The 141754-nt window shown below is 45.5% G+C and overlaps 6 protein-coding genes across 24 annotated transcripts in view; 4 read left to right on the forward strand and 2 right to left on the reverse strand.

The window, feature by feature from the left end:
• The first annotated feature begins 5618 nt into the window (after positions 1-5618).
• Positions 5619-27201, forward strand: TRAF1 (TNF receptor associated factor 1). Of its 8 annotated transcripts, XM_059657796.1 has the most exons (9): positions 5629-5729; positions 8251-8377; positions 8600-8998; positions 10859-10943; positions 20195-20260; positions 20715-21125; positions 22413-22590; positions 24226-24374; positions 26348-27201. In XM_059657796.1, the coding sequence occupies exons 3-9, from the start codon at positions 8859-8861 to the stop codon at positions 26564-26566; spliced, it is 1248 nt and encodes a 415-aa protein (XP_059513779.1). In that variant the 5' UTR covers positions 5629-5729; positions 8251-8377; positions 8600-8858; the 3' UTR covers positions 26567-27201. The 8 variants fall into 8 exon arrangements, with proteins under 8 accessions (XP_059513782.1, XP_059513779.1, XP_059513777.1 ...); XM_059657794.1 differs by having other exon boundaries at positions 8251-8998; XM_059657797.1 differs by lacking the exon at positions 8251-8377 and having other exon boundaries at positions 5712-5729.
• A 10808-nt stretch (positions 27202-38009) lies between these two features.
• On the forward strand, positions 38010-57863 carry PHF19 (PHD finger protein 19). Of its 4 annotated transcripts, none has more exons than XM_059657806.1 (15): positions 38010-38359; positions 42084-42229; positions 42799-42880; positions 45199-45294; positions 45830-45930; positions 46375-46523; positions 47248-47343; positions 48083-48151; positions 48325-48445; positions 50512-50579; positions 51759-51920; positions 52465-52552; positions 53182-53267; positions 53646-53741; positions 55332-57863. In XM_059657806.1, the coding sequence occupies exons 1-15, from the start codon at positions 38308-38310 to the stop codon at positions 55672-55674; spliced, it is 1755 nt and encodes a 584-aa protein (XP_059513789.1). In that variant the 5' UTR covers positions 38010-38307; the 3' UTR covers positions 55675-57863. The 4 variants fall into 4 exon arrangements, with proteins under 4 accessions (XP_059513789.1, XP_059513786.1, XP_059513785.1 ...); XM_059657803.1 differs by having other exon boundaries at positions 38013-38359; positions 42084-42284; XM_059657802.1 differs by having other exon boundaries at positions 38013-38359; positions 42088-42284.
• Positions 57864-59166: 1303 nt separating this feature from the next.
• On the reverse strand, positions 59167-78329 carry LOC132212323 (protein CutA homolog). Of its 3 annotated transcripts, none has more exons than XM_059657809.1 (6): positions 77804-78329; positions 69673-69821; positions 66067-66126; positions 64348-64393; positions 64050-64099; positions 59167-61315 (listed from the first exon to the last, which is right to left on the reverse strand). In XM_059657809.1, the coding sequence occupies exons 1-6, from the start codon at positions 77804-77806 to the stop codon at positions 61213-61215; spliced, it is 411 nt and encodes a 136-aa protein (XP_059513792.1). In that variant the 5' UTR covers positions 77807-78329; the 3' UTR covers positions 59167-61212. The 3 variants fall into 3 exon arrangements, with proteins under 3 accessions (XP_059513792.1, XP_059513791.1, XP_059513793.1); XM_059657808.1 differs by lacking the exon at positions 77804-78329 and adding an exon at positions 73531-73693; XM_059657810.1 differs by lacking the exon at positions 69673-69821 and having other exon boundaries at positions 77804-78324.
• Positions 78330-78455: 126 nt separating this feature from the next.
• On the forward strand, positions 78456-93670 carry PSMD5 (proteasome 26S subunit, non-ATPase 5). The gene is made up of 10 exons (XM_059657807.1): positions 78456-78782; positions 81524-81668; positions 82655-82768; positions 83202-83330; positions 85126-85235; positions 87159-87301; positions 88051-88242; positions 89478-89587; positions 90713-90853; positions 92668-93670. Exons 1-10 carry the CDS (start codon positions 78607-78609, stop codon positions 92923-92925), a joined length of 1518 nt encoding a protein of 505 aa, XP_059513790.1. The 5' UTR covers positions 78456-78606; the 3' UTR covers positions 92926-93670.
• A 1135-nt stretch (positions 93671-94805) lies between these two features.
• On the reverse strand, positions 94806-97566 carry B3GALT9 (beta-1,3-galactosyltransferase 9). The gene is made up of 2 exons (XM_059658813.1): positions 97491-97566; positions 94806-95974 (listed from the first exon to the last, which is right to left on the reverse strand). Exons 1-2 carry the CDS (start codon positions 97494-97496, stop codon positions 94871-94873), a joined length of 1110 nt encoding a protein of 369 aa, XP_059514796.1. The 5' UTR covers positions 97497-97566; the 3' UTR covers positions 94806-94870.
• A 2941-nt stretch (positions 97567-100507) lies between these two features.
• FBXW2 (F-box and WD repeat domain containing 2) overlaps positions 100508-141754 on the forward strand; it is a 52911-nt gene continuing 11664 nt past the window's right edge. The window contains exons 1-9 of one of the 7 annotated variants that reach the window (XM_059657814.1): positions 100508-100604; positions 100710-100818; positions 100946-101080; positions 105310-105727; positions 114170-114364; positions 116644-116777; positions 119896-119982; positions 120791-120960; positions 125113-130146. In XM_059657814.1, coding sequence (XP_059513797.1) covers positions 101015-101080; positions 105310-105727; positions 114170-114364; positions 116644-116777; positions 119896-119982; positions 120791-120960; positions 125113-125401 — 1359 coding nt within the window. In that variant the 5' untranslated portion in view covers positions 100508-100604; positions 100710-100818; positions 100946-101014 and the 3' untranslated portion in view covers positions 125402-130146. Of the gene's footprint in view, positions 100605-100709; positions 101081-105217; positions 105728-114169; positions 114365-116643; positions 116778-119895; positions 119983-120790; positions 120971-125112; positions 130147-141754 lie in introns of those variants that run through there. The other 6 variants (XM_059657811.1, XM_059657813.1, XM_059657812.1 and 3 more) reach the window with 6 other exon arrangements.

Genomic DNA, 141754 nt, shown 5'->3' on the forward strand with positions numbered 1-141754 from the left:
ACTGAGCAACACCGGCCAGGGCTACCCACCCCACATTCCTGCTTCCAAGTCTTGGCTTGTGTTGGGAATTCATCTGGCTTGAGCTCTGGAAAGAAAAAAAAAATCCATCAGATGAGATTTTTCACACTGTTTTTTCTTGAAAAAAATATCTGGAGTCCCAAAAGACCAGGCATTTAGTGGAAGCTTCCAGCATCTGTTACAAAGGTTCCTGGTCCAAGTTCCTAGACAGGTGAGAGAGTTGTGTCCCTTACGCAGCACCAGGGTTTGGAGGGACTTTCCTGGCAGTCCTGCAGTCAACAGCAGAGGCAGATATCCTAATTCCTGAGTAAGAGCTCCCTTCACTCCCTGATTTTTCTCTCTTAGGCTGAGTCCTCAGGAGGGAGTGAGATGAGGACTGCCAGGCTGTACCCCCTCCTCAGCCAGACAGTGACTGCTGTTGAGCTAGAAGATTGATCATTCTCATTCTGCACCAGCCCAGAGCCCAGGAAAACCAACCTCACAAAAGTAAGTAACAGAGAAGAGCAATGATTCTATAGCCCAGGAAAGGGCCTTGAAGGCCCAGGGTACCCACCTTTGGGAAAGTCCACAAAAGGAAGAATCTGACACAGAGCTAAACCGATCTCTTAGAATAGGGCTCCTGCATGGCCAGAGATGGCAAAGAGAAGCAGAAGGTTGGCTAGTGCTAATCCAAAGATATTTATTTGCCTTGCTCATTATTGGCCTCTGAGGAGCTTTTCTTATCCAAGGGTCTCCCAAGCAGTTCACCTGGGCCAGGTCACCATCATATGTTGAAATCCCCATTGCATTTTCAAAGTGGCCATTCCCACAAATAACTGGAAACACCCCAGGGACAGCTCTGGAACCTACAATGCAAAGAACTTCAGAGGTGTTTTGTTTCTTTACTTAAAATATGGGAATCTGTTGAGATGGGGAAAATCACCAGATATAGAAACTCCCTTCAACAAACATTTCAGATTTTGTTAGAATGCTTTTTCTAACACCCTGAAAAAGGCCAGGCCAAAAAGATTTTATAAATGTTTTCTGATGGTGGTGAAATTATCCTTAACTATTGTTAACTTAAGTAAAAATGTTTATGGGTAAGGTCTTTCATATTAGTCATTCGTTGAACAAGTGTTTATCGAATACCTGCTATGTACCCAGCCCTGAGCTACGCCTGGGAAAACAATAATGGAGAATTAAGACACAGCTTTACTTTAATATCTTTACTCCGTTTAATTTCTTATATTCATATAATTCACATATTCTAGAGGGGCAAAAAGAAAAAAAAACACTTATAAACAGGCACATTTTTTAAACTGCCAGTTATAACAAGTGTAATAAAAACCAAGATGGAGATTAACAGAAGGAAACTTGGGACATTTTTAATCATCACCAAAGCAGAAAATGCATAATATAGGCCAGTGATGGCGAACCTATGACACGTGTGTCAGAGGTGACACGCGAACTCATTTTTTTGGTTGATTTTTCTTTGTTAAATGGTATTTAAATATATAAAATAAATATCAAAAATATAAGTCTTTGTTTTACTATGGTTGCAAATATCAAAAAATTTCTATATGTGACACGGCACCAGAGTTAAGTTAGGGTGTTTCAAAATGCTGACACGCCGAGCTCAAAAGGTTCGCCATCACTGATTTGGCCATAGTTTTTACAAGAGCATTTGGTGTATTTCTTTGTTTTGTTGTTGATATTAGCTAAGTATAAATTACCACAGGGAGGTATTGAATTTGGGTTGAAGAACCCAGTGCCATTTGGTCTTCTAATATAACAGGTGACTGATAAGCTGTAATCATATGTTTAATTAAATGTCCTGTTACGGGCATCAGAAGTTATCAGAGGATATTAAAGTAATGTGAACAGGAAAGCTGTTCGCTAATTATTTTTACTAAACATAAGCCACGGATATGACAGGGACACGGCATGATGCTGGCAATGAAAAGAAGGAATACAGGGCAAAATTGGGAACGTTTGGTTTTTATAATAGAGGGAGTAATAGCTCATTCTGGACTCCCCATTTTAAGGGTCACTGACAAATAGGAGCATGGCTGTCATTAGCCGACTGGGTGCACTCACTCGGTTCATTCATATCTAGGATGAAGCAGTCATGAGATGAAGAGCCCTTTCTGGCTCATTCACAGCTGCAGTCTGGGGCCTTGCTCTTGACAGAACACACTCTACGCCTTCACAATAAATACGTTTGGGGTGAAGTCAATGAAATGTCTGCAGCAACTGTGACCCACCATACATCCCTTTCACCCCTCCACAGAACCTACCTCCCCTCAGACTGGACAGTCAATTTCCTCCTCCTTTCCCAATCTGCTCTCAGGAAAGACTCTCCTCCCAACTGGAAACGTGGGTCACAATGACTGGCGCCTCTCCTCTCCCTGAAGAACATATCCATCTATCTCTTGTTAAAGAAATGTCAAGAAGTAAGAGGCTGGGGAGTAGCTGGGCTATTGACTGTGAATAGGAGTCAGGTGGCCCCCTTCACCTCCCTGCACCACAGGCCTGGGTTTTGTAACCTGGGAGTGACTGTGCAAAAGATCCGGGGGAGTATCTGTTCCATTCCTGTCACCTGACAAATGAGGAAACTGAGGCCCACAGCAGGAAAACAACTCACAGCTGGTCACTGAGGAACCAGATGAGATCCCAGCTTGGTCTGAACAAGTGGAAAAAACACACAAAGCCTGAAGTGACTGCCCTTCCCACCCCCAGTGCTGCCAAATTCTGGCTGCTTCACCTCGACCAACTTACTGAACTCATCAGTAAGCCTTACTTTTCTCATCTGGACAGTGGAAAAATAGTTTCCTCACCTCTTCTTGGCGATGTTAGTGAATGGAGCAATTCATGGCTATGCGCAGAGCAGTCTCTGATATTAAATAAAAGGTAGTCACTTTTATTGTCACTGTTAGTATTTTCAGTACAACCACGGACCCCAATCCTCCCGATGCTTAAACTCTAATCTGGTCCTGGCTCCCCAGGCCAGTGTAATCTCTCCCTCCTCTAATGCTCTTGGCTGCCAGCATCCTGAACTGTAACACATGGAAAGGCAGTTGTCAGAAAAAAGCTTGAACAGGCTGAGACAGCAGAGGCAAGCCAGCCCAGGAAAGAATCCCAGTTTTCAAATCTCATTAGGTTCATGGTTTTCTTTTTTTAAGTCTAGTGATTTTCAAACTGTGTCCCTAGAGCCCAGAGGTCAGGATGGGGAGAAGTTCAGTGTGCAGACTCCTGGCCACATGCACTGCTTCACAAAGCTCTCAGCTTCCAGCTGGTTTATATATTTGGGCTCCAAGTGAGAATGCATTCAAAGACACAGTCCTACAGCTAATGCAGTTTGAAAACCCTAACACACTTGTCTATGATCTTTATGATCATTTTTCTGCTTTAAAAAAAATCTATGAATTATATATTTTAATTATTCCTTAAGCATTCATTTATTTACCTCCCCCTCCCACCCATCCTTCCCCTCCCCCCTACAAACAACTGGTTTAGTGGCAAGGGGAGAAAAAACAGAACGTGCATCTCCTGACTCCTAGTCCAGTGCTCATTTCAATATATAAATATAGCCTCCAATATATCACTACATATTTCGGGGGGCGGGGGGGGGGGGGCAGAGTGAAGGAAGACACAATTCCTTTCATCCCAGTACTAAATTGTCAGGACCTTACCAGTTACCACCAGTTTTCTATTCTGCATCTGAAAAAGGGTTAAAAAATCTCTACTCTAGGAAATATAGCAAGCCAGGAGGTGGTCAGACACTTAGTAGCCAATCACATGTGCTCTACCATCTTCAATAAAGAATGGCTCACAAAATTTTAATATCCAAGTCCTCCTGGCCATTCAGTCCTTAGCTCCTTGCAGGAGCCAGAAGCTGAAAAGGCTAAGCAGGCAAATTCAATGTCAAGAGCTCAATGGCTAAAGGATTGGGCAAAACTGGCAAATGGAAGCCTTTTGGTGCCTCTTTGAAGGCAGAGTAGTTATGAATGTGAAAGGACTGCTGAGGCTCCAGCCCGCCCTACTTCCCTGGCTTTGCTTTCTTGTTCCTCATTCGTGGCCCCATGCTCAGACCACCAGATGTCAGGCCTTAGCCAGATGGACTAATTTTCTTTTTAAATCTATTTTTGGAAAAATAATTTTCCCCCTGGGTAGAGATGAGTGGTCTCCAAAGGGTTTCATTTCCTTTCTGAGTCAGGTTCAGCCCCGTGAGATTTGGCTTTCGATTTCTGCAGCCTCACCGCTCCCTGAATGCTCAGAGGTCCCCTGGTGATGCCCCCTCTACTTCAAGAGCCCCCCAAAATAAGCCAAGTGACTACAGATAAGTTTTTGGTACTTTCCAAAATTAAACTATTTCCCTTGGTAAATTTCCACCAAATGAGCTCATTAATCTGAAAACAGGATGTGGCACATGAAAAGAGTGAGGTCAGGTTGCCTGTTCACTTACACTGGCTTGGGGCAGAGAGGAAGGGGTGGGTGGGAGAGAAGTGGGACCAGCGAATGGCCTTTAGAGATCCCAAATCCTTCATGAAGTGGGCTAAGAATGCATTTTTAAATCAGAGACTCAAAACTCTGAATCCTTCTTTTCTCTTGGCTTTCGATTTCTGCAGCCTCACAGCTGGGGCCACCTCTGGTCACCCTCCCACAGATTGCCTATGATGGAGGTCCCTGAGGTCCTCTGCTTGTCCAGAGCAGGTGTCTGCCCTCCAGGGAGGACCCAGAAGCCAGCTTCCCCATCAGAAGCTGGAAGAAGCTCTACCCTGGATGGGAGGCTTACATACTTCCCAGATTTAAACTCAATCTCAATCTCTCTCTCTCTCTCTCTCTCTCTCTCTCTCTCTCTCTCTCTCTCTCACACACACACACACACACACTCACACTCACACACACAACCAAAAAACTAAAACACAGTTCGCAGCTCCATTTGAGTGTCAAGACAAAAAAAATGGGACTCTAATACATAAAGAGAATGTAATGGGTGCCTGTCAGTAACTAAAATAAAGCAAAGCCACCAAAATAGGCAGCCTCACTCCTTCAGCTGACAGTCCTGCAGACAGACCTTAGAGGTCTGATGGGGAAGGAGCTTTGTCAAATTCTCAAAAATATGGGTTGCTTGTCTCATAAACAAAATTCTATCCCAATACTAAGTTCCATAACTGTTTTGATTGATACAAACAGCTTCATAGAGAATGAGTGACTGTGTGTGTTTAGACAGAAACAGAAGTGGTTCCTGAAGACGCCCAGTTTTGTAAAAGCATCCTGCCTTCCAACCTCTTGGTACCAGCCTTGCTGACTGTACCAACCCAATAGGCCTGGACGAGCCTGGCACTGTGCTAGGCTCTTTGCAGGAACCCAAGAGGGCAAGGCTCGGTTCTGCTCAGCCCATCTCCAGGCGGGGTTTCGGGCGGGCAGGCAGGGCGTGGGGGTCTGGATTCGTTTATTCTGTGAACACTGCACTGAGTCCGGAGCACGGAGAGGGGAGGAGGGGCGCGGGGGCCTGCCAGTCCCCACTGGGCGAACCGGGCGACGCAGTAGACCCCCTCCTGGGCCTCAGTTTCCCGTTCGGGGAGCGCTCGCCCCGCCCCCGGGAGCCGGCTCCGGCTGCGGAGACCCGCCCCGGCCACCCCAGCTTCCGCCTCCCGGCCACGTCCGCGCGGCCCTACCGGAAGCGTGCGCCGGCCGCGGGAGGCGGCGGCTGCGGCGGAGGCGCCGAGGTTGGTTGCACTTCACCCCGCCCCACCCCCACTCGCCCTGGGACTGCGGGCGGCGCCGAACCCCGCCCCGGCCCCCCGCGCTCCCCGCCCCGGGCGGCCCAGGTCCCGCTAGCTCGGGCGGGGCTCCCCCGCGCAGGCCTCCCCACGCGCGGCCGGGACCCGCTGCCCCAGCCCTTCCTGCGGGCTCCCGGGCACCCCTGGGGTTCGCTCATCCTGGATAGTCGTGGGCTCTGCTCTGCTGCGAGCTCACCTGGAGAGGTGGCGGTGGCGAGATGACAGTCACCTGCCCGGGGGTCGGGAGCGAACGGAGCCGGGGACACTTAGGCTCCGGGGGTTGCGGGACGCGGTGGACTCGCAAAGGCGGGTGTAGCCCCACCCTGGGGACAGCCTGTGGAGACTCCAAGAGAAAGTGGGGTCTGGTCCAGGTGGGCCCCGAAAGACAAGTTGGAAGACTGGGGAGATGGGGGTACGCGGCGCAGAGAGACCTCGCATGTGAGGATCTCTCTCGGTAGAGGCATGGAGATGAATCGATGGGGGTTCGGAAAGGAAGAGAATTCTAAGGGAGGAGCCGAGGCATGTCAGGTGCTGGCCAGAAGCCTGGTTGTATGAGAACCGGGGCAGGCCCAGGGCGCTTGGCGACTTGGACATTGAGAACCTCGAGGAGATGGTTCCATGGAGATGCCAGTGAGACAGTGGAGCACCTGTGTGGGCAACCTTTTCCAGAAGTTCTGTCAAAGCGAGGAGAGTGGATGCAGGAGAGAATTTGGGATGAGGGCGAAGAGCGTTTCAAAGCACTGTGTGTGGTGAGAGCACAGGCTCTGGCTGCAGAAGTCCCCATTCACTCTCTCCCAGACCTTGGGCACGTCACTTACCCTCTTTGTGCCTTCATCTGTAAGACGGAGGTAATGACAATACCTGCCTCATAGGGTTCGTGTGAAGATGAGATGAGACGGTGCCTGTAAAAGTATTTCACACAGCACTAAAAAGTAGTACTTAATATTTGTCGCTCTTATTATTAGAGCAGCTGACGCATAGTTTGATGCTGATAGGAAGGAGCTGGCAAAGAGGGAGGCATTGAAGACAAAGGGGAGAGAAAAGGGATGAGGCAGAAAGCGACTCAGATCTTGGATGGGAGAGAAGTCTTGGGTGCCTGTCTCTGTCAAACCAAGGGAAGGAGGAGACAGGTGGGGATGCAGGGAAGTTTGCGGGTTTGTGGTAGGCAGTTAAGGGGGTGTCTTTCTGGTAGTCTTGTCTGACGTAGGCCTCAACGTCTTTTGCTGAGAGGACCAGGCCAGGGCTGGCCCAGGGGAGGGTGGAGGTCCTAGTATGCCATGCCCTCTTTACCAGCAGCTTGGTAGCCCCAGTTTTGCCCCAGGGAAAGTGGGCAGTTGAATTTATCTCGGGATAACATCTGACTTGCCTAGCCCACTTGTGAGAACTCAAATAAAGTTGATGGATGTGTAAACACTATATATGAGCATCACTTACCATTTTAATCCTCTCCCCTGATGGTGAGGAGCTGGGGGGGGGGGGGGGGCGGGGGTGGAGGGGGCTGTGACCATCATTGGGAGACAGTGTCAAAACCTTTTGAGCACCTCAGTTGGGCTATGCATCATGCATACTTTCACCTATGATCTCATTTAGTCACAACAGTCAGGTGAAGTTGGTATTAATATTATCCCCACTTTACAGATGCAGAAACTGAGGTGAAAGACCTTGTCCCGGGACACACAGCTCGTAAATAGTAGACTTAAGATCTAAGCTCAGAGTTATTAGACCTCAAAGCTCATGATTTGGAACCATTATTAAAAATTTGCAAAGTCCCTAGTGGCAGCCCAACAGGATAGAAAGATGTGAAGGAAGCCTCTTTTCCATTTGTTAGGTGAGAAAACAGGCCGGATACTCTGGCCTCCATCCTCGACTCTGTAGACTCCCCCACTCAGCCTTGCTGTCATCTCTCTTGTATGGATGAAGGAACACATTGCGTGTGGTCCCACAGACCTGCTGCGAATCTTGCTCCACCGCCAGGGGCTGTGTGACTTTGGACCAGTCATCTTGCTTCTCTGTGCCTACACGTGGCCACAGAATTCCCAGCTGGTTGCCTTGAGGAATAGGAAGAAAAATGTTGCCCTGCCCACAGTAGATGCGCCAGGAGCCATAGTTCCCACACAACAGTGGATCTGCATCATACTTGGCCGCCGAGACCAACCCCCTGTGGCCTTGTATTTATTTAGAGCTTTGTTCTCAGGGCCGGGAAGTGGTAGTGCCTGACCGGGGTATGTGGCCACCTATGACTTCCTGCGTGGGGCCCTGAGGAGCGCCCTGAGCGGTGTATGGCTCTGAAGTCTTGGACTTGAAAGGAGGGGAGGGCCCTGTGTTGTCATCGAGACTGGTGAGGAGTGCCAGGGGCAGGGCCATCAGAAGCCTCCTGCTACCTCTGGCTGCCTTGGCCCTAAGGTTCCAGAATCTCAGCGCTTAGAGGAACCTTGAAGACCACCTGTTGCAACTCCTTTCTTTACAGATGGGGTAACCGAGACCCACTGTGAGGAAGTGACTTTTGCCTGAGACACTGGAGAGGGCAGAGATTGAGCGCCTGGAACTTGCATTTTTGGACCTGCCACCAGGACCTAGGGATTTCCACCAGGGCAGTGAGCACCCCCACCCAGAATTCCAGGCTTCTGGGAGGTCGCGGGGAACACAGACAAGTCACCAGCTGTGGCTCTCTGCCCATGTCCCCTGGGAAGACGGGGAGGAAGCGAGCGGCAGGCTGAGGCTCTTTGATGGGGGAACTCTGACTGTGGTTCCTGAAAGTGTGTGGCATGGTTGTGTTTTCTCTCTGACTCGTTCTCTTGCTCTCTGTCACTCTAAAGAATGACTGGGCACTCCTAGAGCCTTCAGCCAGCATCCAGGGGGTTTTTTCACCACAGAGGGTAATTCCTGCCCCATCCCTGTTGTGATTCAGCTGTGACGTTGAACCACACAAGTCAGCGAGAAGATAAAGTCATCAGACTCCTGCTCACCAGAGAGGGTGGCCCACGCCAGAACTCACTTCTCTCAGCACAGACTCCACGGGCTGGTTCCCTCCCCAGAGGAGCTTCGTCGGGCTCCTGGCCAGCCTGGGAGCCCGGGATGGCCTCTGGCTCAGCCAGCAGCCCCCGCCCAGCCCCTGATGAGAACGAGTTTCCCTTTGGGTGCCCTCCCACCGTCTGCCAGGACCCACCAGAGCCCAGGGCCCTCTGCTGCACCGCCTGTCTCTCTGAGAACTTGAGGTGAGGGGTCAGAGGAGCAAAGAGTGGGTGGGAAGAAGGTGCCAGGGAGGGACCCCTGATGGGAGACAAGGGTGAGAGGAGCCAGTGGCTTTGAGCAGGTGACTTCACCTCTCTGGGCCTCAGTTTCCACACCCTCTCCTTGTAGACCCTGACACTGTTGCTTCTGATCTTGATGGAAGAAGTAGCCACAGACAGATGTCAGCTGCCACCGCTGAAGGCTGTCCAGGGTGGGGGAGAGCCTCAGGCCCAGCTGGGCTCCTGACTTACTGTGAGGCTGGGTGTTTCATGCCTCAAAGCCTCAGCTTCCTTGTCTGTAAAATTCCTGTCAAGCTACTTTCTACCTCCCAGGATTAAGAGGCACAATCAATAATGTTCCAAAAAGTTTTTGTAATAATGAATATAAACTTTCTTAGTAAATAATGAACTGCTATACAAATATCTCTCCTTCCACAATATCACCCATCATCTTGTATTGTTTGTTGAGAACACTTTTAAAGGGAGCAAAGATACCTATATTTATATATGTATGTATATCTAGATGATATATTTGTATATAGGGGTGGGCAAATTGTAAACCTACTTTTGCCCATCCCTGTATGAATATATATAGTTGACTATGTATATATTTATATATGAATATATACTTATAGAAATACATGTTTTACATATATAAAATATTCAAAATATCAGTAACTCAGATAGGTGTGACATCCGTATGATCATCAGCATCCCACCAGTTTGAGCCTACTATGTGCCTCTTTCCTTGGGTCTTCAGAAGAGCTTTGGAAAGGTGGATACTGTTATTGTCCCATTTTACAGATGAGGACAGTGAGGCGTAATGGAGAGAATAGATCAACTTGTCCTGGTTCAATTTCCTGGCAAAAGTGCTCTTTAACTGTCATACACCCTCAGCTTGACCTTTGTCTGGAGTTTTACAGCTTAAGAAGGTGGGAAAGCTGAATCAGTCTAGTTTGAGAAATTCAAATGCTTTGATGCAGAGGGAGGGAAGAGGTTGTGGCCATGGAAAGGCCAGGTTGTGGGGGTGGGTTGGTCAAAGCTTGGCTGGTTTTACCATTAAGCTGATTGTTGTGGGTTCGTCTCAGGCTTTTGAACTGGGTCTCTTGGCTTCCCTCCCCATTATTCCAAAACCGGGCAGAGGTGGGGAAGGAGCTGACTGGATGTCCAAGGGATCCAGGCAGAGCTTTGCTCTTGACTCTACCTCCCCTTGGCCAATCCACATGTCCTCCGAGGTCTCACAGTTAGGGCCTGACCGGTTGCTCTGACTGTGGATCAGAATTATTTGGGAGCTTTGTAAAAGCCCATAGGCCCGTGTGTCATCCGGCCGCCCGCTCCTGGTAGAGAACCTCAAGCGAGGTGCTCTCTGAGGCCCCTTCTTGTTCTAATCGGCCCTGGTCATCTGTAATTCCTAAGACAAAGAGACCTAAGCCAAACAGAAGAAGCTGAGAAGAGCAAATGTAGCCATACCTGAAGCCCTGGCTCAGGTGCATGTTGGAATTCAGAATTTTTTCAGATTTCAGAAAAGCAAGTCAGTGCATCACTGCGTAGTTCTTCCATTGAATGCAATGAAACGTTAGTATTCACACTAAGTGGGATAAGGGTTAGAATAGCCGCCAGTAACTTCAGGCAGGTCAGGTTTGGCTGCCAAAGAAGCTCTCTGTAATCTATGGAAAGACACTGGGTGCCCAGTGCTTTGAGGTTTGGGAATGGTGGGTCTGGGACTGTGGGCCTGCATGCTCACTGGTATCAGGCACCACGCTATCAGGTGCTATCAGGACAGAGGTTGGTGCCAGGGAATTGTGAATGCTGCACTCAGCCGGATTTGTTTGTGTGTGTCTCTAGGAACGGCGAGGATCGGGCCTGTCCCAAGTGCAGAGGAGACGATTCCCAATCTGTAAGCCCGGGGAGCCTTATGTCTCAGGAGAAGGTATGTTGACACAGCCAGGAAAGGGTATTTGTCCATTTTCTCCATCTGTTGAGGTTGAGGCCAAGTAGACAGCCATTTCCCAGTCCCAGCTGGCGCCCCCCTCTTTGTCTCGAGTTAGACTGAATTTGGTTTATAAGCAGCGAAGGGACTGACAGTGCTCTGGTGAAGCAACTTGCCCTTGGCCACCTGGCTGATCTGTGACAGATTTGGGTTGAGAACAACAGTCTAGCCCAGGAGCCTGCAAAATACGGCCCGCAAGCCACATCCAGCGTGCCACCTGTGTTTATACAGCCGTAAGCTAAGAATGGTTTTTATAAATAGTCAAAAAAAATCAAAAGAAGAATGATATTTTGTGACACGTGTAATTGATATGAAATTCAAATTTCCTTGTCCATAAATAAAGTTTTATTGGCACACAACCATGCCCACTCATTTATGAATTGTGTGTGGCTGCTTTCACCTTGTGACAGCAGAGGTGACTAGTGCAACACAGGCTTCAAAGTTCAAAATATTGACTCTCTGGCCTTTTGCAGAAATAGTTTGCCAACTCTTGATCTAGACCAGGGGTGGGCAAACTTTTTGACTCGAGGGCCACAATGGGTTCTTAAACTGGACCGGAGGGCCGGAACAAAAGCATTGATGGAGTGTTTGTGTGAACTAATATAAATTCAAAGTAAACATCATTACATAGAAGGGTACAGCCTTTTTTTTTTTTTAGTTTTATTCATTTCAAACAGGCCGGATCCGGCCCGTGGGCTGTAGTTTGCCCACGGCTGATCTAGACAGTTCTTCTTGCCCTTGATTGCCCTCAGACAAGGCAAGGCCGTTCTCAGCTCCTCTCTGTGGTTCAGCCAAGCCAAGCCATGCTCCTAAGTATAGAGATGGCCTGGAGAGTGTGAGGGGCCAGAGACATTCTCAGGCCCCCCAGTTTAGAACCCCAGTCTGGGTTGGAAGGACCCTCACTAGTCATCTGTCCGGCCTAGAGGTTCCCATGCTGACCAGAGCTGCTCCATTCCCACCAGTTCTGACAAAATGATAAAAATATGGAAATTGTAGTGGGGTTTTTATAAAATTAGATTCTTTCCACTTATAGAATCAACCTTTACTCTGAGATTATGCTCTTCCTATATATGTCTTTGTAGAAATGAAATGAGAGTGATAGTAAATGATAGAATTTTTGGTAAAGTCTTTACTTGGTAAAATAAAAAGATGGCAATCTTTATGTTAATCTTCGAATTAAAAGGAAACTTGTATTGATTCATGAATCCAAAGCTGTGAGAATGTAAGAAGCACTGCTCTAAATCTAACTGCCTCGTCGTACACATGAGGCCCCGATACCCACTGGGGCATCTCAATGCAAAGTTCCTGGGCGACCAGGGCCTCACTGCTCAGCCACCCTCACCGTCCTCACTGAGAGACAGGCCCCGGCTCCTTTCAGCCAAGGCTCCCCACCTTGCCTTGAACCGCAGCCCAGGAGCCTGATGTGCAGCAATGCTCAAGATGGTTCTATTCAGTTTGTGGCCAAGAAGACTCCTGTGCCTGTGTCTCCGTCTGTAAAATGACGGTCATGTTTGCTCTGCAAGACCTTTCCAGGGCCTGTCACGTCAGGTACCTTCCCTCCCACCTGTAGGAACCCGAGGCGGGCATGCGAGTCTCCACACTTCCCTCCCTTCTCCTCGCCGAGCCCACAGTCAGAGGGTTAGGAGAATTTCCTGCCCTGCCCAGAGCTGGTTTTGAGGGCCCTCCCATCCCCTTCTCAGCAGCCCCGCCCTGTAGGCTCTCAAGGGAAAGTCTTAGTAAGGATCCACTGCATTTTCCTAGAACTTTACAGTCTACAGAGCACTGCGAGCTTATAGGACAAACGGATCCATGGAATAACTTCCGGAGCCTCCCTGTTTGGGCATCTTGGTGCACTAACCATGAAAGGCGTGAGCAGAGCCATAGCTCTGTGGCTGCTGTCCTCCCCTGCACAAGGAAGGGCAGGGCTGGAAGCTTCCTGAGGCCCCTGCCTGCTTGAATGCTCCAGGGCTATTGTTTTTAACTTGGTTTATTCTGACCTCTTAACAAAATTAATACACCAGCATTGTACAACTCTTAGATAATATAGAGAAGAGATGTATTCATATCTCTTAATTCAATGGCTGTAATTTATCCGTCTTTTTAACGTGAAATCAGATGACAGTGGAAGTGCTGTGACTAAAGTGTAGTCTGGAACCCTGTCCTCTTAGTCAGCCCAGCTGCCCAGCCCCCAAGGGACTGGGGATTCCTAACGGGCCCTGCAAAGCACAGTTTGAAACTTGCTGCCTTAAACCAAATGAAGTGGCTCTAATGGTGGAATTACAGGCACTGTAACAGGCAAGAGGGTAGGAGGGGGTACTGCCCACAACTGGGGGCAGGCAGGCCTCTGAGCAGCATGGTTCTCCCTCTGGGCTTAGCTCAGCTGGTCTCCGGTCCAACCCTTCCACCCACCTCCATTCCCCAGGTTTCCCCGCCCCCTGCTTCCCCCTCCTGAAGCCATCATCACTGCAACCCCAGTGGAAGGCTGGGGGGCAGCGGGGTTAGCCAGTGGTCTGACCACCACCACCACCCAAAGCCACCTAGTGGAAAGACTAGGGACTCCTCCAGCTCCTGACCCGGATGGGAACTTTGGGGGACTTTTGACCAAAGGAAAGCAGCTGATTATAAGTCAATACTTTGCATGCGTGGTCATTGGGAAGTTTGTCTGTGCATCTGGGGAAACCTGGGGAATGGAGGTGGGTGGAAGGGTTGGACCGGAGACCGGCTGAGCTAAGCCCAGAGGCACCCATTCTTGCAAACACTTTCCATGCCATCTGCTTATCACTTTGTCCTCATCCTCTGACTTCATTAGATTAGTATCTCTCTAAGGAGTGCTTGCAGCCCTGGACCCATTAGGTAATATAAGAAGCAGATATTAAAGGATTACTATTGACCTAGTTAGAGACTTGGTTCTTGCCTGGAATGACCTTCCTGTAGAAGTGACAGTGAATAGGGGATGGCCGGTGGATGGAAAATAACATTTAATTCTCACTGTCTGAGCCGTGAATGGAGTGTTTTCTCTCATTCTCTTCCCTCTGAAGCCATGCAAGGTCAAAAGCAAGCTGGCAACTGTTGCCAGTGGCTTACAATAATGCCTTAACTTATTCTAGAATCAGAAAATGAGAGTGGGGCAAGCTGTCTAGTGCGGTTTCTGTGCTGTACTGGATTCCTGCCAGGTGGCTTTATATCCTCCCGGTGATGGGGAGCTCATTACTCCAAGTCATGACCTCTTCCACTCTGGGGGTGCTCTGACTGTTGCACCATTTTCCTCTTTGTTTGTAGTGACCTGAAGTCTGTCTCCCTTAAGGCCACCAGCCTCCTGTCCTCTGAGGCAGTCTGCATATGTGGAGAGGTGCTGGCCATGCACCCCTTGAGTCTGTCCTTGTCTCTGCATGTGTGTCCTTTGAAGTGTGATGTGTAGAAATGAACCCCTGAACCCTTACACTGCTGAGCTTGGCGGTTGCATCTGTAACCTCATCGATCCCGTGATATCCTGTGTGAATATTGGTGATATATCGAGGATCCATGAGGAGATGTGCCTGGGCTAAAGTCATGGAGCAAGAGGGAAACAAAGCCAGGCTCCGACTCCTGCTTCCTAGGCTGGTGGCATCTTCCTGTCTGCTGCCTCCGTGGCAGACCACCCTAAATGTGTTAGGCAGGTTTAAACCCCACAGTCAGCCTTAAGTGCTGGAAAAACAGCAATGGGCAAGGCTACTTTCAACTAGGAGAATCATGCAGGGCTTCCTAGAAGAGGTGGCAGTCCAGCTGAGCAGAGGTTGCCCGAGAGGAAGCTGGCCCAAGTGCAGAGGAAGGCAGGCCTGGCGGGCAGAGGCAGACTGACCGGGTCTGCCCTGTCACAGTAGCGTGCCTTTCCCTCAACAACAGCCGAATCATGAGCAAAAGCAGCCCCTCCAGTCACCCAAGACCTCAGGTAGCCTTTGTGCCAGCGCAGCGGTGCGGCCCAGGCCTGGCACGCAGCAGATCCTCTGTTGTGTGCAGTGGGCTTCACAGAGGCGGCTCTCATGCTCCTGGCAGGCACCCCCCTAGTGCTCACATTCCTGGAGGCCCGTGGGTCCCTGAGTGGGGGCCTCTCAACAGAACCCTTCGCTGACCCCATCGCAGAAGGCCCGGGTGAGCAGAGTGGCAAGGAACACCACAGACCCACAGACTTCCCGGACGCAGACAGAAGGACGAGTGTTCCCTCAGGGCTGGGGTTCTGTTTTCTCTGTTTCTGTTTCCTCCTCAGAGGAAATTCCACTGCGAATTTTATTTTTAGCAGTTTGAAGCATGCGGCCGCTGCTTGTGGCACTGGACATACCCCAGGCTTGGCCCAGGACAGATGCCCCGGTCTTCATCTGCAACCCCAGCCTGATTCCCTTTTCTGTTTCTTCAAGCCCCCAGCCTTCAGGCGAGGCCACCCTTTGGACAAGGCAAGGACTTCCTGGTGTAGAGGAAGGATCCTGGACATGGACTCCAGGCCCCTGACCTCCACCTTGTCTTTGCCCCAACCTTGCATTGCCTCCTGCAAGTCACTGCCTGTCCCTGAGTTTTGGCTCCTCCACTTACACAGGAGAAGCAGAACCAAGCCCCAGCCTCCTCCTCAAGGTACATGAGGTCTGACGGGCGATGCTCACACAGGTGCCGAAAACGCAGCGAGCCCTCACAAGCTCTAACAATAGGACAGAAGACCTGAAGTCAGCCACCTACTCAAAGCGTGCAAGCCCAGTGAGGCCTTGAGCAAGCCAGTCACCCAGTTTCCCATCTGTGTTAAGGCGAAGGTCATCTCACCCTGCCTGCCTCAAAGGATGACTACAGGGATCCTATGAGAGCATGCAAAAACGCTTTGGTTCCGTATAAATGCAAATACAGTTAGGGATGTTCCTCGCCTCCTCGAGGAAATGCAATGGGGAAATGGTGTTTCATAGAATTCGTTATCAAAAGTTTGAGATGTGAGGATTAAATGAAACGCATGTATATATGACAGCCATCAGAGGGAGAAAAACGGTCCCAACGGCAGTGCTTAATCCACAGGAATATTACTAATAATAATAACAATGGCTAACATTTATTGAGTATTTCACTATGCAGAATGATGTTCCCCAAAGATGCCCACATGTTAATAACCCCTATGAATCCGTTGCCTTATGTGGCTGTATCAGTCTACGAAGGCTGCTATCACCAAGTACCACAGACTGGAGGCCCTGAACAACAGAAACTTATTTTCTCACAGATCTGGAGGCAAGATGTTCCAGACAGGGTTTGTTTCTTCTGAGGCCTCTCTCCTCGGCCTGGAGATGCCGATGTCATCCCTTTTCCCTATCTTCACATTGTCTTCCCTCTGGACGTCTGTGTCCAAATCTTTTCTTACAGGGACACAGTCATATCGCTTGGGGCTCACCCTAATGACCTCACTTTAACTCTGACCTCCTTAAAGGCCCTATCTCCAAATGTAGTCGTGTTCTGGGGGGTTAGGACTTTGACGTAAGAATTGGGTTGGGAGGGGATAACTCAGCCCAGAACAGATGTGATTAAGTTAAGGATCCTGAGATGAGAGGTTTATCCTGGATTATCTAGGGAAGTGGTCAGCAAACTGCGGCTCATGACCCCTTTGGGGGTCGAACGACCCTTTCACAGGGGTCACCTAAGACCATCGGAAACACATATATAATTACATATTGTTTTTGTGATTAATCACTATGCTTTAATTATGTTCAATTTGTAACAATGAAATTGGGGGTCACCACAACATGAGGAACTGTATTAAAGGGTCGCGGCATTAGGAAGGTTGAGAACCACTGACCTAGGTGGTTCTAGTGTAACCACAAGAGGGAAGCTAGAGGGAGTCAGAGAGAGATGGGAAGATGCTGCTGGCTTTGAAGAGGGAGGAAGGGGCCATGTGCCAAGAAATGCAGGTGGCCTCTAAATGCTGGGAAAGAAGGAAACGGATTCTCCCCCAGAGCTCCCGAAGGAACACAATCCTGCTGACACCTTGATATTCAGGACTTCTGATCTATAGAACTGTGTATAAATTTGTGTGTTTTTTAATCTATGAAGTTTGTGGCATTTTATTATAGTAGCAATATGTAAGTGAGACCAGAATTTACGTTTGCCATCTCATGTAACCCTCACAATAACTCTATTGGCGGGGGAGGGGGTACTCTTATTATCCCCATTTTGCAAAAGAGGAAAGTGAGACGTGGAGAGATGGATAGTCTACCAAGGCCACACTGCTCATGACCGAGATGTGCTTGGCACCCTGACAGGCTGCTCCAGAGGCCGCCCCTTTAACTTCAGTAGCACTGTACGGAATAAGTGACTAACCGATGATGGAACTGTAGGCAGACTGGCAGGCCACTGGGGCCTCTGAAGGCCTCTCAGGTCACCCCTGCCTATCCTCTGACAGCCATTGCAGGCTGGTCACAGCCCACACCCATCCACACAACATAACAAGGACGCTCCCTGCATCCACCTGGGCCGGGCTTTCCCCTGCACTACACAACACCTCTTTTGGCTCCACCGACAAAAGGACAGGTGCCCCTCCACCTGGGTGGTGATTCTGGAATTCCCTGTTTTATCTCTTCCACCTTTTTGTCCCCCTCCTATGGCTCTCACTCCCAGCTTAGAATGGCAGAGGATTCAAATCATGGACTTGGAGGGTATTTTAGGGCCTGAGAGGTTCCCCGAGTCCATTCACCATAACCAGGTCCACGCTGAGCATCAGTCCCTCTGTTGTGCCCACGGGTCAGGAAGCTACCTGCTGGGAGAGCTGCGTCATTGTACACTTCCCAGCGCCAGCACTGTCTCCCTGCCAAGGCTGCCCTCTGCCCACGCCCCCAATAAAACATCTGTTTTCTATTCCTTGTTAGGAACATCTTGTGCTTGAACCCTGTGGAAGTAGGGCCAAGGGGGGTGGCCCTTTGCTGGGCTGTGCTTTGTGTTCTAAGCCAACCATACTCATTAAGCCCATGACTCTCACTTCTTTTACTTTTAAAGAATAATAAGTAATGTGGCTTTGTATTTGCTCAACCCAAAAGACCTCTGTCCTCCTCCATTTTTTAAATTCAAATTTCCATTTTGCCCCATTAGATTATTTTTTAAAAAACAAAACAAAACAGCAAAGGTCTTTGAAAATCAAGATATTATTTGTATGCAATACAATCCACTCAGTTCAAGTGTATGGTTTGATGAATGCCAGTAAATTTATTCAGTTGTGTGACGACTACAGTCAGGACAGCGAATGTTTCTTTTCTGCACCAGAAAAAGCTTCTTCGTGCCCCTGGCTCATCTGTCTCTCCCGCGGCAGCCTCAGGCAGCCATGGGTAGACTCTCTGTCACTGTGGTTTTGCCTCTTCTAGAATCTTATAAGCATGGAATCATAGTTGCTGTCTTTTGTGTTTGACTTCTTTCATTTAGCATAATGTTTTGAGGGTCCTCCTCATTATTGCATGTAGTGTTTTAGTCCCTCTGATTGCTGAGTAGTGTCCTAGAAAAAGAAAAAAAAAACCATTGTCCATTCACCAGATGATGGATATTTGGAGTGCTTCCAATTTGGAGCCATCAGGAATACAGCTGCTATGAGCATTCACATACACACGTAAACATATGTTTCCGTTTCTCTTGGGTAAATTCCTAGGAGTGCAATGTGGCTTGTATGGTAACTCTAAGCATGGTTTATAAGTAAGTTGCTTTGTAAGTATGATTTAATTTTATGAGATACTTCCATAGGTTTTTTGTGTGTTTTTTTTTTTACCCAAAGTGGCTGTACCATTTTGCCTTCCCATTAGCAACGTTCATACGTTCCAGTTCCTCCACATCCTCACAAAGCTTAGTGTTGGTATTCTTTTTGCATCTTGGCCATCTAGTGAGCGGATGGCGGTGTTTCATGGTGGTATTTCATTCTAATTTGCATTTCTCTGTTGACTAGTGATGTTGAGCATCTTTTCATAGGCTCGTCATTTATATATCTCCTTATGTAAAGCACCTGTTCAGTATTTTACCCATTTTATTAGGCTGTTTTGTCTTATTATTACTATTTGAAAGAGTTCTTCACGTATTCTGGATACAAGGCCTTTCCAGATATGTGTTTTGGGAAATAATATTTCTCCCAGTTCCCCATGGGCTTACTCTTGATAAGAGATACAGTTGATCCGTGAACAATGCAGGGGTTCAGGGCACCAACCCAGGGCACACACAACAGAAAATCTATGTATAACTTTTGGCTGCCCCAAAACTTAACTGCTACAGCTGTCTCTCAGCATCTTCAGAACATTGATTCCAGGACCACCCCCCCCACGGATACCCAAATCCACAGGTGTTCAAGTCCCCTCTATAAAACGGTGCAGATCGGTGCAAACAGTCAGCCCTCTGCATCCATGGATTCCCAACCGTAGATCAAAAACAGCACTGGTATTTATTGGGGGGAAATCTGTGTATCAATGGACCCACACAGTTCAGGGTTCAATTGTAGTGATATGGTATGGAAAGAGCCTGTGTCTGTGCTACTTCCTAGCCATTCCTCCTTGGGCAAATCCCTTGCCCTCTGTGAGCCTCAGTTTCTTCATCAGTAAAATGGGAACAAAATACCTACCCCGCCTTCCCCACAGCATTGTCAGGGGCCCTGGGGAGAATTATCACCACAAAAGCATTTTGTAAGCTCCTTGGACCTGTAAGAAGGTTAGCAGTTTGGTCAGGTTGCTGTTGAGTACTGAGACCCTTCTGTGTCCCTGCCCTTAGGCTGCGTATTATCCCGAAGGAGGGCAGAGCAGGGCAGGCACTCCTCGGCCAAGGTGGATTGCCAAGGAGGGATGCGGGTGGCAACTGTGAGGAGCACCCCCATGGGCTTCAGGAGCAGGGAGGTGCTCACTCATGCAGCCGAGTGTCTCCTCTGTGCCAGGCCCTGCCCTCAGCACTAGGAACACAGCCTCACAGAGCCCCCAGACCAGTGGGTGCAACCGAACAGTGAATGGTGCTTTGCGGATCCTGTCCTGACAGGAGAAGCAGCCCCGCTACTTCAGCAGGGCCTCTGAGCCTGTTTTGAATGAGGATCAGGAAAGGGGTCAGCCCGGCAGAAGGACCGGCATGTGCAGAGTCCTGTGGCCCAGCCCAGCATGTGCCCTGTTGAATCTTAGTGCTTTGTAGAGAGCCCAGTGGCCCCACGGGGATGCCGATAACATCAGTGACATTGTTATTTCCAGGATCACCCTGAGGTGGCTGCAGATGGAGTTGGGTGCCCCTTTGCAGGTGTTGGCTGCTCCTTCAAGGTAAGCATCTGAGAGAGAAAGGACATCTGTCTACTGCAGCCCTAGGCCACTGGGTCTCCCCACTTCAGCCCCTCCAGGATTTTCACACAACACCAAGCTACTCCTCTGGATGTCCCTTACATCAATGACCTTCTCAAACAACAAATCCCACTAGTCAGTCATTTCTGTGCTCCGGAGAGTTCTTAATGTCTTAGCATTGTAAGCATCACCAAAATGACCAATCCCCATCCCCCCATGCCTCTCTCCATGGTCCTGAATCATCACGGCTCTCAAAGACAGGGATAAATCATGGTGGAGGCCTGGGGGCATGGCTCACTGTGAGCATGTCTGACGTCACGGTTCTCCAAATCCCTGTCACTGCACACAAAGCAGCTTCCCCTTTGCTGGGTGAATGGATCTGACTTTCTTTGGGAACCTTCTCTGTTTTCGCTGATCAGCCCCACTCTCTCGGCAGGGGAGCGCAAAATTCATGCAGGAGCATGAGGTCACCTCTCAGGCCACCCACCTAAACCTGCTGTTGGAGTTCATGAAACAGTGGAAGGCCCAGCTGGGCTCAGGCCTGGGGTCAGGCCCCATGGCCCTGGAGCGGAATCTGTCAGACCTGCAGCTGCAAGCAGCCGTGGAGGTGACTGGGGACCTGGAGGTGGACTGCTACCGGGCACCCTGCTCTGAGAGCCAGGAGGAGTTGGCCCTGCAGCACTTCATGAAGGAGAAGCTCCTGGCTGACCTGGAGGGGAAGCTGCGCGTGTTTGAGAATATTGTCGCCGTCCTCAACAAGGAGGTAGAGGCCTCCCACCTGGCCCTGGCTGCCTCCATCCAGCAGAGCCAGCTGGACCGCGAGCTCATCCTAAGCTTGGAACAGAGGGTGAGCATGGGAAACAAGGTTGCCTTCAAGGCTGGCTCAGGGGTTCCCTGCCCCATCTTATGTCCAGAGCAGTGAATCAGCTTTCCTCCTAACTTTCTTCTCCCTGCTCACAGCAGTCACTCACCCATCAAAACGTATCTCTCCTGTGTCTCAAAGCCTCTAGGTGGAGCACTTAGAAGTTATAGTAGAGATCAGTCCCACCATCCAATGGTTCATTTCCTCTGCTTGGATTTCTCTCATGGTAGGATACTCCCTTTCTAAGCTATTCATTCCATTGCTATTAGAAAGTTCTTCCTTAAACTAAATTGAAATCAGCTTCTTTGTGTCTTCCCTGCATTGTTCCTGGCCCTGCCCCTTAGGATGCACAAAACAAATCTGCCTTCCAGACTCTATGGCAGCCCTTCAGAGACTAGCAGTCAGTGATTGTGTCCTACCTGAGTACTTCCTTCTTTAGGCTAAACGCCCAGGGCCTTCACTCCTTCATCACAGCACGTTGTTTCATGCTGTTCTCAGATGCTCTGGCTCAGCCTCTGAAGGATTCCACAGTCAGAATGGTGGTCCCCGACCATTCCAGATAATCCACTTCTCTGACAGTTCTTGGTTTAGCAGGCCTGTCGTCCCCTCCTTTGTTCCAGAGCTTATACTTTTCTTAATATATCAAGTTTGTGTGGGGGTTTTTTGCAACTTGACATCACAATCTCATGTTGATGTAGGCCTGGATTTTAGTTCCAGCTCCACCATGAACTTGCTGTGTAGGTCTGAGCAAGTCACTCTCCCTCTTAGGAAACTTCAACATTCTCATCCATAAAATTAGGAATTCAATTTAAGAACACTCACTTCCACTCCTCACTTCCCTTCGTGAGCACAACCGGGAATAAATTTGTATTCTTTCAACTGTGAATAGGGAACCAACCAGAAGAGCCAAGCACTGGATTTGAGTGACCGAGTAAAGCTTTTATTTCTGTAACTCTTGCCCCAGTTAGAAGGTGGGCTCCCAGAGGGCAGCAACTGTGTCTTCAGTTCATCAACAGACTTTCTGGCTCTACTCTTAGATGTAAGGCAGGCACAGAGAGAAAAAGTGAGCATGGGCCCAGCCCTTGGTAGGGAAGAAAGACATCTGTCTGGTAGGAAAGATAGAAAAATGAATCTCATAAAACTGCTGAGGACTCCATAAGAACATAGATGAGCGAGAGAGAGACCAGCTGAGCGAGGGCAGTGGTTGACTGCTTCCCAGAGGAAGGGCTGTGTGAGGTCATGAGCGGAAGACTAAGTGATGCTTCCCCACAGGTGGCGGATTTGCATCAGACACTGGCCCAGAAAGACCAGGCCCTGGGCAAGCTGGAGCAGAGCCTGCGCCTCATGGAGGAGGCCTCCTTCGATGGCACCTTCCTGTGGAAGATCACCAACGTCACCCGGCGGTGCCACGAGTCGGCCTGCGGCAGGACCGTCAGCCTCTTCTCTCCAGGTAACACCTCCCCAGGGGCACAGAGGCCCACTGGGCTCAGAAACCAGCATGGGGAGCAGCCAACTCTGTGACTCTCTCCAGTTAGGCCAGGTCCCTTCAGGCCACCTACCGTGCTGGGACCACGGAGGAGGTCGTGCCTGGCTCGGCCACCTAAAAGGGGCTATTTGAACTGCCATGCCTTCCACCTCCCCAAGTGCCAGTCACACTCTGCAGACAGGAGTAAAATTGTTATTGACTTCGAGTGGATGTCAGGTGTGAAAGACAGTGTGCCGTGAACCAAAGCTTGTGCAAATGAGAGGACAGTTCGCACAGGCGAATACCGTGGGACCCCCGCCCTCAGAGAGCCAGGGTCTGACGTAAGACACGTGGAGGACTAAGTGTATGATTGTGGGTAGCGTGTTAGGAAGTATTGTGTAAACCGGGGCAGTTCTTATTCATTTCTGGGGCCCCGGAGCTTGGCACAGTATCTTGTATAAAGTGGTTACTTGGCAGATGTTTCCCTTACTCAGTTGGTTTCTGTTTTTAACGCATGTGTGTATTTTTGCATAGAATGCTCAGACCTATGTGCTCTTCCCCTCTCCTCATTCACACGTGTCTACATAGATGAGGTGGGGGGTCATTAAGGAAGATTTCTGCAGGTGACGACTTGAACGACCTCTCACCTTTGCCCCAGCTTCATCCCTTTCCTGTCCATCTGCTCCTCTGATGCACCAAGACCTACAGGGCTGGGATGGAGAGAGGCATTGGAGGTTGCTCCGTACCCCAGAGCAGGGCGGGGTCCCAAAGCCAGGCCCGTTTCCTCAGGAGCAGCGGCAGCCCCCTTCACGGGGTGGCCTCACCTCCAACACGAGGCTTTTTCTCCTCTCCTTTCCAAAGAGGGACAAAGCAAGCAGTGTCTCTGGCTTCCTGTTTCACCAAAACGTAAGGGGCAGGATGAGTCAGAGTGTCGGTCTGTCCCTCCTCCTCCCCTTCCTGCTTGTCCCCCCACCCCCTGTCCCCAGTCAACCCCTCCCAGAGGGGCCCTTGTGGTGACAGCCACGAGAAGCCATACTGGGTGGTCCTTTCAGCTGCAGAGAGTCCAGAGGCCCCTGTGCTGAGGCACCAGGGGTGACGTTACCAAGGGTGCCTGGCAGACTGAGAGCCCGCTCTTCCTCCCCTCCAGGAGCCCCGCCACTTGGCCTGGGGCAGCAGAAAGAAGTCTGTGTTGGGATACAGGAGGCCTGGCCCCTAATCATGGCTCTGCCCCCAGAGTCTGCGAGGCCAGACACTTCCCCTCGCTGGGTTCTGTTTCCCGACTGCAAAATACAGGTCGGTTAAACCCAAAGTGTGGTCCTGGGCAACAGCATCACTGTCCCCTGTTGGACCTGCCGGTTCTCAGTCCTCACCCAGCACTACTGAGTCCAAAACTCCGGGGTGGGGCCTAGCAACCTGTTGACTGCCACTAGGCTAGATGAGCGCCAAGATCTGGGTCCTCTTGGACTGTATGTAATCGAGAAGATGCTGGGCTCCAACCCCAGGTTTCTTAGTTTTGAACCCCTGACCGTGGGCATGCCTAACCGCTGGTCCCAGTTTCCTCATTTGCCAAGCTAGCATTCTCCAGCTGCCTCTGTGCTGACTCTGGCTTCCACATTGCAGCTTTCTACACTGCCAAGTACGGCTACAAGTTGTGCCTGAGGCTCTACTTGAATGGCGACGGGACGGGAAAGAGGACCCACCTGTCGCTCTTCATCGTGATCATGAAAGGGGAGTATGATGCTCTGCTGCCGTGGCCTTTCCGGAACAAGGTACGGACTAAGGGGAACATTGCGGGGAGGGGGGAGGGCGCACATTGCAGGGGTGGGGGGAGCCTGAGTCCTGGTCCCGGTCCTGGTTTAGCCATGAACTGGCCGGTGACCTGGGCAAGTCCCTTGCCCTCTCTATGTTGTCAGCTTCCCTTTTCATAAAACAAAAGCCTGAGTTCACATCTAGTAGCCAAGTCTTCCTCCAGCATTGTGAGTCCAGGGGCAAAAATGCCTGGACCAACATCCTGGGAGGCATGTAGAAATGAAATTCACCTGGTGGGGTGAGTAAGGAAACTTCCCGGAGGAGGTGCTGTGGGCCAGCCTGAACTGGCAGCGTTTTCAGAAAAGGGGAGGGAGGCAGATGCCACTGCACACCTGTCAGAACAGCCAAAATCCAAACACTGGCAACGCCAAGTGCGGGCGAGGATGTGGAGAACAGGAACTCTCATTCATTGCTGGTGGGGATGCAAAATGGTACAGCTGCTTTAGAAGACAGTCGGACAGTTTCTTACAAAACCAAACATAATCTTACTATACGATCTGGTAATCACGCTCCTTGGTATTAACCTAAAGAAGCTGAAAACTTATGCTCACATAAAAACCTACACGTAGATTTTATAGCCGCTTTATTCATAACTGCCAAACTTGGAAGTCACCAAGATGTCCTTCAGTAGGTACAGGATAAACAAACCATGGCACCTTCAGACAATGGACTGTTACTCAGCACCAAAAAGCAATGAGCTAGCAGGCCAAGAAAAGCCATGGAGGAACCTTAAATGCATACTGCTGAGTGAAATAAGCCAATCTGAAAGGCTACATACTGTATGCTTCCACCTATAGGACATTGTGGAGGAGACAAAACTAGGGAGACAGTAAAAAGATGAATGGTTGTCAGAGGATTGGGGGGCGGGGGTGGAGGGATGAATAGGCAGAGCACAGAGGATTTTTAGGGCAGTGAAACCACTCTGTATGATACTGTGATGAGAAAATGTTATACATTTGTCCAAACTCATAGAATGTATAACACCAAGAGTGAACCCTGAGGTAAACTATGGATTTTGGGTGATAAGAATGTGTCAATGTGTCACTTGATTGTAACACATGTCCCACTATAATATGGGTATTGATAGTGTGGGAGATTGGGTGGGGGCAGGAGGTATATGGGAAATCTCTGTATTTTCCATTCAGTTTTGCTATGCAATTAAAGCTGCTCTAAAAAAATAAAGTCTATTAAAAATGTTTAAAAGGGCAGGAGTACCATGCTGGTCTAAATATGAGTCAGCAGGTCAGTGGCTCCCACACCTGCCAAGAGATTTAAAAAATAACAGCGACTGGGTCTCACTACAGTAAATGGCGAGGCCTGAGTATCAGGATGTTAAAAACCTTCCCAGGGGATTCTAGGTGTAGCCAAGTTTGAGAACCGCTGAGGTGGATGATGGAAGACATCCTATGTACTGATGGGCATTCCAGTGCCATGTGCCAGGGAAGAGGGTTGTGTCACTGAGATCATCAGCCTCTTGGAGTACACACATCTGCCCCTTGCAGACAGAAGCTCAGTTCACAGTTCTGGGCATTGACTGACAGCCCCCGGGTAGATGGCCTGTCTGTTCTCCCCACCCCTGCCTTGCCCAGGAGGTTCCGGCCTAGTTGACCATCACACATCTCTGAGCGGGAAGGGATATTACAGGTTATGAGTCCCGCCTCCTTTTCAGGGCTCAGTCCCACTATAGCCCCAACAGCCAACCAAATTGACTGTGGTATCTGAACTACCTCTTCCAGTTGGATAGACCATCAGATCCCTAATTATAGGACAACCCCCAAAGGCTGCCCAGATTACCAGGTGCTTCCATTCCTGGGGGCCCCTAACCAGCCTGAGTTCAGGGTCTGAGGGGCTGCACAGGTAGCAGACACACACCAGCCCTGAGCCCCTGGGTGCACTCCCCAGGGCCTGACCTCCCACCTGCCCTGGCCCACAGGTCACCTTCATGCTCCTGGACCAGAACAACCGTGAGCACGCCATTGATGCCTTCCGGCCCGACCTGAGCTCAGTGTCCTTCCAACGGCCCCAGAGTGAAACCAACGTGGCCAGCGGCTGCCCGCTCTTCTTCCCTCTCAGCAGGCTGCAGTCGCCCAAGCACGCCTACGTGAAGGACGACACCATGTTCCTCAAGTGCATCGTGGAGACAAGTGCTTAGGCAGCAGGGACGAGAAGCCGCACCTGCGCCCTGAGGGAGCACCAACCCAGGCTCGGGGAGGTGCCACGACCCCGGGGCACAGGGATAGGCTGGGGCTGGCACGACCTGAGCAGGGCTGACAGGTTGACTATGGCGGCCACCAGCTTCGGGTGGCAGGACCTTGGGATGGGCCCCCAAAGGCAGAGGGTTCAGAAGGAGGTGGTGGCAGAATTGTTGCCTCTGCACTGAACACACAACCCTGGAGGCCTGGCCGCTACTCCAGCCCTGAATATTGAGGTGGACTCTGACCAGGATGGGGAGGGCATGGGGGTCAGGCCTGGGACATGAATGGCCATCTGGAGATAAAGGACCTGAGCCTGGGAAGGTCCCTGCAGGGCCACCAGGGAGAACTGGAAACATGCTTGCTGTCTTCCTACCTGGGGTCGGAAACAAGGGGTGGAAGGGACGGACAGGTTGCCAGTGTGAATTCAGTCTGTCAGGCATGCACTGAGTTCCCCATCATGGGGGTGAACACGCAACCTTTCTAATCAGATTTCCCTCAGCTTCGGGTCCACGACTGGTTCTGTGGGGACCACAGAACAGTATCGGGTCATAGCTGACCCATAAAAATTGATTTGATGATGACTGAGCACCAACCCTGTGTGAGATTTTCCTTACTGAAGCCACAGCGTTGTCCTTGTTTGCAGGTGAGGTGGCCGAGGCTCGGAACGACTCCAGTGGTCTGCAGATGGCCAGTGTCCGTATCACCCTGAAAGCCTGCTAAAACACAGGGTGCCGCTCCCACTCCACCCCCAGTTTTTTGACTCAGTAGTTCTGGGGTGGGGCCCAGAATTTGCACCCATCCCACATTCCCAGTTGGTACTGATGCTGTTGGTGGGGACCACGCTTTGGGAATCTCTGCCCTACACAATAGGGACCCCTCTGAATAAATTTTCTGCCCTTAGGCCAACCATAAAATCAGCATCACCCACTTTCCACAGCAAGGATTTATGATGCATCGCCTTCCCTGTACAGGTATTAGAGGGTTCCATTCCTGACTGTCACATGGGTGTCCCACCCTCAGAGGACTGCCCCCAGACATGACCTTCAGCCCTCCGAGGGCACCTCCTGAATGCCCCAGATGCAAACTTCCTGGAGTGTGAGTGCACCCATCAGTGAGGGTGTGACCATTCAGCATGAGTTTGCTCCCTTAAGTGATCCCAGCAGGGTTAGGGAAGGTGCTGGAAAGCTTGGAGGAAACTGCCAGAGGCTCCCAGCGTAGGGAGGTACAGGGTGAGAGCTGGAGAGCTGAGGCTAGGGAAGCAGGACAGGGCCTTCAGCACCTGTGCATGCTGGGAAGAGAGTGAAGGGGCAGCCGCAGACTCCTGGACTCGGACAAGAAGCTCCTGCAGTCAGCATTGCAACCAAGGGTGATCTGACCTGCTCGTGGTAAGCAGACCTGGGACTGAGTGAGGTGCACATGTCTGTTTTATTCCCCCGGTGGGTACACGTGACTTATTTGTCAGACTCTAGCGGACCTGAGCCGAGTGAGAGAATCCTTATTAAAATTAGGCTGTTAAATAATGACATCATATATGAGGGTGTTGTTAGTAAGCATCACAGCTGCCATTTATTGAGTGCCTGTTATGTACCAGACGCTTTATATCCATAACCTCATTGAATCCTCCCAAAACTCTGATAAGGTAGGTGCCAAGATGATCCCCATTTTGCAGATGAGGAAACTGACGCTAAGAGAGCTTCAATTGGCTAAGGCCCTGGTCGCTAGGAAATGAAGGGCTATTGTCTCCCCATCGCTAAACTGTCACTTTCCACTCCATCCTCTGCCCCACATTTCCTGAACACCTGCTCTGTGCAGGCCCTGAGGGGGACCGCAAGATGAATCATTCAAGTAGTTAGTCATTCAACAAACTCTTTTTGAGCACTTGCTATTTTGTATGAGCTTATTTATAGCTTGCCTTATTTCAGAAAGCAATTAACTTCTTTACTTGATATACAAGAGAATTAAGATGTGAAAATGTGGTCATGAAATGGTGACAGATGGAAAATAGAGGTTGGAAAGGTCAGAAGAAGCCAGGAATGAAATAGGTACAAGAGTACAGACCGTGAGGTCCTACATGCGACGGAGCCGGATTGTCCTCTGAGCTTTCCAGTAGGCAAAGCCCAATCCCATGCGGTTCGGGGTCCATAAGACACTAACAAACCCGTTGCTGAGGCGAAACATGACTCTCGTAGGCCCTGAGACCAGGGGCCTTCCCTGGTGAGCTGGCACTGGAGCTGGCACCGGAGCTGGCACCGTGGAGCCCAAGGAGCAGTGTCCCCAAACAGCATGCTCCGTGCACGTACAGCACGAGCCTCGGGCAGTTTCCTGTGCTCCCCTCCACGTGGCTCACGCCCCAAAGCAGAGAAGCCGCTCGGGAGAGAGAGTGACCCGCAGGGCAGGTGCGCCGCTCTCCAGCTTCTCCACACGCAGGGTTTACAGGGAGCACGTGTAGCAAACTGGCAGTCCACTAGCTAAACGCATCCTCAGCCAAGCTCCGTGTGACCTGAAAAGTGTATTTAAATAGTTTGAATTAGTTGTCAACCTTAAACAGATTTCACGTAAAAAATCCAGATTTGGGCTGTGTGTGTTTTTAAAAATGGATTTGACAACATGAGGCCCCAAGAACAAGAACTGGCCAGAGCAGAGTCCTTTTCCAGTGAGTCCCCCATGGTTCCCCAAAGCCCTTTTTGCTGTTAACTTCCCTGCCTGGCTTTGCAAGTCATTGGGAGCTTTCCGGCTGGCCTTGTTTGGGGAGATTTTTGAGGTGAGGCACAGCACGGTGCATCAGAAGCGCTCAGTAGCTTGCTTATTGTGCGGAGTCGCAGGCCCTGCTCCTTGGGTTTGGGGCTCAGACAGGCATCTCTGTACAGGTGATCTCTCCCAATGGACCCTGGAAGCTAGGTGGGCCCTGGAGGGCTGGGTTGGCACGGCTGATCCAGCTACATGGATGAATAGGGTTTCTTTCAACACAACTTTTGGCAAGTACAGTGGGTTGTGAGTTCAAAGCCACGCTCCCCAACAGGGGCCTGAAGGGCAGTTCTTGTGAGTTGCTGGGGCAATCCCGAGTCACGTGCTGTAAATGACGGTGTTGCTCGACATTAGACCCACGTGGGGAACTTTTCAACCCATCCTCCCCAACCCCATGCCCAGGCCACCTCCCAGACCAATTAAATCAAGTTCCCTGCAGATGAGAACACAGGCATCAGCATTTTAAAGCTCCTCAGGTGACCCAAGGGTTCTGCCAGGTGTGAAGAACAGGGCTGAAAAGGGAGCCCCTTCTCTGAACCAGAGCTCCCTGGAGGAGGGAGAGGCTGGAGGCAGCGAGTAAGTGGGCTGTGAGGTGCATGAGTGCCCTGGGGAGCCGAAGCAGGGGCACCTACCCAGCCTGGGGGATTCAAACTCTCCACCCCACCCCACCCCCTCCATCCTCCAGAGGAGAGGCCTGGGCTGGGTCTGGGGAATAAATACCATGCAGCCACATAAAGAAGGAAATCCAGCCAGTCCAAGGCTCGGAGGCCCCCTTGGAGGAAAGAGGTGGAGCCGAAGGTTCTGGCATGGCTCTATCAAGGATGGACGTGGGGAGTATGAGAAGAGGCCACAGAGAAGGGAGGGGGCTAAATCACAAAGGCTTTGCATGCCAAGCTAACAAAATTGAATTTGGGCTGGGGTTATCAAGGAGGACTTCTTGGAGGAGGTCAGACTTGAGGTAGGGGAAAGGTAGGACTTGGAAAGCTGACAGGGAGGGGGAGGTGTGGCTATTGTGATTAGCTGCTGAAGTTAAAACTCTCAAAAACCCTTCCCTCCCCCATGTCCTTAGAAACGGCTGAATCACAAACTGCCTGCTTGAAGATGTGTTTGTCTGTTATTTGAAAGCTGCGGTTTCTTTTTAACAGATTCTGGGCCCCATCCTTTGACTAGGAACCAGGAAGGAAGGAAAAACGCATTCTCTTGCCCAGAGAGCTAATTATTGAAGTGCTGTGGGCCTCACCAGGGTGTATGGCGTCACCCGCTCTGTCCTCCAACAGCTCTGAACTTCTGACTGGTCGAAGTTTTCGGTACATTTTTATAGGCCTCCCCAAAGCCAACTGGAAGCTTTCTTTCCATAAACGCTCCCTGAGACAAGTAGCCAGGTTTCACATATTAAAATGTAAACGTCGAAAGGGTTGTTAAAAAAAAAAAAAAGATGCAGGCTCATTTATGAGGTCTCACTCAGCTCACGAAACCCACATCAGAGTTCAACAGCATTTGTCTTTTTTTTTCTGCAAAGCTGATGGTCAAATTATAAGGCTAAAGATCACCACTGATCACTTATTTGTCCATTCACCCAACAAACACGTACTGGGCATTTCCTGGGGACCAGGCCTTAAGCTGACTGCATCTAAGCTCAAAATACTTCACAGTTTACAAAGCTGTCATTGCAATTTTGTGAGCTGTATGTAGTTTTATCCCCATTTTTCAGAGTAGGAAGTCAAGGCTCTTGCCCCAGAGTCACGATGCTAATTAGAGGTAGACCTTGACCTTGGGTCACCCCTGTTCGAACCCTTCAGTTCTATCCACTCTACCTTGCTCCTTTGTAAGCAATGCCATCTGTTATTGGCTTAGGTCAATAGCTCCAAGGATTCAGGTTTAGCTGTAATCAGTTACTTGCAATTAATTACTTGTAATCAATCTGTTTAGTATTTACCCCCACCTTTGAACCCTGGTGTCCCTCTTGGGGGAAATTCCCCCTTTTGAGGGAGGGAAACACTAGCATCCACTTCCCATGGCCACCATCACTACAAAAACCTAGTGAAGCAAAATTCTTTCCCAGCATCTCCTCCTGCCTAGACAGTGGACAGGCACATATGAAACATAATGTCTTCCAATCAGATACTCATTCCCAGGGCTGCCACTTGCGTGAGTGGTGAGGGAACCCTGGCAGGTCAAAGTCAGGCTCAGTAGAGGGTCCTGGATCGAACTGTACCTGCAGCATGCCCTCGGCTGGGGTTCCTGCACTCTCTTGGCTCTGTCCTTTGTTCAAGACTGTTCTCCAGCCCCGTGTCAGTTCTGTGAGCCCTCACTACCTTCCAGTAAGTCCCTTCTTGCTTAAGATGACCAGAGATGGCCATGGTTACTGGTAACCAAGAATCCTGACTGATACAAGGTCATAGGTTCCCATCCTGTTTACATAGCCGGCAGGAAGTAGCCGCCTCCGTGGTGCTGTGGGCATTGATCCAGATTTTTACCAGGAAAACCATGTCTGAGGGCTGTGAAAATGTTGGCACAGTCTCTCTGGCCAAGGCCTAGGAATGATGAGAGCAGACAGACACAGTTGTCCAGGCTGCTGCCCGCGTCCTGAACAACCAGGCGGATCTGTTCCTGGCTCACCGCTGGGTTCCAGCCTTCAAGCCACCACCAACTTCGCTCTTCTGCGATTCCACTCCCATCTGGGTCTTCCTGGCCCCTTTAGGGTCCTGAGTGTGGAGAAGCAGGAAAACCCAGGAGTACGCTCTGCAGAGGAGGGACACGCTGGGGTGCACAGGCAGAGAGGCAGGAGGGCAAGGAATACGGGGGTCTGCATGCATATGTGTCAGTGGGTGCTCAGGAGATGGGCTATGAGAGACCTGCCCAGTGATCTGATCTCAGGGACTATGACAGACGGGTCATCAGTCAGGGCTCTCCAGAAACAGAACTCATTGGCTATAGATGTATTTGAAGATGTCTTTATTTTAGTCGTAAGAAGCTGGCTCACATGTCTGTGGGTCTGCCAAGTCTGAGGTCTGTTGTGCTGGCTGACAAAACGGGCTGAGTGAATCCTGCATCTTGAGGAGGCGTTTCTTCTTCTTTGGGAAACCTCAGCTTTTGCTCCTAAGACCTCCTCCTGATTGGGCGAGGCCCCCACACTATGGAGGGTAATCTTCACTTAAATCAACTGGCTGTAAATCACAATCCCTCACAGCCACACCTAGATTCGTGTCTGATTAAACAACTGGGTGCTAGAGCCCAGCCAAGTTGACACAAAATTAACCATCACAGAAGGGTCCTCCCCATACTGTCCCATGATTGGTGGTGTGTGTGGGGAGGGGGGGGACGGGGAGTGACTGCAGACAGGAGGGGTTGGGAGTGAAGTGGGAAATGCTCAAGCTGACATTGGATCATCTCCAGGCTGCAGAAGAGGACATGGTTCCTCATTCACACCAGGAGGTTGGGGGCGGGGGGCGGGCGGGGGGGGGGGGGGGGGAATTGCAGAATGTCAGGCTGGCCCTGGAGGGTTGTGAATAGGTTATTCACTACTTGAGCCTGGGCTCCTTGCTCTCCCTGTGACCTGCACAGACTGAGCTCCTTGCTGCAGAGACCTGTGCTGTCTCTCCCCTTTCACAGTGCTCCCCTGCCCCGGCCCCCCCCCCCCCCCCCCCCCCCGCCACTGCCTTAACATCTCTCCGTTTTAGCTGAAGATCCATGCATACTCTGCCTGCTATCCCCACTGACCCTACATATATCCCGGGGCCTCCTTCCTGAATGCCAGCTGCTCCGGATTCCCTCCCCTTCTCTCCTAGCCGCCTGGACACACCGCCACCACACACACCCTGGGCCTGTCGAAGCCTCACAGGTGGGATCCAGACCCAAAGGTCTGAACCACATCTGGAATGAGGACCTCTCAGCTCACAGGCTCCTACCCAGGGAGTCTCCCACCCAAGCTGGGCTACCCTCCACACAGGTGTGGCCCAGATGGTTCCTCTCCTCTGTGGCAAGAGGCGTATGGGATCTTGAACTAGGATCTTGGAAGAAGCAGCCATAAGATGCAGATCTGAATGGTTCCATCTAAACCTCGTGGAGCTATTGCCCCAATTTATGCCCAGTGATCGGGGAGCAGAACCCACCAAAGAGAGAGACCACAGCAAGTTTCTCAGCAAGAGACAGCAAAGGTGATCTTAAATAGCCATGGAATTCCGGTGGCAGCCACAGCCTCTCCGAGCTGAAAGAGGTCCTGAAGGTCACACAGACACTCCCTCACCCAGGCACAAACGCCCTCCACAATTTGTAAGAATGAACACTCAACCAGAAGGGTTTTAAAGAAGTTTTGGCAGAAAAATTCAAGAGGACTGCTGGAGAGCTGACAAAAGTAACATGATGTAAATCTGAGCTAATTATGGCTCATTTGCCCATTTACCCTTGACCTGCTGATTTACCTACTGATGTGTCTGTACTCCCCCCCCCCCACCCCCCCACCTTCCCCTCTCCGTCAGAGGCAGCATCATTCATCTTTATGGCACATTGTCCTTCCCCCACCCCCCATTCCTAGCAAAGTGCCTGCCCACAGCATGTTTCTGTAACCCATAACCGCTGCCTATGGAATGTTGAAAATGTAAACAAGGCACCACTTTATTTTTAACAGACAGGGAGACTACAGCTCAGAGAAGAGATAAGACCTACCCGTGATTCCACAGCAAGTTCGAGTTTCCAAGAGGACCCCCCTGCGTCTGGGTGAAGGCTCCCTTTTTCTACCGTCCTGGGCTCGCAGAGAGGGCAGGCACTCATTTTCCCACAAAAGCCACAGGTAAAGGTGTTTATGGCTTGGCAGCTAACCAAGGCCACAAGCACTTCAGCAGGTCATAGTCTGACCCTGTCATCTGTTCTGTGTTTTTCTTTTTTGGTTTTTGTTTCTTTAATTTTTAAATGGTGTTAACAATAACTAGAGGCCTGGTGCACGAAATTCATGCAGGGGGTGTGGGTCCCTCAGCCTGGCCTGCACCCTCTCCAATCCGGGAGCCCTGATGGCTTAGGCCCACTCCCCGTGGTTCTCTGCTCTCTGCAGGACCTGGCTGCTCTGCACCCACTGCCCAGAGGTTCTCCACAGCCGGGGCGGGACACTTGCGTAGTCACCACAGCGACGAAGCAAGCATTCCGCCAGGTCGCTCACACTGCACCCCTCAGCAGCTGGCCCCCCAGGACTGGGGGACTCCAGCAAGGCTAAGGGGACTGGGCGCCGCCATCTTTGTGATGGTTAATTTGCATATTACCCTTTTATTAGATAGGATGGGTCCACTTAGCTGCCTACCTGCTTTTAAGGGCGACAGCACCTTTATCATAATTGTTTCCAAAAACTGCACTATAGTAGTAAGTATTCATACTTGTGAAAAAAATTTTCTTTTTTAGTAGAGCCCTTTCATATATTCTAACTTGTCTAGTAGTCGACAGATTTCCCAAATGAAGCCACGTTCTCTCAAGATAGTACTGTGTGTTTAAAATAGGTGAATTTGCCTGACCAGTGTTGCTCAATGGTTAAGAATCAACTCAGAAACCAAGAGGTCACTGGTTTAATTCCTGGTCAGGGCACATGCCCAGGTTGCAGGCTTAATCCCCACTAGGGAGGTACAGGGGGAAGCTGATAGATGATGTTTCTCTCTCATCAATGTTTCGAGCTTTCTATCTCTCTCCCTCTTGCTCTAAAAAAATCAATTTAAAAAACTGATGATCGCCAAAACCGGTTTGGCTCAGTGGATAGAGCGTCGGCCTGCGGACTGAAAGGTCCCGGGTTCGATTCCGGTCGGGGGCATGTACCTGGGTTGCGGGCACGTCCCCAGTAGGAGATGTGCAGCTGATCGATGTTTCTCTCTCTTCGATGTTTCTAACTCTCTATCTCTCTCCCTTCCTGTCTGTAAAAAATCAATAAAATATTAAAAAAAAACCAAAAAAACTGATGATCTATTAAAAAAAAAAGATGAATTTATTGTATGTGAATCACCTACATTCCTCTGAAGTTGACTTTTAAAAGACAGTGAAACGTCATAAATGAGTTTTATTTTCTTCCTTGTGCTTTTCTACATTTTCCAAGTTGTCTTTAATTGAAATAAAACATAGGATAATGCTGCAGCTGTAGGAGGAGATGGAGGCAGGAGACTTTCTCTGATGATCTTTGGCCTGTGGTGGTCTCCCCTGCTGTGCAAGTGCAGACACAGCTGAGGGTCCCGGGAGGAGCCCTAACTCCCTACTCTGTGAGACCTTGGGGAAATCGCTCCACCTCCCAGGCCTCCACTCTCTCCCCCACACGGAGATCTGCCCCTTCTGGGCCTGGTTCACCAAGCTGTGGCAAGTCACATAATAGACGTGTTGGGGCACTGAGCTTTAATGGCCCTGCACACGTGACCAAATCACTCCTTCTGCCATTCTGGCAGTCTCCCTGCTCCTTCCATGTTTATATTACCGAATGTTTCAAACATAGAGAAATAGTTTTAGACTTGAGAAGGAGAAGGGTCCGAAAGAACAGCCATGGCCCCAGCATTGTGAAATCTTGACACCTTGTCACATTTGCTTCAGATATCTTCCTCTAAGAAATAAAACATTACAAATATAATTAAATCCCTGTGTACCTCTTTCTGATGGCATTGTCATCCCTCCCTTCCCAGAGATAACCACTCTTCTAGATGTGGTATCTTTGATATTCCATGCTTGTCCTATCTGACCGATCCCTAAAAATATATACGTAGCAGTTCTGAATGTTTAAAACTGCTTGTATCACACTGTACCTACTCTACCACTTGATCTTTTCTTTTCCTACACAATATCTCTGATAAAGCTTATAGCCTTAGTTTCTTTTTATTCTCAGCATATTGTTCCATGGTATAAATAGGTCACAACTTATCTATCTGGATGGCTGTTCATGAATAATTAACCAATGTCTAATTTTCACAATTATATGTGGAGTAGAGTGGAGTCAGTGAACTGTGGATGAGAGCATCTTGAACTTGGTTGGATGTTACCCAAATCCACTCCAAAGCAGTGGTGGCCATTTATGCCTCCGTTGATGGTGTCGTGAGGGTTCCAAGCTGTCACATCCTCGCCACCCTTCTCCCTCTCCCCAGCCCTGTGAGATGGACAGACTTCTTCCTCTTTGCCAGTCTGCTGGATGTAAAACAGACTCTCCATTTGCATCTCTCACATGGCCAGTGAGGTTGAACCTTGTTTCATATTTTTGGCCATTAAGTTTTCCTCTTTTGTGAATTGCCTGTTATTTTTAACCTTTTTTTTAAAAATTGGACTGTTTGTCTTTTTCTTGTTTGTCTTACACTTTCAACTTACTTCTACCAGGGCCCAAAGCAAATTCAGATTATGGCATTTCTCTGCTCTAGACTTCCAACTCTCCTCTAGAACATGCACTCTTGCCACCTTGCTCAGTGGCCCTGGATGGCCAGTGAGCTGAAAATCCAGTTCAGCCTGTTATACTCAGCTCCACCTTCTCTTCCAACCTCGCCTTCCACTGCTTCCCTGCAGACACCTGAACCCCAGCCCAATGCACACAACTCACTGCATCCCAGGCTCCTGCAGGTCCCATCTCCTACACCTGGCAGGCTCACCTCCCTAGTTCCACATTCTACCTAAATGCCACCTTTCCCGTGATTATATATATATATAATCTCCTCTCTTCTCAATTCCAAGTTACAGTTGCCTCTAAACATCACTGGTGACACTGTACCTTTCCGGTGACATTTGTAATTTCCTGTTTGAATAACACCTCACTTTACAGACCACTTTTTTTAATACAAAAGTACCTGATCCTTCATCATGCCATTTTAACCTTCATTCATAATCTAATTTTAACCTCATCTATGCAACAGCCCTGTGAGATGGAATAGTATTATTACCCCCTTTGAGGAACAGCGCCCCAAAAGGGAACTAGCTCACCACCCAAGATCCCACACTGGCTCCAAGGCAGAGCTGAACTCAAAGGCAGGACTCCTCCGATTCCACATCCCGTTCACTGCACCACGCCTGTCATATTTACATGTGTTATCACTCCTTGTAACAACACCTGATGCCCCATGAGATTGTGGGCCCCGCAGCTCCCAGTTCTAGTCCCCCCGCAGGGGGGCACTCAGTGAATATACTGTTACTGTGCCTGTTTGTCTGCCTTATACGTAAGTTCCGTTGCCGCGTCTATACTGTGTATCTCTCCTTGTCTGTATGTGTCTACACTCTGTGTATGTTCGTGTCACATATACGGTGTGGTGTGAACTTGTGTCTGTGCTGTGTATGTTTCTGGGTTATGCTCAAGCTGTGCCTCTGTGCTGACCGCGCTGCCAGCGCAGGGTGTCGTGGCGTTGAGGTTGTGTGAATCCCGTTTGGGTCGCCCTGGGTCGCGTCTACGCTGTGAGCCTGCACGTCCCTGCCGTCTGTGCCAGCTGCCGGTCTGTGGCTGCGCGCAGAGCTGTTTCCTCGGCGAGCGTGTGCCCGCCCTGAGCGCCCCGCGCGGTGCTTGTCCCGTGGGTGCCCGGGCTGTGCCTGCGCCCCGTGGCGCGGCCGCGTCTCGGCTCTGGCCCTGCGGCCGTGCACTCGCCGCGTGTGTGCGCCCGCCCGGCGCGCGGCGGCGGCGGCGGCGGAGGAAGATGCGCGCCGCGGCAGGCGGGGGCGGCCCGGGGCGGGCGCGCGGGCGGGCGGGGGCGCTGCAGGGCCCCGCGGCCGCGGGCTCCAATGGCGAGGCCGGCGCGGGCCCCGCTAATTACATAAGCGGGACGTCAATAATTCGCGGGAAAACGCGAAAAAGATGGCGCCCCGCGCCCGGGGGGCCCCTTCCTGAGCGCCCCGGCCCCTCCCTTCTTCTCCTCCCCCCTCCTCCCCACGGCGCCCCCGCCCCGCCCCGCCCCCGCCGAGACCCCGACCCCGGCCCCACGAGCGGACACTCGGCCGGGCAGCCGCGGGCCGAGCGCAGCCTTCTCTGCCGCGGATGCGCCTAGTGGCCAGACTCCGAGTGGGACCGGCGGACACGCAGGCTCGCGGTAAGTTGAGCGCTGCAGGCGGCCGGCCGGGCCGGGGACGCTGAGCCGCACGCTTTCCCTGCGCACGTCTCTCTTTCGCAATCTCCCAGAACTCGGGCTGGCGAACGCCGCGGGGCGGGGGGAGGGGGTTGGAGTCCTGGGGAGCCGCGCGCCTGGGGGATGGAGGGGGATGACCGGTGTCCGCGGCGGGCGCTCCGCTCGGGTCCCCGAGCCTTTGCGGAGCGTGGGTAACAGGTCTCTATTCCTTTGCCCTAAATCTTTACTTTTCCTGCTCCGGGGAGGAGTGGGGTGTAGGCGAGACCAATGGGTGCGTTTGGGATTTTGCTCACGTCCGAAGTCAGGCTGAGGCAGATTGGGGAAGGGGGAGGCCCGGCGTCCGAGTGACGGAAGAGTGGAGCGCGGATCCGTAGGGGGTACTTGTGCAGCTTTTTTCCTCTCCTCAACAACCTTTTTAAAAACCCAACGGCCGCCTTGGGAGAGGCCCCGGTTTATGAATCATCCTCGCTTCCTGCCCCAGCCTGGCCCCGCGCTCCGGGTGCCGCGGATTTGAACTGGACGCCGACGGGAACCCGCAAAGAGGCATTTCTTTGCAGATGGGTTTGAATCAGCCAATCACAGCCCTCGGGGGCCCGCTCCGGGGGGGATGAGACGCAGGGCGGGGGGGCGCCACCCGGGGGCCCCCTCGCCCAGCCGGTGGGGCGGGGGCGCGGCGACCCGGCTGGCTCCTGGTGGCGCGGCGGGGGAGGAAGTGTCAGTTTGTGAACCTGCCGCGGCCCCGGCCCCGAGCCCGGCGGGCGGGGACCTCGCCGAGCAGGGGAGTCAGGTGGTGGAGAAGGCAGGGATTCGGACCGAATGCTCTGCTCAGTGCCTGTGCGCTCTGAACTGGAGAAAAGAGAGGAATGGGGACAAGGGAGGCGGACGCGATGGCCGCGCTCCTGTCTGGAGAGCCAAGACCCCCGCAGTGCCCTGCCTGCCATGGGCCCCTGACGTGCCATACACATGTATTTAGCTTCATATGCTCACTGACATACTGTTGTGGACATCCAACACAGTCTCACAGGAGTACACACTTAAACGGAAAATACATGGGACTCTCTCCCAGTGTAGAGATAATCATAACACCAGGTGCCCAGCGCCAAGGCAGAGAGGGAGGGGTGCAGGGAACAGAGGGAGGCAGTGTTTGGCTTAGTGGGGAGTGTGTGGAGGAGCTTGCAGCCAGGTGAGGCCAGAGAGGGCCGGAGGGGGCTTTGGGGAGGGCTTCAACTGCCATTGAAGGCTCTGGGAGTCACAGAAGGTTTCTGGAAGAGAAGAAGAAGATGGGAATTGGCCCCGTAGAAGAGTCTGGTGGGGAGGCAGGAAAGCAAGGAGTGGCCCCTTTAGCCCTGGGCGCGGTGGTATCATTCCCACCCCCAGGTGCCCAGCATAGGTGAGCACAAGGCTCAGGAAACAGTTATCGAATGACTCAATGGCCCAGGCAGGTGAGGCGCTACCTTAGACCAGGACAGAAGGATGGAAAAGTCAGAGGGAAGTCACTGTGTGTAAAGTTGGCAGCTGTGGCAGCTCATTGGTTGGAGAGGTCTGATGTGCTTGGGGGTTCTGGGGACCCCAGTAGTATCATTAACAGAAAGAGTGAAAGCATTTGATAGGCTGGTGAGAACCAGGCATGGAGAGAGTAGCATGGGGGTGACAGCTATTCCAAGCAACTTTGCATCTGAGTAAAAGCATAAGTACGTTTAAATGTCCCAGCACTGGTTTCCATTAAATCATCCCATAATTGAGAGCAGAAAGGGAGATTACAGAAGACACAGATGGTCGAGTCTACACCAGTTCACAAAGCCACACAGGCGTTTTCCTTTCTGGGTAAATTTTCTCTGCCAGCTCTCGGGTTAGGAGTGGAGAGTATAAGACTTCCCGCTGCTCCCTGGAGAAGGTCCGCCCCTCAGAGAGCATGCACTATACTTGCTTATGGCAGTGATTTTCAACCCGTGTGGCACAAGAATTTTTAAAATATGCAATACCTGACTGGTTAGTCAGGGGCACTGATCTCTTTTCCCTTAGATTGTCAAATTATAAAATGACAACAGGTGTAGGGGAGGTGGAGAAGCGTATGGGGGTGATTAATGGTGATGGAAGGAGATTTGGCTTGAGGTGGTGAACACACAATACAGTGTACAGATGATGTGTTATAGAATTGTACACCTGAAACCTATATAATTTTGTTAACCAGTGTCACCCCAATAAATTCAATCAAAGGGGAAAAATGACAACAGCCAACACAAAAATAGCCTTCAGGTGTGAATGCCCTGAATTGAACCATAAATATAATAGAATTTCATCTTAGTGGTCATGATGCATAACAAGGTTGGGTCTGATTAGTTAATTCTTGGTACCAGAAATCCTTATATACAAGTATAGGCACCTGATTTTTTTTTTTTTTATCCTCACCCAAGGATGTGTTTTTACTGATTTGAGAGAGAGAGAGGAAGGGAGAAGGAGAGAAAAGACATCAATCAGTTGCCTCTCATACCCACCCTGATCAGGGGTCGAACCCTAAACCTGGGCATGTGCCCTGACTGCTTTTGGTACACAGGAGGACGCTCTAACCAACTGAGCCACAGCGCCAGGGCTAGGCACCTGGCTTTTTAAAAAAGTCACTTTGGAGCAAAAGGATAGGTAATTACTACTTCTATTACTATTATTTTGTAAATCAGTCAAAATTATACCTATTTTTTGGTCAGATTGGCAAAAAATATATTTTGGGGGTAGGCTGCAGAATTTTAGTAATTAGTTTATGTGTGCCATAAGGTAAAAAGGGTTGAAAATCACCAGCTTAAGGGATAAAGCCTCAGGTTCCTAAGCCAGAGAGTGTGGTTCAGACCCCTGACCTGCAAGACTTTGCTCTGTGGCTGGTTGAGATTCTTCTCTGTAGAAGGCAGTGTGGTAGGGGTGGGAAGGAGGCCAGGACCTAGGCTGGGCTCTAATGCTGGCAGATGTTTCTCGGCATCTAGAAGGGTTCAGGAATCTGGAGAAGGCGCTGCAGCGTAAATTAATAAAGAGACTAGAAATATAATCTACATTTGTAATCCGTGGGGGAGCCAGAGGAGGCTTGGCTATAGGAACCAAGTTCTTTGAATCTCCAAACCCCTCGCTCTTTATTAACACAAATGCCCTAAGGCAAGGTAGATATACATATCAAAGGCTAAAGTTTGGTATACAGTGGGCATTGTTAGTTTGGGGGGAACTGCCTTTGGCCGTTCAGGTGTTTGGCCTGCAGGAGGCAATAACATGTAGATTAAAATGCCCTCAGCTGTCTGCCAACAGGCAATAATGTATGCAAATCTTTAGGTGTGGGGAAATGCATTTAGCAGCTAAGTCTTAGCTATTCCAGCAGCAGGTAATATGTATTCAGCCCTGCTGAATCCCCAAGTTCCATCAGCCTTTTGATGAAACTTCTTGCATTTAGGACATGCTGGAATTAGCTTCCGGCAGGGCTCACCTGATTATGAGCCATGGCTCAACCCTGGACCAGCCACTTTCCCTTGCCAAAGCCCAGTTTTTCTACCTGTAAAATGGGAATAATAGTGTCTCCCATGCAGGGTTGTCATGAAAATCCAGTGAGATAATAAATACATCTGGCACATACCACACATCACATACATGGTGGTTCCCTTCCTTCTCCTGTCGCTGAAGCAAGGAGTAAAAAGCCGTTCTCTTTCTCTTCCAGTAAGAGTGGAAACCGATGGAGAATCGAGCTCTGGACCCAGGGACTCGGGACTCCTATGGTGCCACCAGTCACCTCCCCAACAAGGGGGCCCTGGCAAAAGCCAAGAACAACTTCAAAGACCTGATGTCCAAGCTGACGGAGGGCCAGTATGTGCTGTGCCGGTGGACAGATGGGCTGTATTACCTTGGGAAGATCAAGAGGGTAATAAACCTTTTCTCCCCGGCCCCTGTTCCCAGGCTCAGCATCTCTCTGCTTACCCTATGGCCTAGGCTGGTGATGGAGGATGGAGGATTGCTGGGAAATTCCCTTCTTGTCCCTCATGCTCAAAAGCTGAATATGGAAGGAGCTTTTGCAGGTGCCATTCTTAGAGCTAATATCACCCAACCAGTTCTTTAAAAAAGCGCCTTTCGAGCCTACAAAGCAAAATGGGATCAGATTGGAGAGGATCACAGATGACCATCTGGCTTGTTCTGTTCTCAACATTCCCACCAAGTTGTCCCTCGGTCCCTGACTGTACAAGTCCAGTGGCTGGGCATGTACTACCTCCAGGAGCTGCCATCTACCTTCCCTCTGGCCCACCTCTGCTTTCTGGAGCACAAGGAGGGGCTCACGTTAATCTCTGTGTCCTGTGGAGACAAAAATGGGAGAGGAAGACCAGGTTCCATGACTTCTCCCCTGCTACTTGCTCACATTGCTCCTTCCTCTCTGTGCCCAGGTCAGCAGTTCAAAGCAGAGCTGCCTTGTGACTTTTGAAGATAATTCCAAATACTGGGTCCTGTGGAAGGACATACAGCATGGTGAGTATTCCTAAGGTTTCAGACACCCCTGCCCCACCCACCCTCTGCCCTCTCTCCTCCTCCACCTCTATTTTTTCCCTTCTCTTCTTCTGTCTCTTATTCCCGGTATCTGACCTTGTCCATGAACCCCCAAGCGCCCCTGAGATGCCAATCAGATGATCAGTTGTACATTTTCATGGAAAGGCCTTTGATGACATTGGTCATCCCCTTGAGTGCCCATGCCTTATGAAGGAGGCAGCAGCTGGAGAAAGTGGCTGTGGAGGTGCTGGGGGCGGTGTGGGTCCCAGGCCTGCATCTGCCTCCTCGCTGCCCTTCATCTCCTGCTGCACAAAGCTTGCAGTCTCTCTGGGCTAGGAACAGGGAGGGGCCCAGGCAATCAGAATTGTGGTCTCTAGATGAGCAGAGTGTCCCCTACCGGCATGTGAAGAAAACTAGTGGAGGCAGCTCTATCCATGGGGGGCAGAGCAGGAAAGGAGAGATGGGCCAGGCAGGTGAAGGTGGGCATGCCAGTGGAGCAGAGCCAGCTTGCACGGTTGAAAGGGAGCTGGGTTAAGTATCATCCCTGCCCTCAGAGAGTTGACTGTTTTAAGTGATGGCATTCTTGCCACTATTCTTCCTTCCTGTGTACATGACAGACATCACTAATGAGTCACAACACTCATATATTTTCAACATGGAGCTCCCAGCCGCCTGCCTGCCATTCATGCTCAAACAGGAGAATAGATGTGATGGTGGTGGGGTAGGGAGGCAGGCTTTAGGGTCAGATACTCCTTGACAGAGGTCTAGCTCTGCCATTTAATAGCTGCATATCCTTGGGCAAGGGACATAATCTCTCTGACCCTCAGTCTCTTCATAAAAAAAAGGAGATGATGAAAGCACTGACCTCACAGAGTGGTTAAATGAGATAATCCACATAAAATGCTTATCCCAGAGTTATAGGGGGCCAGTTTCTAAAGAATTTGTTACCATAAGAGATGATTTCAAGGAGCCTGCCAAGTAGGGGCCACAGAGCCCAGGCAGTGAGTAGAGTTTCTAAATGATCTTTATCTCCAAGATGGTGTGGCTAAGGCAGACTGATTCTTCTCCAAGCCCCTCTCACCTCAATTTATTATATAAAGATCCAAAGCAATAAGGACCTCCTCTCCTTGTTACCCTCTTACTGAAAGCGCAGGGAGCCAGCTGCTAAGGAAAGCCAGTTCACTTTAGCAGACCATGAGTAGGAGGCTCACCTGGGGAATCACTTGGCTCCCACCAGATACCCGCTCTGGGCGGGCAGGGCAGGACGGCAGCCCCTGGGGCTTCTCCCAAGGTGAGGCCGAGCACATCATAGGTATTGATCCATCGCTTCACGAGCCCAAGACTTACTGAGACCCACAAAGTGTGCAGATACTGAGGAATAAGGGAGAAGAGCATTTATTGAACTCAACAAACATGTATTGAACATGTGTCATACACCACACGGTGTATGAGGTCCTGGGGACACCCAGATGAACAGATACCATTTCAGTCTGCTAGTGGAAATAAGACAGAAACACACATCAACATGTATTTAATGTATTCACTCAAACCGTTCACACATAAACACATGTTTCTTCAATAGAAACAAATAAAATGCAAAGGAAAAAAAGAGATAGAGAGGGAACCTATAGTTTAAAAGCAATCGAACAAACTTAAAATTGTTATGACACATATTTGAGACCATTGGAAATGTGAATACTAACGGAAGGTATTGATATAAAGAACTTATTTTTAATTTTTAGGTGCAATAAAGATGCTGTCCTGGATTTTTTTAAAAAGAGAGTTTTAGTCTTTCAGAGATACATACTGAAATATTTATGGAAATAATTAGGTATCTGGGACTTGATGCAAAATAATAGCAGGAAGTGAGTGGGAATATTATCAAAACAAGATTGCCCATGAGTTCATAATTGTGAGAACACAGAGTTAAATTATAACATTTATAAACATTTTTAAAATTATTTAACAAAAAACTGCTTAACAGATCAAGTTAAATCAGGCAGGAGAGGCTGCATGATATGGTCAAAAGAACAAAGGATTTGATGTCAAACAGATAATGGGTTTGAATCCTACCTCTTCTGCTTACTAGCAGATCAAGGGACTTAACATCTCTGGGTCTCCATTTCCCCATTTTTAGAATGGAGTGATGACAACAGGCCCCTCAGAGTGGTTGGGGGGAATCCGTGAGTTGGCGTGTGGGGCCCGGGGCAAGGCCCAGCGCACAGAGGCTCAGCACCTGGAATGCGATTTTTAAACTCCCAGTTTCCGCCAGCCAGACCCAGAGGGCTTCTCTTTTTCAGCTGGTGTTCCGGGGGAGGAGCCCAAGTGTAACATCTGCCTGGGGAAGACATCAGGGCCACTGAATGAGATCCTCATCTGTGGCAAGTGTGGCCTGGGTGAGTGTGATGAGCAGACGCTCAGAAGGCCCTCACCTGTGACTCCCCCAGGCCCTGCGCTACTCCCCCCCCCCCCCCCCCCCACACACACACACGTCCCTGACAGGCAGTGCCTCAGACTGCTGGGTCTTCAGCTGGCTTCCTGCTTCTCGTCGAGCTCCAGAGTGACAGGGGCCAGTCTCTGGGAGTGAGGTCCCAGGGAGGTGACCCTTGGAGAGAGCTGGGGCTTTGGAAAGTGAGATGAGTTATGGAACCTGGAGCCCCCCTGGGTGGAGAGCACAGGTGGGAGAGATGGGGCACAGAGGCTGAAGTCAGACTTTGGTGCCGCCCCCACTGGGGCCCAGGCAGTCTCTTAGTCGCCTGCTTGGACACCAACTTACTTGGCTTGCCTTGGTGAGAGCATGGCCAGCCAGTCCCCTGGCAGCTGGCAGGCACCCAGGTCTTGCTACAGCCCTCCCCTGCCCTGCCGCCTTTGGGCTGACGGCCTGGGGCCACGGCTGCGTCCTTGGGGCACCCACCACACTCCTCTGTCTAGGTTACCACCAGCAGTGCCACATCCCCACAGCAGGCAGCGCCGACCGGTCCCTGCTCACACCTTGGTTCTGCCGACGCTGCATCTTCGCGCTGGCTGTGCGGGTGAGCCCCTCGTCCTTCAGTCCCTGCCTCTCCCCTCTCCAGTCACAAGTCCCGCGACTTTCTGAGCTCCGGTCTGAGTCACAGAGCCAACGTTTTGGAGGCAGACAGCGCCTCTGCCACTCACTCGGCCAGGCTCCTTAGCCTTTCGGAGCCTCGGTTTCCTCAACTGTGAAATGGATGCGGTTTTGGTGTCAGGAGTAGGAGGCCCCCAATAAATGGAGCCTTACTATTGAAAGAGAAAACCATGTATGTGCCCACACTCACTAGTGATTATTGTTACTTTTATTGTGCTTATTACTATTAATGGCGATCTCCTGGGAAAGAGAGAGGATGGATGTCGGATTCTGGGGAAAAGCTCCTTGCGTCTGACTATGCTGGCGGATCTGCGGGTCCCCCTAGTGGGCATTCCCCTTGTGGCTCAACCGGCACCCTCATCTCCCGCAGAAAGGCGGCGCGGTGAAGAAGGGCGCCATCGCCAGGACGCTGCAGGCGGTGAAGATGGTGCTCTCCTACCAGCCCGAGGAGCTTGAGTGGGACTCGCCCCACCGCACCAACCAGCAGCAATGCTACTGCTACTGCGGCGGGCCCGGAGAGTAAGGCTGCGCCCCCCCCGCCCCCCACCGACGGTGGCGGCCGTCTGTGGGCGGACCAAGAGTGGGAGGCTGGGTATCTCTTCAGTGGGCTAAGCAATCTGCGGTGTAACCCAGACCCCAGGTGATTCTGATGCTAGTGGTCCATGGACCACACCTGACAAGGTGTGAACCAAGCACTGACTCATTAAGGGAATACCCTTCTGCTGTTAGCTTGTATTCAGTGAGCAGTTGCTGAATGGCCATGGTAGGGCAGATCCAGTACCAGGCGAGGAACACCAGGCACAGTGCTGCCCTGTTGGTTACCGGAGCCATTATTCTCCCATGAAGTCCCCTGAGCGAACTTGACCCTGTCGGTGGTATTTGGGAAGAAGTGTGCGGGGCGCAGTCCAGAGGTGGGGGGACTGCGGTGTGGCCTGGTGGAGGGGTGCTAGGAAGTCAGGCAGGCCCGGATTTGAGTCGCCATCCACCACTTGCTTTCTGAGTGACGCTGAGCAAGCCATTCATTCTCTGACTCGTCTATAAAATGGGGATAGTGGCCCATCCTGAGCCCGAATGAAAGCAAAGGCCCTGCTTCCAGGACCTCCCCTGGCACAGCCTAGTGCTCGGTCACCGAGTTCCTTCCCTTACCCCCGTGGAGGGCAGGTTTCTGTTGGGAAAGGTTGCTGAGGCTCCTGTCTGGCTGGGGGTGCGGGCCCAGGTGACCCTGGCTCCTCTTGCTCTCCAGGTGGTACTTGCGGATGCTGCAGTGTTACCGGTGCCGGCAGTGGTTCCACGAGGCTTGCACCCAGTGCCTCAATGAGCCCATGATGTTTGGAGACCGGTAGGTGCCGATCTGATCTGGCTCAGCCTTGAGTGTGAGGTGGGGGGACGGGGAGAGCAGTAGCAACTCCTTCAGTCTACCTGCCAGGCTCTAGTTAAGTGAGGGGGGGCGTCTATGGGGGAAATCCTCAGTAGAGGAATATGCTGGACCACATCCTAGTTGCCATTGATTTGTGGGGGGTCTTAGACAAAGCCCTACCTTCTCTAAGCCCCGGTCTCTTTAAGTGTCTGGGGAGGAGGAGTGACACAAGCCCTGCCCCATCCTGCCCAGGGGTTTGTAGGAACCACTGGGTGAATGGATGACTTGATCCAGCTTCTAACCAGTGGGGCTAAGCTCATGGGAGGCTTATGTGCATCAAACCAGATATGTGTGCCGGGGTGATTGTGTGTGTGTGTGTGTGTGTGTGTGTGTGTGTGTGTCTTAGAGGGGAAAGAGCGTGACCACTGCAGCCCAGCCTAGCTCGACCCCTTCTCTCTGAACTCAGCCACACTCCAGGGCAGTGACACTGGGGAAAGGGGTTGAGGTAAGGGTTAGAGGGGGTTAGGGGAGTATTTTTTTGGGTCTCTGTCCTGCCCTGTTCGTACTCCTGCCCCCCCCCCCCCGCCCTGGGCCTCCAGCCCTAGGAATGAGAACAAGCTGACTATGGGAAGGCAGTGGGAGGTGAGGGGGTGAGGGCGCTAGATTAGGGTGGGGTGTCAGAGCCTCGCCCACCACAGGCCTCCTCTCCACCCGCCCACAGGTTCTACCTGTTCTTCTGCTCCGTGTGTAACCAGGGCCCAGAATACATTGAGAGGCTACCCCTGCGATGGTGAGAGGATGGGACTTGGCCCAGGCACCCTCTGTCCCTCCCAGCTCCTCCCCTCCCCCCTTCCTCCAGGAACAATTCCATTTCCAACCACCAGGCCCCAGCTTTGCCCTGTCCTTGAGCCCTGACCTTGGCCTGCTACCTCACCCAGCCCCACCTCCTTGCCCCCTGCCCAGGGTGGATGTAGTTCACCTGGCCCTCTACAACCTGGGGGTGCAGAGCAAGAAGAAGTACTTTGACTTTGAGGAGATTCTGGCCTTCGTCAACCACCACTGGGAGCTCCTGCAGCTTGGCAAGGTAGGCAGGACGGGGGACGGCAGAATGGCGGGAGCCCGTTCCACAGTGGGGTTACACGGTTCCGAGAGTTTCCCCAGAGTCACACAGTGCAGGCTGGGATCCAAGTCCCAGTGCTCGCTCCTAAACTGCTGGCTGGGATTAAGACCCAGAGCCTTTGTGCTGCTGTATCCCTGAGTCCACACCTCTGAGCCTGTGCCTTGCAAGGGGCTTCCTGACCGAGATTTTGACAGTGGGCAGGTTAGGACCTCACCAATTTAGCTGCAGGGAGCAAGGGATCAAGACTGGCTGAAGCAGGACAGAGCTGTTTGACCCACTCCAGATTACCTGGCTAGGATGGAAAGTGAAGTGGGCCTGCCCCCTGCTGGTCCTACTGTGAATAGCAGAAGTGGGCATCACAGGAGTTTCTGGATGTCAGAGGTGGAGAGTGACTTGTCTAGACCCGTGGTCGGCAAACCGCGGCTCTCGAGCCACATGCGGATCTTTGGCCCCTTGAGTGTGGCTCTTCCTAAGCCTTAGGAGTACCCTAATTAAGTTAATAACAATGTACCTACCTATATAGTTTAAGTTTAAAAAAGTTGGCTCTCAAAAGAAATTTCAATCGTTGTGCTGTTGATATTTGGCTCTGTTGACTAATGAGTTTGCCGACCACTGGCAGGGCATTTGGAGCTGAGCCAAACTGCAGCCAGGGCCTCCCCAGCCACTTCCACTTTCACCCTTAGAATCCTCTCCACCACATGCAGAGTGAGGCATCTTCTCTCCTGACTGCCCCAAACCTTTCTTTGATGGGACAAGGATTTTTAAAAAAACTTTTAAAAAAAGATTTTCATATAACATCTTCATTTACAGTGTTTGATAATTTATAAAAGACATAAATATTATACAGCCCTAAAATATAGGTAAAACTGGTATATTTTTAAAACAACATCTTTTGCTGATTTACAAAAATCATACATGCTTCTAGTAAAACAATTTTAAAGTATCAAAAAGCATAAGGAGTATGCTTGTTAAAAAAGCCACCGAAGTCCTGACCGGTTTGCTCAGTGGATAGAGCGTCGGCCTGTAGACTGAAGGGTCCCAGGTTCGATTCCGGTCAAGGGCATGTACCTTGGTTGCGGGCACATCCCCAGTGGGAGGTGTGCAGGAAGCAGCTGATCGATGTTTCTTTTTTAAAAAAATATATTTCTTTATTGATTTCAGAGAGGAAGGGAGAAGAAGAGAGAGATAGAAACATCAATGATGAGAGAGAATCATTGATTGGCTGCCTCTTGCACACCCCCTACTGGGGAACGAGCCTGCAACCCAGGCATGTGCCCTCGGCCGGAATCAAACCTGGGACCCTTCAGTCCGCAGGCTGACGCTCTATCCACTGAGCCAAGCCAGCCAAGGCCGATGTTTCTCTCTCATCGATGTTTCTGGCTCTCTTCCCTCTCCCTTCCTCTCTGAAAAAAAAACCCAATAAAATAAAAATAATTTTTTTAAAAAGCCACCCAACTTCCCACATCACACAACCCAGAAACAACTGCTGTTAACACATTTCCTTCCATCCTCTCTTCTCTGTGTACTTTTTCTTTTTATTACGTGGTTTAGGTTACACAGTATTTTAAACACCCCTTTTCAGTTTTCATTATATTATAAATACCTTTTCATATCATGAAAGAGCCTCAGAAACATTTTAAAGGCGGCGTTGATTCCCATCGTAGTTTTCCTGTTTCCTTCCCATTGGCCCAGCATTGGGAACGTGCTGCTACAAACATATTGTACGGAAAGCTTTGTCTGTGTTTCATAGTATGTCCGTATGTCCGTATGAGTCATGGAGTGGCATCATGGGTCAAGGGCATGGACACCTTTAAAGCTCTTGATATGTTTAGGACAGGAGTTACTCTTCCCAGTTACAGATGGGAACTGAGCTCAGGTGAAAAGACTTGTCTGGGGTCATGCAATTAGTCACTGGTTCTCACCTGGAGGACTCAGGAGACTGGGGGGGTAGGGGGGGAGGTGTTGGGTGGAGGCCTCCCCAGATGTCATATGCCAGGGTCTGACTGTCCTGCTGGCCTGCTCCCCCTTAGCTCACCAGCACCCCCGTGACGGACCGAGGACCGCATCTCCTCAATGCGCTGAACAGTTACAAAAGCCGGTGCGTGCAGGGAAGGGAGTGCCATGGGGCCCCTCCAGGTGGGATTTCAGTCTAAAGGTCTGTCCTACCTCGTAGCCTTTGCTCAAGCTTGCTCCCTGCCTGGGACTCCTGCCCCTTCTCTTTGACTGTACAAATCCTACCTGTCCTTCAAGATCCCGGGAGACACCCAGCTCCTCTGTGACGCTCCCCCTGACCCCTCCAGCAGCGCGACACATTCTTGTCTGGGGGCTGCAGCCCTGATCTGAGGGCCCCTCCTGCCCTCGCCATCTAGTTCTGGGCCTGGCTCTGAGGGATTGACTCACCATCTCTCAGGTGAGTCAGTAGCTTCCCAGCCAGACTTTCGAGTTCTTCCCAGAACCCACAGCTGCCACGCCCCTCGCTACCACCACAGGGAATGGCCAGGCTCCTTAGCACAGCATTCACGGCCCCTGTGAGACCCTGCCGTGCCTTCTGCCTCTGGCCCTTTGCCTTGTTTATTCTGGATGTCAGCCATTCTGAAACCTTTGCTTTCGCTCCCGTTCTTCTCTTTCATTCATTTGTTCCATCAACAACTATTTTATTGAACTGCTGCTCTGTGTCAGCCCTGTGTAGGCGTGAGGACACAGTGAGGATAAGCCCTGGTCCCTGCTTCCATCCGCCGCTGTCAGACTTACCCACTCTCTCTCCCACCTTCGCATGGTTTGGGGCCCAGACACAGCCCTACTCTGCGTCCATGAGGCTCCTGTCCTTCCGGGGACAGTGTCCTGAGGGTAGGGCTGCGACTGAGCCCCCTCAGCAGCCTCAGAGCAGCCCAGAGGGTGTCGGAAAGATGAGGGCAGTGCCCGGAGGTGCTTTCCGTCTCCTTGTGGAGAGCAGAGAGCAGAATGGGGCTCCACTCGGGGCTGCAGGAGGCCTTCCTAAGGGAGGTGGCTTTGGGGCTGGTTGAGGCAGGGAAGAAACGGGAGAGGAGGAGCAAGAGCCACCACAGGCAGTGGAAGACAGGAACCACCAGCCACATCCTCAGCCTCCGCCTGGGACCCCTGGTCCCACAGGCTTTGAGGAGTCGGCGTCTCCTCAGGCCACTGTATTTTAGCTCTGGGTCCAGGGAAGTGACGAGAGTAGTTTTAACGCTTGACTCTGCTCCCCAGGAGGATGGACCCGACAGACTCCAGAGCTTTCTCCTCCCCTACCCACCTCTAGGTTCCTCTGCGGCAAGGAGATCAAGAAGAAGAAGTGCATCTTCCGCCTGCGCATCCGCGTCCCGCCCAACCCGCCAGGGAAGCTGCTGCCTGACAAGGGCCTGGTGCCCACTGAGTACGGCGCCTCCTCTGAGCTGCGTAAGAGAGGAAAGAGCAAGCCTGGGTCAGTGCCCGGAGACCCAGGGACTAGGGCTGCAGCCAAACTCTGGATCCCAGCTCCCAGCCCCAGCGACACGCCATGCAATGGGCCCAGAGTGTGTGCTAGAGTCCGGGCAGGCAGGGAGGACCTGCACCTGCTGGTTCCGCTGGAGGCACCCTGGGGGGCCAGTCTGGCTGAGCCAGGGCTGATCCCACATGGGGACTCCTTCTGCCTCAGTCCCTTATGGACTGGCTTGGAGGAAAAGCCAGATCCGGGCACCCAATCCTGCTGGCTGGGGGCTTAGGCAGAGAAATCAGTGTGAGGCGTCCCTGGCCTCCCTGGTGGAGCTGAGCCCCTCCTCCTGGGCGTGGGGGCAGAGTATCCAGATGCATGTGGCTGAGAAGGCACCTTCTCTCTTCTGCCCATCATGCCTCCTCCAGCCCCTCCCGCCCTGCTGCCCCTTTCCCCTTCCTCCCCAAGTCTCCTGCCCCTGCCACTCCTCCCTCTGGCAACCTCAGGGGCCTGCAGGCTCTGAAGTGGCCACCCTCTCCCTTTTCTGTCTCCACAGTTTGTTGCCTCACGAATTCCAGCAGCAGAAAAGGCGAGTTTATAGAAGAAAAAGATCAAAGTTTCTGCTGGAAGATGCTATTCCCAGTGTTAGTTTCTCATTTTCTTACTCTCTACTTTACACACAGGGTCAGCACATATTAGGGGAATTGTGTAGGAATTGTCCAGGCTCTGCAAGCCCAGTCCTTTATCTTCCCCAAGTTCTTTCCAGAACCTGAAGCGGGGGGCAAGGGTGGGCAGTACCCTGTTCCTTCTGTCCAGGCGGGGAAACTGGGGCCAGGGAAGGACAGTGACTTTCCTGAGGTCACAGCTCAGGGAGCAGCAGGGCCCAGCCTGCACCCAGGCTCCAGGGCTCACTTCCCCCTTCAGCTGCCCACCTGGGGGTGCAGTGTTTGCAGCGCCTCCCGTCTCCCGCTCTTCACGCTCACACCGCCATCCCATTCTGCTATCCTCTCACACTTTAGAGTGAACGCACCAGGGCTCACTGTCCGCTTTTGCAGCTGAGACACTGAGACCCAGACATGGGAAGGTCATGCAGTCGGCTAGAGATGGAGCCAGCACTGGGTGACCTGCTCCCTAGTCAGGCAGGTCTGGGAATAAGAGGAATCGAGTCTTACCCTGGGAGGGTCCAGCCCTCAGAAGCCTGGCTGCACCGGCAGGCAGCTGTGCGGCCGGAGGCTCACTGGCCCCTCGCCCCTGCTCCTTCCTGTGTCCACAGAGCGACTTTACCTCGGCCTGGAGCACCAACCACCACCTGGCCAGCATATTTGACTTTTCGCTGGATGAAATTCAGAGTTTAAAGAGGTAACAGTGAGGGAGCCACCTCCACACCCCAGCAGCGAAGGCATCCTCTGGAAAGTGCAGAAAGCCTTTTGGGGGAGCGGGAGCTCTCCTAAAAGGGGAGGGTGGCCAGGGAAGGCTTTCTTGACTCCTTGGACTTTGAAGTCTGGAAGAGGAGGATGTGGACAGGCAGAGAGGAGGCCCATGTGTGTGCACATGTCTAACTTCAATCCAGACTCTTGGGTATGGAGTACGCTAATCTATAACTGCCATCCGACTGCAGGCGTGATGGCAGCAATGGGAACGTGGGCCCCAGCTGGGAGGTCAGAGGGGACCAGAGATGCCTGGAGAGGGGGGGGTAGTGCTGAGAGCCTACAACAGGCTCACCCTCTCTTCCCTCAGTGCCAGCTCAGGCCAGACCTTCTTCTCAGACTTGGACTCCACGGATGCCGCCAGCACCTCTGGCTCTGCCTCCACCAGCCTCTCCTATGACTCTAGGTAAGCTTCCTGGCAGCCTGGACTCCCATTCTACCCGCCGCCGCCCCCCCCCCCCACACCCGCTGCCTCCACCTCCCACTTCTTGCCATATGCTCATTCTGTGCATCTGCGGGACCTGGCCTTCTGCAGCTGTGAGCCTGGGTCTGAGACCCTCTGGCTGAGTGGGCTTTCAGGTGGCTCCACTTTGATTGCTGGGTGGCATTTCTCTCTGGGTGGTTCCAGCTCAGGGCCATTTGACCAGCAGTTCTTTCTCTGGGGCTCTTGGCCTCTGCACGCCAGGAGGTTGCATGTCTGTGCCTCTGACCGCAAGGTCCCGACCCTAGTTCTGTGTTCCAGTCTCTGAGGAAAGGAGCCGTGGATTTGGAAGCCTGGTGGAGAGGAGAATGACATTCTACAGGGTGTGGGGTCTGGGAGGGGGACAGAAACCCCAGAGGCCTCGCTGAGGGGCCAGCCCGGTTGGCAATAGCCGTCCTCAGCGGTGTAGGGAGGGTGAGCTTCTAAACTCTGGGCTCCTTTAGCTCTATTTTGGGGTCCCAGAGGTCCCTGCAAAGTAGAATTATGTATCTTGGGAGTTTTTCTCTTGTTTGGGTGTCTTTTTCTGCTGTTGCCTCTGTATTTTCACTTCTTTTTTTTTTTAAATTATTTTTTTAATCAGGGAGGAAGGGAGAGGAGAGATAGAAACATCAATGATGAGAGAATCATTGACCGACTGCCTCCTGCATGTCCTCCTTTGGGGATGGAGCCCGCAACCTGGGCATGTGTGCCCTTGACTGGAATCAAAGCCAGGACCTTTCAGTCCGCAGGCCAGTGCTCTATCCACTGAGCCGAAATGGCTAGGGCTTCACTTATTTCTTCCTGTTTCTTCTCACTAGCCCTTTGGCTCTTTCTGTTTCAAGCGTCTGAATGTGTGCCTCTTCTTATGTGGCCACTTCTCTACCAAGTCTGCCTCTTGCTGCCCGTGTGTGTGCACATGTCTGTCTGACTCTTGGATATGGGGTACTCTGACCCATAACTGCCATCCAGCCCCATTTGACTTGTCTAGCCCAGACGAGGGACAAGGCAGTGTAAACGGGGCCTCTGCACAGCCTGACGTCAGGAGGCACAGAGGATGGAGCCCCAGCCCTGTGTAGGGCTGGTTTCCTAAATATGGAGCTGGAGCCCTAACTTGGCTCAGTGGATAGAGCGTCGGCCTGTGGACTGAAGGGTCCCAGGTTCGATTCCGGTCAAGGGCATGTACCTTGGTTGCGGGCACATCCCCAGTGGGGAGTGTGCAGGAGGCAGCTGATCGATGTTTGTCTCTCATCGATGTTTCTAACTATCTCTCTCCCTTCCTCTCTGTAAAAAAAATCAATAAAATATATTTTTAAACAATATATAGAGCTGGACACACCGAGGTCTGAGTCCTGGCTCTGTCACTGCCCGGCTGGTGGCTTCTCCCCTGGAGCCTGTTTCCCTCCCGTGGGGCTGTTGTGAGGATCCAGTGGGCTGATCCACGCCCGGGGTCAGGGGGATCTGTGCCCACGGGAGTGCTCAGGAGGCGGCCTGGGAGGATTCCCCCTCATTCCCCTCTTCTGCTCCCCCCACCCACAGACGGACAGTGGGCAGCCGGAAGAGGAAGCTGGCAGCCACAGCCTACACGCCACTGCGGGCAAAGCGGCGGGCAGCTGAGCCGAGTGGACGCTGCCCCTCTGACAGCGGGGCCGAGGGTGCTTCGGGCCCCGAGAGGGCAGACGAAAGCATTGACAGCCACACATTTGAGAGCATCAGTGAGGACGACTCATCCCTGTCCCACCTCAAGTCATCCATCACTAACTACTTCGGTGCGGCTGGGCGGTTGGCCTGTGGGGAGAAGTACCAGGTGCTGGCTCGGAGGGTCACGCCCGAGGGCAAGGTTCAGTACCTGGTGGAGTGGGAGGGGACCACCCCTTATTGACTAGCCCACAGGGGGTGCCAGGAGCCCTGGAAGCAAAGAGACAGTGGAAGCCGCAGGCTCCCAGGTTCTCTTCAGGGAGGGGACGGGGAAGGAAGCAAGACAGAGCTGCAGCTGCCTGGCCCAGGCCCTTCTGTGCCTCCGTTCTGCCATTCTGCCTTGGGCCTCAGGCTCATCACCCCTTTGCCCGTGTCTCTAAGGTCAAAATGCCCCCACACACTCTGCGCTCCTTCAAACTGTTCCTTCCAATGTGTGTCGCCCTGGCTCTGGGATGCTTTTTCCTGAAGCCTGAATCTGTCTTTGTCCCCGATTTTGTGTCACTTACCTCTCTCTCCCCTTCTGGGTGTGTGATTAGACACCTACACATGCATGCTGTCCCTTGTGTAACTACACACACGAGCCCAGATGAGGGCAGAACAAGAACCGCTGATAAAGTGGGTGCAGGTGGGAGCTTTTCTCTCCCACTTTCCTGCCTGCCCCCCCCCCCCCCCCGTCCCTCCCGATCCTTGGAAATGGTGGTGAGGATAGGAGGCTTCTGAGAGCCTGTGAGGCAGAGACCAGCCTCTTCACTCCTCAGGCCTTGAGGGTCCAGGGTCTCTGCCTCAGAGGCACCAACACCAGAGCCCTATGAAGGCTAAGGTGTCAGCTTCTGGGGTCCCAGTTTCCTTTCCTTGGCTACACTGCTACATGGTCTTGGTGACCATGGAGTGGGGCCTGGCCTTGCTGGAATAGGGGTGGCCTTGAAAACCTGAGACAGGGAAGGGGAGTGGGAGGAAAGGAAGGCATGTCCTGCTAAACCTCCGAATGTTTCTGACGCCTCCCACCCCAGACCACCACACACGCAGCTCAGTACACATTCACTCACACATAAGCTTCCATCCACATGTGCTCTCACCCTCCAGGCACACACACACACACACACACACACACACACACACATACACACTCTCACACTCCCCTCTAGTGACAGCCTGGCTCCTGCCTTTGGCTCTCCCTTGGCCCTCTTCCAGGGACCATGTGCTGCAACTAAATGTGAAAGTCCTGCTCCTGCCCCTTCTTTCAGCCCCTGACCCAGCTCTGACCCCATTGGGAAGCACAGGGGACCTACCCCCTGGCTCCTCTGCTGTATCCCCTGCCCGCCCCCACCCCCCGCCCCTGAACTGACAATCACTTTCTGGGACAGGTTGGGAGTTTTCAAGGGCCTGTGTCGTTCAGTCCCCTCAAAGAGAAGCCCTTGTCAGTGGGAGATAAAAAGAATTCTTAGGACCAACATTAAAACTCATACCAATCTGGAGGGAAACCAAAAATGGGAGGGGACCCCTCATTTTTGCTGCTTCCAGAAATATTAGAAACTGACTCACTTGATTGAAAAATGGAACAACGTGCCTTGACTCGGGGTGGGGGCCGTGCACCGGGTGGGGACCGGACCTGCCAGCTGCTGCGTGGCCTTCAGCTTGGCTGGGCTTTGCAGGCTGCCAGCTGCTAGGCGAAGGTGGATGAACAGTGAGGGGATGGTTTTTCCATTCTAGGCTGACCCCCTCCCCAGACCACCTCCCCACCTGTGAGCCTCCAGGGGTCCCTTAGATAGTTCAGATGCCCCTTGCCTTAAGCCTCAGCTTCTACAGTGCCTTTTTGATGGGACCTCACTTCCCCTAGCTTCCCTGGTGTGGACCAGACAGGGGTGGTCTGGAGGTGGTTTCCCTGGTGTGGATTAGACAGGGATGATCTGAGGTTGGGCTCAGGTCTCCCCCTTCTCAGTCCCATAGCTGCTGCCACCAAAACCCCAAACTGGGGGTAGGTGGAAGGGGAGCTGAGAAGGCAGCACCCTGCTCGATCTGTGGCTTCCTGCCTGGCTTCAGAGAGCATAGCAACCTCCCAGGCCGGCTCTCCAGGCTTCTGAGAGCACAGGACGAGCAAGGCCTGTCACAGATTCACCGACTCTACTTGAGCTCCAGAGAGCTCTGAGCTGAAGAGGAAAAGGAGGGGAAGGGTACCTTCCCCACTTGGGAAGTCAGTATACGGCCTCGCAAGGTCGCCCTGACTCTGTACCCCAGCCTTTCATTCATGCCAGATCATAGCTGCATTACTGCCAACTGACCTTACGATAATCCTGTGCACCTTCTAAAGATTTATGGTTTTGAGTTGCTGCTTTTAATAACATGTTATATTAAAGTTCTAATTAATGTGTCTGACTTGCCATTTAAAAGCTCCCTTTGAGAAGTCGCCTGTCTCCCCCAGTGAACTATCAGCAGTTGGGTAGCAGGAGGAATTGGCTCTGGTTTCTGGTCTTGGTTCCCTGGAGACGGAGGAATGGTGGGACCCACCCTCTCCCTGGCCACCCTGCCACTCCTGCCACTGCCTACGAATGCTCTTAGCAGTATCCTCACCCTTACCACCAAAGGATGTGGGACCTTTTTTCTACTCTGAGTATCTGACCACTGGGGGGAAAAGATATTAGCTGAGGGCCATAGAGAAGTAAAGGATGGGAAGTGAACTCAGAAGTTGCCCCTATTAAAATATGTAAGTACAGGCACTATAAGCTATTCCGTGCACACAAGCCTAGCGATGCAGAGTGAGTTCTCGGCGTGGCTCTGCTGGTTTGAACCTGCACCACTTTGGTCTGAGTCCTTCGGTTCAGTTCCTCTCCCTTTCCATGGCAGAGCTAACCCCTGCTGGATTCAGTTCCTGGGTGTCGAGAGGGTTTAAAGTAATAACCCAATAAATATGATGGGTTGTTACTTTAAATAAACTCTACATTTGGGGAAGTTTGGAGAGAGAAAAAGTCAGCTATAGGGAGGTGACGACCAAGGATCTAACTGAATTCTGTAGTTTCAGGGGTAAAGTGTAGCCTGTTAATTCCCATAAGTGTTCACATCTGCCCTTAAAAATCTTCATTAACTATGGCTTCCCCTTTTATCTACCATCCTTTCGCTTTCAACCTTTGAATTGCCCTTGGGACAAAACTACAGTTGGAGCTGGGGTGTTGTGGGGGATGTAGGGCTTGTTCTTTGAGCTGACACTGATGGAATGGAAAGATGGTGAATGGCACAGGTGTCAAGAGAGACCTGGCTTCTAGTTCGAGTTCTACAGTGAGCAGCTAAATAGACCCTCCTGAGAACAGTGGTCCTCCCCAAGCTGGAGAGGGCCTGGTTCTTTGTGGTCTGGGTTAGTGTTTACAAATCTACAACAAATAGTAATCTTTAGGAGCAAGAAATTTGAATTCTCAGAAATTCCCTAAATCATCAAATTATTCTTAAAATACTTCATTCTTTTTTTAAAAAATATATTTTATTGGTTTTTTACAGAGAGAAAGGGAGAGGGATAGAATTAGAAACATCAATGGGAGAGAAACATTGATCAGCTGCCTCCTGCACACCTCCCACTGGGGATGTGCCCGCAAACAAGGCACATGCCCTTGACCGGAATCGAACCTGGGACCTTTCAGTCCACAGGCCGACGCTCTATCCACTGAGCCAAACCGGTTAGGGCAATACTTCATTCTTAATACTCTTTCCTTATTGTTACCAATATCTGGAAAAATTTGTTTAACAAATAATATCAAGCTTAGTTTTATTTACAAAGAACTGGAGCCTAGAGGGAATATTTAAACCCTGGAACCAGGGGACATTACTGGATAGTTTTCAAATCATGTAACATTCAAATATCCTGGCAAGGTGAACAGTATAAGAATCCCGTGTCAAAAATGCTAAAGTAAGAATTTATTTTGCTTTGAAAGCTTTTAACTTGGCACACTGCTCATAGAATTTGTATAAAGTATACTTTGTATAAACGTATTTTATTTGCAGGATAACACTTAGGACACAACAATCACAAGCAAGACTGATTAGACAATAGCCATCTCACTCCAACATGCTCCTGCCCTGCTTCTCCTAACCTTCAGCTCCGCTTACTGGCGTTTCTTGCTCTTATATTTTTATTTGATGGATTCCTTCAAACCAGTAATGTCTCTATGCTTTTAAGCTTCCGTATTCACAGGTAATTTTAAGATTTTTTCTCATTTCCTGAACTGATTTTTCTGGAGATTTCTGGTTCAAAACACGCACATGTCCTGAGAAATGCTGGGAAGGCATCCCATGTGGAAGCATTGGTCTAGGTCCTGGCCCCAGCTCCACAGCACCGTTTGGGGAGGACTGTGGTAGAGGCCAAACCATGCAAGATGGAGTCATGCAGACCCTAAAAATCAGTGAACTCTAAATCTATCCTCTTATGTACAGAATAAAGATAGTATCACCTACCTCCAGATCAGTGGGTAGAATTAGGCAATGCAATATGTTTTTAAGTGCCAGACCCACTTACCACATAGATGAAGAACTAAAAAATCTTCCTTTAGAATAGGCTGCAGCAGGCTCTCTGAAAGGGATATTATCCAGCCTCTTCGGAAGAGGCAGTAAACAGCATCAAGTTAAGAATCAGAGTTGGGGGTTCGGCCTTCCATGCCCTCTTCCACCTGGGAAGGAGCAGGGATAGGAGCGCACCAGGCACAGGGTAGGCAGCCTGGCTGTCCCGTTAGTAACAGCACGCCACTCCCTTTCTGGACCTCAGTGCAGTTCAATTTCCTCTACTTAACCCATAAAGTGGAGACAGGCTTAAACCACTGGTTTATAACTTTTGACGAAAACTTTTTTAAAAGCTCCACAAATCTCATGCGAGCTCAATACATTAAATTAACAGTTCTGTTGCACTGGCTGAAGGTGGTGGAGAAGGGCAGGCAATCCCCATACCTCTGTCAACCTCTGGGCTCTGTGGGCGAGTCTGAGAAACACTGGTCTGGAAGTTCCCCAGGGTTCTTTCTGCTTTAGGATGCTCAGTTTCAGTGCTCCACTGAGCCAGCCTGTCTCCACTGAGCAAGGCACCAGAACCTTCTGATGCCGGTCACATTCAGGCTAGGAAGGTCAAGATGAATTCCCAACCCACGAGCTGTATCTAAGTGCCAATATCTCCCCAGTCCTACACACACTCCTGAAGCCCATTCCCGGACCCGCTACTCAGGACTCAGGAATAACAAGTGCCACCCTTAGCTAGGAGAAATAATCTTGCTTGTCCCTGAAATTGCACCATTCACAATCCATCCTTTTGAATAAAGTGCTTGCCAGTTCCTCCAGAAGGTGACCTTCAACCCACACACTTCTAGGTAAACAGATCACCGGGTCTATTTCTCCTGAAAACCAGGAGAGTAATTCCACCCGACACTTGAGGTGGCCCAGTGACTGCTGCCGATGACAAACCTCACCCTCACTGCCACCTCCCCTTGTCCCCCACACACCCTCCTTGCCCTCACCTCGGCCACCTGTAAGCAGGAAGCACTCAGAGACGCGCTCCACTGGGTTCTTGCGTGGCCCGATTGGCCCAGCGTCCTCTTACAGCCTCAGGAGCCTCGGCCCTTCATCCTCTACAAGTTACTTAGCTCCTCTGTGCTGACAAAAACGGAATCCTGAGATGCTGGGAGGCAGAAAGAGGCCTCCTTCCCCGAGTGCAGCTGATGAAGACGAGCGGCAGCCAGCAGGATCCACAGAAGGCCCCTCAGTCCTCCTCCATGCCCTCCTCCAGCCACTTCAAATAGTGCACATCTCCTTGGTCCATAGGGAGACTGAAGACCTCTGGGATCTCGAAAGGATGCACCAGCCTTTGGGAAGAGAGCAGAGTCCTGTGAGTGACTATGATTAGCATCAGTGAGGCGATAAAACCCAGCAGGCCAGCCTCCCTTGAGGCCTCTGCAATCTGCTGCATCCCCTGTCCACCTCCGTAACCCACCACCACTATCTACAGTGGTGAGTTTGGCCAGATAGCTTTACAGTCTCACAGACATGGGTTCAAATTCTAAGTCTGCCCCTTACTAGCTATGTAACCATGGAGAAATAAATCACTTGCTTTCTCTAAAGGCCTACAAAAGAGGGGATGAAAATAGCACCTACATGACTGGATCACTGAGGATTAAATGAGACAAGGTACATAGAGCACGTAGCTGGTACACTGACTGGTACTGTGCATTCACTGAATGTTAGCTGCTGCCTATTACTATCCCACACTCATCACTGTGCCTTCCCCAACCACCACCCACCCTGACACCGCTGTATTCTCTGCTCCACCTAGAGAGTTCTCCCTGCTCCTGTTCATCAATCAAAATCCTCTTGATCCCTCAAGACCAAACCACCACTGACATTTTCCAAGGGATTTCTCTTGACATCCAAACCCACAGGAACCTCTCCCTTTCCCCCCTTCTTTCACTTGGCCCTCGGCACACCATGCAAGTTTTCTTCATTTTCCAGACTGAAGGAACGTGAGGCCTTGGGCTTCAGTTTCCCATCTGTCAGAGGGAGTCATAATCCTCTGCTTCCTTCCTGCAGAATGAGACGCTGTCAAGTTCTCCTGAGACACACGCATCACAGCATGTGCCCAGGTGCTTACACGTTCAGGGTAAGCTGGGTAATTTTACCTGGTGCCCCAGGACAATTAATTTTCTTATTTCATGGACACCTGGGCCAGTGTATGTGTTTTTATAAGCAAACACACAGTATTCAGAGAGAGAGTAGGACATTTGTAACACGTTCGCAGTAAGAGCTGCCACTGGTGGAGCGCTTCATGTGTCTCCCTCACATACATTCATCCCAAGGGTCCATTATGGCCCACATTTTATAGATGGGCAACTGAGGCACAGAAAATCTAACTCATGTGCATACACTTCAGCTACACCTAGCAAGTGGAGTCAAGAGGTGACACTGGAGGTTAAGCTCTGGGTTTCACCATCTTAACCATGAGGCTGTCCCTCACCAGATAAGCTGTGGTTTCTTGGTAGTGCCGGTTCTACCCAAAGGTGCCTATTCCCCCACCTCTGCTAAGGTGGTAACACAGGGCCTTCTCTACCACTAGCTCTGAGGCCCGGGTATAGCCATCTATTCACAGGATCCTGGTGGGAGTGAAGGAAAAGAGTTTCATCATCCAGTAAGTAACTTGCACCCTAGCCTCACATCAGAGTCAATCCGGGTGCTTCTGAAGAACGTATCTGATCCCCATTTTAGATCAATTAAGTCCCAATCTGAAGTGGGGCTTAAATTGGTAATTTGAAAGACACCTCCAAGGGATAATAGTTATTAGCCAGTATTGTTTAGACCAGTCCTTCTCAAGCTTTTAACGTGCATGGGAATCACCTGGGGATCATGTTAAATGCAGTTGGGTTCAATAGGTTTAGGGTGAACATGAGACTCTGCAGCTCTATTAGCTTTCAGGCGATGCCAATTATTCCAGAACCACACTTTGAATGGTAGGGCTTGAAACTAGTAAGGCCCATTGACCCCTGGGCAACTCCAAGGTTCTTTCAGGAGTTCCATGAGTCCATTCATTCATAATAATGCTAATTTGTTATTTATCTTTTCACCGTGTTGACATTTGCACTAATGATACAAAAGTGATGATGGGTAAAACTGCTAGCACCTTAGCACATGCATCAAGACGATGGCACCAAACTGTACACACCTGCACTTGCATAAAGTCAAATTCACTTAAGAACATCCTTGACAAAGTGGTAAAAATTACAATTTTTATTCAGTTTTGACCCTTGAGTACATGTATTTTTAGCCCTGTGTGACAACATGGGAAGTATACAGAAAGCACCGTGCTTGTGCCTCAATTCAATATGTCCTACACTTGTCCGACTGAGTCACAAGCTAAAACCAGACTTTCTCATGGAGCACCATTTTTAAGCCTGAGTTACTGTAAACTGTCATTTTTACAAATCATGGTTACTCAGATTTGAGGATTAGATAGACACTGTCTCAGACATGAACAACGTGAGTCCATCACTCGAAGACAATTTACATTACGTGTTGCCAATTTAAAAAAATTATGTTTTCAAGCAAAAATTAGAAGTTTGGAAAACTTGAATTTATCACCATGAGCTTTCCAAGTGTCCCAGTACTTAAAGATGTTTCTTATTAAGCCGTATTTTGCAAAAAATGTAAAATGATGCCATTCTTCTCACTTTTGGGGGGTGGTGGAATATGGTTACTTTCCATAAAAATGCATTATTTACAACATTAATAACTAATGGTTTTATTATTGTTAATTTTTACAAAAATCTTAGTTTTAATTTCTAACATAGTTAACTTTTATATAACCCACATAAACAGAGCTCTTTTAGGTCCCTGATAATTTTTTAAAGTGTAAAGGAATCCTGAGACCAAAATTTTGAGAACTGCTGTTTTAAACTCACTCACTCTAGCCTCTCATTTTACATACGGAGAATCTGAGGGTTAGGCCCCTGTCCAGGGTCATACGGAAGGTTTGTTACTAGGTTTCCTGCTTCCACACCCATTCACTTCATCCCTGGAGTGGTCCTGTCTGAGAAGAGGCGCCAGTATTACCTGACATAGCTGGACAGCATGCGGACCTTGGAAGTCTTTGTCTTTATTAACTGTAAAAGAAAAAAACAAAACACTGCTTTACCTCAGCCCAGCTCTGCAGCTGCTCATTTTCTCATCTGGCTACTTAGGAGACAGCATTCCCTCTAGGTCACCAGGCCCTGTCACTAACTTGCAAATGAATCTAAGGCAAGAACCTCCATCAGTTGATCTTTGCTAACTTTTCATTGGAACCTGGGAAAAAGGCTATGCTCTCACTCTTTCCATATCAAGGCCCATCCCCAAACCCAACTTTACTCACCAACAGAATCTCAGTGGCTTCTTCTATTTCTCCATTCCAAAAGTACCTGGAGACGAGAACAAGATCAAAGTATGATGCTCATAAAACAAGCCCACTGAAATGTCAAACCTGGCCCAGTTAGGTGACTTACTGAGGTGGAAACTTTAAAATCTTTCCAAGTCCACATAAAGAAATCTACAGTTGGCCAAGGCATGACAGGTCATCTAGTCCAATCATTCTAATGCATGCTTCTAGCATCTGCCTAAACATTCCTGGAGGTGAGAGGCTCGCCATTGCTTGAAGAAGTCCATCTACCTTAAAGGTTTTCACATGAGGTGGTTTTTCTTATGGTGTGTCAACATCTGCCACCCAGTTGTTTTCCCCAACTTCCATATGGAGAACCACCTCAGGAGAGTCAACCTGACTCTCCTACTGTACAGAAACTCCTACGTTTTCTCTCCTCCAAACTGGGCATCTCTGGCTTTTTCAACACTATTCTATACTCATGGCTTCCAGGCCCCTCCCCATCCTATGGAATGGGGCTACTTTTACCACTGACTCTCAATGTTGAGTGCCCATGAAAGGACAAATAAGAAGCAGAGGAGGCTTCAGGGAAGAAGTGAGCCTTACAAGACATGGAGACAAGTCCAAACGTTAAAAGTCAGTGATGACATTCAGAAAAGAGTATGAGAACAGCATCACGTGAAGGGAAGGGAAAGAAATTTGGCCTGAAAATATCTACACTAACCCAGGGGAAATCTAAGATGACCTAAGCCACTGGCCCTGCCTCACAGAGCCATGGTAAAAGGATCAATTATAGGCCATCTGAAGGGAATGCCAGGCTGAAATTCTGTTCTAGGTCCCAAGCATTGGTTCCCAGACTGGCTTTATGTGAATCACCTATTCCACTTCTTAAAAATTCGAAGAACCAAGCCCCACCCTCAGAGGGACTGATTAAGGAGACCTAGAATGGAGCTCAGGAATTGGAAGCACAGCCAAACTTGGGAGCCATAGCAATAAATGATGTGAGCCACTGAGGCAATGGCAATGTTGGCAAGTGGGAGGAGCTTTAACTATATAGCATTTTTCTGTTTTGACCTTCAGAGTAGATATTATTTTCTTCCCCATCTGTCCTTCCCTCCCCATGCCATGCCCTTATTCTCTCTCTCTTTCCAGGAGGGAAGATGAGGAACAGGCTAATCAGAGCGTTTAAGGCACAAGACAAATCCTGCACAAGGTGTAGTGGGATGCTAAACGATTTTAATGAAAGAAATGGGACAGACCAGACTTAACTAAAATAAAGGTGTCAATGAAATGAAAGACAGGCAAGGCACAGAAACAGCCTGTCACATATGCCAAACTCTCGGTTTCCCAAAGAATCTAAAAGCAATGGAGATTATCTCCTTTGATAGCCCTACTTGCCTCGCTCAGGGATGGAATGCCCATTCTGGCTTCCTTGCTAATAGCAAACTAATTAATCTAAACAAAGAATGTGCAAGCAGGACTCATTGTTCCTAAACTGGAGGGTTTCCCCTCCTTTCTCTATACACACAACAGCACATTTTTGCTTTTGTTCATAGGATGACATAAACACACTGGTTCATTTCCTTTGAATAGAAATCACCAGTGAAGTGTTGATTAATTAAATGCCTCTGAGATGTTCTTTTACAATTCCCCATTAGTTCAGTACCCATCCCACCAGCTAGGACCTGACCTTCCACTAGCCACAGCAAAACTCACAATGAGGATGCCTTGGGCAGGATGTTCACAGAGGCAGCCAGCTTCTTATCCAGTATAGCCCTAAAGCAAAGAGAGTGACAGTCAGTGGGGCAAGTGTCCAGGACCTTAAGAGAAGGAACAAGGTATAGACATTCCTGGGAGCTAGATAATCATTTAGAATGCCCCCGACCCCAAACTCCTGGCACTTTTAATGACAGGCCCAGTCTGCCTGGGGAATAGGGATTAACTCTGGACAGAGAAGAAGACCTGGTTCTTTTCCTGGCCCTGCAGTAGTATGGCTGTGTGACCTTATGCAAATTCTTTCTCATTCCAGGAATAAGTATTTAAGCACCTCTCCAAGACAGGCATGTCCCCTCACTCAACCTGACTCTCCTGCTGTACAATGAGAAAATGGTTCAACCAGTAGCTTCCAACCCTTTCACCACCAAGAACTCCTTTCATTATGCCACCTCTGCTTCTATCCCACAGGTATGTATCAGGCTGCGCTCGGTGCTTTTGATCTTTAGAAAAAAAACATCATAACTGTGTTTGTCTTTGGCAAATATAGGCTCGTTTCACCTTTTTTTTGTAGAGGTTTCTATCGTAGCCCTAAGCACACGATCATCACCTTTGCAGACCTCTAAGACTTTTTTATTTTTTTTTGACAGACTACAGATTGGACTTCCTGGTCTGATAATCTCAGATTCCTATGCAGCACCCTGGTGAACACAATACAAAGGGCTTGAACTAGTACAGGTGTCATAGAAATAGGAGCACCACCAAGTCACTGATGCAAAGAAGTGTCCCCAAACATCAAACCTCAAGCCCTCAGAATCAGGCCTTGCCAAATAAACTTCATCTGAGCTCTGCTCACTGTTCCCTCCTTCCTCCAGCTGCTGCCAAGAGAACCGACCTACTTTCTCTTCCCTGGGGTTCCAGGTTAAACAGTGCTCTCTATTTAAGGCTCCACATTAATGTGGCATCACCACCACCTCATTCCTCTGCAAAGTTCTAGGAGCTAAATAAATCCCTGACCATAAGGAGAGGCACATGGCACAAATGTGTTTAAGTAACTGCTGCGAGTCTTGCTCCCTCAATCATTTGCTGAGAAATTACATTTTATTAGTTCTGAAGGTGGCATGCAAACACAGGAAGTGAGTTAAACCTCTAGAAAAAAAATCCATTGCCTCATAACCACATCACTAAAGACGCCCCTTCAGATTTTAGAACACAGTAACGAGAACACTTCCTGTAACAGCAACTATGAGGAAGCCCCAAAGAATAAAAGGCAGCCCCGAGACACAGCAAGGGAGCACACAGGGGGACCGCCCCAGAGATAAGAGCAACAGTCGGTACCTGGGGCAATGGGAACCAGAGCAGGCAGGAACTGGAGGCAACCAGCAAGGTGAACTGCCAGAATGCCACGGCAGGAGCAGGTGGATGCCCCAAATCTCCCATGGCCCACAGCAAAAATGGGGTGTCTGTCTCCAGGAAGGAGCAGTAAGTGTAGGCACTTTGGGGGGGAAAGGCAAAACAATGTACTAGCTGGTGATGGCCAAGGATAAAAGGGAGAATTCATACCCAGAAGACCAGTCACCAGGGCACCTCAGTCTGTGGAATGTCCCCCCAAACCACACTCACACTGAAAACAGTTCTGCGAATAGCATTCCTTGCAGCTGTTCCCGTGACTCCCCACCAACATTGCTAAAAAGATGAGAGGTTACACTTAAGAATCACAAAGCATCTGAGGAAAGCCAATACCAAGAGAAACAAAAATTCAACAAATGAATTTACATAAGAGGATCAGCTAACAGTACATTCAAAACCAAGATTTAAAAATAAGTATAATCTCAGATTCCTATAATTATATACATAATTACAACTACTTGAAAGTTGCTGAGAGAGTAGATCTTAAAAGTTCTCACTCCTGAAAAAGGTAACTGTGTGAGGTGATGGATGTGCTCGCTAATCTTATTGTGCTGATCATTTTGCTATATATACATGTATCAAATCATCATGAGTACTCCTTATACTTAAAATGTTATATGTCAATTCTATCTCAATAAAGCTGGAAAAATTAAAAATAAGTATAATTAATATCTACAGAAAGATAAGGCAAGATTATTGCATCCATAAAATAAAATCAGATTATAGGATCTGATATTGATGAAATGTGAGTAGTTGGTTATGAAAGAATAATTAGAAATCCTGAAAAGGAAAACTAATCGTTTAAACAAAAAACTCAATAGAAGGGCTGAATAGAAAAATAGATACCAATGAGAAGCAAATAAGAGAGAAGAATGGGCTCAGAAATTCTCCCAGTATGCAGAATAAAGGAGCAGACAAGGAAAGAATATAGAAAGAATAGTTAACAAATTAATAGCTGAACATTAAGATAAACAGAGAATCCTAAAAATTATCAGAGAGAAAAAGTGTTTCCTACAAAGGAATGAGCCCCTGATAAACACCTGACTGCTCATCAACAACCTTGGATGCAAGTAGAAAATAGAGATCTCTCTCCAAGCTGATACTGATCCATTTACCTGAACTGGCCTTTCAACCAGTTGGAATGAAGCCATTAGGATGATTTTCCTCCCAAGACTGAACTTCACAGATGTCAGCTGAAGTTGTTCCTTAACAGGACCCAGATGGCTGGTCCAGGAGTCCAGAGAAAAGAATTCAGACCCTCGGTATAGCAGGAGTATCAGGAGGGTTTTCAATTCCTAGCTACTGAATACCATGGGTATCTCTGGAGTAATTATAGTTCTTTTAGGTAAGAGCTGTTCTTCAAAGGTAATGTTAACGAGGGAAAATACACATTCTGGTTGGAGGAAAGAGAGATGGAATCAAATGCAAGGCTAACCTGTGACCAACAATGTGGAGGCTGTTTGCTCCCAAAGACCAGATTCAACATTTGAAAACACTATAACCTAGTCTATCATCAACTTCAAGAATGTTGAGTTTTAGATCAAGAAGAAAGGGATCAAGGAGCCAAATCCATTATCCTCCAGTCCCACTAACCCTCTCCAAAGCTACATCTATAAAGAGAAATGAAGGGGGCAAAATCCAGATACCACAGACATTTATTGAGTACCTACTACATTCAAATTACTAATGCTTAAAGAAGGGAAGTGACTTGCCCAAGTTAACACGGTAAGTGGTAGAGCCAAGACTGAAACTCTGGTCTGCTTTCAAGTCCAGTGTTCTTCCACCATAACACAGCTGCTTCTAGAAATTTTCTAAATATTTGGAATGACTGCCTCCTCCTCCTCCTCACTGTCATAGTGAGCACCTCTGGGACTGAGCAAAGAGAATATCTCCAAGAAGAAAGACCGATGGGCCAGGAATGAGGAGACTTAAATTCTCAACAGGTAGGATTCCACTGTTTCTCTTAACACCTTGGATAAGCCATACATCCCTCTGGGTGTCGTCTCCTTATATGCCCCCCAATACGCCACTCAACATTTTAGGCCCAGCAGCAGGATCCATCAAATCATTCAGCTGTGTAGTTCATCACTGGATGGACAGGATTGTCAGAAGCAGAAGAAGGGCCTAAAAGTGGCCCCAGATAGCATCCTGGTAGCTCCCTGAGCCTCCTGGGGCAGCACCTAAGCCCCTTTACCATACCTGGCAATATCTCTGGCAATTTGCTCGTTGGGACAGTTGACAAAGACGATGGAGTAAGTGCCGGAGACATAACTGCCAGTGACAGCTGAATGGAGCTGCAGGCTAAGGGTCCTGAGCATGGGGTAAGTCAGGAAAGAAGCTGTCAGGATCTAAATGGTGGGAAAAAGCACAAGTCAGCAGTGACATGACAATTCGCTATCTCCTGCTCAAGCAGATTGGAACCAGGGCTGGGCATCATTTTTTCATATCCATTCCCCATCCAAAAAAATAATTCCTGGGATCTTAAGCTTTAGTACTTCAACAAAGTTCTGTCTAGATATTTACCTCTGCATTTTGCAGATGATTAAAAAAAATTGGCTCCGAAATCAAGAAGCTTGTTCAAAATCACATAGCTTTTATTTGGCTGAAGCCAGGATTAGGACTCAAGTCTGGACGACGGGAAATCCATTCTGATGAAGGTAATGCCAACTGGCATCCACTGAACTATCATCCTGTGGAGATTATAATGAATGATAAGCTCTTACAGCTAATGATGTTTGAGGAGTTACCTTCACCTCCATTCGTGTATGTGCCAGGCACTGGGTAGGCTAGTGGAAAGGGTAGCCTAATTCTAAGCAATGCAACCTGTGCTACTAAACTGAGCACTCAGGGACCATAAGGAAGGCTCTACCTGAGGGAGTAGAAAAAGGCTTGGAAGAGAAGATTCATCTAAGTTGAATCTGGAATGATAAGTGGGATTATAAGAGGAGAGGGACACATGCTAAGCAAATAGTAATATGTACAAACTCAAGAGGTGTTAAGGGATAGATGAGTTAGAGTCTGCATGGGTCTTAGTCTGTGGGTATGAGGTCAGGAGGAAATGAAACTGACTACAACTAGAGAGAAAAGGGTCAGGCTAAGGAGACTGGAGTTTGTACTCAAGTGGTATGGTATTTTTGGAGGTTTTAAGTAGCAGAGTAATAATATAGTGAAGCTGAGTAGGGTACCAGGAGAGAGGAGGGAGAATGACCAGTGATAGCCTACTTACACGGCCATTACAATAATCCAGGAAAAAGACTTGAAGCTAAGATGACAGCAGTGACAACGTGAAAGGAAAAGGCACTCAAGAGATTTTTCTTACTATTTTAATGATAAACATTTAAAATAAGAAGAAATGAAAAGAACTGGAAAACACCTTCCTTCCCAGGTTCTCTGCTGGTGGAATATAATGGAGTCATTAACAGAGAGAGGCAGCTTGCAAGGAGTCCCACTGTGACTTAAGCCAGGCTGAACAAGAGGGTGTTTCTCCTGCCTCCCGCCCAGGGCTTCTTTCTTGCTCAAATAAACCTCTGTCCTCCCACTCCTTTTATGCTATTGCCTAAGTCCTGCCTCCTACTTCTTGGCAGGGCCTGAGCAGCGTTTTTGTCTTCAGCTTCAGTTTGACTACAGGCCTGTCAGGGTTGGGTTTTCTCATTCCCTCCCACTACCTCCACCAAACCACCAATTCAACATACTAGTCCACTGAACTAAACCAGTGACCGTGCAAGAAAAAACACACCCAGACTTCGAAAGCTTTTAGTATGTGTGCACAATAGGATTTAAATCCTAGTGTGACTACTGCTGCCTGTGGCCTTCCACAAGTTACCACCTCTCCTTCTATAAACCTTATCTAGAAAGTGGAGATTATGACACTGTGCTGCCTATCTCAGTTGCTATGGGCTCACAGGAGATAGGAAAAATAATTTGTAATCACAAATTCAATAAAATTGAATTTCATGCTTTGCTCACCACTGTATCCCCAGCACAGTTCATGGCACACAGCAGGTTCTCAATAAATACTTGCAGACTAGTGAATTAATTCATCAGGAAGATGTTATTATTAAGACTAAATAGTCTTGTGAAAAAGACAAGTCTTTGTTAGCAGTGCTTTTAACAGAGAACTGGGCAGACTGGAACACTGTAAGGAGTCCACTACATGACTCTATGGTAGCTTCTAGCACAGACTCCAAACAAAAGGAACAATGGCCTGTCCCCCAACCAAAAAAGCCACTCTGAGGGAAGATCTGAGCATTCCAGCCAGCAAGTAATAAGCAATAATAAGATTAGCAACACAGCTAAGATTAAATATAAGCTCACCCAAAATATATTGAAACTCTTAGGTGAGCTCAAAGTCAAAGTACTAAGTTCTTACATCTCTTGATGTTTGAGGAGTTAATTTCCCCTCCATTCAAGTGTATATGATATGTGCTAGGCACCATGGATAGGCTAGTGGAAAAAGTAGCCTAATTCTAAAGCAATGTGACCTGTGCTACTGAAACTGAGAGCTGTGCTCTCAAGTATTATCTAAGATAACCCTAAATTTAACAAATAAGATAACTGAGGCAGAACATTTAGAAACTCTGCAACAGAACTAAGACTTACATCCAAGACTCCTGCCTCCCATTCAGGGCTCTTGGAACCACAATGAACACAACTAGGAATTGATATAGTGGGGCCCATTCGGCTTCACTTAATCCAATGGTTCTCAAGGCAATTTTGTACGCCCAGGGGTCATCTGGCAATGTCTGGGGATAATTTCTATTGTCATGACTGGGGAAGAGATGCTATTGGTATTTATTGGGTAGAGGCCAGAATTGCTGCTAAACATCCTCCTGCTGTACCACTGGTCACACTGAAATACAGATAGTTGTTTACATGTCTCCTCCATTAGACATATGCTCTTCAGTCTCATTCATTTCTGTATTCCCAGCACTCTACCATTCTGACAGGGAGTATGGGCTTGAGAAATGTTTGTGGACCATATCAACAAAGTGTCAGAAGCATGAAAGGTCAACCTGGAACCAAGGCTGGGCTACAATATATTAGAAAGTGACATTATATGAATGCAAAATTGATGGAAGATATACACATCACAATATTCCCTAATAGGAACATTTTAAGATAGAATTTTTAAGTCTACTCAACATTTTCCTATTTGTCTTTTACTACATACCTTTTCTATTTTTACATTTTTAAAAAGTATTTTATGTATTGTTTCAGTTATTTTTGCATTTTATTCTGCCTTTTTCCTTTTTTTTTTTTTTTTGGTCCTAGAATATTTGCATAGCCTCTAAGAGGTTATGGTTGACTTTATAGTCTGTGTTAAGGCAAAGGGGGCCTCAGAAACCACCTAGTGGTTCTAAGTTTGTAATTCACCTAAATTTATAACCCACCTAGTTTGAAGGAATCCATGAATATTCTGAAAGACTACAACATTGTGTTTATCTATACAGTTTGCTTGTGTACAAATCCAGAACTTTCTAGAAAGATAATCAAGAAAACCTACAGGCCCCAAAAGGGTAAGAGCCACTGATATGTGCCAATTGCTACAGATGAGGAAATCAGAGTCGGAAGGAAGTAGAAATCACCCAGAAGTGATCATCAGAGCTGGGCTAGACCCTAGGCTTCTGACTCTCCCCATCTCCGGAACCACCTCCACCACTGGAGATACTCTGTAAATGGTCACTTCCCAACCTTAACATTCTAAGATATTTCTAAGACAGAAACAAAGCCCCCATAAAGGCAACATGGTAACTGCAACAGAAAGAAAACAATCTATCAAGTGACCCTTAGGCAAGAACTCACCACCAGATACCCCTGCACCTCCCTGGCAATGAAACAGCCCAGCCACCCCTACTGACAGAGTGAAGAAGGGGAGCTAGTAAGCTTCAGAAAGAACCACACCACAGTCTCCAGGATACCGGGGGGTGCCTCCAGGGCTTTTCCTGTCCATCCCCTACCTGCCTGCCCCCAGCTCAAAATGCCAAGAGCAGTAAAGGGAAGTGTGTCTTTTCCCCTCAGTTCCCAGGGTGGAGGTAAGGTCGTAGCGTGGGCACTCACCAGGAGGCATAAAAGGACAGAGGGCCGAGGGTAGCCTGGCAGAGGACACCGTGAGCCCAGCCTATCCATGGCGTCGCCGGTAATTTAGCGGCACAGCAGCAGCGAATGTGGCCTCTGGCTGAGTTGCCGGCAGGGGGCGGGAATTTACGGCCTAAACCGTCCTCCCTGCCCCCACCCTCCCACCTGCTGCCTGCCCTACTGCCCCGCCCCAGGCAGGCTGGTTGGAACGAGATAGTGGAGGGGGCGGGGTAAGAGTGAGAAATTTTTTCTGGGCAACCCTCTCCCTAGATTCTACATACAACCCAAGCACCACACGCAGACCTATAACCCTTACAAAAATAAAATACAAAATTTCCCTTCCCATGCCAACAACAACAACAAAAATACCTTAAAATCCCCAGAGATGTAGATAAAAAGACGTAAGTTTCTTGGGTAAACAAAACCTTCAGAAAGCAAAACACACAAACACTAAGACATATACACTAAACTCTTCCACTTTATACAGCCCATCCAGCCAACAAGAAGTGAGATACCCTCTGCTGCTTTCCTGTCCCCCATATCAGCCCCCTCTCCGGGATCTCCCTTCTAATCCTCCTGGGTTTAGAACACTCTTGCTCCCAACTGCTCTCCCTATGAACTCACTCAGCTGCTCTGTGCAGCCTTTCCCAGAGTTAATCCCAGGTCCTGTGTTCCCCTGAGGCATTTGGCACACACTTCTGTTGCAACATTTAACATCAACTATGGGGAGATGCAAATAAGCAAAGCAGCAAGCTAAAGACTGTTGCCCTTCAGGAGTGCAGAGTCCACTGTTGTCAGGGTTTCCAATTTTTTAATCCAGCCCTTTAATGTGAAATATCCTATGGCAGGAGAAGGGATTGAGTGCACACGACACAAGTAAACTTTTTAAAATTAAGGGAACTGTTCTATATCTTGGTTGTGGTGGTAGTTCCACAAGTGTTAAAAAACTCTATGAAATGTACACTTTAATGGAATTGTATTGTATGTAAATAGTACCTTAAACAGAAAGGCATTAGGGGGGCACTGGAAACCAATTCAAAACCGTTTTAAACTGAGCAGCATCAACAAAACATATCTGGTAGCCAAATCTGGCCTGTGGGCTGCCAGTTCACAGCCTGATTGTTTTAAATTACCTGTTCTCCTGTTTTGTCCCATTCCCTGGGACTATGAATTCTCAAAGGAATGATGGACATCTAGCAGTGTCTGACAAATAAATCAGTTGCAGCCCTACTCTTATCTTTTACATCATTAGCTGTGCAGACTCAGGCAGCTTACTTAACCTCTCTGAGCTTTGGGGGGGATGGGGCTTGGTGAAGGATGGGCTGATGGACCTTCATAGGTCTCAAGTGAGGGTTAACAGAGTAGATTAATGTAAAAGTGCTTTGTAAAATGTAAGACCATGTCAGCATTTCAAGAGCAAGTATTCTCATGGCAACTATTGTTAACTTAGAAAATCTCCATTTGCAATGGAAGAACTTAATATCTGGGGGAAAACAGAGTTACAGTAAATGAGGCCCAGTGTCCTAAGAAAACCTTTATATTCAAGACTGTGATCTTGGATGCCTATTACCTTATTAAGAAAGGCCACCGGTTAATGACCATTTACCTTAAATCCTGAGATGATGTCCCCAGGTTTAGCACAAAACCCCACACAATTTAGGCTTATAAATGCTTGTTTAACAACGAAATGATATGGATTATAATAATGGTCATGATTCTGAAGGTGATGTGGGGGCAACAGCGCCAAGACTAGCAAGAAATTAACTGTTATTTGGAAGAAACTGCCTCTGAAATCTCTTCTTCCTTCAACTAAGGCGCCTTTAACCTTTCCAAATTCCATTCCAAGGTTAGATTCCAGAAGTCCAATCCTGCATTTCTGGTTTTGGCAGATTTTTCAGCTATAGTATGATTTTTTAAAAATATATTTTATTGATTTTTTACAGAGAGGAAGGGAGAGGGATAGAGAGCCAAAACCATCGATGAGAGAGAAACATCAATCAGCCGCCTCCTGAACACCCCCCACTGGGGATGCGCCCACAACCGAGGTACATGCCCTTGACCGGAATTGAACCCGGGACCCTCGAGTCCGCAGGCCGACGCTCCATCCACTGAGCCAAACCAGTCAGGGTTATAGTATGATTCTTAGTGCCACTGCTTGAAGGCCCAGACTGTTCCTCTGGAGGCTTCCTATCCTCTAACTTTTCCTCCTCCTAATAGGATTTAGACTCAGGCTCAGACTCCCCTAGACTCATTCTGTATCCATCTTCTTCATCCACATTTCCTCTATATTATGTGTCTTCCTTCTCTTCAACTCCTTTATTTTGAAGCTCCTGCACCTTTTTATAGATATACAACAATTTATCAAAACTTTTTTTAAAAGCCAATTTCAATCCAGGAAAGGATCCATATTAATTGCAGTATCAATGAAGACTTAGGCAGAGTGTAAGACAGTATTCAATTTCCTCAGGTTCATCTTTACCTCTAATTCTGGAGACTTGTCTTCTTCCTTATCTATACTCTTATCACCAAAACTTGAAACTAGAGTAACTTATTATTTTCATCGATATTGATGAATTTAAAGCCCATCCATTTTTGTGGACTCTGATTTTTTCTCCCCAATGTCTTCTAGGGAAACATGCATAATCATTCACAACATCATCCCAAAGCTTCCACCAGACTTTAGTAAGAGTAGCTGGTTTTGCCCTGACCGGTTTGGCTCAGTGGATAGAGCGGCGGCCTGCGGACTGAAGGGTCCCAGGTTCGATTCAGGTCAAGGGCATGTACCTTGGTTGCGGGCACATCCCCAGTAGGGGCTGTGCAAGAGGCAGCTGATCGATGTTTCTCTCTCATCGATGTTTCTAACTCTCTATCCCTCTCCCTTCCTCTCTGTAAAAAATCAATAAAATATATTAAAAAAAAAAAAGAGTAGCTGGTTTTATATCATCCATTGCCTCTTTTATCACCACCAAAGTATCAGCAATGTTGTACTTGTTGCCATGTTTCTTTCAAATTAAGACAAGGTGTTTTTTTTTTCAATACAGTCAGCAAAGTGGTCAAACATATGCTTGGTGTAATACCTCCTGAATGCTTCAATTATTCCCTGATCCAAGAGTTGATGATAGCCAGTGCCTCCCAGAGGGAGAAACACATAGTATCATGCTAGGATAATAATAAGTCTGGGTGATTGAGACCTCTGTCCAAAATTAGCAATACTCTGAATTCAAGGTTTTTTTGTTAAATAAATCTGGGCTTGATGGATAAAACAATTATGAAACCAATCCCAAAAGAGGGCAGCAGTTACTGATAGTCCGGTGACTGCCAGGAAACAGGAAGAGTTTTTGTTGTTTTTTCATTTTTTTCCAAAAGACAAGGGGGCCCTAAACAATTTGGCTCAGTGGATAGAGCGTCAGTCTGAGAACTGAAGGGTCCCAGGTTCGATTCTGGTCAAGGGCATGTACCTTGGTTGCGGGCACATCTCCAGGAGGGTGTGTGTAGGAGGCAGCTGGTGGTTTCTAACTCTCTATCCCTCTCCCTTCCTCTCTGTAAAAAAATGAATTATATATTTTTTTAAAAGACAAGTAGGCCCTAACCGGTTTGGCTCAGGGGATAGAGTGTCAACCTGCGGACTGAAAGGTCCCAGGTTCGATTCCGGTCAAGGGCATGTACCTTGGTTTCGGGCACATCCCCAGTAGGTGTGCAGGAGGCAGCTGATCGATGTTTCTAACTCTCTATCCCTCTCCCTTCCTCTCTGTAAAAAGTCAATAAAATATATTAAAAAAAATAATAAATAAAATAAATAAAAAATAAAAGACAAGATTAGGGTCTTTATAAAGCAGCAGTTATTTTATCTTTTTGTCACTTGCAGCATCGGCACAACAAAATGAGGAAAATCCTGTTCTTAGCTTCCTCTAAGACTTCTAGATTGTATTTTCCCCCTAAAAGTACACTAAGGGTGCACTTCCAAAACAAGCTCCTGCCCTTGGCACGGAAGACCCGGTGAGGCACATAGGTTCTGGCTCTCATCAGTTTCTGGAGTTGCCTGAAGTACTTAGGTGCCCACTGGGCATTTAATTTCACAAACTGTAAAGATTTCCCAAGCCACCCCTTTTCCCCATGAAATTTATCTGGGTTGCCCTTCCTAGTGGTTTCCACCAGACGCTTGTACTGCATTTGGGATGGTTAGAGATGGCCTTCAGCTTCGGAACTGTCTCTCTCTCGCCCCCCACCCACCCCACCTCCCGTTTCCACCCCCTACCATCTGATCCCGTCCTTGACCCAAAAGGTTAACTCGGTCTCCATCTTCTTGATGTTTACAGCCCGGGGAATGCAGTAGAGAAGAGGAGCCAAACACTCCGTGATGGCCTTCTTGTTTTTCTCAATAGTGAGAGAGCATCGTTGACTCATTGACGCCCAAAAAGCGCCCCACGTCGGCGTTACGCCTTCTTTCAACGTCTAGATACTTTTCCTCGTGTCTTCCAGAGGCAGGGCTCTCCGCCTCCCCTGGATACACGTCTAACCCGGGATGAGGAGGCCCATCGCCTCCGCTCCGCCTGGGGTAGCCTCATTTGCTGCCCAGGTCGCAGGGGCCACTCCCACGCCCGCCCTGGCTGTTGCCAAGAGCGTGATTTGAGAGCCGGGAGGCGGCTCGCGAGATCGCTTAACCTTCAGTTGGTTCTCATGCTCACGACTCCGCTGGCCAGGCATTCGTGGCGCCTCCGCGCTCCGTGGGAACTACGCCAGCCGCCGGGAACCGTATGACCGCACGGCCAATTGAGCAGCGCCTGAGAGGACGCCGCTCTGCGACCCCGCAACCACGAGCGATCATTGGTTTGGCTCTCCCGGACCCACATCTCGCGAGGCTTGGGAATACCGGGACCGTGCGCGGTCCGCCAGCTCCGCCTCGCTACTGAGGAGGCCGGACGGTTCGCAGTCACAGCCAATATTCAGCGAAGGGAGGTTGCGTTCCTCAGATCTCGCGAGACTCGGAGAATCCCGCCGGGATCCTGGAGCCGGGAGCCGGGAAGGCGGCCGTGGAAGCCCGTTTCTGCTGGAGGAGTCATGATGGCGGCCCAGGCGCTGGCGCTGCTGAGGGATGTGTCGCGGCTGGAAGCGCCGCTGGAGGAGCTGCGCGCGCTTCAGTCGGTGCTGCAGGCGGTGCCGCTCAGCGAGCTCCGCGAGCACGCGGCGGAACTGCGCCTGAGTCCGCTTTTCTCTCTACTCATTGAGAACCATCGGTGAGAGGACCCCGCAGCTTGAGCGGCGTGGGGCTGGGGGGAGGCGGACGGGGAGACTCCGCCAAGTGTGGAGACGGGAGCGGCTGGGCTGGAGGGAGGGCTTTACCCAGCCGCAAATAAAGGTTTTTTAAAAAAGCTGAAATTTCAGAGAGGGAAGGACCCTAGGCTGAGAGGCAAGAAATGGGATGTAAGTCCAGCCCCTGAGCGGTGCCCCTGACCATCTCCTGGCCTCACTGCCTTTATCCTTGAAGCAGGACTTGAGGGCGGGGAAGCAAGGTTTCCCGCCGCAGGGAGGACTCCACAGTCTTTGTGCACCAGTGCTTGACTTTTTTTCTCCTCAGGAGGAGTCCTATCCTGGCAATTTTGCCAGATCTATCAACATTTTAGATTCATACACCATTTGGTCCAGTAATTTAACATGCAGGTATCCTTTGTATTCCATAATTTAGAAGAGTTAAAAATACTTGTGATCCAAAACTTTTCTACTTGAAAATATTGCAGGATCCCACTTACATGAGGTACCTAGAGTAGTCAAATGCGTAGAGAAAGTAGAATGATGGTCGCCAGGGGCTGGGGGAAAGGGAAAATGGGGCGTCAGTGTTTCATGGATGCAGTTTCAGTTTCAATGGGAGATGAAAAAGTTCCGGAGTTGGATCCTGGTGATGACTGCACAGCACTGTGAATGTACTTAATGCCACAGCACTGTACTTACAAAATGGTTAAAACATAGGAGCATGGAGCAGACTGAGGAATTTCAGGATAGGTGGTGGTGGGGAGAGATAAACCGGGAAATTATATGATATGCATGTATGCATAGCCCGTGGACACAGACAACAGTGTGGTGAAGGCCTAGGAGTGCGGTGGAGGGGGTCAATGCGGAAAACAAAGAAACAAAGGGGACATCTGTAATAGTTCCAATAATAAAGATTAAAAAATATTTTTTTTTTTTAAAGAAAAGATTAAAATGGGCCCGGTCACACCATTGACCCATGAACCAGGTCACAGTTTGATTCTCGGTCGGGGCACATGCCCAGGTTGTGGGCTTGATCCCCAGGAGGAGGCGTGCAGGAGGCAGTCCGTCAATGATTCTCTCTCATCATTGATATTTCTGTCTCTCTCTCTCTCCCACTCTCTGAAATCCGTGAAAGAGATGGTAAAAATTGTAAATTTTATGGTCTGTACAATTGCAATTTTTTTTATTGATTCATTTTTGGAGAGAGAAACATTGATTTGTGGTTCCACTTATTTATGCATTCATTAGTTGAGTCTTGTATGTGAGCTGACTGGAGATCAAACCTGCCACCTCAGTATATGGGGACTGCACTCTAACCAACTGAGCTACCTAGTCAGGACCGCAATTTTTTTTTTTTTTTAAAGGAAAAGAAACCCTTCAGCGGTCTCTCCCCTTCCTCCTTTGATCCACTCCGCAGGTTCTGGCAGCCATTGATCTGCTTTCTGCCTCTGAATTTGTCTATTCTGAACATTTCATGTAAATGGAATCATTGTCAAAAGGAAGCCTTTTGTGTCTGTCTCCTTTCACTTAACGTATTTTCAAGGTTCATGTTGTAGCATGCATCAGTACTTCATTCCTTTTTGTGAGGAATATTCCATTGTGTGGATATACCACATTTATGCATTTAATTGATGGGCGTTTGGGTTGTTTCCACTGCTATGAACATTCGTGTACAAATTTTTGTGTGAACATGTTTTCAGTGATCTTGGGGATATGTTCATTTTTTTATTTTATTTTTTATTTTTTTAACACCAAGCAACTTACAGGGCTACTGCTTCGGGATATGTTCATTTTTAAGGCTTTTGCTATTTATTACTTGATTGCCTTTTAGCAAGATCATACCAATTTAATAGTGTGCTTCCTATTAGCAATGTGTGAGTGCTCAGTTACTTTTGCTGCCTATAAGAGACAAAGAAGTTATTCTTGAAACACCTTCTGAATTTACATCTGGTAGTCATCAAGTTTTAATTAATTTACTTCTTTAATAGCTTCTTAAACCTCTTTCACTCCTTCATCACCTTAACATAAACTTCTAACTGAAAATTCTTTCTCTAACACTGACAGTGATTTCTAGAAGTCAGATCTCATCATGTTAATTCTGCTTTAAAACCCCATCTTGACTTGCCATTGCCATCTGGGAAAAGGTGAAATTCCATAGCAGGACATAAAAGACCAATCAAAATCAGATTGCTGTGCTTTTTTTAAAATTTCATTTCTTGACATTCATCTTTTTCCTTTTACCTACCTTCTTCCCATTTTTCTCCCTTTCTGATCCCAGTCACACCAAGTTACTTGTGGTTCCTTGAATGCTTACCACTCTGTGCCTTTTCATGTGCTACTATGCCCTTTACCTTTCTTCTCTTGGTTCACTTAAAAATTTGCTCAGGTATACCCTGTACCCTTTGTTCTTTACTGAGTTCCCACAGCTCCCAGCTTTAAGCTAGCGTTTATCTAACTGTATTATAGTTGCCTATTTTTCTGTATCTTCCATTAGACTGAGCTCCTTGTGGTTACAGAATATATCTTATCATTCTTTGTAGCCCCAGCACAGGCATGGCACATAATAGGTACATGGTAAATGTTTAATGAACATTTAATGTTAAAGTAGAAGCTGATGTTTTGAAGAGAAGTCTGTATGGAGATCCTCATTGAGCCAGGGGTCAGATATTATTAGATCCCTGCTACCTGAAAGGACATGAACTAATGAGGTCTATGGTATCTCCTTTAGGGAACAGACCACTTTGTGTGTATCCATTCTGGAGAGATTGCTCCAGGCTCTGGAGCCCGTTCACGTGGCTCGGAACTTCAGGGTTGACCTGCAGAGGGGACTGACTCACCCCAATGATTCCGTAAAAATCCTCACTCTCTCCCAGGTATGAAATCTTGCTAGCACATAATGAGGGAACCAACCCTTAGTGACCACCTGCTCTGGGCGAGGTTCTGTGCAGGAAGATGAAGAAACATGATCTGTCGCTGTCCCTAGGGAGTGTCTAGTGAAGTCTATTCGAGTGTACATAGCTAACTATGACCAGGGGGATACAAGTTAAAGTAAGAAGTTCTAAGTACCATCGGCAGTATTCATCCATCAAATACTGAGTTACTTTTACATGCCAGGCACTGTACCATATGTTGTTAGAGCTACCAAGGTAAATAAAACTTATTTCTTTCCTTAGAGGAGCCCCTAGTCTAAAGAAAAAGATTGCCATGTTAAGTCATGTTATTATACTGGCATGAACAAAGTTCTGTTGTAAAGGTTCCTAAACCAACAAATTAAAACAATTCTTATCACTCTAGTAGTCAAAACATGCTACTATTTGGGTGAAGAACTGCTGCTGAGAATGTTAGGATCTGAGCAGTTGGTTTATCCAGTAGGTATTGAATTACTGTTTTTCCTTTTCTCCTCTAAAGTGTTTATTCAACAGATTGGAGAAAGTATCAATTTATCATTTATGTGCCAGACACTGTAGTATGTGCTTTACCTACTTAGTCTCATTTAATCTTCATTACTATCCTGTACTTAAGTATTATATTCCCACTTCACAGATAAGAAATTAGGCTCAGAGAAGTTACTTGCCCAGGGTTTCAGTTTAGCTAAAAGTGAATAGAACTAGGAATTTTATTGTTTTCACTCACTGAGGTGTCTCCACTCTTTACCTATTTTATTTTTCTTTCATAGATATGACTGTGCCATTGTGTGCTTGGCTTTAATGAATGTGGGTTATTTGGAATTTTTAATGACTTGTCTTGTAGTTGTAATCAGTAACTCTTAGAATAACTGCACACTAAGGTAATTTGACCGTTAGATGTTCACTTGTTGCCCTACCTTGGAAGAGTATTTCTGATTGTTTTTTTCTTTCAGGTTGGAAGAATTGTTGAAAATTCTGATGCTGTTACTGAGGTTCTAAATAATCCTGAATTACTAAAACAAGTCATTTATTGTATTGGTGGAGAGAATCTATCTGTAGCTAAAGCGGTGAGTCAGCTGCAACAATCCACTTGACCATGCAGAGGTATTAGTGTCTTAAACGACAAAGAAAGGCTTTCTGGATTTAGAGGTGGAAGTTTAGAAGAGATGATTGTGTAATTGCAGCTTCATATAGATGGTGTCAAATAAATAAATGGTGTCAAATAAGTACTAGTAAACTTCTACTTTCTAGAGTACACATATCTAAGTTATCTGTCATAGGGTTTATATTGGGTTACTTCCTAAGAAACAAAACTTACATAATTATTTTCTGTTGAGAATGCTATGTATCTTTTCCAATTATAAATAGTAATAACTAAAACAGAGTAAATGCTCATGGGATAAGGTGCATTCAAGACACTAATTTTCACATCAGTCTTATGCAGTAGATATTACTATTTTGTGTTTTTATGAATTAAGAGATATTTTCTTTCCTTACAAGGCCATTAAATCCCTGTCAAGAATATCACTGACCCAAGCTGGACTGGAGGCTTTATTTGAAAGCAATCTACTGGATGATTTGAAAACCGTAATGAAAACAAATGATATTGTTCGATATAGGGTCTATGAGGTAAGATGAAAATCACACTTTCTGATGCCTACGATTCAGAATGCAGGAAGGGTTACCTTGGAAGGCAAGATGGTCATTTAACATGCATTTATTGAGTATATAGTCTGTGTTAGGCCTTATACTAGGTACTGGGGATATAGAACGAACTCTCCACCTAGTATGTGAGACAGTCATAAAAATATGTATACTGCTTTATTAAGTACTACAGTAGAGTAGATACCATTGAAACTAGACTTTGAAAAATTTAGTTGTAGTAGTAGTAAGAAGAAATGGTTCCCATTTTTACCAGCTTTGTACTGAGTCCTGTCCTAAATCCTCACATGTATTGTCTTGGTTCTCACAATAATCTCTATATACAATTATTATTAACCACTATTAATGGAGTAATTGACCCAAGGCCACACAATTACTAGGCTGCATATTTTAAAACAAATACTCTACAGTCTAATTCCCTCTTCAGAGCTTACTTTGCATGCCTTGATAACTGATTTTCTTTCTGCTTCTCTAGCTGTTTCTTCTAAGGCTCCTGGCTTGTTATCCTCTATTGAGCTATTAATTGTTGGGGTTTGTGGAGGCAGAATCCCAAGCTCTCGTCTCCTTGTAATCTGTATCCATTTTTAGGCAATATTATTCATCCTGTGATTTCAGTGCCCACCAATAATGGTGATGACTTTCAAATGTAAACCTCCAACCCAGACCTCTCTCTCTTTTGAACTCAGATCTTCATGTCCAACTGTTTATTCTCTTCTCCTTGAACATATTCTAGGCCCCTCACACCCATGTTGAAACCAAACTCCTGATCTTTTCTAACCACTTCATGCCTCTAATAAAAAAACAACCCAGCAACAACAAACTGGCCCTGTCTCATAGTCCATGTGGTTGGCTATTACACCTCTAGCTCATTCTCTGTGAGGCTTTGTTCTCTTGGCCACATACCCATTTAGTCATCACGTTGTGTCAGTTTTTCTTAAACCCAAGCATTTGTCTTCCTTGATAAAGCCAGTAGCACCCAAATCTAAGCTACTGATCTCTCACCTGAACCACTTTAACTGCATCCAAACTAGTCTCATCCATTTTTGTCACTACTAGTCTATCTTAACATGTAGTTGGCATGATCTTTTAACCAAGAAGGTGTGGATTCAATTCCTCATCAGGGCACATATCTGGGTTGCCGGTTTGATGCCCGGTCAGGGCATGTATGGGAGGCAACCGATCGATGTTTCTTCTTATTAAATCAATAAACATATTCCCAGGTGAGGATTTAAAAACAAAAAACAAAATCTGGTTCTGTCATTTCTCTGCTTGAAATCCTCTAGTAAGCCCGTAGAACATACTTGATAAATGAGTAAGTGAATGACTGACAGATAGAATGCAGGCATGGATGAATGAATGATTTTTGCAATCTTTTTTTTTGTTGCTGATTCAGGCTTTTGTACCTTGGTAATAATTTCTTTTGTAAAAAGTGCACATACTCCCATATATAATGGAGCGTTATTGACTGTCTTCCATACGTGCCCCAACTGGGAATTGAACCGGCAACCTAGGTGTGTGCCCTGATGGAATCAAACTTGCAACTTTTTGGTGTATGAAATGACGCTCCAACCAACTGGGCCCCCTGGCCGGGGCCCAAAGTAATTTCTTATTTGTTTAGTGAAATTTTCCTACTTGTGGAGATAAATACATGTAACATATATTTTTTAAATTTCTTATAAAGTGCGTAATCCTGCATTTATCATAAAATGAGATTTAACAAGTTTGGGGTTGTTTTGACCTTTCTGTTTTTCTGTTCTTTCAGCTAATTGTAGAGATCTCTTCTGTGTCACCAGAATCTCTAAACTTCTGTTCCACCAGTGGGTTGGTAACCCAGCTCCTCAGAGAGCTGACTGGGGAGGATGTGCTGGTCAGGTATGTTGGCTGAGAGAGTTCTTAGAGCAAAGTGTCCTCCTTTGGAGGGCCAGAAAACAAACTTGGGACTTATCTTCCCTAGTGGAGCTTGTGCCTAGGTTGCAGTCTCATGACAAAGTATGTTCTGAAGAAAGGACCTTTAGAAAATTGCTCAAGTGACATTGTGACAACATACTGGAACTTAGTAGAGCCCTATATGAGAATACAGCTACTTTTTTTTTTTTTTAATATATTGTTATTGATTTCAGAGAAGGAGAGATGGAAACATCAATGATGAGAGAGAATTATGGGTCAGTTGCTTCCTGCACGCCCCATCCTAGGGATTGAGCCCGCAACTCCGGCATGTGCCTTTGACCGGAATTGAACCCGGGACCCTGCAGGCTGATGCTCTATCTGCTGAGCCAAACCAGCTAGGGTAATACAGCTACTTTTGAATGACTGTGTTCCCTATCTTAGGCATACATGCCTGCTTTAAAAAAAAAAAACATATTTTTTTTAACTTGATTTCAAAGAGGGAGAGAGATAGAAGCATCAATGTTGAGAGAGAATTGGCTGCCTCCTGCATGCCCCACACTGAGGAAATTGAGCCCATAACCCAGGAATGTGTTCTGACCAGGAATCGAACTGTGACCTCCTGGTTCATAGGCCAACGCTCCACCACTAAGTCACACCAGCTGGGCTTCCTGCCTGATTTTAAAAATTTGTAATCACTGCCATTTTGCATTACTTAATGTGCTACCATACACAGTTTTTGGTGTTGTTAAATAAATAGCACTATGGCATGATAGAAAACATGGACTTTTAAACATGAGTAAGACTTGGGCCTACATGCATCTCTGCTTATTAGCTGATTGACCTTGGACAAATTATTGTAACCATTTTGCACCTCTTCTAAATGTAACAATGGCAAATCTATAAAGAAGGTAATATGAGGATTAAGTGCATTTATCATAGAGACCAAGACAGTGGCTGACATAGCTCCTCAAAGAAATGTTAATTCCAATCTTTTCACTCCTAGTACTCTGTTCTCTAAACCCCCTTGTCAAATGTTTCCTTGTTGATATTCCACAATTTACCAATATATCCTCACTGTTGAACACTTAGTGTGCTTCAAATATTTTGCTGTTATAATAGCACTGTAGTGTATGCAGAAGTTTGTTTTCCTTAAGTGATTTTTTGATTGTCCTGTGTTTTTTAAATGTGACCAAAGTTGTTAAACTTATATGCAAAAATCAGACACCAGTTACACTTTTTCAAAGCATTGGAAATTAATTTTGTTAATTTTTTACTTCTGTATCAGATTTTATGACATAGAAAAAAAACACCTACAAATAGTTTTTTAGTTAATTGGGAAAATTGGATAATGTTTGGGTATTAAGTGATACCAAAGAATTACTATTAATTTTTAAGTATATGGTAAAACCATTATAATTGTGTGAGAAAACATGTGTTTTAGAGATGTTTTAAAGTATGCAGGGGTAAATGGCAAAATGACTAGAACTGGTTTTAAAATAATTCAGCAAAAAAAATAGATGAAATAAGAAAAGCAAAATCTTGATAACTATATAATCAGGATTATGGTTACCTGGGGGCTTACTGTTCTGTTCTCTCTACTTTTGTATATGTTTGACATATCAAGATAAAACAAGTTTTTTTAAAAAATCTCTTAGGAGTAGCTTTATTACAGTAGAAATAATAAGTGCGCCTTAAGTCAGAAAGTCAAGATTTAGGTCTAAACTGTACCTTGTAATAAAGATGTGATTCTGGACAAGTCACTGCAATTTTCTCATCCTGTACCCTCATGTGAAAAGTAGAGCCAGAATTATTGACCTTTCAGATTTCGTGGGAAGAATTAAAAAAGATAACTTACGTGAAAACAATTCCTAAGCCATGCTAATCATATGCAAAATCATGGCATTTCAGAGCTACCTGTATAGAAATGGTGACGTCAATGGCATATACTCATCATGGACGACAGTACCTTGCTCAAGAAGGAGTGATTGATCAGATATCTAATATAATTATTGGGGCAGATTCAGACCCTTTCTCTAGCTTCTATTTACCAGGTAAGAAATATTGATGCCTGTGGAAATGATGGCGCATGTTTTGTTTCTGAGTTAGTTTTGTCAGGGCAGACCAAGGATCATCATCTTTAGAGCTTATTCCCTTGAGATGATACCCAACTCATAGCCCCTTAATGAGGTAGAATCTATTGCTCTGGGAGCCATTGCAGTATTGATTCTGATTTTCTGGAAATACTACTGTTTAGATCATTAGGATTATTTCCTGTGCATCTCAGCTACAAGAAACATAAATTAAAATGCTAATAGTGATATTTACAGTATATTCACAGATTCATCAAATCTTTTGAGTTGTAATTTTTAGCAAATATAGGAACTATTCCAGCTATTCTGTTCAAGGACATGATAGATTAGTTTTTCTTGAGCATTTCCAGAAATTAAAGATTTATTCCTTCATTAGGTAGCCTAGATTACTTCATTGAAGAAAATCTGCTTTAAAATTTCTTCCTAATAATAACTCCAAACTTACCTTCCTGTGATTTGTATCCACTGATCCTTGTTCTTTGTTCTCCCTCTTGCTTGTGACAATGCTTTTTGCACCCAGCTCCATTAACACCCTGGGACCACTCTTTTTAGGTCCTTCAATATTTCCTTTTGGTCGGTCTGATCTTAAGACAACATAGTACTATAGCCTTTCACAGTAATAGTTTATTACTGTCGCTGTGAAAACATAGGACCTGCAATTTATGCTGTCTTCTTCCCCTATTAAAATATATTTTTGTAAATATCTCTAGGATTTGTGAAGTTTTTTGGGAACTTGGCCATCATGGATAGTCCTCAACAGATCTGTGAGCGTTTTCCAGTTTTTGTGGAAAAAGTCTTTGAAATGACAGAAAGTCAGGACCCCACCATGATTGGCGTAGCAGTGGACACAATTGGAATCCTGGGATCCAATATTGAAGGAAAACAGGTTTTGCAGAAGACAGGTTGGTATGACTTGTTTTAGCTTTCTTTAATGATATTTTAATTTTTAAAGTTTTTATTTAATATGTCTTTATTTATTTTAGAGAGAGAAGAAGGGAGAGAGAAACATTGATTGGCTGCCTCTTGCATGCCCTGACCAGGAATCAGACTGACCTCTCAGTACAGGGGATGATGCTCAACTAACTGATCTACACCAGCCAGGGCAGGGATATCCTTTTTTAAAAAAATATATTTTTATTGATTTCAGAGAGAAAGGGAGAGGGATCGAGAGATAGAAACATCAATGATGAGAAAGAATCGTTGATTGGCTGCCTCCCTCGCACCCTCTTCTGGGGATTAAGCCTGCAATATGGGCATGTGCTCTTAACCAGAATCAAACCTGTGACCCTTCAGTCCGCAGGCCGATGCTCTATCCACTGAGCCATACCGGTTAGGACCGGTTATTTTTATATTGGTTTAGGTTGGAGGTCATAGTATATGAAAGCAAAGCACACTTTAAAAAAACCTCTTCACTTAAGATAGCTATTATTTAAAAAAATAACAAGTGTTGACAAGGATGTGAAAATTTTATGTTACTTGTATTTTACCCTTGTATATATGTGGTGGGAATGTAAATGGTGTGGCCATTGTGGAAAACTAGTGGTTCCTCAAAAAATTAAACATAGAATTACCATATGATCCAGCAATTCCACTTCTATGTATATACCCAAAATAATTGAAAAAAGACTTAAATAGATATTTGTACACCTGTGTTCATTAGTAGCTGTTATTTACAATAGCCAAAAAGTAGAAATTACTCATGTTCGTTGATGGATGAAAGGATAAATGTGTTACATACATACAATGGAATGTTAATCAGCCTTAAGAATTAATGAAATTCCCATACATGCTACAAGGAAAAACCTTGAAGACATGCTGAGTGAAATAAGCCAGACACAAAAGGATAAATACTGTATAATTGCACTTATACAGTACCTAAAGTTGTCAAATACACAGAGACAGAAAGTAGAATTGTGGTTACCAGGGAATGGGGACATAAGGGAATGGGGAGTTATTTAATGAGTACAACTTTTAGTTTGAAATAATGAAAGTCCTGGAGATGGATGGTGGTGATGGATGCACAACAATGTGAATGTACTTAATGCCACTGAGCTATATGCTTAAAAATGGTTAAAATGGTAAATTTCAAGTTATTTGTATTTTATGACAATCAAAACTATCTCATTATCCTTCAAAGGAACTCGATTTGAACGCTTACTGAAGAGAATAGGATATCAAGCAAAAAATGCCTCAACAGAGCTCAAAATTAGGTGTTTGGATGCAGTTTCATCTCTTCTTTATTTACCAGTAAGTAGAGTGGGAAGTTAATGGAACATAGTGGGATGTACTTGGGAGAATAAATCTGTATGAGTTGACATAATACTGGTTAATCTACACTAATAAAAGAGAAAAATGGTAATTGGCGTACGACGATACCCTTTTCATTGGCTAATCAGGGCTATATGCAAATTAACTGCCAACTATGATTGGCAGTTAACTGCCAACTAAGATTGGCAGTTAACTGCCAACTAAGATTGGCAGTTAACTGCCAACAAGATGGCGGTTAATTTGCATATGTAGGCACAATGCAGGGAGGCGAAAGGGAAAGCAGGAAGAAGCCCCCTGCCACTGACAGTGATCGGAAACCCAGGGGGGAGCTAAGAGCTGGGGGGCAGGGCAAAGGCGGCCCTGGGGCCGCCTTTGCCCTGCCCCCCAGCCATGATCGGAGAATCAGGCGCCTTTTCCGCCCTGGCCAGTGATAGCAGGAAGTAGGGGTGGAGCCAGCGATGGGAGCTGGACATGGTCGAAGCTGGCAGTCCCGGGAGCTAGGGGTCCCTTGCCTGGGCCTAAAGCGGAGCCCACGATCGCGGGGCCGCTGCAGCTGCGGGTCCCCGCTGCCCGAGCCGGACACCTCAGCCAGAGGCGTTAGGCCTGGGCTGGGGGCAGAACCAGTGATGGGGGGAAATGAGGGTCCCCTGTCAGAGGCGTCAGGCCTGGGCAAGGGGCTGATCCTGCGATTGGAGGGTGATGGGGGTCAACGCCTGAGGGCTCCCAGTATGTGAGAGGGGGCAGGCTGGGCTGAGGGACACTCCCCCCCCCCCCCGAATTTCGTGCACCGGGCCCCTAGTTTAATATAAATGTTGATCAGATAAATGGCATCTTTCTTACTCTTAGTAAAAGAGTATAGCCCTCATTATATGACTAGTGACATTTTTTAAGTTAAAGTGGAATCATAAAATATTGGAACTGGACCAGACCCTAGATATTGCTTAATCAGCCTCATTAAAAAACAAACAAAAAACCCGATAAAATATGGGCTGGGTTTGGGGGAAGGTGCTCCAGACTTGGCAGAGATCACACAGCAAGTTAATGACAGAGTGCTGTGTTTCCTGACTTCCAGATGTCTTGCGGTTTTTCTTTTCCATCCTGTAGCCTGAGCAGCAGACTGATGACCTCCTGAGGATGACAGAAACCTGGTTCTCTTCTTTATATCGGGACCCGCTGGAGCTCTTCCGTGGCATCAGTAATCAACCCTTTCCTGAACTACACTGTGGTGCCTTAAAAGTGTTCACGGTAGGCAACCCCTTCTTTTCCCCAGGCTCTTCTGGGACTCTGTTTAACACATGAGTACTGTCAGTGAGCCAGGCACTCTGCCGTGTCCCAGGGATACAAAAGTGCATAGTAGTTTCTGGCCTCTGCTGTTACTATAGACTAATGAGGGAGACATGTGTTTACATAGTTTCAGTACATGGTATTAGATGCTGTGGCAGAGCACAGAGTACTATGGGTTCTCAGAATTAATTCCAGATTCCTTATCTACCATCAAGTAAGTCCTTATTATCCTAACCAGTCTTCTTTATGAGCCTTATTTATGCCATTCCCCTTCTGGCACTTAATGCTCTAGTAATACCAAACTGCTTGCTTCATATCTCTGGGCCTTCACGTCCCTCTGCTTTAAACATTCTTCCCTAACTTTGCTTGTTAACATCTTATTCATACTTCAAGGACTGACCAGGTATCTCCACAAGGTTGAGTGAAGAAATGTTGGTTCTCATATTTTGCATGTATTCAGCAAAAACTTTTTAAGTCTATTTTTGTTTATTTCAGAGGGGAAGGGAGAGGGAGAGAGCTAGAAACACCAATGATGAGAGAATCATTGGTCGGCTGCCTCCGGCACAGCCCCTGCTAGGGTTTGAGCCTGCAACCTGGGCATTTGCCCTGACCGGGAATCGAACCATGACCTCCTGATCCATAGGTTGGCACTCAATCACTGAGCCACGCAAGCCGGGCACATTTAGAAAATACTGATTTTTTGTTGGGGTTTTTTTGCTAGGTGCTAGGGATACAATAGTTAAGAAAAATATACAAAGACCTTCCTTTCATGTAGCTCACTGTCGGTTGAGGGACCCAGACAGTAAATAAAATTGTATAGCTCATTATATAATTAGAGTTGTGGTAAGGATTATACTTCTGTGTTCTATTTATTACATTATGTTGAAAATGTTTACTTATTGACCTATTAAACAGTTTGTTGAGAATAGGAACCATACCTGATTTATCTTTGTAGTCCTAGCATTTACCATATAACCAATTTATCTATTTTTTAATAAATATTATTCTTAATGTTTATTTCATTTTTGTATTTCTATATACTATAATTTACTTACCATCCCCTTACTATTAGACATTTATACTATAACTGTCGCACTGTAATGAATATCTTTTTTTTAAAATATATTTTTATTGATTCCAGAGAGGGAGAGAGAGAGAGAAATATTAATGATTAAAGAGAATCATTGATCAGCTGCCTCTTGCATGCCCCCTACTGGGATCGAGCCCACAACCCAGGCATGTGCCCTTGACCTGAATCGAACCCGGAACCCTTCAGTCTGCAGGTCAGTGCTCTATCCACTGAGCAAAACCGTCTAGGGCTATAATGAGTATCTTTGTATACAAAGACTTTTATTAACATTTAGATTCTCGCCGAAACCGGTTTGGCTCAGTGGATAGAGCGTCGGCCTGTGGACTGAAAGGTCCCAGGTTTGATTCCGGTCAAGGGCATGTACCTGGGTTGCGGGCACATCCCCAGTGGGAGATGTGCAGGATGCAGCTGATCGATGTTTCTCTCTCATCGATGTTTCTAACTCTCTATCTCTCTCTCCCTTCCTCTCTGTAAAAAAATCAATAAAATATATATTAAAAAACAAACAAACAAAACATTTAGATTCTCTTAAATTAGATTCCCAGGAGGGAATTTACTTGGGCAAAACAGTAACATTTTTAAGGTTTGTGTTGCCAAATTTTTTTCTAAAGATTGTGCCATCCAACTAACAAACTTAATTTCTTACGCCTCAAAGGAATTGTGTTCTCTCTGCCTTCCATTTCAGGCCATTGCAAACCAACCCTGGGCTCAGAAACTTATGTTTAACAGTCCAGGTTTTGTAGAGTATGTGATGGACCGGTCCATAGAGCATGACAAAGCTTCAAAGGATGCCAAATATGAACTGGTGAAAGCACTCGCGAATTCCAAGACAATTGCAGAAATCTTTGGGAACCCATATTATTTGAGACTCAGAACTTATGTGAGTGAAGGTCCATACTATGTGAAACCTATTTCCACGACAGCAGTGGAAGGAGCTGAGTGATTTCTTCTAGAGTCTAAATCATTTTTGGACCAAAACTTCTCCTAAGGCATTTGACTCTCTGTATTTTACTAAACAGAGACTTCTCTCCCCCCAGAATTATCATAGTGTGTTGAACCTAATTTTATCACCAGCATTTGTTGTGTTTCTACATAAAGTACAATGTGAAACCAAGAGAGCACAAACTTGGTTGTAATTGAAACATATTTTTCACATTCATTTTGACTGCCTTACTGTTTACAAGAAGATGGAAGTTTTGTTCTCCCAGAAAACTTTTGTGGACTTACTGTCTTTTTTAAAAGTTTGCTTTAGCCCTGGAGAGGTGGCTCAGTTGGCTGGAGCGTCATCCTATACACCAAAAGGTTTCAAATTTGAGTCCAGTCAGAGCACATACCTGGATTGCAGGTTTGGTCACTAGTTGGGTTGCATACGGGAGGCAACCAGTCAATGTTTCTCCCTTCCTCTTTCTAAAATCAATAAACATATTCCTCTGGTGAGAATAAACAAATAAATAAAATTTGTTTGAACTAAAATAGAACTAAATTGTTTCTCTTTGCCATCTTTTTTTTTTTCCTTTCCCCTCTTCTGATTCTATTTACAAAGTCTTGGATAAAATTATTCTTTGAAAAACAAACCAAATGGGATCTCAAAATTATGTTCTCTATAATAAGAATAAATACTTTGAAAAGGTCTCTTTTTCTTTTTTGTTGTTACTATATTTCCTTTGAAAATAAACTTATAAAAAATGTTTCTAGTATTCTTTGATGCTTTTTTTATATTTATCAATGAATTTTACTCTGTTGTGGTTTTGTGGGGGGAGGAATGATAACATGATAACTCAGAAAGGTTCCCAGACTGTCTTTATTGGTGGGTCTCATTGTTAAGGGTTTTGCTTTTAAAATTTCAAATTCATCAAGTTAATGTTCAGTTGATCAGAGGAAGGGAAACAAACTCCTAATAATCAAGTTAAGACGAGATCATTAGGATGGGCCCTAATCCAATGACTGATGTCCTTAAAATAAAAGGTAAGTTTGGACACAGACTCAACACAGGAAATATATGAGGTCACAGCCACACAGGAGACAGCCATGTGAAGATGTCAGCAGAGATTAAAGTGATGCATCTGTAAGCCAAGGATTGCTGGCAACCACCAAAAGCTAGAAGAGACAAGGAAGGATTCTCCACTACAGGCTTCAGAGAGAGCATGTCCCTGCTGACAACCTGATTTCAGACTTCTAATCTCTAGAACTTAAAGTGAGTAAGTTTCTGCTGTTTCATGTCACCCTATTTGTGGTACTTTGTTATGGCATCCCTAGGAAACTAATACAGAGTGTATACATAACATAAAATATGAATTGTTAACATCCCATCTATAAATCATCTAATTAGTACTTAATGAAAATCGTTTCACGAAATGTTAGAGGCCCAAGTTTTATACTAGTGAGATTTAAGTTAATATATATACTGAGTAGCTAAAACTTTAAATTGAATATAATCCGCCACTCTGATTACTGAAATGTTTACTGTTTGTAGACAAGATGAACATTTGTTAAATTCCTTATTTTGCGTTTTCTTTAATAGCATTCTCAAAAATTAGTCACCTCTGCTATCACTTGAGTCATGACAGTTTTATAAGTATGATTTTTTTAAATTCGCTAGTTGTAAAGAGAAACCAGACTTTTGGTTGTAATTAAATTTAATGTTCTAACTTTTATGGACGAGAGGTTTTACTTGGGAAAGAGTCATGCTATACCAACTCAAATTCTTTGAAATGAGATTTCAATATGATGTAGTGTATCAGGGCACTAAAACTTTGCAACTTTCTGAGTACAATTAAAACTACATAAAACAAAACAAAAAAACTACATAAAACAAAGAAGGAGGGGTGCTTTCTGTAACAAGGTTGGAGGTTAATTTAAAAAGAACACACGTATAAGAAAAAGAAATCCTAATCACCAGAATACATGGCGTCGTTTTTTATGGTACCAATATGAAAACGTTTAAAGCTGTCAAGGTATGTCAGAAGCTTGCAGGAAATGAGTCCAGAGTAAGTTTCGAACAGTGTACATTCTTTCCCATCATTAATTTCCTTCCATGCCAAGGGCATTTCTGCATCAGTAGTTTCTGAAGATGTGAAGATGAACTTGTAGCAACATCTGTTGTATCTGATGTGTCTTTTCCCAGAAAACCTTGAACTGTGGATGGGTATAAGGCCAACAAACTTCGCACAAATTCCTACAAATACATCAGCAGGCACCATAATGGGTACTTCTTTGAAAACTATATACATCATCCGAGCCACATCTTGGGACATAATGAAGGCCTCACCACTACAGTAATCTGGGTAGTACTTTTCTGGGTATTCAATAAGAGGGACAAATTCTTGACTAGTAGGGTCTCTATTGGGCACATCCTGATGGATAACTCTTCCTACATAGATATCTTCAAGGTGTTCTTTCAGATTGAGAAGATAATTTACCAAGCTTAGTAGATTGACAAACATATCTTCATCAACTTTGAGAATGAATAAGGCGTTAGGGCAGAAAGTCACAGCCCACTGCGTCATTGTGATGATCTTTAGAGTTTGGTTCTCAGCACTGTCCAAAAAGATTCCTTCGATTATATCGTTATTCTTATAGGACTCTTTGTCTATCTCTTGCTGGTTAGTTGCCAAAATAGGCATTCCCAAAGCAAACAGTGTGAGAATGGGATGCCCTTGGACACTGGTCATGTTACCCCAGGTTTTTCTGATGAGGTCCCGTCTTGTTCGATTTCCGGGGCTACTGAAGATAAGAGAGAGCAAAAATATGTTCTTCCCTTTACACACCTCTGACTGGCTCAAGATATAATATTTGGAAAGATTACTTCTTAGGGGCTCCGTGTTCAATTTTCTTGCTTTATCCTTAATTTCAAGAACTTTCATATCTACATAAGGCAAAGCATGCAGAAAGTATTCTTCCACAAAATCAGCCCCAAAGAACAAGGCATGAAATAGGATAACATTAAACAGAATGAAACACCACTGGTGAGTCCGAAGTCTGCAGAATGTCACCTAAATAAGAAAAGGACACATGTTCATTCAACCTTCATCTCCTTTTCTGTTTTTGCCCCCCCTTCCCCCCCCCCCCCCATCAAACACTATATTGCTTACAACACTTAGTGGTACACTATTTTAAGTGTTTTTGTTAATCTTTCCCCAGCTAGATCATGGCCTTCTGGACAGCAGGCATCATGCCTATCTCTTCTCCATACTGTAAGTTCAGTGTTTGGCACAAAGTGGAAACGGAATAAAATGTTAGTTGTTTTCTTGCCTGTTTGGATGAGAGCCTGCTTACTATATACAAGGCTCTGTGTCAAAGCAGAGTCCTACATAGGCACATGGATATAAAGTAACAAGTGGCATCATTGTGCTAAAAGCCTATAGGAAAATACATGATGCTCTTCCTGGAATTGAAGCTCTTGGATCAGTTTCTTCTCTAATTACAAAGGTCAAGGGCTATTTTTCAATGATATGGTTGCTTTTGTTGGCCACTGCACGATGGCTACTATCAAACATTTACATTATTCCAGTATGACTTTTCAACTTACTCTAATACTTGATTCTGACATTGTCTGTCTTGACAAGGTTCCTTAATCCATCTGACATGTCTGTCAATATGGGCAAATTCCTGCTATCTGCTTAGCACCCCATTCAGAGATCTAGGACGGAGTGGTGCCAAGCTTCCGTCACTTTATCAAAGGAGATGGCAACTTTCCATTTAGAAGAGTATATACAGTATTGTAATAATAATAGATCCAGGAAACATTAAAGGAATTAAATCTCTGTTCATTGGCGCTTCCATCAACAAAACTTCCCATAATAATAGGTACCTCTTATTGAACACTTGTCGTGGGCCAGTTGCATGCCTTAATCATTTAGCCATGGCAATATCCCTTTCAAATCGGTTTTTCAAAATTAAGCTGAGCATTGAGCTGTTGAGTAATTTGCCCAAGATCATTCAATGCGTAAGGGGGTGAAGTACGGCTATGATTTGAACTCAAGTATGTCAAATTCCAAAGCTCGCTCTTAACCACTGGAGCAGCAGTTCTCAACCTGTGGGTTGTGACCCCTTTGAGGGTCGCCTAAAACCATTGGAAAACACATATATAATTACATATTGTTTTTGTGATTAATCACTGCTTTAATTATGTTCAATTTGTAACAATGAAAATACATCCTGCATATCAGATATTTACATTATGATTCATCACAGTAGCAAAATTACAGTTATGAAGTAGCAACAAAAATAATTTTTATGTTTGGGGGTCACCACAACATGAGGAACTGTATTAAAGGGTCACGGCATTAGGAAGGTTGAGAACCACTGCACTAGAGAATCCTGACTCCTATCTTTTACTTTTCCATGGCTGTTGAACAGGAAAAAACAACCAAACCAAAGTCCTGATATTAGAATCTGAATTCCTTTCCATTTTCTCAGTGCTGATTATTTGTACATAGAAGAAACTCCAGCCACCTCAAAGGCTATTGTAATAGATAGCAAATGCTTCAGAGATTATAAGAAACTTACCTGCATGTTGTCTGTGAGCAATTTCAGGGCTTTGAAAATTACTGAGTCCAGATGCCAAATTATGCCCAAATGTGTCTCAGGATCAAGGCAGTCTAACAGCAATTGAAGTAAAGTACTTGGTGCCTCAGACTTTAAGGATAAGGTTTCTAACCAATCAACCCGAGCTTTTGTCCCAGAATACCTACTGGCTGTATAGGAGAGCAAGTGCTGATCATGTTACAGCTAGAGTGAATCCAGAACAAAGAGTTAAAAAAAAAAAAAAAAAAAGCAAACCTCTTCAAATGCTTCCACTCTTCTGTACCTCTTGAAACTGACCCTTTGTCTTTATGCCAGTTTCTGATGAAGTATGCCTGGGAGTTGAAAGAACAGTTCACCCACACCCCCTCTCCACAGCATCATCACACAAGGAGAAATGTCACAGTGTTTTTGGAGTGCATCTCACACAACTGAACAGTTGAAGTAATTCATACCCTCCACACATGCACGTGCAAGAAAGGTACTAAACATCCAGGAATATGTGTCATACCAGTGGGTGCAATTTTTCTCCCCATATAAACAAATGGTGAGGTTTGGGATATGTTTCATTGGGAAGGATTTTGAATTCCTAGTGTAGGCTATGGAAGAGCTTTACTAAATCATGTGTCATCCAACTACCTCTCCCAGGTAACTATCCCAGAATGGAAAATAACATGTAGTCTATTTTAGCCTGAATTGAAGAGACCGAGCATTTGATATTTAGCATTAGCTATCCTAGAGCATATATATGTAGGAAGTATCTCAAACATTGTTTCCACCAGTAAGTTTATTTTCAGGAAAGAACAACATCTAGCATATTTTTATGTTTCTGTCGCAGAAGCAGTTGTGCTGAGCACTCTGTTATCTGACCAGGCTATTTTTTTTTCCTCTTTCTTCTTTTCACATGTTGATCTTCCTGCTGGCTATTTGCATCAGTTTTTGTAATTACTTGACTAGGAATAACTCATTACATTTAAAGTTGTCTAGGTTTTCTCAACAATCATTGCTTAACATTGGAACTTTTTACAAAGTTGGAAAACCTAACCTTGAAAACCATTCAAATGAAAGGGATTTTTTACATATACTAAATCTAACAATGAAATAGGTCTTAGAGATATTTAATTAAACACATCCTATTTTGCAATTTTCTTTTCATTTTTTATAGAGCCATATATTTTGCTCCTGGGTCTCCTCTGAGCTTAAACTTACAGAATTTGATTTCTTTGTCCATAAGAGTTTCAAACAATATATTGCCTCTAGAGCAGCTCCATCTGGAATTTCCAGTTTGAGTCATCAAACTTCTACCATATTTGGATTGAAACTGCTGGAAACATATAGAGGTGTTTGGTTTTCTTGATTACCTTAGTTAGTACTGCCTTCCCTTTCATGGAGGTTATCTGATCTGTGTACTCATGTCTTCCTAAATTTTCTTATAATGTTGTCAACAGCTCTGTGTCTTAGAAGCCTGCAGAGTCATCCTGTTGCCTACTAAATCAAATTTGCTCTCTTGAGACTTGACTTTCAGGACACCATACTTGGCTCCACCCCACACAGTGTTTTTTTAAAAAATTTCTTTATTGATTAAGGTATTACATATGTGTCCTCATCCCCCTATTACCCCCCCCACACACACACACACTCACACAGTCATTTTTTATTTCCCATGTTTCAAGTACTGTAGATGGACTCAGGCTATTTGGAGCCCTGCTCTACCACTAACTGTATATGTGATTGTCTTACATTTATATTATGTGTTATACCTATATCACTCAACTGAGCCGTTCAGTATAGTAGCCATTAGCCACATGCCAGCGCCCCAGGGCCCAGGACCTCACGCAGGGCCCACACCAACCATTTAATTATTTTTGTTGCTTTTGAGAGAGAGAGAGAGAGAGAGAGAGAGAGAGAGAGAGAGAGAGAGATTTGTTTTTCCACTTATTTATGCATTCATTGGTTGATTCTTATATGTGTGCTGATCAGAGACCATGCATATTGGGATGGTGCTCTAACCAACTGAGCTACCAGCCAGGGTCAAAACTCCAATTAATTAAAATTAAATACAACTAAGATTTTATTTCCTTGGTCACATTAGGTAATTTTCAAGTGTTTGAGAGCCACCAGAGGTTACTAGCTGTCCTATTGGACAGCACAGATAGAGAATACCATTGCTGAAAGTCCTATTGGACACTGCTGGGGCAAGATGCATGTAAATGTATGTGTGTGTGTGTGTGTGTGTGTGTGCACGTGCACACACATGTGAGATTTATGAGCCCTCACGAAGAGATAAGGATACTTATGCTCTGAAGGCCTATGTTGAAATATTCTTTTGACCTGGGTTTCTCCATCTCTACAAATGGAGCTGATAATAGTAACTAGCATGTAGGGTTGTGGTGGGAATTGAGTGCTATAACATAAAAAGTAGCTTGACACTAACGGTTGTTTTATCTCCTTAGTTCTCAGAACGATCAGATGAGGAAAATAAAGCCAGAGGTTAAGTAACCATGCTGGGGCACAGCCAGAGTGTGTAAGAGTTGAGGTTCAAGTATAATCTCTCTTCTTTCCCTCACCAACCTTAATTTTTCGCCTTAGCACTTGCTAAAGTTTGCGTCATGTCTTATTTATCTGTCTGTCTCTTCCACTAGGAGATAAGCCCCAGAAGGCCAGGATTTTTGTGCTTTTTGTTCACTACCCCTATCTTCTTGGCAGTGTTTGGGACACAATAGGTGCTTAGAAGGGTGTTTGACTTTGGACACGTCTCTTAACTTCTCCTCCCTCTCCTCCATGAAGTGAGGATAACAGAAAAAGTGCCGCAGAGTTGGAGCCAGATCAGATTGGAACATAAATGCGCTGGCTATGTTCCGATATTCTGGAAATAAGCTTAGGTCCAGGCTCTGCAACTGTCGAGAGAGCAGCACTGCGCATGCTCCGCCTCCCTCGCCGCTCTCCTCAGCCTGCTGCTTCCCCCTTGAGGCGGGGGCCGGAAGTGCAGCCGCGTCCGCTGGGCGCCGCGGGCGGAGGGACGCGCGGAGATGACGCAAGCAGCACCGGAAGCCGCTCCCGGGTTAGGTTGCGGACGGAGAGCGGCGGCCGCGGGTCCAGGTCTGTTCTGTATACGAGGCGGGGCCTGTCAGGGAGGGGGTTCGCAGCCGCCCGCGCTTCTGCTGACCCGCCGCACCTCCGGCCCTTGTTCTCTTCTCCCTGCAGGCGCCATGGCTGTGGAGCGGACCCGGCCGCTGCGAGGCTCTGGCGGCCCGAGCGCGCCTGGTCGGTGTGGGCCCCGCGCGAGGTCCCGGGCCCTGGGGCGCTCGCTCAGGTCAGTGCCGCGCGGAACACGCTCCCGGAGCCGGGGACCTGGGAGCGACGGACGGGTGGAAGGGCTCTGGAGTTGATGTTAGACTTGAGAAAATTGAGCCTCGGAGTTACTGCCTCGGTTTCCTTAGCTGCGAAATGCGTTAGCAGTGACGTTCCAGGGCTGCCCTGAGGTTGAAAGATGAAGTGTCGAGAGGTGTATGAAGTGCAAGCGCTGTACTAACGTGAGGGACTGCGCCATAGTTGTGGGTATGCCATGGAAACAGGTGTGTATGTGGGGTGCTGCTTGAAATAAAGGTAACGGTATTCATGCCGATAATAATGGTTACTGGCATTTCTTGTAGGCTTACCGGTGTGTCAGGTACGGTGCTAAACGCTTCACATACATCATCCTACACACAAACACCCTTGTAGGCAGCGTTGTTCATGGTTACAAGTGGCTACAACTCAGTTTGACAAGTGAGGCAACTGGGCTTTTGCAACAGGTGACGTGATTTGCCCAGGGTCACCCGGCAGCAAGTGGAGTTGCAGAGCCCTCCATATATATAAATGGATCGTATATGCACGTAGTTTTCAATTCCAAAAAGGGGCCCCTTACTCCTGTTCCTCAGCTCTTCAGTTTTCTCTGGAGACAACCAGTGTTACCAGCTTCTTGAATATTGAAAAGCTATTCTGTGTCTGTGAAAGCCTCTGTACTTTGTAACTGCTGATTATGCTCGATAAGAGAGGAAGATGAAGCCCCCAAAACAAAGGTCTTGCTTTTGCGCTTGACTAGGCCAGGTGCTGGTGGAGGAGAGGAAGATGCATTCATCATGTTTTACCCAGAATGTCACGTCTCTAAGTAAGACCTAGAGGTAGAGGTTTTGTTTGGGGAGGGTGGGGGCAGGGCAAGATGTGGATCCTGCTGCTGTCTGTGGGACCCTAGGAAAGTCACTCCACTTCTTGGGCCATGAATTTCCTCGTTTATTAGTTAAGGGCAGTAGTACTGACACCTTACACAAGGTTGTGAAAACCAAATGAAGTAATGTCTATGAGTAGACATTAAGCCAAAACAAATAGGAGAGTTGCCTAAGGGAACATAGGGGGTTAAAAGGGCAGAACCAGAGACCAAACCCAGGCCTCCCATCTCCCAATTTAAGAGTCTTTTTCATCACACCACCCATTTCAGAGCTTTGTGATTGTTAATATTGAGGGCAGGAGGGCAAGTTTAATCTTGAATGGAGGGGAAAAGGGCAAGATAGCCTGAGTGTGGGTAAAGTGGATAGAAAAATACACCTGGTGGGAAACTAGCCCCAACTTGATAATGACCCTTAATTACTAAAATTAAATGCCCAGTAAGTTTGAGCCCTTGAGTTTTTCTTCCATATATCAAGCCATTTTAAGAGAAACTTTGTGATAAGATCATAGAGTTCAACCGGATGTTAGTGCTCATGCCCCTTTCAGCCTCAGGGTCACTACAAACTTGCCTGCTAGGTGTTTATAATAATAAAACTAACAAAAGTGCCATTTGAGTTACTGAGCTCTGTGCTAAGCATGTCCCTGCCCTGTTTCTGATTTTCACAACTCTCAGGGTGAATGATAGCTCAATCAGTAAAAATTTTGACTGTAAAGCATTTTCATTTTGCCTTTGTATTCAATTGTCTTTGACTGTTCCCAGTAATGGGAAGCTCACCACTCTGGAGGCAGCTATTCCATTATTAAAAAGCTCTGATGATTTAAAAGCTCCTCCTCACGTTGAATTGAAGTTCTACTTCCTGAAGTTTTTCCCCTCGGGGCCTTATGCTGCCAGTATATAACACATACTCCTAGAAGCTTTCTTCTAAAAGTGTTCAGTTTAGCCTGTGGCCTTAAGAAAATTCCCTCCAAAGTTAGTTAATTTTTTTAGAGAAGTAAAAACTGGTGTTTTGTTTTATTTTCATGATGCAGACAATGTTTAATAAATAGAATGCCAGTTCAATATACAGCTATAGGGATACCAAACTAAACTGTTCTTGTTGTCTATGGAAAAGCTCAAGAAGAAATCAGAATGGTGTTTTTTAATCATGCATTCTGCTGAGTTAATGGGCTTGCTTGATTAAAATAAAGATTCTTCTTTTTATTTTTCATGACAGTCAGAGATGAAGAACTGGAAAACAGCCACCCATAAGGGGTTCAGTAGCTTAAAGGGCAATCTCTAATTGTAAGGATTAGGGAAAAAAATTTTCTTAGGAGTTAGGAGAATACATAATTCTTAGAAATGGCTGGTGTTTTTTTAATAACGGTGCTCACTGAAAATCTTGTTCCTCAGTCTTCTGTGATGTCATGAGCACATGGCATGCTGTAGGGTGTCTCTTAAATAAGGATAATGGGAACCTGATCATATTTTCCTGGGTATTATAAATTTGTCTTGTGGCCATTTAAATAACAATTCCGTTTTCATAAATGTAAGCGTTTTTATAATGGATTTGTGGAAAATTTTGTGTGTGTAGGTGTTAGAGGAAACCCTATTCCCTTTTTCACTAAAAAATTATTCTGGCAGATGTTTTGATGTATGTTTTTAATTGGCCAGTATTAAGTCATTAGCTGTTGTGACATTGTATAAATGTTCATCTAAAAGAGTTGTTTTTTCTTGCTATGAATGCTTTTTTTAAACAAAATTTTTTTTGAAGTGTTATAAATAGATTGTTAGGATTGAGAAGAGTCTTGTTATCTTGTTTTAAGTTGATAAAACTTTTGGTGAACTGATTATTTTTTGGCAGCCAAACAAATCCTTTAATTAATAAATAAATCCTACCTAGCCCAAACCCTGATACTTCAAGAGCATTATTTTGAAGTCTATTCACTGCTCTAAAAAACAAAACTAGATGATATAATTGGTTGCTTCTACTTTTTTTGCCCAATAACATTCTTGCCAAACTTGATATTAGGGAAATTAATAAAAATAGTTTTTACTCAGCTTGCATAAAGGTAGAAGATGAGATCTAGCTTTTTGTGTAGACCTGATCTAGGTGACATGTATAAAAAGGAATTTATTTTCCTCTTCCATATTAATTTGGACATACATTTTAAAAATGAGTTTGATAATCTGGTGGGAAATTGATCAGATTAGAAGGAATGTTTTTTTTTCTTTTTTTAATCATGGAAGTGTTAAGCATGTAAAAAGAAAGAATAATAAATCTTCATCACCCAGCACTAACATCTATCAACATTTGGCCAATCTTGGGGAAAATGGTTTTTACTGATTTGCTTTATTTTTGTTCATTAGTTTAGTCCCCATTGTTAGGAGTGATTTGACACCTTGACACACTGTGTAATGCTGGATACTGCAATTTTTTTTTGTTCCAGTTAGCCCTGGAGCAATTTGTCCTTGTCCTAAGGGGGTAGGTGGTATAATCACAAAGGCACAGTGCCCCCAGATCGAGTTACAAGTTTGTGATGCTCCTGGTTGTAGCTGACTTCAGAGAGAGACAGCTTGATCTTGTTGGAAAATTACTGATCTTGAGAGCACTGGCTTCCAAGTCTGTTCTGCTGTTTTAGCTCTGTTGACTATAGGCAAATCACTTATCTCCTCTGATCTGTAACTTCCTTATCTGCACAGTGGAGATGATGATACCTGAGTTTTGGTGTTTTGTAAGTATCAGGAATATTTATTTGTTCAGACTTCTAAGACCCACATAACTCTGGGGCACATGATTAAGAGTTGTCACCAACTCACATGAGGCTTATAAAAAATAGACTATGTAAGGCCAGATAAGGTAATTCATGTTCTAACAGGCAGTGCCATAAAGGAAGTGGAAGAACCAGAATACCTGAGCTACCTAACTTATTAAATCTGTGTATTTTTCTTCCCCAAACATTTATGCCTGTACATCTATTACAAAAGCCAGTAGTAATGAGTTCTGTGATTTTGGTAACAGGTCAGGTTGTGTCTAGCATGATAACTAATGTGTCAGGTTACTGCTCTAGACTTGCTTTCTGGTTGTCACATCATGGTACTTATTTTTGTGATTTTAATGCCTAAATAGGATATATTAAGGGAATCATGTTATGATTTTGATGAAGGAGGGATATATTATATAAAATACATTGTTTCATTATGAATGAATGCTTTGTAAATCTTTGTGAAAATGCATGTAGCATGTGCTAGACTTCAAAAGGAGCAAATCACACACATCAACATAAGTTTCATTGACTTATGTTTCGGAGATCATGATTTGTTAAAGAATGTTTTCTCAAATGTATTTTCTTTTGTGTGCATGGAAAAATGTCGATACAGTGTATTAACTGTTAAGTTGTAATGTTGTAACTAAGCATAAAGTTGTAATGCCAAAATTTTTATACTAATTTTTAATACTTCATTTGTTAGTAGTCTTGCTTGAACGGTCTTTTGAGCAGAACTAATACAATATTTTGATGTGCCACAGGTAAATTTTTCCATAACCTTATGGAGAGAAAGGACTTTGAGACATGGCTTGATAACATTTCTGTTACATTTCTTTCTCTGACGGACTTGCAGAAAAATGAAACTCTGGATCACCTGATTAGTCTGAGTGGGGCAGTCCAGCTCAGGCACCTCTCTAATAACCTGGAGACTCTCCTCAAGCGGGACTTCCTCAAACTCCTGCCCTTGGAGCTCAGTTTTTATTTGTTAAAATGGCTCGATCCTCAGACTTTACTCACATGCTGCCTCGTCTCTAAACAGTGGAATAAGGTGATAAGTGCCTGTACAGAGGTGTGGCAGATTGCATGTAAAAATTTGGGCTGGCAGATAGATGATTCTGTTCAGGACGCTTTGCACTGGAAGAAGGTTTATTTGAAGGCTATTTTGAGAATGAAGCAACTGGAGGACCATGAAGCCTTTGAAACCTCATCATTAATTGGACACAGTGCCAGAGTGTATGCACTTTACTACAAAGATGGACTTCTATGTACAGGTAAGGGACCCTGGAACTGTTCTCCCCCCGCCCCCTGGCCCCCAATAGTGATTTTGGGGAAAAACCAGTGGAAAAAGTTGAGTTTAGTCCAAGCAAGTAGTAGTTAGATCTTTGTGGAAGAATTACATAACCTTCTCTGTGTTTTGTTTCCTTCTTTCTCTGTACTGGTTAGGAAGGGAGGTCTGTCTGTCTTGTTTTAAATTCCTGTAGTGCTAAGAAGAATTAGAAGTTAAGAGTTTGGGCATGGGAAGAAATACAGTGGATATTTTAACTAGGCCAGTGGTCAGCAAACTCATTAGTCAACAGAGCCAAATATCAACAGTATAACGATTGAAAGTTCTTTTGAAAGCCAAATTTTTTAAACTTAAACTATATAGGTGGGTACATTGTTATTAACTTAATTAGGGTGCTCCTAAGGCTTAGGAAGAGCCACACTCAAGGGGCTAAAGAGCGGCATGTGGCTCACAAGCCGCAGTTTGCCAACCACAGAGCTAGGCAGTTAAGTAACTTTATATAACACTAGAGGCTTGATGCATGAAATTCGTGCACAGGTGGGGTCCCTCGGCCTGGCTAGTGATCAGGGCCTATTGGGGCCGGGCCAGCCAGGGAGGTTGGCTATAGGAGTGCACTGACCACGAGGGGGCGGCTCCTGCATTGAGCATCTGCCCCCTGGTGGTCAGTGCAAATCATAGTGATTAGTCGTTTCAGTTGTTCTGGTTGCTTAGGCTTTTATATATATAGGTATCATTAAAATTTAAGATTTTGTATATCTTCCAATTATAATGGGTATGTGTTTCTACATATGATTGTAATCACTGCCCACATTTTAAGCAGTACATTTTTTTAAAATATATTTTATTGATTTTTTACAGAGAGGAAGGGAGAGAGATAGAGAGTTAGAAACATCGATGAGAGAGAAACATCGATCAGCTGCCTCCTGCACATCTCCTACTGGGGATGTGCCCGCAACCCAGGTACATGCCCTTCACCGGAATCGAGCCTGGGACCCTTCAGTCCGCAGGCCGACGCTCTATCCACTGAGCCAAACCGGTTTCGGCTAAGCAGTACATTTTGACAGGCATTGTAAATAATTCTTAGTGTTTCAGATGGCTCTCAGCAGTTCTTATAAATGATCCCAATACCTATTCACTTTCATTGTGTATAATATATAGGGATACCCTGTATTCTTTCTTCATCCAGGATAATTTCTAATAAATATTTGAGTATTTCCTAAATCATTAAACTATTTTTCATAATATATACTGTTCTTTTGTGTAAATAAATCATCATTATATAGCCATTTCCATTTAGTGCATATTCAATGTTTTGTTTGCATATTTTCCTTTTGAATTATTTATTTGGGGGAGAAGACTCAAGGTAGAATCACTAGATCCAGAAATATGAATGATTTTATAGCTCCTCTTTTTTTTTAATAATTTTTTTTAAAAAATATATTTTATTGATTTTTTACAGAGAGGAAGGGAGAGAGATAGAGAGTTAGAAACATCGATGAGAGAGAAACATCGATCAGCTGCCTCCTGCACATCTCCTACTGGGGATATGCCCTCAACCCAGGTACATGCCCTTGACCGGAATCGAACCTGGGACCTTTCAGTCCGCAGGCCGACGCCCTATCCACTGAGCCAAACCGGTTTTGGCTATAGCTCCTCTTAATATCCTTTCCAGATACGTTGAATTGATGCCATGCCTACAGCAGTCTTAAATAACCTGCTTCTCCCTCAGAGTTCTACCAGGCTGCATTTTAACATTTATTTTAAAATATTTACATATGTAAATATATATATTTACATATATATATTAAAGAAGGGTGGAGAGAGAGAGAAACATCCATTGGTTGCCTCCCACACGCACCCCCACCAGGGCTGAGGATGGAATCCAGGTACATGCCCTTGACTGGAATCAAGAGGCTCTAACTACTTAACCATACCAGCCAATTTTAATATTTTTAATAGTTAAAAGATACATTATTTCTCATGATTGTTTTAAAATTTTATTTCTTACTCATGAGGATATGCATTTTGTTATATTACCCAAAATAGTTTGTTTTATAAAATAAACATTAAATGTAAGGCACTTCCTGGTTTTGTTTGTCATACTGAAGTTACTCCATGCTTATGCTATTTTCCTATAAGCCTGATTATTGGGACATCATCTGTTCTTTTATACTTTAACTAGGGGCCCGGTGCACGAAATTCGTGCACTGGGTGTGTGTGTGGGGGAGTGTCCCTCAGCCCAGCCTGCCCCCTCTCACATACTGGGAGCCCTCAGGCGTTGACCCCCATCACCCTCCAATCGCAGGATCGGCCCCTTGCCCAGGCCTGACGCCTCTGGCTGAGGCGTCCGGCCCGGGCAGCGGGGACCTGCAGCTGCAGCGGCCCCACAATCGTGGGCTTCGCTTTAGGCCCAGGCAAGGGACCCCTAGCTCCTGGGACTGCCAGCTTCGACCTTGCCCAGCTCCCATTGCTGGCTCCACCCCTACTTCCTGCTATCACTGGCCAGGGCGGAAAAGGCACCTGATTCTCCTATCATGGCTGGGGGGCAGGGCAAAGTCGGCCCCAGGGCCGCCTTTGCCCTGCCCCCAGCTCTTAGCTCCCCCCTGGGTTTCCGATCACTGTCAGTGGCAGGGGGCTTCTTCCTGCTTTCCCTTTCGCCTCCCTGCATGTGCCTACATATGCAAATTAACCGCCATCTTGTTGGCAGTTAACTGCCAATCTTAGTTGGCAGTTAATTTGCATATAGCCCTGATTAGCCAATGAAAAGGGTAGCTCGTACGCCAATTACCATTTTTCTCTTTTATTAGTGTTGATATACTTTCCCAGTTGTGGTGAGGGCTTTTCCATGTCCTTTTTGCCTCATAATCAATGGCCGGTATTTAAATTTTTAAAGCTTGAGATGCAGTGTTAACTCATTCGTACTTAGGTAAATACTGACAGTTGACTCATTTTCAGAACCACCTCTAGCTTTAAAAAATCTCATCAAACTTTACATTTTTTGTGTGTGTGTTAATCCTCACTGAGGATTTTTTTCCCATTGATTTTTAGAGAGAATGGGAGGGAGAGGGAGAGACAGAGAGAAACATTGATTGGTAGCCTCCTGCACATGCCCCACCAGCACTGGGGATCGAGCCTGCAACCAAAATAAATAATTCAATTGTATGTGCCCTTGATTGCAATTGAACCTTCAGTCTGGGGGGGGGGCGACGCTCTCACTACTAAGCAATTGGCCAGGGCTCAAACTTTACTTTTGAAGTACAATAAAAACTCCACTTACTTGAAGCAGAAGTAAATGGGACACATTCACTGAATTATTTAACTACCCAGAAAGTTAATATTTATAAAAACTGGGCCCAATCTTGCATTTTGTAATTATTCTCTTCTGTGTTCTGTTATTTTTATTCTGATTAAATTAATCAGGTTAGTGTATTGGAAGTCATGCTGTGTCTGTTGAAAATAATCCAAAGCATTCATTTAATTTTTTCTAATGTAGCATCCCTGGGACTGTCATTAGTGAGAAAAATATTTGTTACAAAATTACATAGGCATACCTTGTTTTATTGAGCTTTGCTTTAGTGTGCTTCACAGATACTGCCTTTCCCCCTCGCCCCCATAAATTGAAGGCAAAACCCTATACCCATGGTCAGCAAACTGCGGCTCGCGAGCCACATGCGGCTCTTTGGCCCCTTGAGTGTGGCTCTTCCTAAGCCTTAGGAGTACCCTAATTAAGTTAATAACAATGTACCTACCTATATAGTTTAAGTTTAAAAAATTCGGCTCTCAAAAGAAATTTCAATTGTTGTACTGTTGATATTTGGCTCTGTTAACTAATGAGTTTGACAATCACTGCCCTATACTAGCAAAAAGATTATGACTCGCTGAAGGCTCAGTGTATTTTAGCAATAAAGTATTTTTTAATTAAGGTATGTTGTGGGGTTTTTTTGACACATGCTATTGCACACTCAGTAGACTACAGTATAGTGTAAAAACTTCTATATGCACTGGGAAACCAAAAAATTTCTGAGACTCACTTTATTGCAGTGGTCTGGAACCAAACTTGCAATATCTCTGAGTTATGCCTGTGAAGTGTTTGTGTCATCTTGTCACTTAGCTTGTATTTTTCACTGTGGTTGAATTGGGAAATTCTGAATTTGGAAATAAGCTTATAGTGTCTTTCAGGTTAGCCCTTTGAACAGTAATAAAATGATATTGCCATAACGATTGATGGCTAATGCTAAAATTAACATGGGATAGATTGAATGAGGTAATTATTGTGCTCATTTTTGAAATGGTAAGAAAGGGGGGACCTGTTGTATTTTGTGCTGTTCAGTAAGCATTTATTTTTAAAATGCCTTCTATGTGAAAGACAATATAAAGATATACATAAATAGGTTGGAGCAGAGAATACACATACTGGCATCAAGAAGGTAACCTGGTTAAGTAGAACTCTCCACATGGACTATGGCTAATCAGAGAACACCTGCCCTTTTAGAGAGGGTAGCTGCTGCTTCACTGTAGTGAATTATTGCCATGTGGGATTCAGGCTCAGAGTTGTCAGATCTGACTTAAGAGAAGCCTGCAAGCTGCCATATTGTGACATCTGGCGTATAGTCAAATAAGAAAAACAAGAGCTATACAAGAAGTATGATCAAATGATTTAGTTGAAATGTGTAAAAAGGAAATTCATGTAGTTCAGAAGGAGTGATTTCCATTTGAGAAAATGGAGCAGTGGTTTCTGTTGAGTCTTGAAGAATGGGTAAACTTTAGAGCAGGGGTGGGCAAACTTTTTGACTCCGAGGGCCACAATGGGTTCTTAAACTGGACCGGAGGGCCGGAACAAAAGCATGGATGGAGTGTTTGTGTGAACTAATATAAATTCAAAGTAAACATCATTACATAAAAGGGTACGGTCTTTTTTTTCAATAGTTTTATTCATTTCAAACTGGCCGAATCTGGCGGGCCGTAGTTTGCCCACGGCTGCTTTAGAGAGATGAGATTCAAAGTAGAGCTTTCTGCTAGAAAGATCAGCATTAGCAAACATATGACAGGGCTGAGCATAGAGAATGTAGGAAGAAAATTCATGTTAGCTGGACTTCTAGGATATAAGTAGGGACTCTATAAGTGACTCTTAGAATGTAAAGAAATAGGCTTAGGTGTGTTGTGAAAGCCTTGCATGCTGGGAACATGAGTTTGGACAGTTTTCTATAAGCAGGAGGAAAAAAACTATGAAAGATTTTTGAGCAGAAAAGGGCCAGAGGATCAGAGTTTCTGCTTCAAGTAGACCAGTGTTTATTATTTGTCAGTCCCAGGGCCTCTTTTTATAACATACTTTATAGTAGTTTCATCTTAAAATAAAATTCATAGAAATAATTTATCTACATGTACATCTATTTTAAAAATCAATATAATGCCTAAACTCTGTTTCAGAGGAGAAATAAGGCTGTAATTTAAAATAGTACACATTAAACATATAATTCTCAAGCATAGCTATGCTAGAAAACAGTAATCAGATGTTTGCGCCTCTATCTACTGACCGTGAACATGATAGCTATAAATACAGAACATTGTACTTGTGTCACAGATACCATCAGTGGTGTGATTTCTCAAATGATGGAAAATGCTTAACAAGTTCCCAACAAAACAAAGTATATTTTTCCTCAATTTACCTGGTAGTTACACTCTTAGAAAATTCAGAATAAACTGCAAATATGCTTTGTAAAACAGATTCTAGGCTCAGATAACTAAGAATAAGCTTTCCATTTATGGATATCTGGCCAAACCTTTAAGAATGTCATGCAAACTACAAGATAATTGTTTTGTGCACTGTCCCAATCATTGCAGTATGTCTAACATTCCTGGCCTCTGCCCAGTAGATGCCAGTAATAGCCCTCCACCCCCTAAATCATTATGACAATTGAAGCCACCCCAAAGAATTTCTAGCATGTCCTCTTAGGAGATGATCCTGCTTTTGCTGAGACTCTCTGACAGAGAATACTAGAGGTTCCAAATTAAAGGATTAACCTGTTGCAGTTTAGATGAGGGTAAAATAGGCCTAGGTTTAGGACAGTAAGGGTAGAGAGATTTTAAAAAGAAGTTGAATGAAAGAGCAGCCACTGAAATAGAATTGACAGGATTTGGCAACAAATTGGGTTTGTGGTCAGACCCTAAAATGATTTCTTTACCTGCCTTAGCTCCCTAGGAATACAGTCACAAAATGCCCAATCTTAAAGATTATCTAGGCCTGCACTGTCCAATAACACTCACAGCTAACCACTAGCACTTACGGCTTTTGAGCACTAAGATGTGGCTAGTTCAAATTGAGATGTGAAATACTCATTTTTGGATTTCAAAGACTTAGGATATAACATTTTATTTATTTTTTAATATATTTTTATTGATTTCAGAGAGGAAGGGAGAGGGAGAGAGAGATAGAAACATCAGTGATGAGAGAGTATCATTGATTCGCTGCCTCCTGCACACCCCCTACTGGGGATTGAGCCCGCAAACCCGGGCATGTACCCTTGACCAGAATCCGAGCCCCTGGACCCTTCAGTTTGCAGGCCGATACTCTATCCACTGAGCCAGACAGGCTAGGGCTAACATATTTTATATTGATTATATGTTGAAATGATAATTTAACATTCTTAATTATATTAAATTTTTATGTTTTTACTTTTTCAATAATAGAAAATTTTAAAATACTAACATGGCTTGCATTATATTTCTATTGAACAGCACTATTCTAGAATATTGGTTCTCAACATACTGCTCATACATTAGAATCACTTGGCAAGCTTTTAAGATTATTGGACTCCTCAGATATTCTAATTTTAGAATTTCTGAAGGTAGGGCCCTGCATATATGCTTTGATATAGCTCCCCAGGTAATTCTGATGTCTTATATCCCCACTGAGAACCACCAACCAAGTATAGAGAGGAAACAATCCTAAACAGTAAAGTTTCCATTTCAGTATGTTCTCATAGGGTTTGCCTAGGTTAAAATTTATGCTCTACTTCTTTCATAGTGATAGTTATTTTTCCATTGTCTGAAACAGTGGCTCTTGACCAAACCTTAAAGGTAGAATTGTGGCTGGTGTTAATTTAGTCATTTTAGGTTTTTGGCAACGGGTCATTTGGTGCTTTTCTAGAATACTGTGTCCTTGTCATAGTGATGATACTTGTGTCCTCAAAATTTCCTTCGATTTTTTTTTTTTTTAATTTTTATTTCAGAGAGGAAGGGCAAGGGAGAGAGAGATAGAAACATCAATGATGAGAGACAATCATTGACTGGCTGCCTCCTGCACGCCCCCTACTGGGGATCGAGCCTGCAACCTGGACATGTGCCCTTGACTGGAATCCAACCCAGGACCTTCAGTCCACAGGCTGCCGCTCTATCCACTGAACCAAACCAGCTAGGGCCCTTCGATTCTTATTACTACTTTTCTATTCTAAAGGTAAATTGTGAGATATTAATTAGTAATTAGGATTTTAAATATAATTAAAGCAAAATTCCGAATTGTCACTGTGATAAGTATAATGTCATCATAGGCAGAAATGAAACTACTTTTTTCTACAGAATCATAAGAGGCTTTCTTTATAAGCTCATTGTTGGGTTGTTGTGAATGCCTGGTAATAATTTATCCTTGGTTATGTTAGAATAGTGGTTCTCAACCTGTGGGTCGCAACCCCTTTGGCGGTCGAATGACCCTTTCACAGGGGTCGCCTAAGACCATCCTGCATATCAGATATTTACATTACAATTCATAACAGTAGCAACATTACAGTTATGAAGTAGCAACGAAAATAATTTTATGGTTGGGTCACAACATGAGGAACTGTATTTAAAGGGCCAGAAGGTTGAAAATCACTGTCTTAGAAGTTCCTTTACACATTTCTAGATGGCCCAAGAAATTAGCAGTTAACCTTCTCAGAAGTTAACCTGTGATCTGAGGCTCCTCTTTGACCTGCCTTAGACTAGAACATGTTCTAGCAACAGCTTTACTAACAGCATTCTTTGTTTGTTCAGGGTTGTTGGGTAATGGACAAACATGCAAGTGTACACACGCAATCATAGGTATTGCCTATGATTTCAAGCTCAAATTAGAGCTCATGATGGTGAGATATTTTATGATATGTTATAAGTGGAAGCACTAAGGGATGCTTTAGTCTAACACTTCTCTATAATCTGGAAAGTTACGGGAAAAGGACTAAACCAAAAAGCTTGTGTTCAGCCCCCACGCTGTTAACACCATTTTGGTGACTCTGAACAAGTCCTGTTACTCTCCATGCTGTGGTTTTCTCTGCTATAAAGTGGGAATGCTAAAGGAAGTGACCCCAGAGGATCTTGTTTAAGAATACGATGGTTTGGAAATTGATTTTCCTTCTTCATCGTTTGTTTTCTTACTAATTACTTTGTTTTTCTCTTTAAGGGTCAGATGACTTGTCTGCAAAACTGTGGGATGTGAGTACAGGGCAGTGCGTTTATGGCATACAGACCCATACTTGTGCAGCGGTGAAGTTTGATGAGCAGAAACTTGTGACAGGCTCTTTTGACAACACTGTGGCCTGCTGGGAATGGAGTTCCGGAGCCAGGACCCAGCACTTTCGGGGGCACACAGGGGCTGGTGGGTTGCCCTTTTCCAAGAGTTTACATATTTTAACCTCATTCCGTAAAGCCAGGAGCCAAGAATGTGATAACTTTTTTGTTTTGTCTTTTAATTTAACTTGCACTCTCCTTTCTCAGTCATGACAATTAATCTTTTTATTCAAGTTATTATTTGGTATCTTTCCATGTCCCATTTTAAAACTCTTCTCTATCTATACACCTTTATGCTGTGAGGGGACAGTTCTTCTCTCCTGTTTCATTTATATCCTGTTGAACAGTCAGCCCCCTTTGCCTTTATCAGGCTTCTCACCTCCAAATTGAGTAAGTCCTACACTTATTGGTATATAGTCAGTCTTCTTTATTTGTAGAAATAGAGCTAAAATCTTTTGGAGTGATAGTCATTCCAAATTTCTGTGATCTACATATACTATATTGAATTGGAGCTTGGTTGACAATTGATAACAAGCCACTGCCAAGAGATAAGATGAAAGAAACAGATACCTGAATATTTCCTAATAATTTTACAGCAGCCTTCATTTGTAGAAGCTGATCATTGGATTATAGCCTAGAGACCTGAGCTTCTTCCTCTATGCATTGTATTTTGGAATTTTGTGCAGGAATCATATTGAACTGTTTTCCAACCTCTTGTACAGCAACTCCCTTCCTCCTTTGTCCCATGTGCACACTGCATTCATCCCTGGAAGTCACAGATAATGCTCTTAAGCATCACATTTTATGAGTGGCCTTCCTGGACTCCCTAACAAGTTGAGTCTGCTGTAGGTTTCCCAATAATCTGTATTTTTGTCATAACACGCATCATACAAGTAAGTATGATAATCTTGATTTCCTCACCAGGTGGTAAGCTCCAAAAAGACAGGGATACTGCCTATCTCCTTCACCCTAAGGTCCCCAGGTTCCTTGCACCATACCTGGTATTCAGTAATTCTTTGAAGTAAACCTAGCTGTTTTATTGCTAAAAGCAAAATTTTTTCCCATTTTTGTTTGTCATTCCATACATTTTTTCTCTACTATCTGCTACCAATTGTTTATTCTAGAAATTAGTATTTGAAGATATACATTGACTACCAGGTAATTTTATATCTGATTAAATTTGAGAGCCCTGCTCCAAAAAATTTCCTCCTTGATGTTCCCTGGGCATTGCTGTGGCTTTTCCTAACTCTATGCCTTTACTATTCCCTCTACCTGCAATGTTCTTTTTCTTTTCTTAATAAACTCTACTCATCCTTCAGGGCCCATCTTCAATATTACCTCTTCCCTGAAGTCCTCTCTGATACCCCTGGGCAGAGTTAGTCCTTGGTATTTCCTTAGCAAGAGGTAACCTTTCCTCCCGCCCTCTCCCTCCACGGCTTACTTAGATTGAGGTCCTTTAAAGAAAAGACCAGCCCTAAACGGTTTGGCTCAGTGGATAGAGTGTCGGCCTGCAGACTGAAAGGTCCCAGGTTTGATTCCGGCCAAGGGCATGTACCTTGGTTGCGGGCACATCCCCAGTAGGTGTGCAGGAGGCAGCTGATCGATGTTTCTCTCTCATTGATGTTTCTAACTCTCTATCCCTCTCCCTTCCTCTCTGTAAAAAAACCAAACAAACAAACAAACAAAATATACATTATGTCAATAAAAAAAAGAAAAGACCAATGTCTTTATCTTTGGGTCTCTAATATCCCTTTAGAGTTTGGTAGACATTGAAAAACAAATATTTGAGCACTTGCTATATACTCAGGCACTGTTTTAGGTGCTGGACGTATTGCTGTGAAGAAATGCAGACAGTTTTGAGAGAATGGCTTAGTCTGACCTTTGAGATCCTTGTTTGTGTTTTGTTTTCTCCTTACAATGGCTTTTCTTGAGTATAGATATTGGTTTGCAGCTTACATTCTTGATGTTTTGTCTAACTGCAATAAATAGTGCAAATATAACTAGGGCCACCCGAGTTCTATTTTCCCTGAATAAGCTAGATAAGTTTTGTGTAGTGTCAGACAGACATTCTTGAGAAGAAATGCCATTATCTCCAAAACTGGTTTTACCTCTCACTTTGAAGCTAACACAGGCATAAAAGGTGATTAGTTCGGAGACTTTTCCATTCTTAGAATAATAATAACAAGAATTTTGAAATGCATATTTTTTTTTATAAAGTTGCTACTTGAGTGGTACCATCCTTATTGTACTCCGGTTGAGAAATTATAAAATTGGACAGCTAGGGAGAATAAACGCTATTAAACTGTTGAACTCTATTATAAAAGACTCAGACAAGCATGTTTTAACTTTGTATCTGTTATATATTAGTATTTAGTGTCGACTACAATGATGAACTTGATATCTTGGTGAGTGGCTCTGCAGACTTCACTGTGAAAGTATGGGCTTTATCTGCTGGGACGTGCCTGAACACACTCACCGGGCACACAGAATGGGTTACCAAGGTAGGAAGACTTGCAAAAGAAATCTCCTTAACATCAGGTTTTGTGGGGGTGGGGGACGGGATGGTGCATGCTGCCTTAGAAGTGGTGGGTAAGCCGTAGATGGAATAAATACAAGCATGATGGTGTACAACAGTGACCAGCATGTAAAAGACACTATAAATGTGAATGACTTATGGACATGGAAAGATGCCCACAATTGATAACAAGCCACTGCCTAGAGATAAGATGAAAGAAACAGATACCTGAATTTCCTAATAATTTTACAGCAGCCTTAATTTGTAGAAGCTGGTCATTGGATTATAGCCTAGAGACCTGAGCTGCTTCCTCTATGCATTGTATTTTGGAATTTTGTGCAGGAATCATATTGAACTGTTTTCCAACACCTATTGTTTTCAATAGTAGGTGTATACAGGGAGCAAATAAAACAGGTCACATACAAAAAACTATATAGAATATGACACCATTTTCTGAATGTGTTCATGCACCAAAATGTTGAAGACAATTATTTCTTGTGGAATTGTGGGTGCTTTTTTCCCTTTTAGGATAAGTGTATTTCTTTTTTTAATCAGAAAAGCCACTTTCATTTTGAAAAAAAAAATAATTGCAAGAAGTAGAATAAATAAACATGTATAGGATCTTTAGGAGAATATTGTGATGTTTTCTAGTTTTCAATAAAAGATTGCTGTGAAGATGGAATGCAGTAATTTTTTTTTCAACTTTTTGTTTGTTTAAGGTATTACAAATAGTAGTACATATGTCTGCTTCCCCCCCCCCATTGACCTCCCCCCAGCCTTCTCTACCTCCCCTCCCTGTACTTGCCCTCACTCCCCCCAGCCCCCAGTGTCTTGCATCTGTTGGTTGTGCTTATATGCATGGCATGCATACAAATCCTTCGGTTGATCTCTTACCACCCCCCCCCCAACCCTCCCCTACCTTCCCGCTGTAGTTTGACAGTCTGTTCGATGCTTCTTTGGAATGCAGTATTAATAATGGAAATGCCATGCAGAAACATTTGAACCCGCCATGCTATTCTGTGAGGATGCAGGAGTGAGCCACACAGACTGAGGCCTGACACAAATGTTAGTCTAGAAGGAGAAATACTTAATAAATAGTAACTTCACGTGTAAATACATAATTACACATTGTGTTAAGTGCTATGAGGCGAAGTGTAGTGTTGTCTGAGAAAAAAATCTAGGAAGGTATCTAATTTGCTCAGGGAAAGCTTTTTGAGAAGGGACAAAATGTGAAGAATAAATGGGAGGTAGCTGTGTAGTGGAGTGTTTGAGGGGGTGCAGTGTGGCACAGGCCCTGGTGTGGAAAAGAACAGAGAACATTTGATGACCTAGAAGGCCAGCGGAGCTGTGCAGTTCTTGGAGGAGGTGTAGGACAGTGGCCAACATGTATGACTCGGCCATATTAAGGATTTTGGATATCACAAGTATAGCAGAAAGCATTGGTGAATACGTACTATGAAAGGTTTTGGTGTGATTTATATTTTAAGAAAATAACTGCTCCCTTGCTGGGTAGGTCAGTTGGTTAGAGCATTCATTGTCCTGATTTGTCAAGGTTGCAGGTTAAATCCCCAGTCAGGGCACATATAGGAAGAAAATAACTGCTAAGAAAAAAGTGGGTTTGAGTGGGGCACAGATGGATACAGGTGGCCACTTAGGCTTTTGCAGTATTCTAAGCAAAAGATATCCATAGCTTGGAGTCTAGCGGCAATAAAGAAAGAGGAGGGCACACATGAAGGGTATGTCTTTAAGAAAAGCCAGTTCAACTTGCTAATTCACGGGGAACAGAGGAGAGTCAGAGGTGACTAGTGGGTTTTAGATTGGATGATGATTGTGTCTTTCTGAAATAGGTGGAGCTAAAGGAGAGCGGTTTGTGAGAAGGTTGATAAGACCACTAAACTGTAAAAACTTAAGATAGTACATTTTATGTTATGCCTGTTTTACCATCATAACAAATTGGGAAAATACTCCCGTATTGGGCACATTGAGTATTTATGTGTTATATTTTACTTATTTTTATTTTTTTAGAGAGAGGAAGGGAGAGAGAAGGAGAGAGGGAGAAACATCAGTGTGAGAGAGAAACAGTTGCCTCCTGTGCATGCCCCAACCAGGGATTGAACCTGCAACCTGGGTATCAAACCTGCCACTTTTTGGTGCATGAGATTTGGTGGCTCTAGTCAACTGAGCCACACCGGCCAGGGCACGTTGAGTATTTAAAGAAGTTATATAAGGCAATTTGGTGTTGTGTTAAAAACAGTGGACTTGGGGCCAGGACTCTGATTATGATGTCTTAGGTAAGTTCCTCTTACCTTCAGGGCATGAGTTTCATCATCTGCTAAATGTTCCTGTGAATATGAAAAGAGACGAGGGGGACATTACCATCAGGGTGCCTGGCACTTAGCAGGTCTGTCAGTTTCAGCTGAATGTGCAACCTAGGCTTCTGAATGAGTAAGCCTGACCTCCCAGCTCACTTTGTGCTGATTTACTACAAAAAAAACCTAGAACCTAGTATTTATAGATTACCCCAAGTGCTAATAGAATGTTGGATTCTATTGCATTATTTTATTGTTATTTACATTGCTTTAGTTCATTTTCATTGCAGTTATGAGAGTTAATAAGTGTCTCATCCCCTATTTTAAAGATGAGGAAAATGAGAAAAAGATTAGGTGGTCTTGTCCAATGCTACAAAGTCAATATATGGCAGATTTTAGTCCTAAGTCCAGTGCTTTTTCCTTTATAATGCACATGCTTATGAAAACAGATGATTTGTATTTTTTTCTATGTCTGTGGGCTTTTTTCTGTTCCTCACATTTTCTATAAAGTAACATTTTACAGTTTTTAAAACCAGTCCTAATGTTTGCTTCCAGACCAAAGCCAACATTAAATGCTGCCAACATTGGACATTTTAGATTCTGCTGATAATTTAGAGACTCTGATTGTAGTAAAACCCTTGGTGGAGATTAACTTGGTCGTAGAGTTTTAGCTCAGTTACTTTAGCATACAATATCATTTCAAGCTCGCTCTCATATTTTAATTTTTTTTTAAAAAAGCAAGGTAACAGTAGCATTAAAAAGATCTTTCTGTAATGTGGATATTTATATTTCTAGGTGGTTTTGCAGAAGTGCAAAGTTAAGTCTCTCTTGCACAGCCCTGGAGACTACATCCTCTTAAGTGCAGACAAATATGAGATCAAGGTAAGGTTTTTTTCTCTATTATTTTGTCATCAAAGAAGACTGGCCAGTATAAGAACATTAAAATTAAATTAAAATGAAATTTCATGGTAGACAGAAATGTCTTAGTCCAAGACATTTTAAACTTATTGCAAGGGGAATTATTCATTATCTCTTATGTTATGGGCAATTTCTAACCCTGATTTTTATGTGTGCATGTGTGTGCTTTGTTTTTTATTGAGAGAGAGAGAGAATGAACACAATGTGAGAGAAACATCCACCGACTGCCTCCTGGGGATCGAGCCCAACCTGGGCATATGTCCTGACTGGGAATCGAACTGACGACCTTTTGGTGCATGGAACAATGCTCAACCAACTGAACCACACAGGCCAGGGCTAACTCTAATTTTAAAATGAAGAACAGAAAATAATCTTTAACGTATTCTGTTTTTTTATGACATGTATCTTCTACCCTCCTTAATTCTTAGGTCTGAACTATGAAAATATAAACATTTATTTGTGTAATAAAAAAAATTTGCAAAAAGTTAACAGAGCAATCTTACATATGTTTTTAGTGCACCTTTAAAATTGTTCCATGTGGTAGGCATTTATTATCCTCATTGTGGGAACTGAGGTTCAGAGAGATTAAGTATTTTATCCAAGGCAGCACAGCACATACATGCAGAATCAGAGTTTGAACTCAACTGTAAAGCCTGTTTTTCCAGTTTACTTCACTTTATATCTGACTTCAGCAGGCAAAAGCCACATTAAGGGAACATGCTTTTCTATGGTGATGCATCTGTCATCTCTCCTGATTTTCTTTTATCTGTAGATTTGGCCAATTGGGAGAGAAATCAACTGCAAGTGCTTAAAGACACTGTCTGTCTCTGAGGATAGAAGTATCTGCCTGCAGCCAAGACTTCATTTTGATGGCAAATACATCGTCTGTAGTTCAGCACTGGGCCTCTACCAATGGGACTTTGCCAGTTATGATATTCTCAGGTAATGTTTCCTTGGACCTTTACCTTTGACAGTTCTTTGCGGTTTCTTTATTTTTTTGTTGCAGTTTAATAGTAAAGACAAGACTAAATATTGGGTAAACCAGTCACTTGCTTTGAGGAAATCTATACATCAGTTATAAACAGGGTTATATGCTGAAAACCTCGGACATAAAAATGTTTTAGAGGCATAATGAGAAAGGTTTATATGCTAGAACCTAGAGGATCTAGAATCTAATTCTTCCCTTTACTCTGAGTTACTGCCTCTTTCAGAAGTTAACAAGCTTTTCTGGAAAATGAGGGTCTTGGATGGAAAGGTCTTTTACATCTCTAGTTCTAATATTTTAATTTCTACTTCCTAGTTAGTTGAAATTTTTTATTGGAGGATTGAGTGGCCTTCTGTTGACTAGTAGAAACACAGGTATTTAGAGAAAAATAGACTTGCAGAGAAATAAATAATAAAAGGTCCATGGACAAATAATTTTGTGAGACCACTCTTGGAGATTGGTGGTATCTGTTAGCATTTGGAGGCTAATGGAAGCCAGTACCATATGGTGATTAAGAGAACTTACTTTGATGATAAACAAACCTTGATTTAAGATCTAGTGCCATCGCTTATGAGCTGTGTGATATTATGTCAGTTTCTTAACCTCTCTGCCTTAGTTTCTCACCTATAAAATAAAGAGTAAATGAAATGCCTATAATGAGGACCTAGCACAGGACCTGTTAGGTATTTATTACTAATAGCTCTGAGAAGCCCTACATAAAGAAACCTGTTTGAATTTGTTTAACCTACTGTACCTAACATTCATAGTACTAAAGCTCCCCCTTTTTTTTTTTTTTTTGAGGAACACTTATTAACAGCACACAGAGTTAGTGTTTCACAGCATGGTTCAGGAACTGCTGGCTTGGGGAAGTGGAGAAAATTGAACATTCTCTTCATTGTTTTTATGCATGACTGTTTGAGGTCAGCTCGCATGGGATCTGAGCCTATTAGCCAACGGGACTTTGATGGGCCCTGTCTCTCTGCTCATAAAGGTTGTAACAACCCCATTTATGACCTACATTTCTAACCAATTAGGTTTCCAAGCTGTCTATGCTTTGAGGAAAAAAAGACCAGAACAGATCTTGGAAAACTAGTCCAAGCTCTTCATCTTATAAATGTGGAAACTGAAGATGAGAGAGCATAGGGGCCTTAACCAATATCCCACCGCACACCCTAGTTCAGCATCCATCATTTATCCATCCATCCATTCATCCATCCATCCATCCATTTATCCATCCATCCATCCATCCATCCATAGCTGGGTCATCCAGCAAGCATGTGCTTAAAATACCAGCAAGCCATGGAGAAGGAACTTTTGAAAGAACTTGATACTTTGCAAAAAAAAAAAATCTAAGTAGTCATCATGGGGAAATCAGATCATTTACAGTTTAATTTTGTTTTTGTTTTGAATTAAAATTGGGGAGGGAATGATGTAAAGGTAAGGTAAAATAGAGGTATCGCCGTCTTTTAAATGCTTAGAGTCTCTAAAGGTTTTAATTTTATCCTTTCTCATGTGTTCTTACTCAGAATATACAGTAAAGAGTCCAGAGTCCCAGTGAAAGTTCTTTTAGGTTTTGGTATTTGGAGCCACTAGCTTTAAGTAGTAAATCTATAAGATTGTTTGCTGCTAGGAAGTGATAGGTTCAGATTTTTCTTTGAAAGGGGGCTATTTTATCTCTTGCTTCCCCTTTCCCTCAAACACAAATAAAACAACCTCTTTTGAAATCTTAGTACTAATCCTGTGGCCTCAGTTGCCAAGACCAGGTAGGGCTATTTACTCTTAGAAGCAAACTGAAAAAAGGAAAGCACAAAGGGCAGTAAAACATTCAGTTCATCTAAGGTGCAGTCACTCGAACTAGAACTGCACCACAGGGATGTCCTTTTATAATTCTCAAGTCATCAAAAGGTGCTACTGTGAGCCTGTCAAAACCTGTATTCTATTCTGCAGCATATTTGTGCTTCAGTCTTTGGAGTCACAGGACCTCACCTTTGCTAGGCTAAAGTCCTATCCCCTAGTTTTCTAAGTTTCTGATTATTTCCTGCTTTGCATTGATGTGGGACTTAACAGATTTTCTTGCTGTTTTTCCCAGTTTCTTTCAGATCTCTTTTGTAGGAATTTTTATTTGTCTGTGTTCATTGCACCATTGCTCTGTTCATTAGCAGATATTTATTGAGTACCTCCCTGTGTTAGGCATTGTGAGGTATGCTGGGAGCTAGCAGAAATACTTACCAAACTGGAAATTACTAGCCAGCAGAATGGAAGATTGACATTAAGTAGCTAATAACATACAGATGTTTTGGTGGTTGTGATAAGAGCAACATAGTATTAGGTACTTTGAGATCTCACCTGGTTTGAGGAATAAGGGAACGCTTCCTTGAGGAAGAGTTTGGGCTGAGCCCTAAGGATGAGTATTTGCATTGACTCAGCGCCAGGGACACAGTGAAGAGCATTGTAGACTGAGAGACCAGTCTGGGGGCTCTGAGACTGAAGGAGCCTGCCAGGTGCGTTTAAGGAACTGAAAGAAGGCCAATGTGGCTGAAGATGTGAGTTCAGTAGAGAACCATAGAAGGGTTTAGAAATTTAAATGAGATGGTAATAGGATTAGATTTTTAGTGTGAGCTTAACTGATTGAAAGGGGCCAAGAATAGATATAGGGAGACCAATTTGAAAACTCTTGGCAGTAGTGCAGTTGAAAGATGATGTCTTAGCTCAGAATTGTGGCAGTTCTGATAGTCATAAATAAATTGGGAAAATTTAGGATGTAAAATCAGTAGATCTTGGTGTTTGAATTTATGGCTTCAGTAAGGAGAAGAGGTGGATGGTTGCCATGCTTCCTAGCTTGAGCAACTGGGTGAATGAGCAACCAAGGAAATAAAGAAGAGAAACAGGTTTGGCTAATAAGTTCAGTCTTGGACAGGTTGAGTGTGAGAAACAGGCCTTCTTCACTACTAAATCCCCTCCCTCATATCAAACTGAAGTGTGCTTCTATGTAACTCTCTTTCCCTTGGGCCCTGTTTTTTCTTCTAGAGCTTGTAATGTCTTGCCTCTCACACATCCTTTACTCCTTAAAGGTGATGATCATGTATACTTTCTCTGTCCCTGCCAATTCTCTTTCTCCCCCTCTCAGCCGATCTCCTTCAGCTGTTTGTAACTTTTTCTGGTTACCAGGTCCTGCCATCTGGTTGACCTCTTGGACATAACACTAGATGGTAGCGTCCTTGTTAAAACATAGGCTAACCTAGCCTCTCATGGGGCCCAAACTTACTGTCCAGGGCAGAATTTGTAGATCCCTCATCTTGTAGTTCTTTTCCTACGGCCTGTAAAGATAACGTCAACTTTTCTTGTCCATCTTTTACCTCACTAAGTATATAGACAACAGAGACTTAAGGTTTTTTCTGTGCTACCCTTTACCTAGATCCTTCCAAATTTGTACCTTTGTCATTGATGTTTTAGCAACTGTGAACCTGAGAAGGTTAAGTTTGTCCTTCCAACTCCCCATATTCTCTAGCAAATACTTACGAATACATTATTAATGTTTCTGGATTATTTGGGAAACTTAATATTTCTAGTCTCTACTGTTTTAAAGAAGAACCTATGTATTTGCTACCTGCTGAGAATAGCCCCTAGGCCAGTGCTCTAGGATTTGATGAATAAATCTTTTCACCTAGAGGTAAGAATTGAGTCTTACATTTGAGTTCTGTCTAGTAGTACTTGATTACTTGTGAATCTTTAGACAAAGTATATTTATCCTGGCCGGACTTTAGTCTTTACATCTTGGAAATGAAAATGTCACATGAGAATACGAGAGATCCTTTCCAGCTTGGATGGGCATTTGTGCTTTTACAACTGTTCATCAAATACCGCCTTTCTCCTTACATGCCTGTGTTATCATATTATTATGAACTCTTACCCACTTCCCCCCCTCGTTTTAAAGTAGGCTGAACTTTTTGTCCTTGCATTTTCCTTTTTATCAAAAACTTTCATTTAACTCTCTAAATTTGCTTGAATTGTGTATTGCTTTTAAATGTCTCCAGAAAAGATTACAGTAGCATAAACAAAAGCAAAGTTAGTTGCCTTCTGGTTCATGTTACTTATTCTCATCCTTATAGAGTTATCAAGACTCCCGAGATAGCAAACTTGGCCTTGCTTGGTTTTGGAGATGTCTTTGCCCTGCTGTTTGACAACCGCTACCTATATATCATGGACTTGCGGACAGAGAGCCTGATTAGCCGCTGGCCCCTGCCAGAGTACAGGAAGTCAAAGAGAGGCTCAAGCTTCCTGGCAGGCGAAGCTTCCTGGCTGAACGGACTGGATGGGCACAATGACACGGGCTTGGTCTTTGCCACCAGCATGCCTGATCACAGTATTCACCTGGTGTTGTGGAAGGAGCCCGGCTGATGCCATGAGCCACCACCGCTGACTGACTTTGGGTGCCGGGGCCGCAGGGTTTGAGTGCAACCTCTATGGCAGCCGACTGCATGAACCAAAGTTCTCACCTAATGGTATCATCACGCAGTGCACAATCATTTACCTATGTTTGCCAGGGGGCCAGGGCTCTGGGTGGGGGAGGGCTCGTTTTACTGACATACATCACAGCATGCTAATGGATACAACATCGATTTCATTTGTATCTAGTTATGTTGGTCAGAGTAAGAGTATGCATTTTGGGTTCATCTTTCTTGAATATTGGTTTTAAGTAAAGAAATTTAAATGGTTCATTAATATGCTAATTGGTTGCCTATAAAAACACATTCAGTCTATTATTAAAGCTTTTTACCATTGCCTTTTTTTCTTTTGAAGTTGAAGCAACGGTGCTATGATGTTTTACAGCAAATTTCTCACATGGAGCTTAGCTTTTATAACAACCAGTGTTATAAAGACCACCAAGTTCTGTGACATTTAAAACTTTCCACCAAATACCAGTTCTAAAGAAAATCTGTCTTCCGGTACAAATCCAGGTCTATAAATTGATTGATTGTAATGTACTAGTGGTCTAATCTCTGGTTCTTGGCAGAGTCAAGGTTAGCCACAGCTGAGCTGTGAGGGAGTTCTGTCATTTCTGTTTATATCTGGAGCAAGCTGGTTCTCGGTCTCCCAGGTGACTGCACAGAGGTGACATGGTGGAGTGAAAGATTGAAGACTGGCTCCCTTACCTAGGCATATCACTTTCCTGGCCCCATTCTCCTGTCTGTATAGCTAGTTGTTAAGCTAAGTGATTTGTAAGATTCTTTCTGGTCCTGCATCTGCTAAGTTGTGCAGAAGTTGACATTTTTGTTTTGTCTGATTCCTGATTTGTTTCTTTGGGGTTGGAGATAATATATAAATGAAATTACTGATACAAAGTTGTCATCTATAAGGAAATCAAATATATGAAAAGGATGGCTAAAAGGAGAATGTAGAAAATGCACATATTCCACTTAGAAGATGTAAATAATTGGTGGAAGAAATGCTTATAGCAGTTGTGGTTCTATAGAAAGGCAATGTGCTATGTTAGAAAGGTACTTGGCTCTGGTATCTTCCCCTTTTGCCTCCAACTTGATGTGTGGCTTCAGGCAGATTAACTTTCTGTCCCTGGGCCCTCTTTTTTTTTTTTTTTTAAATCAGATTTACAATGAAGGAATTGCCCTAGATTAGGGTTCACAAACTCACATGCAGATAACATAAATGAGTGATGCATGCTGGGTAGGATTGTGCTGAACCATGGAAAGCTTATTGAATAGGGCAGTTACTCAGCACAAGTGTTAGGCATAAATGAGCTCAATGTTGGCAGGTCTGATTTTTGAGGAGGAAGTAGAAATCCAAAATTTTATTGGAAATTTCCTGATTTTAAAAAACATTTCCAACTAATTGAAGATAATTTAAAATACAGTGTGCTAAACAAATCGTGTCTATGGGCTGTCAGTTGGTGTCCTCCACCTCTCATTGCTGTAAAGTTAAAGAATACTGTGCTTCAGCAATGGAAATGTTTTACCATAATTGTCTGACCATTCAAGTGTCCTATTGTGTTATAGAGGAGTGAGGGGTCATGTTTCATTCACAGACAGGAAAGACTACACAAGAACTAGCACCTCAGTGAGTGCTTCTGCCTGGGAACATGAGTTATTCATTCTTCTTGCTGACTATAATATAAAGCATATCCATTTTAGGTGGGGTAAAGGGGTTCCCAGAAGAGCTGAGAATGAAGCAAACTTTATAGTGGGGACACAGCTCTCCCAGAATCTGCATTAGCAAGAGCCTGACATTGGACCTCTGACTGCTGTGAAGTTTAGAGAATTGATGGTCATTTTCAAGGACAGGTTTAGTTAATATCCATGTTGACACTAAAGGAATTAGGTAAAAGAACAATATCTTCATCTATCTCATACTGAGTTGTGTGTGAGCTCTGCTTGGTTCTCTAAAGAAATGGAATTGCAGCTGGAGTCTGTTTTGCAGGAGCCTCAGGAGACTGGGCAGTGGTGAGGGTAAATGACTTTTTTCCTCTAATGCGGCTAAACAAATAACAGATTACTGATTTCATGACCATTCCTACTCCCACCTCATTTTGAGATATATTCAGTAGCTTCAAAGCAAGTAATTCATAATAATAGTCATTTGTGGGATATTTTTTTTGGAAATGATAAACCTGAAACTTGTACGGTGTGTTCCCCTTCCGTGTGCAGTGTGAATATGGAAGTTACCAAGGTGGTGCTTAGTAGGGCTGATTTTGACAGCAGTCCTTGGGCAGGGGTTGGAGTCCTAACCGAGTCCTCCTCACAGCTGCATTTATTGTACCGGGGCATTTTACTTAATTGCTTTATAGATGCTAGATTTAGTCATACTATTGCCAGCTTTTATAAAAATGGAATACCAACTCATCCTTTAAAAAGATCGAACCAAGTGGGGAGTCAACAATGAAAGAAGTGGTCAAGGGATAAGCTGTGGTTGCTTAGCTTTCTTTCACTGAGTCAGGGGGCTGCCTTCCACACACACTGACGTCTGCTTCCTTAGCTCGGAGGCAAGGGTTTGCCTTTGCATCTTCTTTTGTGAAATTCTCATTTCTGAAAAATTCCAAAGTTATGAGCAGATGGACTCCATCCTTCTTTATGCGCATTGGATATCTTGAGTGACCCCGAGTTTGGTGGAAGAGAAGGGCTTCTCTCGGGTTCATACAGGCACATGACAACCCAGGCTCCAGGTTGCAGGGGTCCAGGGACAGCTGAGTGAGCATGAGGTTTGTAGTCAACTTTGTTCCCATTGCAAAGAAAGCTAGTTTCATCCGGCCTGGCCCTATTACTTGAGCCATCATTGTTGTCAAAACTGATTCTAACCTGACTTTCACACCTAACAGAGAAATAGACTTCCTTCAGAGAGGGGGCTCCACTTCGAAGAAGTTCAAAGGAAGGTTCACATGTTTGGACAGCTTCTCCTGAGTGGAAGGTGAGGACTGTTGCTGTTCAATTTTAAGGTTTGCACTTAATTTTTCATAGTTTAAAAATTATTCTGGCCATTGAAAACGCTTAGTGTAAAGTGTAATTGAGGATTGTGTGATTATACTAGTATTTGCTCTCAGGAGAATGACCACTGCTCTGTATTTATAAAATATCTTAGGGAGAAAAGAAATACATTTGGAAACAGTATTATTTTAGACATGAAGAAATTGTTTCTGTTAGATAAGACATTTTGCCCAAGCAAAAGAAACTGAGGATAGTGGAGTCTGGCTTTACTTGCTTTGGCCAAATCCAGCCAGCTAGCTCCTTGAAGCTTTGATTGCGTGCCCTGGCTTCTTGGGACCCTCGAGGTGTGTCTTCCCACCATCATTTCTAGCTTTCTGGGCCTCCTTCCCTGGGACTCTTTGCAGGCCTAGGTGACCGAATCACCTGCCTTACTGTGCAGGGAAATGTGCAGAATCAGATCACTGCTCCAGGATGCAGCCTGGGGTAGGGCACACTGTCACCCTTCTCTTTAGGGACACGGAGTTGTCAGGATAGAGGAGAAGCCCTTTTAGGTCAGTCCTACTCAGCCTTTGTATCTGGTTATGCTGGTGGTTGCCAGGATGTTGAAGACAACCAAGATACTGTTGAAAATTACTCAGTCCCCAGATGGAGTGTCTGATAAAAGGAACAGAAATGCCCACTAGGGGTGTTTGGCAGGGTCTCTGACCAGAGCTTCCCTGTGAATTTTTTCAGGATCAGCCCTCATGTGGGTGACCAAATAGTCTTGGGCCACTCCCATCAGCCTAATCAGGCTGAATGATCATGCTCCTGCAAAAAGGCGTTTTGCTGTCAAGTTGTTTCAGTGTTGTTTCCAGACTTCTCTGGATGGTTTCCTTGCTTAAAGTTAGTGCTACAGGCCTGACCATTGTAAACCCATTGAATTATTATAGCTGAAAGAATCAGCTATTTCTCTTCAGGATTGTGCTCCAAAAAAATGTGTTGGCATTTTTAAAAAATATATTTTTATTGATTTCAGAGAGGAAGGGAGAGGGAGAGATAGAAACATCAATGATGAGAAAGAATCATTGATCGGCTGCCTTCTGCACACCCCCTACTGGGGATTGAGCCCGCAACCCCAGGCATGTGCCCTTGATCAGAATAGAAGTTGGGACCCTTCAGTCTGCAGGCCGATGCTCTATCCACTGAGCCAAACTGGCTAGGGCTGTGTTTGCATTTTTAAACCAGGCAAATTATTCAGATGATAACAAACTCAACAGTTTTTTGGAGTCCCTGTACTCACATTATGAACAGACATATTTCACTAATTTAGATGTAGTACTCTCGATGAGAAGGCTCAGGTTGAAAAAGGCTGGTCTCACCAATCCAGCATCTAGGCAATGTGGCCAATTTCATCAACTCATGTTTCCCTAATTTGATGTATGTTGTGATCCAGTGGGAATGAGGGGAAGTTTATATTTGAACTGTCTGTGGGACAGGGGGAGTAAGAATTGCTTAATTAGTGGAGTGATTGGGGTACAAGGTGTCTCTATAAGACAGGACGTTATTTTCATGCATCAGAACTTTCTTTTACCCATGAGTGATTGTGCTAACTATAAGTCATTTATATCTATACATTAAAACAGGTTCCTCAATTAGGCAACATTTGGTTAGCCAAGCTCAAGTTATTATTTGTACTTGAAAATAATAAAACTGCATTTCCTTAAAATTACACTCTGTAGTTAAGACTATTTTCTTAACTCCCCCTCCCCCCTGCAACCAATTCAGAGGGGACTTTTCAGAAGTGAACGTGTTTTAGAATGTGTTTTTAGAGATGGAACGGCCTCTTGTGATCGGAAGTGGCTCTGTTCCTTTACTTTTTCTGCATGTACTAGAGTGTAAGCCTGACATTATAATGATTTTGGATGAGATCCAAGAGGGAAAACAATATGTTTAAAAGTAAAATGCAAAGAAGGAATTTTGGTGACTCTCAAGTGTAGATGTAAATGGAAAGGAAAAATAAAGTACCATTACGTAGTTCCGAGACCTTGGAATCATCTTCCTCTTTTGCCCGCTACTCAGCACATGCCCAAGTTGGTTCATTCTTTCTTCTTAATTTAAATTTGTAGGACTCCTTGTTATCAGACATGGCCCTGTACCTTTGCTCCTCAAAAGCACCATTATACGGCAGATTTTAATTCCTCTTTTACCAATAAGAAAGCTGAGGCTTGGAAAAGTGGCTAATTGCTGAGCCCCAGCTCATCTCTTCAGACAGTTCTTGTTCTTTCTTTTCCTGCCTTTGCACTTTGACTCTTCCTCCACCCTCCTGGGAACGCCCTCTGTGCCTCTCCACCTGTCCTGGAGCCAGCCTTTAGGGCCAGCCTTCAGGACCTGGTTGACCTCCCACTACCTTTGAAGCTCTGCTGGCTACCATCCCCCACTGACTCAACCTCTTTGTCTAGGACAGGTGTGCAATGTATTTGGCAATTCATCCAAAGAACCTTTTGCAGTTGGCAAAGCATTAATTTTCACCCTTGATCCATACATTTTTCACAATTTGGATGAATACCTTATCTCCCCAGCATCAGTGTAAGATTGAGTTCTTACCCAATGCTCAATAAGTTCTTGATGAGGTATTTTAATAAATTTCGTGGATTATCTTAGGGGCTATGTGTTATGGAGAAAAAATGACTCTGAGAATATCAGCACTGAAGCAAAATGAAAGACCAGTTACACACAGCTCTTCTTCTCTTGGGTCTCCTTGTTCTGCCGTATTGATAAACATCTACAGTGTTCTGTGTACATTGGGCAGAAGGTTTGATGATCACTCTTGATTAGACATGAGTAGTCCTTGCCAGTGGAAGGTCCTTGTGCTTTGTTTGCATTTTAACCACATGTTCTGTTCTCTTTGTGGTAAAATAACGATAACACCAATTTACAGAGAAAATTACCCAACGTTCCTTTATTGTAATGATTTTTAATATTCACATCTAATCCTTACGCACATGTGTATAGATTTATGTGATTGCAAGTCGTTGTTTTGCATTCTGCTGTCAGAAATGTGCTTTGAGTCTTTGCAATTACCACAATACTTTCTAATACTCCTTTACTACCTATAATTTGCTAAACCATTCATATTTTGGTGGATAGTTTCCAGTTTTGCTATTTAGATAATGTTACAGAGAAGTTCTTTGCTCATATTTCCTTTGAACATGTTCCCGAGATGAACTTATTGGTAAAAGCAAAGGAAATTTTTTTCTTAACATTTTTGTTACAAGAAAGGGCACATAAAACACACACACACACACACACACACACACACACACACACAGAGTTTACTGAATAATTATAAAGTGAACACCCAACTAACCACTGCCCAGGTCAAGAAAGAACATTTCTGATTTCTCAGAAACCTCCTCTGTGTCCAAGAAGAAACATGTTGTGGCTTTTGCTTCATATTTATCATGTGGCTTCCAAATGGATTAAAGGGACTTATGTTGTCATCTTGCTGGTTGGCGTGTGCATGTTTCAACACAACATCCATCACTTTTGAGCAATTATTGTCAAAATGCTTCCTAATATAGTAAATATAAAGAAGGTATCTCAAAGTTGCTTTAATTGACATGTCTTTAACATGTGAAGACAGGTATTGTATGTGTGCTCATTTATATTTCTTTTGAATTCTGTCTTCATCTTTTACCCATTTATTTTCATTACATTTTAAGATACTATGGAAAACTTTTAGACAAGAGTCTCAAATACAATTTCATTACTCTAGGCATCACTAATTTAGATATAATAATTCAACACAAGGCATGCATTGAAATTTTCTTTCATTACATAAAAAGGATTGGTGTCAAGCAAACCTATCAACAATTCCTATTTAAGTCCCAGTAATTAATGCAATATGTCACAAATTATGCATTGCCTGTTAAAGTAATCCTGGTAAGACCTAGCACTTCAGAAGAGAGCTAATCAATAGCACTGGGCATATATAAAACTGTATATTTTAAATTTTTCCTAATGAAGATGTATCACAGGTGATCAATATTTAAAGGAAAATATGGAGAATCAAGAATTAAAAGGTTTATTTTTTCCAAAATTAACTGTTGAATCTTAAAATGAGGGATTCATCAAGAAGGCAACCAAATGAGACTCCAAGGACATAGTAATCCTAGTGTTTTATTTTTACTCATTAATGCAGAGTCAGGGAAGGGCTGTGTCAGGTGTGTTTATATGTCTGGCCTCTCTGATTTCAGGGAGGAGATTTTCCATCAGAGTTTCACAGGAGAGCAAACATTCCTGAGTTTGTTAGTTCAGCAGATTTAGCCACGTAAGACCACTCTGGAGCCAGTTGATCATTCAGGCTTTATGGACACAAAGCTGGAACTCTAAATGAGAGGGAATAAGTAAAGCAAACAAAAGCATGTTCAAAGGTTGTGTGTTAGCTTAGGGCAGCCATGGGCAAACTACGGCCCGTGGGCTGGATCCGGACTGTTTGAAATGAATAAAACTAAAAAAAAAAAAAAAAAAAAAAAAGACCGTACCCTTTTATGTAATGATGTTTGCTTTGAATTTGTATTAGTTCACACAAACACTCCATCCATGCTTTTTTTCCGGCCCTCCGGTCCAGTTTAAGAACCCATTATGGCCCTTGAGTCAAAAAGTTTGCCCACCCCTGGCCTAGGGCCTACGCTGACACAAGTAAGCATTAGAAGAAACGACTAAGCATTAATTTTTTCATTTCTCTTTTCCTCCCTCACAAGACTGTCTTGAGAACAGGAATTGTATCTTATTCTCTATACCCATATCATCTAGAACTGGTACACAGTAAACTCAGAAGGAGGGGCCAGATGGATGTGTGAATGAATGAGCTGTGGATTAGTCTACATTGATTCCCATAATCCAGTGTTCTCCAGGCGTGGTTTCCTTCCAGCACATTGGCATCACTTGGGAACTTGGAAGGAATGCAAAATATTGGGCCCCACTCCAGACCTAACCAATCAGAAACTCAGGCTGGAGTCTGGCAGGTGCTTGTGGTGCCCACTCAGGTTGAGAACCACTACTATTATCTAACCCAGCGGTTCTCAACCTCTGGGTTGAGACCCCGTTGGGGGTCGAACGACCCTTTCACAGGGGTCGCCTAAGACCATTGGAAAACACATATATAATTACATATTGTTTTTGTGATTAATCACTATGCTTTATGTTCAATTTGTAACAATGAAAATACATCCTGCATATCAGATATTTACATTATGATTCATAACAGTAGCAAAATTACAGTTATGAAGTAGCAACAAAAATAATTTTATGGTTGGGGGTCACCACAACATGAGGAACTGTATTAAAGGGTCGCAGCATTAGGAAGGTTGAGAACCACTGATCTAACCCATTCTGCCATCTACTGGAACTTTTGGGAATAGCATCTGGCTGTGAATTGGCCTGAATTCAGTTGCTATTTGAATACATTGGGACTTCCTTACACTTAAGGTTACGGCCACTCTGGAGGCTTTCTAAAACTGGAATTGCCTTCTACTTTATTCCCAGCTATTATAGGGCATGGCATGGCAAGACATCAGGCAATCTGCGTAAACTCATCCTTCTTGTTTTAGATTGTATTAGGATTGTATGGCTACTCATGGGGGTCTTTATAATCAAGGTAGGAACATATAAGACACTGCCAGAATTTGAAGACAAATCATTAAGCAACAAAATTCAGCACAAAAGTCGCAGGTTGTTGGTGGTAGCAGCATAGTTTTTCAATCTCTGAGTCCTCACCTAAAACCAACTAAACAGCAAAACCAAAATAACCCAGACAATACCGATAAAAGTAGGTGACAAGGTAACCCTATAAACCCCAAAATAAAGCAAATGGGGCAAACCAAACACTTCCACAAGAACAGCATTTCTGTAAGAAGAAAAGGAAAAGGGAAGGAAGGAACAGAGGTAATAGGTAATGGACCTGAGAACAGGAGAACCCAAAATAGTGATCACTGAAGAGTTGGGCAGCCAATTTAAAAACACCCACTGAAGCTGGAGAGGTTCTGTCTCCTGCAACTGTGGGTGGGTGCAAGGGCCTAAACCTGAAAGGGCTGTAGCCGGGCAGCCCTGGTAAGCTCATGAGACTGACCTGCTGTCTTCCAGGACAGGGCTCCATACCAGGGAAAACTGGAACTAAAATAAAAATTGAGCAGGATAGAGATGGGTTGGGGGTGCGCAGAGACTGTTTCTTTGATGGGGGTCTTTATAGTCCATATAGAAACATGTAAAACACTACCAGAATTTGAGGCAAGGAAAGAGATGGACCAGATCTAACCAAGGATAAGAACCAGAGGCAAGAAGTCACAGAAAGCAAGCTGCCTTATTTTCATTTATTTTACTTTTTAATATGTTTTTATTGATTTCAGAGAGGCAGGGAGAGGGAGAGAGAGACAGAAACATCAATGAGGGAGGGAATCATCGATGGGCTGCCTCCGGTACGCCCCCCACTGGGGATCGAGCCTGCAACCCCTGGGCATGTGCCCTGACAGGGAATTGAATAGTGACCTCCTGGTTCATAGGTCAGCGCTCAACCACTGAGCCACACGGTCTGGGCGAGCTGCCTTATTTTTAAATGCCACACAAAAACAGCAAAGGAGGAGGCTCTGTGAAGGTTGAAAATCCTTCCTGAATGTAGCCTCATTCCAAAAGTCAGGAAAAATAATTTCACATAAAAATAAACAATAGAAAAGTATCAAGGCCAAATTCCATACAAAGTTATTAACACAGGGGGGGAGGTTGGAGGTTAATGGGGGGGATGAGGACACATTTGTAATACCTTAACTAATAAAAAAAAATGTTTGATACCTATAAAAAAAAAAAAAAAGAACCTGTGGCACCGAGTAAACTTTAAAAAAAAAAAAAGTTATTAACACAGAAAGAGGGCTAAGAGGGAGCAAAATGATAGGTAGGCAGTGAAAGCGCACCAAGTTAAAACCACGATGAGATACCACCTCATACTCATGAGCCTGGCTATTATTAAAGAGATAAGAAGTGTTGGCAAGCTTGGAGAAATTGGAATCCTCAGACATTGCTGGTGTGAATATGAAATGGTACAGCTTCTATGGAAAACACTTTGATGAATGACCATATGGCCCAGGAATTCCACTCCTAGATATAAAACCAAAAGAAGTGAAAACAGAGACTCACAGATACTTGTATGTTCTTAGCAGCATTATTTACAAGGTGGAAACAACCTAACCGTCAACAGATGAATGTAATACAAAATGTGGTATATACATACCTATGGTATAATATTATTCAACCACAAAAACAAAGTTCTTTTTTTTTTTAAATTAAATCTTTATTGTTCAGATTATTACATTTGTTCCTCTTCCCCCCCCCCATAACTCCCCTCCTCCCAGTTCCTGCCCCACCCTCCACCCTCACTCCCCACCCACTGTCCTCATCCATAGGTGCACGATTTTTGTCCAGTCTCTTCCCACATCTCCCACACCCCTTTCCCCCCCAAGAATAGTCAGTCCATTCCCTTTCTATGTCCCTGATTCTATTATAATCACCAGTTCATTCTGTTCATCAGATTATTTATTCACTTGATTCTTAGATTCACTTGTTGATAGATGCATGTTTGTTGTTCATAATTTGTATCTTTACCTTTTTCTTCCTCTTCCTCTTCTTAAAGGATACCTTTCAGCATTTCATATAATCCTGGTTTGGTGGTGATGAACTCCTTTAGCTTTTCCTTATCTGTGAAGCTCTTTATCTGACCTTCAATTCTGAATGATAGCTTTGCTGGATAAAGTAATCTTGGTTGTAGGTTCTTGGTATTCATCACTTTGAATATTTCTTGCCACTCCCTTCTGGCCTGCAAAGTTTCTGTTGAGAAATCAGCTGACAGTCGTATGGGTATTCCCTTGTAGGTAGCTGCGTTTCTTTCTCTTGCTGTTTTTAAGATTCTCTCTTTATCTTTTGCTCTTGGCATTTTAATTATGATGTGTCTTGGTGTGGTCCTCTTTGGATTCCTTTTGTTTGGGGTTCTCCGCGCTTCTTGGACCTGTAAGTCCATTTCTTTCACCAGGTGGGGGAAGTTTTCTGTCATTATTTCTTCAAATAGGTTTTCAATATCTTGCTCTCTCTCATCTTCTGGCACCCCTATAATTCTGATGTTGGTACGCTTGAAGCTGTCCCAGAGGCTCCTTACACTATCCTCGCATTTTTGGATTCTTTTTTCATTTTGCTTTTCCGGTTGGATGTTTTTTGCTTCCTCGCATTTCAAATCATTGACTTGATTCTTGTGCTCCTCTGGCCTGCTGTCGGGCGTCTGTATAATATTCGTTATTTCAGTCCGTGTATGCTTAATTTCTAGTTGGTTCCCCAATATAAGATCGAGGGTCTTATTAGTTTTCGTGTAGATCTCATTAAGTTTATCGGCAGCTTCTAAACAGTTCTTGAGAGACCTTAAAAGTGTGGTTCTGAACTCTATATCTTCCATTGACAATTTTGTCCTGTTTCTTTGTCTCCGCATTTTGTTATGCTTCCTTGGTGCACCCCCTAGTGGTCTTTGTTCGCAGTCTTATAGTTAAATCTTGATTGTTGTAGCTAATTCCAGGGAGGGTTTGACCTCCAGGCCAAGTGGCTATGAGAATCAGCTGTGTCAGCAGTGAGAGAACTTCTGTCCTCTAGGGAGGTGCTAATCTAGCCTTTGCCTGAGGCTATTCGGCAAATGCCTCTGTGCAGGGCTTGGGTAGGGCGGGTCGCACAGGATCAACAGGGTGGGCCAGAGAGAGCAGTTATGGCGGCTCTCAGTCCTGTCCCCAGGGGCTCTGCCTCTCTGAGTCCCAGCACCCGCTGCAAAGCTGGGAGAGAAAGCTGCACTTGCTCTGACCGAAGCCAGACAGTCCCGCTTCTCCCGTTTGAGTCTGGGTCCCTAAAGACTCGCCTGGATCTGGAGCTCAGAGTCTGCGACTCCCTCCCGATTGAAAACGCCAACCGCGCCCTCCGCCGCCAGCCCGCTCCGCGCACTCCGCACCTCAGAATTTGACTTCAGCACTGCGCCTCCTCTGAGTGTCCGTGTGCGTTTCTCTTTCCTCCTAGTTGTAGGACTTCCACTCAGCCAGCGTTCCTGTGGTTCTGGGTGATGTCCCTTCCGTTTTTTGGTTTCACTTTTGAAGTAGTTGTTCAAAGCAGCAAACTCTGGCGTTAACCTATGCCGCCATCTTGGTTCTTATTATTCAGTTTTATCAACAAAGTTTTAATACATGCTACAACATTGATGAATCTCAACATGCTAGGGAATAGAACCCAGACTCAAAAGACACATTATATGATTCTACTTATATGAAATATCTAGAATAAGCAAATGTATAGAGACAGGAAGTAGATCAGAGGTTACCAAGGCTGGGGGAGGAGAGAATGGCGAGCTATTCCTTATTGGATACAGAATTTCTGTTCAGGGCGATGAAAAATTTTAGAAATAGATAATGGTGATGATTACACAACATTGCAAAGGTGATTAATGCCACTGAAGTGTACACTTTAAAATGGTTTAAATGGCAAATTTTATCTAGTATATATTTTACCACATCAAAAAAAAACTGTACAGAAAAGTTAGCATCACATATAATTGCAAAGCTGGCTTTGGAGCTCAGCAATAAAGGCATTTCTTTTATAAAATTATTTTTTAAAAATGCTTTATAAGCAGTGCTCTTTTTTAAAAAATATATATTTTATTGATTTTTTTACAGAGAGGAAGGGAGAGGGATAGAGAGCCAAAAACATCGATGAGAGAGAAGCATCGATCAGCCGCCTCCTGCACGCCCCCCACTGGGGATGCGCCCACAACCAAGGTACACGCCCTTGACCGGAATCAAACCTGGGACCCTTAAGTCCCCAGGCCGACGCTCTATCCAGTGAGCCAAACCAGCCAGGGCAGCAGTGCTCTTGATAATATAAAAGATATATAGGAAATCACAGACATCGACAATCTTGACTTGAAAAGTGATTTAGAAGGACTGAACTCAGAATGTACAAAGGTTTTAAGAGTATCTTAACTAATGTATTTCACTATTTGTAAGCAGATAAACAAATTTAGGTATATCCACACAACAGACTACTATTCAATAAAAAGGAAAAACTAACAACACATACAATAGCATGGATGAATTTCAAGATTATTCTGCTGCGTGAAATAAGTCATACACAAAAGAATGCAAACTATATGTCTATTTATGCCTACTTCTCTTCGTTAAAAGAACCTCTAGTGACAGCAGATCAGTGGCTGTCTGGGGATGGAGGTAGAGGGAAGGATGGATTACAAGGACCAGAAGGAACCTTTGGTGATGGAGATGTTCATTATCTTGATTATAGTGATGGCTTCATAGATGTATACTTATGTCAAAACTCATCAAATTGGACACTTTCAATATGGGCAGCTTATTTTATGTTAAACTAGGAGTCCAGTGCACGAATTCGTGCACCTTGAAAGGAACTGTGGGCCACAAGGCTGCAGTAGGCACAGGAGTGGGTCTTGGCTCACCCTCTGCACCCCTGCCCAGCCCCTCCCATCATGGCCCTCAGTCCCCTGTCTGCTGGCAGCCCTGCTCCTGCCACTGCTGCTCCCACACACTGATGGTCCCGGTCTTGCTTCCACCCGCTGAAGGTGCGGAGTGATTGGTGCCGGCGCCAGCAGCAGGTGCGAGCGGGGCTGGCATTGTCAGTGGTGTGAGTGGCAGCTGCTGCCCCGATCACCCCTCAGGAGCAGGGGGAGGTGGAAAAGCCCTCAGGGGTGATAGGGCCAGCAGCCGCCACTCGAACCCTCGGATGGTGCCGAGTGATTGGGACCAGCGCTGGGCACCAGCAGCGGGTGTGAACGGCAGCTCTGGTGTCGGCTGCAGTTGTGAGTGGGGCCGTCGCTGGCAGTGGGTGCGAGAAACAGCTGCTGGCCCTGATCTCCCCTCAGGAGCAGGGGGAGGTGGAGAAGCCCTGAGGGGCTATTGGGGCTGGCAGCCACCACTTGCACCCGCTGATGGCGCCGAGTGATCAGGGCTGGCGCCAGGTGCCAGCAATGGGTGTGAGCAGCAGTGCCAGCAGTGGGTGCAAGCGCTGGGTGGGACTGTGGTGTGCAGGAGTAAATAATTTTTAGTAACACCAGAGGCTCGCTCCAATGACAGCAACCAGGGCTCCGCCTTGGTCTGGCGCCCCTGCTCACCTGCTCCACCATCCCACCACGGCTGATGCCCGTCATGTTCCGTGCATGCCCCCTGGTGGTCAGTGCACGTCATAGCGACTGGTTGTTCGATTGTTCAGTTGCTCCGGTTGTTCCGCCATTCGGTCTATTTGCATATTAGCCTTTTATTATATAGGATGATACATCATTACAATTGTAAACAGTGATTTCTTGTTCTTGGTTTAATTTTCAAATCCTTATTTTCCTAAGTTCACTTCCCATTAGTGGCCTGTCTATCCCAATTGTTTTGTTTCCTATTGTAGATGTTTGTCCTCCTGTTATGTGGTTGTGCTCCTCAGGTGGCTAATTAGTTTAGTCTGTGAGCTCACGCTCCCCTGGGCACTCCTCTGTAGAGCAGTGTTTGGGGGAAGGGCTGAGGACCAGGCTCTAGTCTATGTCCTTCTCACCGAGTTTAAGGAGAGAGGAGGGGATAAGACCCCAGTCACAGAACCCCAGGACCCACACAATCACTCCTGATCCCTCTGGTTTAATCCCACCTTTTCTGGTGGGATTGATCCTCGGCTCAGGGACTGTCCTTAAATTCACAGTAGGCAGCAGCGCTGGAAGGAGGCAGTCTCTCTGGGGCGTAATCTCTAGCTCCATTTTACTTTTCTTCTCATGGGGGCTTTTTGCTTGCCAACACGTGGCCTGCTTGTGATGCTGGTCTCTGAAGGGAAGGGGCAGGCAGTATTTATCCCCAGACAGCAATGGGTTAGGCAATGACCAACTTTCCAGGCTTTTCCTGCAGCCTTCCTCCTCTCTGCTCCCTCCATCGGCCTTTCCCTTGGCTGTAGGCACCCTCTTCCCGCTCCCAAGCACACCCACCATCCCAGACAGACATCTCTCCAGAGCCACTCCTTATATTTTGTTTTGCAAGTTTTAAAGCTCCATCCTTCCATTTCACTTCATTCCCCCAGAATGAATTTTGAGAGAGAGAGAGAGAAAACACCCAGTGTTAGTTTATCTTATTAGGGACCCCATCATTTATTTTTAACTGACTATAAACCATTTAATATTATTGGAGGATTAGTCTAGATCTGAAAATCAGGTTCTGAACATTGTAAGAAAACACCAAAGACAATGAGAACTACAAAAAAGTGGAAAATAGTTTGCTGATTCAAGAGCCAGAAAAATAACTTTTGAGACACATTTTGACTAATACTTCAGGACTAAATTCATTGGAGTTACCGTTTAGTGAATGTGAGTGGTTGGCATTACCCTGTTCTGAGTGGTGGGAAAACTGAACTGTAAAGAATTCTAAATAAGTTAAAATGTGATCTCAAATAGAACATGTTGCATTCAGCCCATGCCACTGCCTCCAGGCTGTATTCTGAGTGTACCAAGATTTTTCCTGCTTGGGGGTCTTTGTACCGACATTTATTATTTCTCACAATTCAGTGGGTTGACTGGGTTGGTGGGGCTCCCTGGGCTTGCTTGGGCTGCTGCAGTCGCTGGTGGCTGGTCTGCTGATGCATGGTCGTAGCTGGCCTCTCTCACCCACACGTCTGGGACCTGAGCAGGGGCAGCTGGGTCTCTCCACCTGGTCTTTCAACCTGGGCTTCTTGATGACAGAGACCTTCCAAGAGGACAAAGGTATAAGCAGCAAGGCTTTAAGGTCCAGGTTCCAGAACTTCACAAGTTGCTTCCACCAGGTTCTCTTGGTAAAGCGAGTCAGGAGGCCAACAAAGAATCAAGGGGCAGGGAGATAAAGTTCACATGCAAAATATTATAACCCGTTTTCTCATCTACACATTGCTCCAAAGCAGCGTTCCTCGTTTGTAAACAGCAGAATTATAGGAATTCTCCACCAGGGCCCAGCCCAGGGCCCAGCACCTGGCAGGCTTTCACTATTGGTCCAGTGAATGAATGAATGTCATCACTTATTCATTCCACTCCCGTCAACAATGTAGTACTGCTTCTCTAGACACATTGGCTTATACTGCTCCCTAGTGGAATGTGAGGATTGATACTTGCAACCTGGGGCCTGGGGATAGTTCCTTTCTTGGAATATTGAATTGTAGGATTCCAGGTGACAAATTAAGGCAGTGGTTCCTAGACTTTAGCATATATGTAAAGTATGTGGGGATCTTATTAAACACAGAAGATTCCTGAACA

Source organism: Myotis daubentonii, chromosome 11 (genome assembly GCF_963259705.1).
Source record: "Myotis daubentonii chromosome 11, mMyoDau2.1, whole genome shotgun sequence".
Taxonomy (NCBI): domain Eukaryota; kingdom Metazoa; phylum Chordata; class Mammalia; order Chiroptera; family Vespertilionidae; genus Myotis; species Myotis daubentonii.

Coding starts and splice junctions, on each gene's coding strand:
- PSMD5 (XM_059657807.1), top strand. CDS start 78,607: ATGATGGCGGCCCAGGCGCTGGCGCTGCTGAGGGATGTGTCGCGGCTG. Junction 83,331..85,125: donor TTCGATATAGGGTCTATGAG/GTAAGATGAAAA, acceptor CTGTTCTTTCAG/CTAATTGTAGAGATCTCTTC. Junction 89,588..90,712: donor CATCTCTTCTTTATTTACCA/GTAAGTAGAGTG, acceptor TCCATCCTGTAG/CCTGAGCAGCAGACTGATGA.
- TRAF1 (XM_059657794.1), top strand. CDS start 8,859: ATGGCCTCTGGCTCAGCCAGCAGCCCCCGCCCAGCCCCTGATGAGAAC. Junction 20,261..20,714: donor GTGTTGGCTGCTCCTTCAAG/GTAAGCATCTGA, acceptor CTCTCTCGGCAG/GGGAGCGCAAAATTCATGCA. Junction 22,591..24,225: donor CGTCAGCCTCTTCTCTCCAG/GTAACACCTCCC, acceptor TCCACATTGCAG/CTTTCTACACTGCCAAGTAC.
- PHF19 (XM_059657802.1), top strand. CDS start 38,308: ATGCGCCTAGTGGCCAGACTCCGAGTGGGACCGGCGGACACGCAGGCT. Junction 42,285..42,798: donor ACCTTGGGAAGATCAAGAGG/GTAATAAACCTT, acceptor CTCTGTGCCCAG/GTCAGCAGTTCAAAGCAGAG. Junction 51,921..52,464: donor AGAGGAAAGAGCAAGCCTGG/GTCAGTGCCCGG, acceptor CTGTCTCCACAG/TTTGTTGCCTCACGAATTCC.
- LOC132212323 (XM_059657808.1), bottom strand. CDS start 73,599: ATGGATAGGCTGGGCTCACGGTGTCCTCTGCCAGGCTACCCTCGGCCC. Junction 69,822..73,530: donor CTGTCCTTTTATGCCTCCTG/GTGAGTGCCCAC, acceptor CCCACCATTTAG/ATCCTGACAGCTTCTTTCCT. Junction 61,316..64,049: donor ATGCTGTCCAGCTATGTCAG/GTAATACTGGCG, acceptor CTCTTCCCAAAG/GCTGGTGCATCCTTTCGAGA.